General features: G+C 45.5%; 4 protein-coding genes and 1 non-coding gene across 19 annotated transcripts in view; 3 read left to right on the top strand and 2 right to left on the bottom strand.

Annotated features, from left to right (window-relative positions):
• The window catches only part of NCOR1 (nuclear receptor corepressor 1), a 158,206-nt gene extending 103,534 nt beyond the window's left edge, over window positions 1–54,672 (top strand). For 5 of the 14 annotated variants that reach the window (XM_039227332.1, XM_039227328.1, XM_039227329.1 and 2 more), the window contains 28 exons: window positions 2,849–3,401; window positions 5,413–5,542; window positions 8,577–8,772; window positions 14,152–14,325; window positions 15,056–15,216; window positions 19,476–19,596; window positions 19,693–19,794; window positions 20,131–20,231; window positions 22,316–22,484; window positions 24,554–24,694; window positions 25,987–26,070; window positions 26,561–26,817; window positions 27,164–27,524; window positions 29,518–29,745; window positions 32,402–32,611; window positions 33,091–33,240; window positions 33,562–33,675; window positions 37,081–37,246; window positions 37,426–37,919; window positions 40,685–40,810; window positions 41,240–41,397; window positions 41,547–41,770; window positions 42,982–43,122; window positions 44,762–44,904; window positions 48,853–48,906; window positions 49,361–49,582; window positions 51,892–52,071; window positions 53,547–54,672. In XM_039227332.1, coding sequence (XP_039083263.1) covers window positions 2,849–3,401; window positions 5,413–5,542; window positions 8,577–8,772; window positions 14,152–14,325; window positions 15,056–15,216; window positions 19,476–19,596; window positions 19,693–19,794; window positions 20,131–20,231; window positions 22,316–22,484; window positions 24,554–24,694; window positions 25,987–26,070; window positions 26,561–26,817; window positions 27,164–27,524; window positions 29,518–29,745; window positions 32,402–32,611; window positions 33,091–33,240; window positions 33,562–33,675; window positions 37,081–37,246; window positions 37,426–37,919; window positions 40,685–40,810; window positions 41,240–41,397; window positions 41,547–41,770; window positions 42,982–43,122; window positions 44,762–44,904; window positions 48,853–48,906; window positions 49,361–49,582; window positions 51,892–52,071; window positions 53,547–53,734 — 5,348 coding nt within the window. In that variant the 3' untranslated portion in view covers window positions 53,735–54,672. The remainder of the gene's footprint in view (window positions 1–2,848; window positions 3,402–5,412; window positions 5,543–8,576; window positions 8,773–14,151; window positions 14,326–15,055; window positions 15,217–19,475; window positions 19,597–19,692; window positions 19,795–20,130; window positions 20,232–22,315; window positions 22,485–24,553; window positions 24,695–25,986; window positions 26,071–26,560; window positions 26,818–27,163; window positions 27,525–29,517; window positions 29,746–32,401; window positions 32,612–33,090; window positions 33,241–33,561; window positions 33,676–37,080; window positions 37,247–37,425; window positions 37,920–40,684; window positions 40,811–41,239; window positions 41,398–41,546; window positions 41,771–42,981; window positions 43,123–44,761; window positions 44,905–48,852; window positions 48,907–49,360; window positions 49,583–51,891; window positions 52,072–53,546) is intronic. The other 9 variants (XM_039227331.1, XM_039227326.1, XM_039227338.1 and 6 more) reach the window with 9 other exon arrangements.
• Window positions 54,673–56,661: 1,989 nt separating this feature from the next.
• TTC19 (tetratricopeptide repeat domain 19) lies at window positions 56,662–85,675 on the bottom strand. Its single transcript, XM_039227341.1, has 10 exons — window positions 85,445–85,675; window positions 85,226–85,359; window positions 83,534–83,644; window positions 83,042–83,080; window positions 82,051–82,107; window positions 81,644–81,705; window positions 79,445–79,539; window positions 59,983–60,137; window positions 58,515–58,677; window positions 56,662–58,042 (listed from the first exon to the last, which is right to left on the bottom strand). Exons 1-10 carry the CDS (start codon window positions 85,626–85,628, stop codon window positions 57,909–57,911), a joined length of 1,134 nt encoding a protein of 377 aa, XP_039083272.1. The 5' UTR covers window positions 85,629–85,675; the 3' UTR covers window positions 56,662–57,908.
• Window positions 85,676–85,744: 69 nt separating this feature from the next.
• On the top strand, window positions 85,745–100,956 carry ZSWIM7 (zinc finger SWIM-type containing 7). 2 transcript variants are annotated; one of them, XR_005527582.1, is made up of 6 exons: window positions 85,745–85,971; window positions 88,657–88,678; window positions 93,759–93,861; window positions 98,023–98,127; window positions 98,582–98,665; window positions 99,410–99,496. XR_005527582.1 is itself a non-coding variant. In XM_039227342.1 (5 exons), exons 1-5 carry the CDS (start codon window positions 85,881–85,883, stop codon window positions 99,524–99,526), a joined length of 438 nt encoding a protein of 145 aa, XP_039083273.1. In that variant the 5' UTR covers window positions 85,753–85,880; the 3' UTR covers window positions 99,527–100,956. The 2 variants fall into 2 exon arrangements, 1 of the variants encoding a protein (XP_039083273.1); XM_039227342.1 differs by lacking the exon at window positions 98,582–98,665 and having other exon boundaries at window positions 85,753–85,971; window positions 99,410–100,956.
• ADORA2B (adenosine A2b receptor) lies at window positions 100,635–124,603 on the bottom strand. Its single transcript, XM_039227340.1, has 2 exons — window positions 124,167–124,603; window positions 100,635–102,043 (listed from the first exon to the last, which is right to left on the bottom strand). Exons 1-2 carry the CDS (start codon window positions 124,499–124,501, stop codon window positions 101,377–101,379), a joined length of 1,002 nt encoding a protein of 333 aa, XP_039083271.1. The 5' UTR covers window positions 124,502–124,603; the 3' UTR covers window positions 100,635–101,376.
• LOC120228814 lies at window positions 112,934–113,062 on the top strand. The gene has a single exon (XR_005527599.1). It is a non-coding gene; the product is annotated as a small nucleolar RNA SNORA18 (small nucleolar RNA).
• Window positions 124,604–142,117: the final 17,514 nt, after the last annotated feature.

Here is a 142,117-nt window from a genome sequence, read left to right as displayed (position 1 = left end):
CTATACTCCACATTTTCTTTCTTTTTTTAGTCTACTCCTATCTTTTATTTATTTATTTATTTATTTATTTATTTATTTATTTTTCTTTCATAGTTTGTCAGTTTGGTTTCCATATAACACACAGTGCTCATCCCCACAAGTGCCTTCCCCCAGGCCCATCTCCCCCCTCCCCCTCCCCCCCACCCTCATCAGCCCTCAGTTTGTTCTCAGCATTCAAGAGTCTCTCCTGGTTTGCCTCCCTCCCTCTCCCCCACTATTTCCCCCTTCTCCTTCCCCATGGTCCTCTGTTAAGTTTCTCCTGATCCACATATGAGTGAAAACATATGGTATCTTTCTTTCTCTGCCTGACTTATTTTGCTCAGCATAACAGCCTCGAGTTCCATCCACTTTGCTGCAAATGGCCAGATTTCATACTTTCTCATTGCCATGGTAGTATTTCATTGTATAGATAGACCACATCTTCTTGATCCATTCATGAGTTGATGGACATTTAGGCTCTTTCCATGTTTTGGCTATTGTTGAGAGTGCTGCTATGAACATTGGGGTACATGTGCTCCTATGCATCAGCACTCCTGTATCCCTTGGGTAAATTCCTAGCAGTGCTGTTGCTGGGTCATAGGGGAGTTCTAGTGTTCATTTTTTGAGGAACCTCCACACTGTTTTCCAGAGGGGCTGCACCAGTTTACATTCCCACCAACAGTGTAGGAGGGTGCCCGTTTCTCCACATCCTCGCCAGCGTCTATAGTCTCCTGATTTGTTCATTTTAGCCACTCTGGCCGGCGTGAGGTGGTAGCTCAGTGTGATTTTGATTTGTATTTCCCTATATTCCACATTTTCTTTATCCATTCGCCCATGGATGGACAGTTAGGTTGCTTCTAAGTCTTGGCTCTTGTAAATAATGCTGCAACGAATGTGGGGGTGCATATATCTTTTCAGGTTAGTGTTTGTATTTTATTCAGATAAATACCCAGGGGAGGAATTGCTGGACCATATGGTAGTTCTATTTTTAATTTTTTGAGGAACTTCCATACTCCTTTTCATACTAATTTACATTCCCACCACCAGTGCACAAGGTCTCCCTTTTCGCCATGACCTTACCAACAGTGGTTATTTCTTGCCCTTTCTGATCATAAGCATTCTGACAGGTGTGAGGTGGTTGCTCACTCTGTACCAACCACGTTGTCCTCTTTGCTGTTCCTGAGCAAAGCCAGCCTCCACTTGGGGGCTTTGTATGTGCTAATCCCTCTACCTCTTCCCCGAGACATCCCTGGTTTGTTCTGCATTTCCTTCAGGCCTCTGCTGAGATGTCGGCATACCTCTGTCATAGCGCCTTCCTCACTGATTCCTCAGTTTTCTTACTGCACTAGACTGTCAGCTCCTGTAGAGTGCAGCTTGGTTTTTTCACTGCTCTGTCTCCCGCGCACCCTGCACAGTGGGTGTTTAGTACTTACGGAGTGAATGAGAGGATGCATTTGTAGGCTTTTAAAATACTGTGTTAGGCTTTAAAAGTATCGTTTCCCATATGGTCATTTAAGTCTTTATTGTTTTCTGTGTAAATGATATATCTGTAGCTTCAGAGTTTCCTGTTTTGCTTTAAGACATTTCTACATACCTCCTGAAGTTGTACAGGTCTTGTCTTACATTATCTTCTAAAATTTTTTTTTATGTTTTATCCATCATTGAGACAGAGAGAAACAGAGCATGAGTGGGGGAGGGGCAGAGAGAGAGGGAGACACAGAATCCAAAGCAAGCTCTGAGCTGTCAGCCTAGAGCCCGATGTGGGGCTTGAACCCATGAACTGTGAGATCATGACCTGAGCTGAAGTTGGCTGCTTAACTGACTGAGCCACCCAGGCGCCCCACAAGCGATCTTTTTGGAGAGAAATTTTGTGATGCTTGTCTACACAGACTATGGGGATCAATGAGAGGAAGGATTAAAAGGTTACTCGAAGGTTTTTGGTTTAATTAGGTAGTAAACAGTAGAAAAGAATGGGATTTGGGTGTGGTGAGTCCAAGTCTAGTGTTGGAAATACCGAATTTGTGATCCCTTTGAAATATCTAAGTAAAGATGTCAGAGATCAAAACATACTTATAAAATGTGACAAATGATGTTGGGAAAGACCAGAGTTAGAGCCTGGGTTAAAAGCCTGTGTAATATTACTCTAGAGCTTTGTTGTCCCAGTCAGTAGCCACTAGATAACTTGTGGCTACTGAGCTTTTAAAACATTGCTCGTCCAAATAAATCAAGATGTGCTCAAAATGAAAAATGTAATCAGATTTTGAAGACTTAGTACCAAAAAAGGATAAAAGTCTTATTACTGGTTTTCTATATTGATTATATGTAAAAAGATAATACTTGGGGCATATCGAGTTAAATAAAATACATTGTATAAAGGAAATTTACTTTTTTAAGTGGCAAGTGGAAAGTTAAAATGGCAGATGTAGCTCACATTATGTTCCTATCCGATGACGCTGTTCTAGAACAGACTGTCAAGCCTCCTGGGTAAAAAGAAAAGCACAGAAACAGGCTGGTAGAAATAAACTGGAATGTTTCCATTTCTGGGAACGGATTTTTTTGGTTTAGTCTTGTTTTTCCATCTTCATTTTTCAAAGCTCATGTAAATGATTTTTCAATATTAAAAACTTATACACTGAGTTTCAGAAGGTCAAGACGGTTTGATCCCTCCCTTTCGTGCGCTCTGGCCACTTGAGCTTCCCAGTGGCTGGCATACTTCGGTGAGGTCATGTGAGGAGTGTCACTCGTCCTAAACCTCCCTTGAAGCGTGGCTTCTGCCACCCCCTGAAACTTGTCCATTATCAGATTTTTATGCTGTATCATTATCTTTAAGGTGCTGAAAATAGTTCTGATACAGAAAGTGCTCCTTCTCCTTCACCAGTTGAAGCTGTCAAGCCCGGCGAAGATAGCACTGAAAATGCGCCCTCTCGAGGGAACACGGAGCCTGTGGCCGAGCTCGGGTCTACCTGCGAACCTGCGCCCGGTGCGTCGCCCTCCTCAGCAGCGCCAAGCACAAAACCTGTCGAAAATGAAAGCGCGGAGACCCAGGCAAATGACGGCATCACCGTCGAGGCAGCAGAGCCGATGGATGTTGAACGTCAGGAGCACAGTGCCGAAGTGACTTCTGTTCTTGACCTCCCCGCGACTACCAGAGCAGACCCTGTAGATGCTGACATGAGAGTGGCCGAAAACAATCCATCTAAAGTCGAAGGGGATACCAAAGAGAGAGACCTGGAGAGGGCCGGCGAGAAGACCGAGCCTGGAGATGAAGACTTGGTGGTGGCCCAGCAACTAGGTGCCCAGAGGCCCGAGCCCCAGTCGGACAATGATTCCAGTGCTACCTGCAGTGCCGATGAAGATGTGGATGGAGAGCCCGAGAGGCAGAGGTGAGACTCGTTCCTCTAATACTGTCCTTTTCTTTGCTGTGTTGGACGCTGCGTTACAGAACGGTGCCAGTCCTGGGGATTATTCCTGTATAAACCTTGGCAAGTTCACGGCGGTCTCTTTGCCCTTAATATTGGGTTATGATGCTCCTCTTCTGTTTAAATAACCAAGAACAATTATGTGCTCATCATTTTAAAGCGAACAAGATGATATTTTTTCCCTCCGTTGGTTATGTGTAGAGCTTGTGAACGAAACCACAGATGACGGCTGTTCCTGGTGCTGGAAGCGGTATGATGCGGTGGCGAAGTCCAGAGGCATTGGCTTGTTAGCTCTAGGACCGCACGGCCTCAAAACAAGGCCTGCTGTCCGTGTATATTCAAGGGTAGAATCTGATTGGAGGTGAAACATGAGGTGTTCTGAAAGTATTTAGAAGGCATAATTTAAATACAAGCTAGAGGCAGTAATCATCACCACTTATATCAGTTGCAGTTCTAGATTATTCATATTTATAAGTGAAAATATGCATAACATACATTAATATGGGATTATAAAAGTATTATATCTTTAAGGTTTTAATAAGTTAGTGAAAAGGTAGATATTGTATAGGAATAGATACTGCTTTATTTCATATGTGTACTTTTCTTGGGATTTCCTTTTCCTTGAAAGAAATAGAATCCCCTAGAATCACAGAGTATTTGATTGGTGTAAATTCTAGAAATGAATTCAACTAAAGCATCATTTAATCAGAAACCTAGTTCAACTTTTTTTTTCTTTTTCTCCTTTCCTTCTTTTTAAAACGAAAGGCAAATAAGCCATTCCGCTGAGCGCCAGATTCTGTTCATCTGGGATTCTCTGTGTGTGTTTTACACTGTTGGTTTTAGTTTTACTATAGGACGGCAGTAATCTTGGAGGAAAACCCTAAGAGATGAACATGGTAGTAGTCTTGAAATTCAGAAATTCCTTGTAAATATATGGCAATCTTTGAATATCACTCTAAAGTCTACATCACTTACAAACTGCCAAATAATGCTTCTGATTTTCTACCATTTAATGCCATCTTTATTCTTTATGTAAAATGTTCATTGTTTCATACATTCTGATTTTCTTATCAACTTACTTTTTAAAATGTTCATCTTCCTCTAGTAGCCTGGGGAAGTATGATCAGGCTGGAAAGGTGTGGGGTGTGGCAGCGCTGTGTGATTTCCCGCAGTCATGTGGTGGGTGAAGCAGGTGTATGTGGGGAGGAAGGGACTGTGGGGAACAGCACGTGCTGTTTGGAAAGGCAACTGCACGTTGTTGCTGTGCTTCTGTGCTGCCATTTCTTCCCGTTTCTCATGAGAAGCCAGGAGTCTGGAATCTTGAGTGAAAGTGTCAGTTTTTAAAATGGGCGTGGGCAGGTGTCTTAAAAAAAATACTCTATGATCCTGGCAAAACATCCTATAACAGAACTACTTTGTAATCTGTGTTAGTGGTAGATTAGGACTTAAAGAATTCCACTTTATGTATTTATTTTTTTAATGTTTTATTTATTTTTGAGAGAGAGAGAGAGAGAGAGAGACCTCATGAGCAGGGGAGGGTCAGAGAGGGAGGGAGACACAGAATCTGAAGACAGGCTCCAGGCTCTGAGATAGCTGTCAGCACAGAGCCCGACGCGGGGCTCAAACCCATGAACTGTGAGATCATGAACTGAACTGAAGTCAGACACTTAACCGACTGAGGACCCAGGCACCCCCAGAATTCCACTTTAGAATGGAATTTGTTGAGACTGCTTGGTTAGATGCAGATGATTACATTCAGGTAGATTTCAACCGGTAACTCAATATTAGGTTTCTTTACTTGGAAAATTAGCATTACAGATTCCCCTTTTTCCTTATTCTTCAGATATCTTCTGAGGTTCCTGTGTTATGTGGACGTGCGTGCATACCTACATATTAATTACTTGGAAGGAATTATGATTGTATATTCAAAGTCTTAAGAGTATATTAATCTATCATCTTTTATTGCCAATTGCAGAATGTTTCCTATGGACTCAAAGCCTTCATTGTTAACCCCCCCTGGATCTATACTGGTCTCCTCCCCAGTAAAACCGAATCCACTGGACCTGCCACAGCTTCAGCATAGAGCTGCTGTTATCCCACCCATGGTAAGTGTTCAAAGCGAGGAAGAGAAGTAAAGTTGAGAAATAAAGACCTTTAGAGACACTTCTTCTCTTTCTTAACCAGTACTTGACTTTTTAAAGAATTGTGGTAAAAAGCACACAACATAATATGTACTGTCTCCACTGGTTTTAAGTGTACAGTTCAGTAGCGGTAAGGATATTTATGTTGCTGTGAAATAGAGCTCCGGAACTTTTCATCGTGCAGAAGTGGAACTCTCGTCCCATTAAACGGTAACTTTCTTTTTCCCCTCCCCACCCCGCTCCCGACCACCACCATTCTATTTTCTGTCTGTGAATTTGGCTAGTTAGATACCTCATATATGTGGAATTATACAGTATTTGTCTTTTGACGACTGGCTTATTTCACTCAGCATAAAGCCCTGAAGGTTAATCCAGATTATAGCATGTCATAATCTCTTTCCTTTTTAAGACTGATCATCTCCCATTGTAGGTATGTATCTCCTTTTGTTCGCCCAGTCATCTGCCACTCTATTGCTTTTTCGAGTGAATTCATTGTGGTAGTCGATTGAAATGGTCATTTCCATTTCAGGGAAAAAAAAAAGTCCCCACAGAAATATAATCCTCTAGCCATAAATGTTAGCAAACAAAAGCAAAGGTTAGCAAACAAAAGCAAAAGCCTTTGCTTTTGTTTTGTTTTGCTATAAGCAAATCTATTTATTGGTAGAATAAATACTATAACTAGGTTTTGAATATTACGAAAGAATTATAAAGATTATGGCTAACTTCAGTATACAGTTCCAAATCTAGTTTCCTTTACATTTTACTTGAATTATTTCTACAGGCTTGACTCCGTTTCGACACTGAATTCTGAACTTGGGTGGTGCTCTTTTACCTAGTAATGTTTTAGCTCTTGCTTTATTTCGGGGGATATAAATTTGTTTCCTGTCTCATAGATAATTAAAAAAAAGTTAAGTGTGTGCTTATGATAGACTGACACACAGAAAATCATTAAACATTTACTCATTCATTGATGCACTCAAATGGACATTTATTGAGTGTCCAGTTCAAGGCAACATTGTTAATGCTGTATGGAATATTTACATATCATAATCTCTGACTTCAAAAAATGTAGAGATTGGTCTTGATAACAAGACATAGAAAAATATTGTAATAAAAATTAAAATGAATTATAAAAATGTGATGCTCTATTAAGTTAGAAAATATAGTCTGAATATTTTGGAAGGAGAGCTTCCTTCTTAATGAGACATTTAAAGAAGACTCCACATAGGAAATAGTATTTTGGGGGCACTTGGGTGGTTCAGTGGATTGAGTGTCTGCCTCTTGATTTTGGCTCAGGTCATGATCCCAGGGTTGAGGGATCAGGCTCTGCGCTGAGCACGGGGCTTGCTTGGGATTCTCTCTCTCCCTCCGCTCCTCCTGCTTACATGCTCTCTCTCTCTTTAAAAAAAAAAATTACAATGCATCTTGCCAAGTAGCCAGCTTCACTAACCAGGACATTTGTGGAACATTTAATATACTTGAAGAATAAACATTAAGAAAAAGGAAATAACATTTTGGTTGGACCAAAGCAATTCATTAGGCTTTATAGCAGAAAGAGGAAGAGCCATGTTTATGGATAAGCCAAAGCACAGAGGCAAGTAAGTTATGTGCATGTCTTGGGGTCCCTGAAGAATTCTATTTATAATAGCGGAAAAAACGATGGAAGTCTTTATTTAGATAATAGTTTCTAAAAAAGTCAGATGTCTGTTTTTCTCCAGAAGTTTTTGTATTCATGAAGTAATGGAGTGTGTTAGGGGCTATTTATTTAGTATTGAACTGAACAGGTTGGAGTCATTCCTTCATGAAGTGAGAGAGACAGACAGTAAACCAGGACAACCTACAATATTGCAGATTGTGCTGTAGTGAGCGCTGTCTGTGTACTCTGAAAGAAAGAAACGGGGCTGCAGTGAAGGAAGATGGGGAGGAAGTGTATTGGATCCTAAGACATAACATTTCTGTCTGAAAACATAACATTTAACAGTAGCCCTGACGTGTTAATGAATTGGTTGTGGGAGTTGAGGTTGGTTAGTCAAGGATGTCTGCCAGGTTCCTGGCTTAAGCTGCTAAGGTTTCGTTTTCTAAGATGGAGGGCACTGAAGGGGAAGCATCGAAAAGCATTTAGGAAAAGAAAAGTTTCTATTTGAATGCAGGTTTGTGGTGCTTTGGGATATCCAAGTGGAGTTATTACGCAGCCATTCTGTGAGTATGGGACTTGGAGCAAACATCTTAGAAATAGAAATTGATGAGTCATTAACATATAGATGACGTTTAAAGCCACAGAAGTGGATGTGAGTACCTGCTGAGCGAGCCTAGAGAGGAGGGCGTGAGCCAGCAGGAGTTTGACCATCATAAGTGGAAAAACAGGCAGAAATACTTTGATTTCTCTTATCACAACTTTTGTGATTTTTTTTTTTTCAAATGTTTATTTTTGAGACAGAGAGAGACAGGATCCGAAACAGACTTCAGGCTCTAAGCTGTCAAGACAGAGTCCAGCGCGGGCCAGAATCCATAAACCTTGAAATCATGACCTGAGCTGAAGTCGGACACTTAAGTGCCTGAGCCACCCAGGCAACCCCTTTTGTGATTTTATATTATGTTCAGTTCTGAAAGTAAAATGTCCAGCATTTTTAAGCATTACACTTGAAGATTATTTTGATTAAAAAATGGCAAAATCCAGCATACCTTGGTGGCTTAGTCGGTTAAACGTCCGACTTTGGTTCAGGTCATGATCTCACAGTTTGTGGGTTCGAGTCCCGCGTCGGGCTCTGGGCTGACAGCTCAGAGCCTAGAGTCTGCTTCAGATTCTGAGTCTCCCCCTCTCTCTGCCCCTCTGCCACCTGCACTCCATCTATATCTCTCTCTCAACTATAAGTAAACATTTAAAAAAAAAAAGCAAAATCCTATCAACCGGTATGTTACAGAAATGAGCATTATTTGCAACGGAGGGTTGTTGTTATGTTGGTCATTGGCATATTTAGATTTTTTTTTCCTTCTGTAGGTTTCCTGTACCCCATGTAATATACCGATCGGAACCCCAGTGAGCGGCTATGCCCTGTACCAGCGACACATTAAAGCAATGCATGAGTCTGCACTCCTGGAAGAACAGCGACAGAGGCAAGAACAGATAGATTTGGAATGTAGAAGTTCTACAAGTCCGTGTGGCACCGCTAAGAGTCCGAACAGAGAGTGGGAAGGTAGGCAGAGCTGTCATCACAAAGAACTTTTCTGGTGGGAAACAAAACCATACTCCAAAGTGGGCCTTCATGCTTTGTTGTTTACCAGCATGTCAGTTGATTTATTTCTCTTGCCCCAACACATAGAATCCCTTCAAACTGACCTCAGTTAGACAGGTGAGGAATGTTTGTATTAGTGGCTACTCTAAAGGATGGCAATAACATTTGTAATGGTTTTTTGTTAATATGAATTTTCTGATATTTATCTCTGTGCTGGAAGACTGTAAAAGCCATTCTTCTCCACTCATCCAAGTTTTCAGAGTAAGTGGGGATGTTATCCCGTCGTCCAGGCAGATCACACGTGACAGCAGGGTAACACTGTCTTCCTGTGATGACAGCTTTGTGTCATGTCTGGTGCCAGTGAGACCCTGACTCCGCCCCCATCCCAGCTTTTGCCAGGTGTTTGGCCAAGGATAAGTCCCTGAAGTCTTCTGACTTTCAGTTCTCTCATCTGTAAAGTGCAAGTTATGGATCGATCTGTCCGTCTATTATATCTCTCTGCCTACTTATATCTGCTTAGCTACTTATCTATCTACCTGCCTGTCTGTCTATCTCTCTTTCTCCCTTGCTGCAATTACAACCCATAAGAAAGAATCAGTGATCAGTATTGCTTTATAACACATGGGTCAGCATTATTTATATAATATTATATGCAATAGTATACAACGTCTAATAACAATTAGTGCATCAGGACCCACACGGCCGTAATCGGTATCGTGAAGGTGTTGTTATTTCAAGTGACAGATTTGAGTTGTGCATGCTTTTTTAAAAATTTTTTTATGTTTTTTTGAGAGAGAGAGAGAGAGACAGACAGACAGAGCATGTGTCGGGGAGGGGCAGAGAGAGAGGGAGAGACAGAATCTGAAGCAGGCTCCAGGCTCTGAGCTGTCAGCACTGAGCCCGATGCAGAGCTTGAACTCATGAACTGTGAGATTGTAACCTAAACCGAAGAAGTCAGATGCTTAACTGAGTCACCCAGACTCCCCCTTTGTTTTTAAATAAGATTTTTAAATTTTTATGTAGTCTACACCCAGCGTGGGGCTCGAACTCACAACCCCAAGATCAAGAGTTGCACGCTCCACGGACCGAGCCAGCAGGGGACCCTTGTGCATGATAGATACGCTTCATTTCCTTAAAAGGGGGAGAAGGGGAGTGATTTCTAAATTTCATTAAATTCTTTTGGTGTGGTTAGGAAATGGCACATATGTTCTGGTTGGTAGTTAACTTACCGACTACGTGCTATAATATGTTTAGAATACACGAGTCTTAAGGTCTCTGTTACTATGGTTTAGATTTTTTGGTAATGATTCAAAAGACTCTTTGTAGTACCTCATATAGGTAAGAGCAATTAGCTGTAGAATACCATGCTGTTTAATATAAATGCCAAGGGCTATTTAATATACAATAGGAACTGTGGTGCTTAAATGATCTTGACCCCCTCCACCAGTCACACCAATGATTAGTTATCAGTCATATGGCACACCGAGCCTCTAATGATAGAGTTTTAAATATAAGATTGTTAATGTTTTCAGTATAAATCCTGTGCTAGTAAAAATAACCCCTAGCAAGGCTGGGTGTATAATAGGCACTAAATGAATATTTCTTGAATTAAGGTAAAAACGTTAATGATTAGGGGGCCTTTATTATGTTGGGTGTGGAGAATCCTCAGTCTCTAACTCAGTAATTACTCTCTAACTCAGTAATTGAAGGAATGAGTTAAATGAACTAGAGTATAAATGGACTTGGTAGAAGTGCTAATCTTTTGAGCAGTCCAATTACGAGAAAATCTGTCATGATGAGAATGATAAAAATTATAGAGTAATTTAAAAGTCTGTGTATTCCTTACATAAATGATTTAGAATAAGTGTTGGGAGGAAGAATTAAAACCTAGAAGAAATGACATTCAAATGGGATTTGCCAAATTCATGCTAAAGCTGAATATTATTTTTAGTTAGTAATATCTGGATCATTCTAATATGTATATATTAGAGTTACTTTAGAACCTCAATACCTTTTCTTGAGCTACTGTACAGATTGGGTTGTATTTGGAAGCTGGAGAGACTGAATCAGGCTAGAGCCCAACCTTCTGAGACACCTTGATATGAATACCAGGGTGTTTATTAATAGGACATAGTTTGCTTCAAGGTGACCCTAGATATGTTTTGTCCCAAGGCTAAGTTTTGTTTTAGCTCATCTACCTAGTATGTTCGTCCAGTAATTTATTAACTAAGTGCCTGAAGATTCTCCTAAATTGATAGCTATTCATAGTTCAGTGTAAAAGATAATTTCCTTTACATTTATACATCCCCTTGTGTAATTGTATACTTGCAGTTACATTGCTTATATGCAGCGTGTTTGATATAAATATTTTCAGCGTAACATCATAGGCTAGTTTATAGAATGGTAAATATAGTGAGAACGTGAATTTAACATAAAAACAATCACCAAACTGGTACAGTCCACTTGAATTAGGACCATGGTGTTGACTTCGCGGTCTCACTTAGAAAGTAACAGGCAGCGCCCATTGTCCAGCTCTTTGCTTTCCTGTAGGTGGTGTAAGCCTTTCCACCTGCAGAAGAGTTTGGGGAAGACCTTAGAGAGCCCTTGTTTGCACTTTCCAGGAACATTTACACAGGCTGACCCCTGCTTCAGTTTGAAGCCTTTTTCCTGTAGTGAAGGAGCTCAAACATACACATGTAGAGAGAGTTAAAATTGAACTTCGGTGCTGGTTTAACAAGATCAGTTCAATCCAAATAAGAGTTAATGCATCCATGCAACTGAACCTAGTCTGCTTATTTTGTTGTTTCTTTATTTTTTCAGCCCTGAGTACATGGTGATTTAAAATGTGTATTTAGAACCATCTAAATTTCCACTTTTTCTTTAACAGTACCATGACAGTAATTTCTACATAATCGTCAACTTTATGGAAGTGACAAAACAATCACAGAATTTGTAATACACTGTGCTGTTAAATTGTCTAGAAAGGAAGACATGATTTTCTTTTGAAGTTGGTTTATTTTATACATCTGCACGGCATTAGGACACTTAATATAATTCATTATATTAATGTCTAAGAAGGGAAGAGTTCCGTCATCTCGATGGGTACCCCAGAGGCATCTGAAATTCAACACCCGGTGCTTCCGGGAGCCATTTTTGCCATATGGTTTAGAGCACAGCGTCAGGCTTGTGCTGGTTTTGAAAAATCCCTGATAGTGGTGTGACCTTGGTTGGGCAAGATGATGTGATTCTTTTGAGGTTCAGTTTCCTCATCTGTGATGAACTGCTGTTAATAATCTCATTGGTCATGAGGGCTTAGTGAGATAATTCATGTAATTACAGTGCTCTGCACATTGTACATAGTTTTTAAAAAATTAAATATTAGTTAACAGACAGTGCAATATTGGCTTCAGGAGTAGAATTCAGTGATTCATCACTTAAATACAACAGCCAGTGCTCATCACAAGTGTCCTTAGCACCTGTCACTCATCTGGCCCATCCCCACCCATCTCCCTCCATCAACCCTTGGTTTGTTCTCTATCATTAAGAGTCTCGTGGTTTGTTTCCTTTTCTCTTCTCGCCCCACCCCCACCTCGCCATATGTTCATCTGTTTTGTTTCTTAAATTCCACATGAGAGAAATCATAGGATATCTGTCTCTCTCTGAAGTACATACGGCTTTTAAAAGTTTAGTTATTTTGAGAGAGACAGTGAGCACACGCAAGGGAGGGGGAGAAAAAGAGGAAGAGAGAGAATCCCAAGCAGGCTCTACACTGTCCCTGCAGAGCCCAACACGGGGCCTGAATTCATGATCCATGAGATCAGGACCCAAGCTGAAATCAAGAGTCAGACACTTAACTCACTGAGTTACCCAGGCTCCCCACTGAAGGACATACTTAACATTAGCTGATTACTATAATTGTTTCTAGTTCTAAAAAAAAAATCTCAGTAAGCCGGAGAACTCTTCATGCCTTGTGGTAATGAATCTTTATTTGAAACCAATTATAAACTTTCCTCTTAATAGTGACATGTTAGAGACCTTCTCTTTGGATAGGAACTATCACTACCTACTATAGTTAAGTAAAGAAAAAATAAAAAATAAGGGAGGAGACAAATTATTCATCACAGGGTAAGACTATCTACCTAGAAAGCGTAAAAGAATCAACTGAAAGTTATTAGAGCTAAAAGGAAAGTTCATTAAGTTTCTGAGGGAAAAAAAAATGATATACAGGAATCCACATCTTTCTTTCCTATATATCTGCAGTAATCAGTTATAAACGTAAACCATGCATATGAAAAAGATGGTTTTCCTAGCAACAAAATGTAACATACCTACAAATAATTTATAACCAGGGATGTATAGAAAAGACATACGAGAAAGCCTAGATTCCTCATTTAGGAAACGCATTAGTATGGGATGTCAGGTCTCCTGTATTCATAAATTCAGTGCAAGTGTAATGAAAATTCCAGTGACGTTTGTTTGGAGAGGAACTACTCAGAATGATTTTAAGTTTAGATTTACCTGGAAGACTAAATGGGTAAGACTAGATAAGCAAAGGAGTAATAAAATGAATAGGAATTTGTTCTGGCAGATATTGAAATACCCCAGAACTAAGTGGGTTTGGGTTACAGATGATTTTCACTTTCTTCTTGGTGCTTTTCCGATTTTCCACAGTTAGAGCATCAATTTCATCTTAAAAAGGAAAAAAGTTATATGTATCTTTAAATATTAATGTGACTGCATATCTGATGTACCCGTTTAAATGCTTAAGGTTTTTTTTAATGCTTAATGTAGAAGTAAATCATAGGGAGTAATTTTTATTAGCATTATTATAGTAAAATTCACAATTTTATAAACTTGCGTAGGTTTTTTGGATTAGCCTGATTCGCATCTTTTGGAAGGCTTCTTCCATTTCTTAATTATGTCTGTTTTTCTGACTGTTAAGTGGTGGGTTTTAACAGGCTAAATATAAGAGTTGAAATTCTCAAGAGACCTAAATCAAACAAGACTTGAATTCACAGAATGGCTGGATAATCTGAGGTTTGCCTGTTGTGATCTTTATTGCATGTGAAAACGCTAATTTTCCTATTGAGAAGAAAAGGAAGTACTTTGCCCGTTAAAGGGAAAAATCATAACTGAATTTTTGAGGATTTTATTAGGTTCTGGTGCTGGTGCGTACACAGATGTACCCTCTGTGTGGGTGGATTCCCCCCCAGGAATTTTAGATTTTAATTTATTAGTGTATAGTCGGATCTGCCCCTGGATAGTGTGGGCTTGGTCCTTTCACACTTACTATTTTCATTTGGGGTTCTTCCCTTATTTTGATAACTTTAACTTTCATAGGAAAATCAGTCGCCTATTTGCCCTATGCTGAGGTCACACGTGCCCTAGAACAGGAAGCACAGATGCATGGGAGCGCAGCAAGGTCAGCATCACCGTGTAGGCTCTCTCCGAGAGAAGTCAGTACAGCCGCTCCACAGCCCGATAGGAGTGCAGCCCGCTATAGTGTCCCGCCAGGTAAATATCGTTCCTGTGTGCAGTGGCTGCTGGCCATCTCCCTACCGGTGCTACACATGGGTGGTTTCCAGGACACGGCCTTCCCGGTTCAGAAGTCCCTTCTGGCTTCTCTGCCTCATCAGTTGCACTCAGTTGAGATTTACCGGGGCTGCTGGGAAGTTGGTGTCCATGCGTGTCCACTGTGACATTGACTGGCTTCCTCTTAAGAGTAGCTGTACGTTTGACAAATCTTGAGATCCCCTCCCCCACCGCAAGAGACAGCCGAGTCTGTGAGAGCCAGAATCCACGAAGGTCGCTCAGAATCTGCAGGATGCAAAACGGGGCGTGCAGCTGGTGGTCAGTCGCATCTGTATGTTCTCCATAGTTGCAGCATCAGCTGCTCGTAAGAAGCAGGTCCAAAGAGCGATGCAGAGTGAGAGAGAGAGGATTATTAAAGCTTGCCATTTGCCTACGCTAAGCAGAAATAGCTTCAAATGAACGTTGGCTTGAAAGCTCCAGTTTGACAGGGAGTTGACTGTTTCAGCCTCCCGAATACCATGTGTGACCTGAGTGTGTCTACGGCTTTAATTCAAGTGAAAGAGAAATTTAAAATAGAAATGTTCAACTTCAGCCTCATCTTGCACTCCAGATTCAGTTTGTGATTTAGAAATTCAGGAATGACTGAGCTAGGCGGGGTGTTGCAAACTTCGAAATGGACTGTTGTAAATCATCGTTTTCTTCCCTTTAAAAGTCCTGCAGCCTGCTCCACATCAAGTGATAACCAATCTCCCCGAAGCGGTTCGGCTCCCGACAACTCGACCCACGAGGCCGCCGCCTCCTCTTATCCCCTCCTCCAAAACCACCGTGGCTTCCGAAAAACCGTCTTTCATCCTGGGAGGCTCCATCTCACAGGTAAAAACAAAAAACACCCTCTCCTGCCAGGAGATTTCTGTTGAGGATTGCTTTCTGTCACTAATTTGTCAGAGCCTTAAATAAATATCTGTATCTGAAGAGGCCATGACCAGAAAACATGGCGGCCAGAAAACATGGCGGCCGCCGTACTCCCTGCCACGCACAGGAGGTTAAGCATCAAATATGTGTTGACTGACTATGACAAAGGCTGTAAATAGTAAATTGTGGATGATTGGTCAGCCCCACTCATTCGGACTTCAGCCATTGTATCTTTCTTTTTTTCCCCCTGGTGTGTTATTTTTTTTCCTTAATATGGTGTTATCTTTTTTAAAAAGTTTTTTAATGTTTATTTTGAGAGAGAGAGAGAGACATTGCGTGAGTGGGGGGGGGGGGCAGAGAGACAGAGAAGGAGACACAGAATCCAAAGCAGGCTCCGTGCTTCAGACTGTCAACAGAGAGCCCGAGTGGGGCTCGAACTCACAAACCATGAGATCATGACCTGAGCTGAAGTTGGACCCTTAACTGACTGAGCCACCCAGGCGCTCCATATATGGTCTTCTCTTAATGGTAAAGTTTTGACTAATGTGCAGGACCAGCAGTGACCACACCCCTGTCAAGTTAATAGAACCATTTCATCACTCCAGAAAGTTTTCTCATGTCCCTTTGGCCTGAAACAATCACAGTTTTGCTTTCTACTGACCCAGATTAATTTTGCCTTTTCTAGAACTTCATGTAAATGGATGCATACAGTATGTACTCTTCTGTGTCTTCCTTAATGTAGGATCATGGCTTTAGGGATTCATCCAGGGTTTTGTGTCATCAGTAGGTTCATCTTTTTTATTGCCAAATAATACTGCATTGTGTGAACATACTGGTTTGTTTATCCATTTTCTTGTTAATGGAAGCCTGAGCTGTTTCTGGCTTCTGGCTGCGGTGAATAAAGCTGATAGAATATTATACAGGGGTCTTTGAGAAATGTTTTCATTTCTCTTGCATAGTCCCCTGAGAGTGGAATTGCTGGATACATGTTATGTTTGACTCTATAATTTGCCAGAGTGGGTCTGTGGTTTTACACCGCCACCCCCAACGTGTTAGTCTTCCTGTTGCTTTGTTTATCATTGGCAGTCTTTTTTATCTTAGTTTCATTAGTGGGTATGTAATATTTCATGGTGGCTCTAGTTTGCATTTCCCTGACAACAAATGATGATCACTTTTTCATGTATTTATTGGTCATTTATGCATCTGATTGTGAAGTGACTGTCTTATTATCTGTTTCTTTTGGGGGTTTTGGTTAATAGATTGTAGAAGTTCTTTATATATTGTGGATGTAAGGTCTTTGTTATATATTAAAATATTTCTCTTCTTTGTGGCTTTTGTGTCTTACTGGTATGTTTTGATGAGCAGAGATTTGAAATTTTGATGAAGTTCATATATAAATTTTTTTCTCTTATAATTCTTTTTTTCTCTCTGTAAAAAATCTTTGCCTGCCTCAAGGTTGTGGAGATATGCTTGTATGTTTTCTTCTGAAAGCTTTATCATTTTGGCTTTTAGCTCTGTGATCCATGTCAGATTAATTTTGGTGTGAGGTTAGGGCCAGTGTTCATCTGTCTGTTTGGATTTGCAGGTCAAGTAACATTGGTTAAAAAATCTTTTCTTTCTACTATTTGGTAATGTTAGTGCCTTTGTCAAAAATGACTTGGCTTTGTATTTGGTGTATATCTGGACTCTGTATTCTGTTCAACTGATCTCCTTTCCCATCTTGTATTAGTGCCATGGTTGTGATTGTTGTAGCTTTCTGTATAAGTCCTGAAATCATGTGCTGTGAGTCCTTTGTAAGGGCTTTGATTTTTCAAGATTTTGCTCAGGCTCTTCTATGGCTTTGGCATTTCCATCTAAATTAGAAAGGTCAGCTTTGACACAAAATTCTGCTGGGATTATGGTAGGGGTTGCCTTAAATCTATAGATTACTTTGGTATAGAAATGAAGATCTTGAGAATAATGAGTCTTCTACTCCATGAACATGTTTATTTTTCCATTTATTACGTCTTTAGTTTCTCTCCACAGTATTTCATAGTTTTCACTGTAGAGGTTTTGTTAGATTTATTTTCAGTTAATCGATTATTTGTAATGTATTTTATGTTTTAATAAATAGTATTTTTCAAAATTTCATTTCCCAGTCTTACTAGTAAATAAAAAAAATGGTTTTCATATCTTCACGTTACCTCCTGCCGTATTCAGTTAGTTGCTTTTAGTAGGGTGTTTTGTTTTGTTTTGTTTTTGTTTGGGGGGGCAGATTTCTTAGGATTATCTATGGGAGTGTGTCAGCTGCAAATCAAGACAGGTTTACTTCTTCGTCTCTAGTCCCTGTGCCTTTTCTTTTTCTTGTCCTGTTGAACAGGCTGGGGTAGAACTTTTAGTACAGTGCTTAACAGAAGTGGTGAAGAGGATATGCTTTCCTGCTGCCCGTTTTGGGAGGGGGCCCACCGTATCTCACTGGTATCTGTAGACTGTTATCTATAGGTGCCTTTCGTCAGGTTGAAGATGTTTCCCTGTATTCTTCTTGGGGGGAGAGGGTTTTTTTTTTTTCTCCCCTCTAGTTTCTGTACTTTTCAACTTTAGAAATTCTGTATGGTTCTTCTTTTATGGTTTCTTTTTGCTGATATTCTTTGTGTGGGGAGACACTGTTTTCATACTTTTCTTTGATTCTTTCGACCTGATTCCCTGTAGTTCTTTGAACATATTTAAAATAGCTGATTATGATATAATAGACTTTTTCTAGAAGTCTAAAGCCCAGGGACAAGTTTTATTGACTGCTTTTTTCCCCTGTGTGTGGGTCATACTTTCTGGTTTCTTGTAATTTTTGGCTAAAAACTGGATATTTTACATAATAGAACGTGGCACCTGTGGAAATCAGATTTTCCTGTCTCCCTAGGGTTTGCTATTGTTGCTGTTTGTTGTTTGTTTCTGTTGGTTTGTTTGTGTTGGTATTTGCTTTGTGACTTTTCTGAACTAACTCTGTAAAGTCTGTATTCTTGTGACCTGTGTGGCTCTTTGGTTCACGTGGTGGCCAGCTAATGACTGGACAGACTTCAGTGCCTAGAATGAGTAAGTGTCCCAGTCTTTACCAAGTGGCTGTTGGGGGGGGGGGGGGACACCCCTTCAACATTCAGCTGGGCACCTCACAACCCTGCCCTAGTCTTTACTTCCTGCTTTCACAGAGCTTTAAGGTCAGCCAGAGTTGAGAACTCAAGGCCTTCTCAGGTGTTTCCTTGGCATCTGTACAAGCTTGCACATGCGCATGCCCCCTAGATTCTTAGGAATATGTTGGAGTTTTTCAGATCCCCTTTGAAATCTCCTTCCTTGGCTTTTCCTTTAAAGGTTTTTGGTTTGTGGTTTGCCCTTGGGGTTATCTACTGCCCCAGGCAGTGAGGAATTTAAATCTTTGACTCTGATAGGTTTTGATAACCATGCACCTCCTTCCACACTATAGTCAGGTCAAATAAAGACAGCCTTGGAGCGCCTGGGTGGCTCAGTCCGTTGAGCATCCAACTTCGGCTCAGGTCATGATCTCACAGTTCATGAGTTTGAGCTCCCTCTGCATCGGGCTCTGTGCTGACAGCTCAGAGTCTGGAGCCTGCTTTGGATTCGTGTCTCCCTCTTTCTCTGCCCCTCCCCTACTTGTGCTCTGTCTCTCTCAAAAATAAACTTAAAAAATTTTTAAAAAACAAATAAAGACAGCCTTCCAAATGGGTCTTCCAGAGAACCAAAACGAACAGTGAATTATCTGGGAATGAGGCTTTTAAGGAGCTCATCCCTTTTTGCTATTGTGTTTTTTTGTTTTTGTTTTTTTTACAGTTTTTACTGGTTTTCTGGTTGCCTTTATGGAGGAGAGTTTTCAGAAGTCCTTACACTTAGTTTTCACTGATGTCAGTGTCCTAGAGCATTTTTAAGAGGAATAAATGTTCATAATAGTAGCTTATGTTTTGAGTGTACTGTTAAGTGCTTTATTTATGTAATTTGTTAACAGTAAATATCATTATTTACATGAAATTTATGCTGATTTCAGAAGACCTATCTTGCTCCTTTTAAAAATATTTTTAATGTAGGCAGTCTATGATAAGGTTTCTCTTGCTTTGCAAATAACCTGTTCTTCGGGCAGTGGGGGTGTAAATTTTTATAAACAGAAACACGAGCTTTCAATTTATTGTCGACTTTGTGAAAAGACAAGTGTTATTTTAGTCTTTAAAAATTATTTTTAGGGAACACCTGGCACTTATTTGACTTCTCATAATCAGACTTCCTACACTCAAGAAACAGCTAAGCCCTCAGTGGGCTCCATCTCTCTGGGATTGCCGCGGCAACAGGAATCCGCCAAATCAGGTCAGTGAGTAAACACTCATAAGGTTCCTACATTAGTAGCATCACACTTGGTCATTCAGCCCTTGATCTCTTCATGTCTCTTGCTTTGGTCCACAGCTGCTGTGCCCTATATCAAGCAGGAAGAATTTTCTCCCCGAAGCCAAAACTCGCAGCCTGAAGGTTTATTGGTCAGGGCACAACACGAAGGAGTGGTCAGAGGTAAAATAATCTGTTTGGCAGAAATGTCGAACTTTTCTTCCCAATAAATCTATTAAAGGAAGTCATTAGTAGGTTTTAATAATGGGTTTTTAAGTTGGAACCTTTACATTCTAAATTTTTCTTTCTGTATAAAAGTAACTTAAAACTTTGAAATGCCATATTTTAGTAATCCTTTTTAGTAATCGCAGTGTTCATTTGAAAGTGCATTTCTGAAAACACAGCTATTCTTTTTGTGCTGCTCTTTCCTCCTCTTGGCCCTCCTGCAAGGAGGGACTGATGTTTGTTTGTTTGCAGTGGCAGAAGGTGTAAGTTGCTGATCATTTTGCTGTTATTCAGGTACTCCAGGAGCCATTCAAGAAGGAAGTATAACTCGGGGAACTCCAACCAGCAAAATTTCCGTGGAAGGCATCCCGTCCCTGAGGGGCTCCATCACTCAGGTTAGTTGTGACCGTTCCTGAGACCCTGGCCAAGAGCTAGTGCGAAAACTAGAAGTCAGGTCTCACGAGCTCTGGCTCTTCCCGCATGTAGTTTTTGATGAAGTTGTTCGTTGTCCTGGCTTATGGGACTGGATCTGAGTGGTAATAAACCCAAATCTATAAAACTGTCTGCAGAAAGACATTACTGTGATCGTTTTGACCACAAGCTGTATTATCTATTCTGCAGGTCATTTGAAAAGGTCGGTTACTTGCAAATTGGCAGCAGAAACAACTTCTGATTGATGTAGTTCTTACTGTCTTCCTGGCAAAGCTTTTACCATGTGTTCGGCTTACATAGAAATGGAGAAGAAAATCGTTATAAATTATTTGTTCCCCTTTGCCCCCTGTGAAAAAGAAGGTCTACAGCCCCAGCATAAAAGCCGCCTTGCTAGAAACTAATGCTAACCTGGGAGATACGGATGGCGTTATTAAAAGCGCCACAAGTCAAGTGATCTTCTTCCAATTTTAGGTTAAATAAATTGCCAAGTTTCATTAAGAAAATGTCTTTCTTTTCCTCCGTTAGATGTTAATTTTAGTTTGAAGTGTAACAGTCATTAGCTTCTTGATTCTTGTAGATCTGGGAAGGGAAAATTCTATTTGGGGAAATGATTGTAAACAGATGTTTTTACATTGACCCTGTCACAGGATTTCTGTTCTATTCTTCTTGCTTGTCTTTTGTCCTTGTTCCCTAGGACAACGGTTGTTAAAGTGTGGTCCCCTGGCCAGCAGCTTTAGAGGAACCCAGGAAGTGCTTAGGAATGTAAATGAAGCCTCCCCTGTGGGGGCGGGGCCCAGCAGTGGATGTTTCCAGCCCCAAAGGGATTCTGCTGGATGTCCACGCCCCAGGACCTTGCTGACCTAGAGCACCAGCACCTCCTGGGACCTTGTTAGAATAATGCAGAAATTTTAGTCCCTACTTCAGATACTGAAGTCTCCATTTTATCAAGATTCCCCAGTGAGTCCTTTCTGAGACGTGGATTACAGACTATATGGTGTAGTGATCTAGAAAGTTACGTATTAACTCTTCACATCTCTCCTTCTAAATTTGACCAAACTAGACATTCCCTTGAGATTAGTTTTCAGAATAAGCAAATACTTCAGGAGCAACAGAAGAGAAATAAATGGCTTATGCATATTATTATCTCTTCTTGTTCATTTTCACTCTGGTAACCGAGCTGTGGGTAGGAAGACAGAATGAGCTGGATCAAATGAGGCAAGGCTTTTCTCCATTTATTTTCAAACCAGGCTGTCCACGTGACATGAGCACTTCCGAAGTGGGCGTTAAGGATTTTCAGATGTTTACTACCAAGCTCGTTGAATGGCCACATGAGTAGATGTTTTGTTCTTGTCTTTCTTGTTGCTCTAAGCGTGTGGCTTCAGATTGTCCTCACTGGAGTTTTGGGGACACTGACTGAATGGGGGAGTGGGCTAGGTCTGGGCTGGCCACTCTCCTTTCAACCCAGTGTCTACACATTAGGTGCCATGAATGATTTTGCTGGAAGGAAGGGTTTGCTGCCTATAGGAAAGCTTAGAAATAACCACGGCCATAGGCCTCCTCGAAGACGACTACCCAGTTATGGTAGAAATTCAGATGGCGTGGCCTGAACTGAGTCCACATCACAGAACGGAGGGATCTGAGTTCTGTCGTTCCTGCCCCCCAGCTCCCCCGTTGAATTTTATTCATTACCTTTTATTATTAGACATTTTGAAGAAAAAGTATTATGTTTGCATGATTTTAGGTCTTAAGACAGATTTTTCTTCCCCCCCCCCGAACGTTAAGAGGTTTGACTTCAAGGTGGGGAAGAAAACTGATTTGACTCCTATATCCCTGTCGCTGTTTTAAGTTTTGTATGGCAGGGTTCAAGAACAAAAAGGTACTTTATGTCTTTCTTTATGTCTATAAAAACTTAATGTCTGGTTTCCTCTTGTGTCTTTGTCCTTTCTTCTTTGAAGGTATGGTTTAATCTCTCAGTGTGGTAGGTTCAGTTTTGTGAGCGCCTCGTTTTTCCTCTAAACCCGAGTGTTTGTGTTTGACTTGATGGCAGGGCACCCCGGCTCTGTCACAGGCTGGCATACCAACTGAGGCTCTGGTGAAGGGGTCCATTTCTAGAATGCCCATTGAAGAGAGCAGTCCTGAGAAGGGCAGAGAGGAAGCTGCATCAAAAGGTCATGTTATTTATGAAGGCAAAAGTGGACACATCTTATCGTATGATAGTAAGTATGATGTCTGTGATCTGAAGCCAGTATTGTGACGTGTGACTAAAATCATGGCCTCTGGTTCCCCACATACTTGCTTGGGGGAGTTAGTTTTTCTTTCTGACCCCAAGTTTAATCTCTGTAAAAGGGGTTAACAGTAGTACATTCTCATGGAACTTGTGTGAAAATTTAACTCCGATGGAGACAGCCAATGAAAAATGGTAAACCATGTAGAGCCCATATAGTAAGTGGGTCTGTAAGTGGTAGCTAACATCACCTGTGGCCAGTCGATTTAGCCTAAGAAAATAATCTTTGTTTCACTTTAGTAGAATCACTTTTACCTGAAAGCGGTTTCTGTTTTATGTAGTAAGAATTAGGGAGTAGGGGTGCCTGGGTGGCTCAGTCGGTTGAGCATCTGACTCTTGATTTGGGCTGAGGTCATGATCTAACAATCTATAGGATCGAGTCCTTCATCAGGCTCTGTGCTGACGGTGGAACTTTTTTGGGATTCTCTTTCTCCCTCTCCCTCATACTGCCCCTCCCTCCCTCACTCGCGTGCTCTCTCAACTTAAAAACTTAAAAAATTAGGGAATAGATACTAGTCTGATAATCCTGGAAAGGGTATTGAATTTATTTATTTTTTCTTAGTTTATTTATTTGTGAGACAGGGAGAGACAGAGCATGGGGGAGGGTCAGAGAGAGAAGGAGACATAGAATCTGAAACAGGCTCCAGGCTCTGAGCTGTCAGCACAGAGCCTGATGCGGGGCTCGAACCCACGAACCGTGAGATCATGACCTGAGCCAAAGTTGGACGCTTAACCGGCTGAGCCACCCAGGCGCCCCTGAATTTAAGTTCTTCTTATAAAATTATTTTCATCTCTGTGTCAACATTTTTTTTAAGATGTATTCTTGGGTTATATTTTCTCATTAGTGTTACAACAGTGATTCAGTTATGGCATCACAGCCAAGCGAGGGACTGGATTTGAGTTCCTGTTTGCAACTGTTTTTGTGATCTGAGTAGTCCTTAGTCATGTCTTCAAATCCAGAGACGTCGGTATGCCGGCACCCGGTGCCTGATGTAAAACACACATGGTAGCTTTATTTCCTTCCTCCTTTCTTGTTTTAACATTTCTGCCACACACTGATTTACACTTTGCTTCTGGAGCAAGAAATTAACAGACATTGCCTAAGCCAGAAATCTGGGTGTCATCCTTGACACTTGTCTCCCCCTCCAGTCAGTCATGCGTTGTTTCCGTTCTCTTTTCTGAGGTCTCTGGAATCCATCCATTTCTCTGTATCCCCCACTGCGGCCCTCATCTTCCACCGGGACGAGGAGTCGGCAGCTGCCTCACTGATGGCCCCACCTGTAGTCGCAGCATATTCAGAACTGTGTCACATCACCCCTCCCCCCTTGACTCTTCACTGCTTTAGGGTCATTGTCAGCCCCTTCCCTTGGCTTAATTCCCCTCCACCCTCTGCTGCCCGCTCCTCTCCCAGGCTGTCCCGCCCGCCCCCCCTCGCCCATGCACTCTCCCTCCCAGTCCCGCCCCCCCACAGTGAATGTCCCACTGTGTCTCATCTTGGGGGGCTGTGTGCTCACTGTTCCCTTGGCCTGTACCACCTCCTCCCTCCTCCCTTTACCTCTGACTTGAAGCAACTCCTACTTATCCTTTAGTTCTCGGCTGGCACATGACTTCTACGCAGCCTCATCAGAGTCTTTTAAGTGTTAGGTTCCCCCCAGCCCTGCACTGTTCTCACAGGACGGTGTGCCGCTCTTTGCATAGTCCTGACTGTGCTCTACAGCTTCCCTAGCGCTTTCTCCGTGTCCACCATGATTGGGTCAGGCGTCACGAGGGGAGGAGCGTGATTTGTTAACCTTCTCTGCAAGACTGGCTTATGCCTGGCACTCAGATATATTTGAATTAGTGAAAAAAAGTGTTCGTAAATATCATCCACACAGTAGTTGTTGTAAGTTGACTAGTTTTTATGTTATTATTTTTATAATATAGACTATGAAACTAAGATAACTGACTTACTGTAGAAGAGGGCTTGGGCTCTGAGCAATTCTTGTTTTCTATACTCTACAGATATTAAGAATGCCCGAGAAGGGACAAGGAGTCCAAGGACAGCTCATGAAATCAGTTTAAAAAGAAGCTATGAATCAGTGGAAGGAAACATAAAGCAAGGATTGCCAATGAGGGAGTCTCCCGTGTCAGCACCGCTAGAGGGTAAAATGTTGTTTCCAGAACATTGTTTAGATACATTTAATTTTGTAGAGCAAATTTGCATGCCTGGGTTAGGCAGTATTCAGTTTGTTATTTCTACCTGAGATTTATATTCATGTTAATTTATAAATGAAACTTCTATCAATATGTTATATTAATAATGTATAATAAAGTATAATTAATATATGAATATGACACTTATCAAGATGTTTAAATTTATATTCGTATCTACTTATGTGTCAAGTACATGATAGGGGAAGGGAGTGAAAATTAACATCACCGTCTACTCACAGGTAACTTCGAATATTCGTGCAGCTTGAAGATTATTGCTGCTAGGGTTAAGTGACTTGAAAAATGTAAAATTCATTCTGCGAACTTTGTCCTTATTGTGAGGCAGTCCCGGTGGTGTCATAGGACAGAGGTGTGTATTTGAGTTCCAGCCACACCCTTTCCTGAGGAACTTCTCCGCACAAGTTTCATCTTCTAAATTAAGGGACTGTGGTTCGCACTGTGTGACGATTAGGGACAGGCGTCCAGCCTTCTGCTGACCATCTACGATACACATGATACATGACATACATGGTAGCTGTGGTTTTATTTTGATAATGACTCATTTTCTTTAAATCTTAACCTGCCTCAAGTGTTTAATGTCAGTCTAGGTGAAATACTAAAAATAGGGCAGGGATTCCTCAATCGTAGCAGTCCTGTATAATTGTCTAAGAGCTGGATTCTCTCTGCATTTAAAAAACAAAGAAATCTCACTTCCTTTATTTTAGGGTAAATGCATGTGGTTATTTCCAATCCTTGAGTCAAAATTTTTTCTGATATGATGTGAAGCTTTTTAAGAGGTTATTTACAGCTCTTTCACTTTGATTTGCATATTTTCATTCGTGTATTTTGCCTCTCTATGAGGTGTCTGTCTTCCTTGTTTTCCTTTTCTCAGAGGTCTAGTTCAGAGCTAGACAGTGATTCTCGACCTCTCCGTGTGCCCTCTCACCTGGAGGAAGAAGCATTGGGATTTTAGATTTAGCTTTGCAGTGTCTTTCTTTCCTTATTGATTTATAATAGATGTCCTCTGTGGCTGTTTTCTATTTAGGAGAACATTTATAAAGGAACAAATGATGTCATGTTGGGTACTTCCAACTTTTATTTTTTCCACGATACCCTTCTGAATAGCTCAGAAATTTAAGGCTCTCTCTCTATCAAAAAGTATATGCTCTATGGTCACTATAAAGTATGTGAAAATTGAAATACACTTTGTGTTTAATACTTGAATTGCTTTCTTGTTTTGAAAGGGCTGATATGCCGCGCATTACCCAGGGGGAGCCCTCATTCTGACCTCAAAGAAAGGACTGTGTTGTCCGGTTCCATAATGCAGGGTAAACTCATTGGCTTGTTTTGGCTTTTATTCCTGGTGGCCTCTTGGGCAAATAGTTTGACATTAATTTGCAGTGCATGAAACCTGCTTTGCAAGTATTTTCCCTTTTGAAATATTAGATATTTAAGTCTTGATTTTAACTCTTCTGTTTCTGGGCTACAGAATTTATTTGAAGATGATAGTTGCCTAATCTTTGGATGTAGAGACATCTTTATTATGTAAGAACCATTCTCTGAATGCAATGAACAAATGTATTAAATCTTGAACAACTACCCAAAAATGACAACTTTTGGATATTTATTTAAGGGTGTATTGTAAATAGAATGGATTAGAAACTGCAAGATGATAAGGCATTACATTTTTTAAATAATAGGAAAATGTAACACAGTCTACCATTTTAGCAGTTTTTAAAGTGTACTGCTCAGTGGTATTGTTATGTGACCATTGGCATTATTTTAACAAGTACTTTTTTTTGGAATTCTTTCTTGAAGGCACACCAAGAGCAACAACCGAAAGCTTTGAAGATGGTCTGAAATATCCAAAACAGATTAAAAGGGAGAGTCCTCCCATACGAGCATTCGAAGGTGCCATTACCAAAGGAAAACCGTATGACGGTATTACCACCATCAAAGAAATGGGGCGTTCCATTCATGAGATTCCACGGCAAGATATTTTAACTCAGGAAAGCCGTAAAACTCCAGAGGTGGTCCAGAGCACAAGGCCGATCATTGAGGGTTCCATCTCCCAGGTAACTATAACAGGGTTCTTTTTTGTCAGCCGTTCCGCTTCAGACTGTGATCTCCATGGAGCGTTTTAACAAGCGCGACTTAGTAATAAGTAGTAGTGCTCGTGAGGTCTGCGGCCTTGGAAGTAAATGTGAAAGGCTTACACATGCCTTCTTGTCCGTCGGCCTCTGTCTGTATCGTGGAGTGTGTGTCGCGAGAAGGTGCGTAGCTCTGGATCGGTGATGAGCTTGTGACAGAGATGTCCGCACCGACTGCAAAGAGCGAACTATAGTTGCCGTGGGCCCCACGGACCTGAGATGGAGAAACCTTCGGCTGCCCCGGGCTACCTGTGCTGTTTGTTTCTTGTAGGGGACGCCAATAAAGTTTGACAGCAACTCAGGTCAATCCGCCATCAAACACAATGTCAAGTCTCTAATCACGGGGCCTAACAAACTACCCCGTGGAATGCCTCCGCTGGAAATTGTGCCAGAGAACATCAAAGTGGTAGAACGCGGGAAGTACGAGGACGTGAAGGCAGGCGAGCCGGCGCGTCCCCGGCATACGTCGGTGGTAAGCTCCGGCCCCTCAGTTCTTAGGTCAACACTTCACGAAGCTCCCAAAGCACAGCTGAGCCCGGGGATTTATGACGACACCAGTGCCCGGCGGACGCCCGTGAGTTACCAGAGCGCCATGTCCAGAGGCTCGCCGATGATGAGCAGAACTCCGGATGGTGCGTTACCCTCTGTCCTTGTGTGCTCAGTGTCCCTCGCTCCCCCCAGCCTCCGGCAAACAGTAAATGTCAGACTGTTAGCTCTCGACCATCACGAGATCTGTGAGTTGTGCCGGATGTGAGGGCTACGTGGAAGGCTACCAAATGAAAAGCTGGTATAACTGCAGAAAGTATCTAATATTTTAATCAAGTGCAGGGTGTGCTGGAGTCCAGAAATGCCTTGGAATAAGTACGTTCTTAGAGTGGACTTGCAGCGAATCCCACAGGTTTTCTGGAAGTCCGTGTTGACAGCCGTTTATTCCGCGGCAGTCTGGTGTGGCGGGGGAAAGCCTAGGCCACGGAGCAAGACTGCCTTGACTCGAATTAAGGGTCTTCTTACTGTGTGAACTTGTACAAGTTACTTAGTGAACTTGTACAAGTTACTTCCCTCCCTGGGCTGTTGTGAAGGTCAAACGAGCTAATTTGTCTAAAGACCTTTAAAAGGAAAGAATGAGTGGTGCCTGGCATGGATGAAGGACTCGGTAAATGTGAGCTGCCGTTATTGCCGGCACTGTGACTGTCGCCACTCTAGCTCCATGCCCCCTGGGCTTTCTGCTGCCGGCGGGCACGTGCGTCAGGTAAGAGGCGTTGATTTCTACCAGGCGGTCCCTGAAACGTTCTGCAGGCCTTAGCGGTGTCCTCACTCCTCATTTTAAGCTTTACTGCAATAGGTGTTTATTGAGGACTTACATGCAGGGTCCTGGCTGGACACTGGGAGATTTGTAGAGGTGAAGTGCTTTGTGAAGCGGGAGGGAAGGAGAGAACAGGGTCTGCTGGGCGGCAGGATGGTGGGTGCGGAACCTGGGGCCCAGGTTTGGAGGAGAATTGCCCCAGCGAGGGAGAAGGCACCCTATATTTCAGCAAGCTGGGGCTCAGAAGGGGTAATGAACCGCCGTGACTTCTTGGTGGTGTCAGGCAGACTTGTATAATCACGGCAAAGCTGATACTATCAAAATATTAATCATCAGATGGTGGTGAGGACTGCACGAGGGTATCAGTGCCCCTGAACCGCACCCTTTAAAATGGTAAATTGTTTATTCTGTGTGTTTTGCAACAGTTATTAAAATATTTGAGGGTGATGGCCACTGTGTGTTGGGACATGGTAAGCATCAGGGGGGAGAATCCAACCTCTGAATGACATCGTTTAAAAAGAAGAGGCTGAAGGAGGGAGGTGGTTGATACTGGTGAGCTCAGGAGAAGGTCTGTGGAAGTACAGAGCGAGGAACAATAGTGTGACTTCAGGACCAGTGGGCTGCAAGGAGGCGGGTGACCCAGGCAGAGAGGGGATTTTGATTTTGTATATGTACGTGTGGGATTAAAAAGAATTTGGAATGTTACAGTCGTACAGAACATAGAATCATTTATAGCGGGACTTAAAGAGGAGTGGTAACCTTCATTTTTAATTTTAACACTAGGTGATAAAATGCTGGTGCTGTGATCTCCAAATCTCAAAAGCTGCTGCTAGTTCTTCATATTTGCATATTTTGCAAGATTAACTATTAAATATTTGGTAGAAGCAGATAAAACTATTAATATAGTCTGTATTTGGGTGAGAAATGGAGAAATACAGCTGACCCTTGAACAGCATGGGTTTGAGTTGTGTGGGTCCACCTAACGTGGGTTTTTGTTTGGTTTAATAAATACAGTGCTCTCTGTAAATGTATTTTTCTCAGAATTTTCTTTTCTCTAGCTTACTATGTTGTAAGAGTATAGGATATAATACATATAACACATAAGATGATGTGCTAATCAACTGGTTATGTTATTGGTGAGGCTTCCAGCCGATAGTAGGCTGTTAAGTTTTCAGGGAGTCTAACATTATGCATGAATTGTTGATTTTGGGCAGGGAGGTTTGGCGCCTCTGACTCTGCATTGTTCAAGGGTCAACTGTATATTCCTACTTCACAAGTTTTCTTAAGAAGTCATGGTGTTGGCTTTTTTTTTGTTTTTCCAGTCACCATCTCTTCTAGCAAGTCTACCAATCATGAAAGAAAATCGACACTGACCCCTACCCAGAGGGAAAGTATACCGGCGAAGTCTCCAGTACCTGGGGTGGACCCGGTAGTAAGCCACAGCCCTTTCGACCCCCATCACAGGGGCAGCACCACGGGAGAGGTTTACCGGAGCCATCTTCCCACGCACCTGGATCCCGCCATGCCGTTTCACAGGGCTCTGGATCCTGGTAAGCACAGCGTGTGGTGAGGATTTATGGCAAAGAAATGTGCCTGTATGACTTTTTAAGCCCTCTTTATTTATTACAGTATAATGTGCAGACTGTTGCATGTATCGTTAGGGTGCAGCTCATTGACCTTTCACACGCTCCACACCCCCGTTACCAGTTCTGAAATCCCGAAACGAAGTAGTACCGGCACCCATTTACAGAACAGAAACAAATAGGTATGGCATTGGGTTAAGCTGATTGAAAAAGTGGGCCCATGTGAAGGATTATGTGTAAATGGCCCAGGCATACCTTAAATATTTTAATTTACAGTGTAGACATTTGTTTATCAGAGTTCTGATCTCAGGCCAGGGTCCACCGATGGAACTGTACCATTCTTTGCTACATAAACGATATTCAAATTTCTACCTTTGCTTTTGAAAGTGAAGCTAGAATTTAAAACTACTTGGAAGGAATGTCACTACAGAATCCCTTCAGATTTTTTTTTTTTTTTTTTTTGTCTTTTAAAATGATCTCGTCCATACGTGATTCAGCTTCTGTCTTCTGTCTTGAGTCTTTCCAAAGCAGTGACTTAGTTTCCAGAGAAACCACGTTTTGTTCTTCCATCAACAAGCTCCAGATTCTTTCATTAAGTTGCGTAATCACAGCGGCAGGTACAGCAGGAAGGAGCTTTGGAACAGACAGACCGCCTCTCGCTGTGGGTGAACATACCTAACGTAGGTGCGGGCGTCTGTCGGTTTCCTAGCGAGCAGTCTGTGCTGGGCTCACGCGGTGTGCTCTACGGAGGGACAGGAGCATGTCAGCATGTCTGTCGGTGGCTGTCCTGACGCACCTGCCAGGCCAGCTCCACCCTGGCTTCCCGGCCCCCAGGCCCCGCTCCTTTCACCCACCGACCACCGAGCCTTCCTCAGATGTGTTTTCTGCTCACACCTCTCCTTTTTCCTAAATTGCTCACTTGTTATATTCTTCAAGTTGAAACGGGGACACAGAACACCTTTGTTTCACTGTGGTCCTTAGTGAAGAGATGTTCGTTACCAGCATGCCAAGATTTCTAAGTGTTAGTTCCACTGTATAGGAGCGAGGTACCTGTAGAAAATATTGTACCTTCTGAGGGTTATATCAGTGCCATCAGATTTTCACTTGAGAACACTGTTTCAGAGAAGCCTACACTTAGTTCTTCAGGGACTGAGGCAGAAGTTCCCACAGAGCCCACCAACAGACTCACCTGGCTGGGAGTTCTGCGTGAAAAAAGGAGAAGCAAACATTCCAGAAAACTGGTCATTTGTTTTTCTAGGGAGAAAGTATATACGTAAAATGGTTCACTCAAGTTTTCAGACAAATTTGAAGGTTTATACTTTCATACAGTGTTTATCATAGTTCTTTACTTTGTGGTGGTTTTATTTGATGGTTAATTTTTTTTAATGTTTTATTTTTATTTTTGAGAGAGAGAGAGCGCGCGCGCATGCACCTGAGCAGGGGAGGGTCAGAGAAAGAGGGAGACACAGAATCTGAAGACAGGCTCCAGGCTCTGAGCTGTCAGCACAGAGCCCGACATGGGGCTCGAACTCACGAACCGTGAGATCATGACCTGAGCCAAAGTTGGACGCTCAACCGACTGAGCCACCTAGGCGGCCCTATTTGCTGGTTATTTTTGAGCCTGAGCTGGATTCTAAATGTTTTGAGCAGAGACTTTACCTTCCACTTTTTACTGCACATACCTACCCCTTCCTAGCATCTTGTGTCATATGCTCTAACCTAGGGTAGTCAGACTACGGCCAGGGAACCAAATCCTGCTGCTGCCTATTTATGTAAATAAAGTTTTATTAGAACACAGGCACACATTTGTAGATGCTTTGTCTGTGGCTGCTTTCATGCTGTAGTGGGAGAGTTGAGTAGGTGAAACAGACCGTATGGTCTATAAAACCCAAGATATTTGCCATCTGGCCTTTAAGGTTGCTATTCTCTGCTCTAAACATATGCATTAATTAAGTGCTTGTAGACTAATCCTCTTCAGCCCCAGGAAAGTGTGTTCACTGAATTAGCGGTACTACAAAAATAATTTATCAAATGCAGCCCTTGAGACTTAGGTGAAAATACAAGTTACGTGGCAAAGATTGAAAGTGAAACTAGTGGAGGTTTTTAGCTCCTATTCTACCGGTAAAAAGGTTCATACTCCTATTGTATCTAGTTTCTCTCCCTTTTCCATCATGTCTGATTTTATTTATTTTTATATTTTAATATTTTTAACATTTACTTATTTTTTGAGAGACAGAGCGTGAGCGGGGTAGGGCCAGAGAGAGAGGGAGACACAGAATCTGAAGCAGGCTCCAGGCTCTGAGCTGTCAGCACAGAGCCCTGTGCGTGGCTCGGACTCACAAACTACGAGATCATGATGTGAACCAAAGTTGGATGCTTAACCGACTCAGCCCGCCAGGCACCCATTTCGCCTCTTGACTGTAGAATGTGTATGTTCATATTGTCGATGTGTCAGGGTCTAAAATGAATCTCCCTTAAGCCCTGTTATGTTCCCACCCACACTGAATAAAAGTTGCCCGCACATACTAGCCAGAGAGCAAGAGCCCTGCCTCTCTCTGAGGGTGAGAAGGAACTTCTCATAGACTAAATCAGCTGAACACCTTTCTCTTGTTCTCTCCACCAGCAGCTGCTGCTTACCTGTTTCAGAGACAGCTCTCACCAACCCCAGCTTACCCGAGCCAGTATCAGCTTTACGCGATGGAGAACACGAGACAGACAATCCTCAATGATTACATTACCTCACAGCAGATGCAGGTGAACCTGCGCCCAGATGTGGCCAGAGGCCTCTCCCCACGGGAGCAGCAGCTGGGTCTCCCGTACCCGGCAACGAGGGGTGTGTGTCTTTGCATTTCGGTTTCATAGAATGTGTTCTGTGTACCACGTTATCGATGAGTGTTTGTTGACTGACTGATGGAAAGAATGAAAAGGCAGCCATTTCCTTGTCTTGTAGCTTTAAGCCCTTGAAGGCAAATGAAGAGATGTGTCCAGACATGGTGTTTCGGCGAACACTGAAATAACTAAACCAAGTCCTTGTGCTGGGTGTTGGAAATCATTGTTTTTTCAGCTTGCTGCCTCCCTCTGTAATCTGTTTGTGCTCTTAGGTCACTGGCATGCGGCACAGTATTTCATAGCCCTCTGTAGATTTAAAGAAGGCCTCACAAAGTAATGATCATCCTAACCGTTTTTATTTATACCGTGTACAAAGTGTCACTGGGTTATAGAGATAAACCATATGAAATAGCCACATACAGTTCTTTGTCTTCAGAAAGCCTGACATTTAACATAATTTTATTGTGTTTGTCTTTTGAGCAGGAATCATTGACCTGACCAATATGCCTCCAGCAATTTTAGTGCCTCATCCGGGGGGAACAAGTACTCCTCCCATGGACAGAATCACTTATATTCCTGGTACACAGATTACGTTTCCTCCCAGGCCGTACAACTCTGCTTCTATGTCTCCGGGTAAGGGTTTGCGGCCACACATCCTCTGACACGACCACCGTGCCCAAGTGTTGACAGCATAGCCTTTGAAGGCGTTTCGGGCACTTTCCCCCCATTTGGTCTGCTGTTTTCCATTTAATATTTAGTGATAGTTCTTACATGCCGTTCTGTCACCAGATGCTCTAGAAATATCCTAAGAGCTCTCATTAGGCTCCAGTTGGCTTCCCACACGTGGAGTTTGGGGCATTTTGAAACATTTTCAGCGACTCGAGACGTTGAAGTGTTGGTACCTGACAGGTTGATGTTTATGTCCTGAAGTGGCGGCCTTCACGTGTCTTCCAGGACACTCGACGCACCTTGCGGCGGCTGCTAGTGCGGAGCGGGAGCGCGAGCGGGAGCGCGAGAAGGAGCGGGAGCGGATTGCCGCGGCCTCCTCTGACCTCTACCTGCGGCCGGGTGAGTGGCCTGCCTCGCTCGCTCAACCCCCGCCCCCCCCCCCCCTTCCCCGGCATCGTGCTTCGTGCGGGGGGCTCCCGACACACAACGGAATTTCGGGCCTTGAGTGGCATCCGGGTGAAAGCGCTTTAGAAGCTTAAATGGTGCAGACATGAGGTGTTGTTTTTTTTTTTTATGTTTTATTTATTTTTGAGAGAGAGAGAGAGAGAGATAGGGTACAGGGGAGGAGGGCCAGAGAGAGGGAGACACACAATCCAAAGCAGGGTCTAGGCTCTGAGCTGTCAGCCAGAGCCAGATGTGGGGTTAGAACTCACGAACTGTGAGATCATGACCTGAGCCGAAGTCAGACTCTTAACCCACTGAGCCACCAAGGTGCCCCCAGACATGGGTTTTGAACAGGAAGGTGATGTTTCCACGAGGAAGGCATCATTTGGATTTGGCCCCCAGCAGTTGGCTGCGTTACTCCCCAAAGCTGAAAGCCACCCAAGCAAGGGCTCATGGACATGAAGACACAGCGTGTTGTCGAGCTGGACTTTGGGGAAGAGGGAAGTACGGTTAGAAGGATGGCTGACACCTGGAAATGACGAGTGCTGCCATTTGGCAGGGAGGCAGGGGACACGGGAGGGGCTTGAGGTGGGTTCGAATCCCGGAGGGGGCATGGGCTGTCCAGGAGAACAGCCAGGCAGCGGTAGCTCACGGCGGCCCGAGATGTTTGGCACTGGGAGAGGCCAGGGAGGCTCGGGAAGAATGCCGTTGAGGCGAGTGAGAAGGACTCGGCAGTAACCGGGCGCGGCGGGTGAGGAGGGGACGAGAAACCAGATCGGCCCCCACGTAAGATAGAGCAGGATTGACGACAGTGAAGAGCAGAGGCGTTCTGCCACGGGCCACACTATGGCGCGCCTCTGGGACACGTGTTTCTGTCTGAGGCATGTTTGTCTTCCTGCGTTCGGCTCCGTCCGTGAAGTGAAACCCCTTCCCATGTCCGTGCTGCCGGGTGGACAGATGTGGCACTTAGGATGACAGACAACTTGGACATGGTAACCTAGGAGTCACCTGCAAGGGTGGAGACTCTGGCTTGGCTGAGCTTTCCAGGCGGCAGGCGTGTAGGGAGAGGAGTTGTTACCCGGCGGGATGTTCAGATGCAGGGCTCGTCAGAGAGCGCCGTGCAGAACTGAAGGGCACGGTGCAAGGAGGCTGTCGTCAGGGACAGGCCTGTGAAATCAGAGTGGTGGCAGTACAGAGCGGGGGCCCAAAGCTGGTCTTTGTAGTCGACCCAGTGACGTCACTCCCGAGGACTTACCTCGAATAACTCCGTGCTCGCGGAGCCTGAAGACGTGTAGCTGTGAGGTGCGGTCTGCGGATGGGCAAGAATCACGGTGTCTGACCACAGGAAGTGCCCTGACTCACTGTGAGGTAGCCCCCAAGTACCGATTGTGTCCTGACCGCATACAGACGTGGAAATGCGTTTAATTAAAGAAAGGGTAGCTTTGGTGGGAACTAGATTTTAACAAAGCTTGTGATCCCACTAACGAATACCATGCGGACTCAAGATGATACTCCATTTCTCTCCACCAGACATTTGAAAGGCTGATGAATAATCTGCGTCGGCGTGTGTAAGGAAACACTGACTCTCACGTCATCACGTGGCAACGTAAATAGGAATAGTCTCTGCGGAGATACATTTAAATAGCAGTCCCTCCCCTAGGAAGAGAGAGGTGCTTGTATAAGCTGATGTAGGTGTGCTTGGAGAGAATTGCTGAAAGGTTCTGCCTGGTGGTACCTGTGTGGGAACAGGGGTGCGTGTTGACGCTGCCAGCAGGTCTGAGGGCAGAGAACAGAGGAGGCACAGAGGAGAGGGAATAGAGAGGGAGTCTGAGATCTTCCCAGTGAGTAGTGCTGCCCACGTGCAAGTTGTGCCTTTGGTAGGGGACAGCTGAGGTCGAGCTCAGCTGTTGGAGAAGTGTGGTTAGTGGAGCTGATTTGGGGGAGGGCAGGGGAATGATTATGTGTCCGAAGAGAGCTGGCCCAGAGAAAGTGTTCCCGGGCGAGGGCGGAGCGGCCATGGAGCAGCGAGAGCTGTGGTTGACTGGCAACGCCTTGGACCCAGGGGTGGTGGTGGTTCTCATCCCATGTTGTTCTCGTCGTTACCTTAGACAGCTGCACCCAATGGGATTTTGGAAATGGTAAACACACCAGAGGTTGAGGAAAAATCTGAGAGATTAACTTACATGATTTTTAAAAAGTGTTTATTTTGAGAGCGAGTACACATACACACACACACACACACACACACCCACCCACCCACCCAGATGCTGGAGAGGGGCAGAGAGAGAGAATCCCAAGCAGGCTCAATGGCTGTCAGCTCAGAACACGACTCGGGGATGTGAGATCATGACCTGAGTCGAAATCAAGAGTCAGATGCTTAACTGAACCACCCGGGTGCTCCTGATTTATATTAGTACAGCAGACCCTTGAATAATTCAGGGGTTAGGGATGCTGACCCTCACAGAGTGGAAAATCCAAATATAACTTTGACTCCCCCAAAACTTAACTGCCAATAGCCTACTGTTGACTGGAAACCTTACCGCTAACAATCAATTACCACATATTTTTTATGTATATATCATATTGTATATGTATTTTATGTATTATATACTGTATGTATTATATACTATATTCTTACAACAAAGTGAGCTAGGAAAAAGAAACTGATGAGAAGATGACAAGGAAGAGAAGACACATTTACAGTACCGTACTCTATTTTCAAAAAAAAAAAAAAAATTCCGCATGTAGGTGGACCAGTGGAGTTCAAATCCCTGTTGTTCAAGGATCAGCTGTACTTCACTGTCGGTGTTATTTTTGTTTCTCTCAGGAATCAAGACAGAAACTTATCATAGAAATGAAGCTGACAGTAAAAGATAGATGTTTCTCTTTCGAGTTACTAGCATGGTTTTATTACATCTTTATTGAGAAACTCTTATACAACATATTTCTAGGAAGGCAGAAGAGTGGGATATCTTTTTAGGAATAGTTAAGAAATTTGCAGTCCCTGGGGCGCCTGGGTGGCTTAGTCGGTTAAGCGTCTGGCTTTCGCTTAGGTCATGATCTCGCGGTTCGTGGGTTCGAGCCCCGCGTCGGGCTCTGTGCTGACTGCCAGCTCAGAGCCTGGAGCCTGTTTCAGAGTCTGTATCTCCCTCTCTCTCTGACCCTCCCCTGCTCACGCTGTCTCTCTCTCTCTCCTAGAAATTTAAAAAAAAAAAAAAATTATATATATATATTATATATATATATATAAATAAAAGAAATTTGCAGTCCCTAAATGTTGCCATCCTGAGGTTCTTCCTTATGGCTTGTCTTTTTTTCCCTCTTCTTTATTTTACTTACTTATTTTTTTGGCCTTCACAGGCTCCGAACAGCCGGGCCGACCCGGCAGCCATGGGTATGTCCGCTCCCCATCCCCCTCAGTGAGAGCTCAGGAGACCATGTTGCAGCAGAGACCCAGCGTTTTCCAGGGAACCAATGGAACCAGTGTGATCACACCTTTGGATCCAAGCGCTCAGCTACGAATCATGTGAGTCTCCCAGACACATTTCGACCAAGGACAGTCACTGTCTCGCGTACTGCACACTTTTAGATGGGTGGCTGCCAGGCACGTGTGGTTCTTGCGCGGCGGGCCCCTCCGCCTCCCCAGCGCGCCCCCGTTAGAGCCCGCCCTTCACGGAGCTGTGTGTGGTTTGCTTCTGTTTGCAGGCCGCTGCCCGCCGGGGGCCCATCGATAAGCCAGGGCCTGCCGGCCTCCCGCTACAGCACCGCTGCGGACGCCCTGGCCGCCCTCGTGGACGCCGCAGCCTCTGCTCCCCAGATGGAGGTTTCCAAAACGAAAGAGAGTAAGCATGAAGCTTCCAGGTTAGAAGAAACTTTGAGAAGCAGGTCAGCAGCAGTTAGTGAACAGCAGCAGCTAGAGCAGAAAAGCCTGGAGGTGGAGAAGAGATCTGTTCAGTGTCTGTACACTTCTGCAGCCTTTCCAAGTGGCAAGCCCCAGCCTCACTCTTCAGTAGTTTATTCCGAGGCTGGGAAAGATAAAGGGCCTCCTCCAAAATCCAGATATGAGGAAGAGCTAAGGACCCGAGGGAAGACTACCATTACCGCAGCTAACTTCATAGACGTGATCATCACCCGGCAAATTGCCTCGGACAAGGATGCGAGGGAACGTGGCTCTCAAAGTTCAGACTCTTCTAGTAGCTGTATGTATCTCCATCTGAGTTTTGCAATGTGATATCTGAGTAAAGAATTACTTTCTTCTTTAGGTAAAGCAGAACTATATGGTATAAAGAACATCTTGACCTTGCTCATAATTGTAATGGAGGGGTTTTGTGGCTTGGTAGAGCAAAAATGTGTCTCTTGCTATTTGTCATGATGATTGAAACTTCAGTTGCTGAAGTATGCCTATCCAGGAGTTTTCCATGAGAACCCTACGCCTTTATAAAGGTAAAGCTGGGAAGGACAGAGCTCATTAACATTTTCAGGCATCTGAAAGGTGGTAGACGTGTCATCAAGCTCTGTGCTACGAAGACCTCAGCGTCTTGTAGGATGTGGTTATTTAAGTTGATACCCCACAGCCTCTTTTTGCTGAGATACAAATTTTTAAAAAGTGAAACCACCATGTTACTGGTAATTGGTATTTACATTCCACCTTCCTTGCAAGTTGTATTTAAAAAATTTTTTTTCATATATTCATTTTTGTTCTTTCTTTATGCATATCCTCATATTCTGTGCTCATTTTCTAAAATTGTTCTCATGTATTTGTTTTTTTAACTTTTTAACATTTATTTAATTCCAGTGTAAACATACAGTGTTGTAACTAGCTTTGGACATGCAATGTAGTGATGCAGTGCTTCCGTACGTGACTCAGTGTGCCTTGCGATTAGTGTGCTCTTGATCCTCATCGCCGATTTCCCCCACCCCCCACCCCCTCCCCGCTGTTGACTGCCAGTTTGCTCTCCATAGCTGGATTTTGATCAAGTCTGGTTAATTGTTTTGACATCTACCCTCTAAGTCCGTAAGGGTTCACAGATCTACAGTGAGTTGCTGGAAAAGTTACTTTGAATTTATTGTTAACAGCTGCCTAAATTCTGTATGGAATTCCTGAAGGAAGCGGCAGGTATTTAAGCGAGTATCAGCTAATGCTTGCAGTAACTGAACCGTACGTAGTCCTATCTCTGCTGTTTCCGTTAATGAGACTGAACAGAGTTGGAGATTTCTTATGCACCAGCATGCAACGTGCAATTCTTTTTACCCCCGTGGCTAATAATAATTTGTTTCAGTAAATATCTACCCCGCGGCTGAGGTTTTTGGAGAGAAGGGGGCAGCTTAGTAGTCTGTTGTGTAGACAGAAAACTTCTCTTAGCCTGGGATTATGAAGATCTGCAAAATCGGTATTACAGGTGCAGAAACTTGCAACTGGGGAAGATCTGTATTATGGGAACAGGGGCTCCAGCCTGTGGCCTACTAGATGCAGTGGCACATGGTTCTCTAGTCACTGGGTAGCCCCTTTTTTCAGGAGGCATGATGAACCTGACCTTGCTCTAGGAGTTTGACCTTCAGAAGGTCCGAAAATAGAAAATCTGTCTTCTTTTCTGACTGGGGTTATCTCTCTTTATCACTGGGTAAATGGCTTGCATGAAGCCCACAGGCTATTTACAGTTATTCAGTCTGGTTTTCAGTTCTTCAGGGCCTCTCTCCCCCTGTAGGTGAAGCACTGTGTCTTCGCCTTCTGGCTTCAAGAGGACTGTGTGCACTTAGGCCTGTTTAGCAGGCCTGTTTAACAGTCAAGAGGACTGTTTAGCATTAGACAGTCTATTGACTGTATATCGGACGTGGTGAGCAGATTCAGGACGCTGGGTGTTTAAAATGATGAATGCCAATGGCTACAGAAGTTGCAGAATAGTATAAATTACTTTGGATATAGTAATTTCTTTTAGTTCCTGAAAGATCATTTCCATCCCAATTGTCAGGCTCCTATTCTCCTGATTATACAAGAACCCAGCTAATTGCAACTTGCATGGCCTGGTGAAGGGGCAGGAAGAAAGGGCTGTTCAGTTGAGTCCTGGAGGATCACAGGAGGGAGCCTGGTACTAGAGTTCATCCCGAGCTTCTGTCCCTGTGTCCGGGACCCACTGGCTGATAACACTGGCTGACCCAGCCAGTCGTAGACCCTTTGGGCCTCTGACTGTGTTCTCGGGTTCTTTGGCACAGCCTGTAGATGCAGAGAGCCCTCAAAGTCAGGTTACCTGGGCCCCTCCCGTCCTTCTGAGGCCATAGCAAGACTGGGGACAGCTGCCTGAGCCCTTACTGCACTGGTGCTGTTTTCCTGCTCAGAGGGGGCCTTCTCTGATGTGGGCATCCGGCATCCGTTCTGCCAGGAGAGTGCATTTGCTACTTTCTGACATTCCCTGCCATTTCTGTGTGTTTTCACATGTAACAGCACCAAAAAGTTGTTTGAAATGAGTAATAACTTTTTGTCAGCAGTACTCCAATGATTTGAGAAAATCCTTATATAACGTTACTTGATCTGTAGCTTTAAAATCATGGTGACAAATCCACTGTGTAGCCTGAAAGTTCTTCTAAGAGCTGATCGTCGCACAGAATTGTAATTATCGGAAGCAGTGAACTGTTGGGATCTACCCTCTGAGAAAGGTCCTTCTTGGGGTTCTTCTCCAGCTCCCAGCAGGACGTTACAAATCTGTCCCCTGCCTGCCTCGCCCGAAGGTCTTGGAGGACACACGGTGTCAGGAAACCCTGTGTCCCACAGAGATCGGGACACTGAGGGAGCACTTGTAGACCTTGGAAACCAGTGCACTGAGCATGTTGGCTGTTATCCCTAACCTGGGTGCCATTGAACGTTTCTGAGAATGAAAACCAAAAATACGCGAGTAGGTTTGAAGAATGTGTACTTTTGAAACCTTCCGCAGGATTAGTTTTAAAATAAGATTCTTTCCTTTTCTTAAAGTGTCCTCTCATCGGTATGAAACGCCTGGCGATGCTATCGAGGTGATCAGCCCCGCCGGCTCGCCGGCGCCCCAGGAAAAGCTGCAGGCCTACCAGCCGGACGCGGTTAAGGCAAACCAAGCAGAAAGTAGGTATTTTTTAGCCACCAGTATACCTGGTTTCGTATTTGCATGTGTCATTTGCTTCTGGTCATCTGCCCGGACTGTGTGCAGGAATAATGGGTTTTGTTGGTTTTGTCTTAGAGAAATCTTCATGAGAGTCGCTTTTGAACCGTTTAAGACTCTGCACTAAAGGAAAATTATTTTTAAGCTTTTGTTGATTTCTCTTTCGTTTATATGTAACGGTACAGAAAATAGTTGATATTTTGTCCATTTGTGCTTTCACGGTTTACACTGGTCCTGATAAGTGTTTTCCTCCAAAATTAAGATCATGAATTCTGTTAAGTTGATACCACCACGTCCCTCCCACGTGTCCCTGGGTTGTGTGTAATCCCTGACAGTGAGTGAGAGGCAGGGGCGTTCCTGAGTAAGACATCTACCTGTGTGTCCTCCATTAGGCGAAGCCAGCAGACCCTATGAAGGACCATTACACCACTACCGACCCCAGCAGGAATCCCTGTCCCCACAGCAGCAGCTGCCCCCCTCTTCACAGGCCGACGGGGTGGGGCAAGTGCCCAGGACCCACCGACTGATCACGCTCGCCGATCACATTTGTGTAAGTTCTTCTGTTAATACTTCTGTTTTTGATCATGCGGAAGGCACATTTCATAGAGAATCACAAAAGAAATGTCCAGGTTTTTTAAGGCTACGTTTTTGGGCAAGAACTCAGTGGGCTTAACCAATTCCTTCTTTCCTCATTCACAGCAAATCATCACACAAGATTTTGCTAGAAATCAAGTTTCCTCACAGCCTCCCCAGCAGCCTCCCACTTCTACATTCCAGAATTCACCATCTGCTTTGGTGTCTACCCCTGTGAGGACTAAAACATCAAATCGTTACAGCCCAGAATCCCAGTCTCAGTCTGTCCACCATCAAAGACCAGGTTCAAGGGTCTCTCCAGAAAATCTTGTGGACAAATCCAGGGGAAGGTATGTTCTTTTTTTCCTTTAAAGTTTATTTATATTGAGAGACAGCGTGGTGCGCAATTGTGGGAAGGGTAGAGAGAGAGAATCCCAAGCAGGCTCCAGGCTATCAGCGCAGAGTCTGACGTGTCGGTTGATCTCATGAACTGGGAGATCAGGACCTGAGCCGAAATCAAGAGTCAGAAGCTTAACGGACTGAGCTACCCAGGCGCCTCAGTATGGTTTTTATTTCAAACTGTATGTACATTTCCCAAGCGTAAAACAATTTGGATATATCTACAAGATAGGGGATTAATTTCTTACACCTAAAGTTTATTCACCTTTACTCCTGGGGAAGTACAAATGAGGGTTTCCCCTCTGTCTATTCTTGGAATGTTCACTGTCTGGGCAGTTGGTACTAGATCTTTTTAACGTGTATTCAGAAGTCAAGTTCTTCATCTTTATGGAAAGGAGGGAATAGATTCAAGTTTGATAAATCAAGAGAAGTATAAAATTATTTAGCGGTGTAACCACCAAAGAACTAAAAGAAAACTAGTAAAAAAATGGCCACCTGTTTGAATGGCGTTGATTGGGAAAGGAAATGACAGGTCACATACCTATATAAAATTATACTTAGAGGTCACAGGTGGCTCTTAATAATCACTAAGCCAAAACCTTGTTTTGCTCTAATTAGTACGTTTATATGCACTGTCTTTACCAACATGGTATCCAGAGGAAGAACATGACCTTGCAGAGACTCACTCAGCCCTAGCGGGGTGGAACGGGAGCCTGTCTTGACTCACCTGACGGGCACTCAGGGTTCAGTTTGGGACTCCGGTCCTTTATGTTTTACCTTCGTGGGAAAGACCTGTTAAGTGCTGACCGACTCAGAGAGAGAGGTCAAAGCCTGGAGGGCTCTACCAGAGTAACAAGGGCAGGCTAGTGGGGTGTGATGCCAAAGCACACGATGACCTTGACCTCTCCTGGAGCTTTGGCCGTTGCCTGTCCCGGGTCGTCATGTGCCACCAGTGCACATACACGGAAAAAACAGCAGCGACAGACTTTTCGGTAACCAGGTATATAGTGAAGACCTGAGGCAACTTTTATTCTGATATAAACTAGCAACTTTTATTCCTTTCTCCTGGATGACATAATGAGTGAACCAGTTTCAAACTGTTTGGGGTGATTCGTAGGCGGCCCCAGGGGACAGTCTGATATTTTGTATGTTACAATGCCAGGCCTGGAAAATCCCCAGAGCGGAGCCACGTCTCTTCCGAGTCCTACGAGCCCATCTCCCCACCCCAGGTTCCAGTCGTGCACGAGAAACAGGACAGCGTGCTGCTCCTGTCTCAGAGAGGGGCGGAGCCTGCAGAGCAGAGGTGAGTCGACCGCTTCCGGGTCGGAGTGTGCGCATGTCCCGGGCCTTTTCTCCTCTGTGGGTTCCATGTCAGGACAGGACTCTCAAAGGACCAGGTAGTCTCTGTTTTCCTGGTGATCTAATACCAGTGGATTTTAGTGAAAAAGTTATATTTAAACAGGTGATAGAAAAAAAGCTGTTCACTATTCTTAAAATTAAGCCTTTCTAGATCTTTTTTAAAAACGCTTTTTTGTCCACATGGTCAGCCGTCTCTTGAAGCCCTGTTGGAGTGTTTATCAGGCACCAAGCCTTGTGGACTGCACGTGGACGGGAAGTCATGATGAGCGTTTTTGCTGAACTGCTTTACGTCCTTTTTCTTCCGTTTCTAACCCCAACCCAAGCCCTATGAGTTACTCGGTTTTTATTCCCGTTTAGATACCTTTGATGTGGCCCCTGCCTGGCCCACTATCACTAGAGTGATTTGTCTAAAACTCGTGGAGTCCAGCTCCAAGCCATCAGGCTGGCCCCTGAGTTCCTTTATGAGCAGGTTCATGCTGCTCGTCTGGTTTCCTGCCGCTTCCCCCTCACACCGCAGTCTGTGTCCATGTCAGGCTGCTTACGGTCCCCTGAATTCCTTTCAGTCCCTACACATGCTGTTTCCTTGATGTAGAACACCTTCCTCCCATGATGCTCCGGGAGGCGAACCCAGGATGTTCCCATGGTCAGTTAGAGGGGAGGGTCCAGGTTTAAACCAAGGTCTCTCCCCACACTGCTAGTGCATTTCTTACAGTGTGTTCGAGTTATTTACTTAGGGTTTATATTCATGGGCAAGCAGACAGACGTTGAGACCTTTCAACGAAATGAGGAAAATCCGTTTTTAGAAAGGGGATGATGTTCAACTTGATTATATGTTAAATGGTTTTCCTTCAGTGTGTGACGTTTTTGAGGACAGGGGCCACATCTTGCTCATTTTCCATCACGTATCTGTCTCTCCTTGGCATATAGCAGGCATTCTCATGTTTGAATGATGAATGAGTCCACACGCCCGGATTAGGTTATCAGCAGCCTTCAGTTGTTGTTTGCTATGCTCTCCAGCTCTAGCTAGGTCATCATGGTTAAAGGAAACTTGGTTTTTTAAAATGTGTTAGTACAGGAAGCTGCAGATGACTGTGAATCCTTCACACGAAACTCCTCTGGTGGGAGGCGTGCAGTGATTTGATATGCAGGTTTATTTCTACGTTGTGGCTCTTCTGTCGAAGGCCCCAAGTTTTGATTGCTTAGGTATGAGCTCTTGCTGTTTTATAGGCAAGTCCTGCTATAAGTTCTGCTAGGAGAAGAATTCCCAGTTTATGTGGCAGCTATAAATAACACCAGTGCCTTTGCTGTTATGCAGACGGCATCCTGGTGAGCTGTTTCTCACTCATCATTTGTTGCTTATTCAGTCTTCGTTAAGAATCCCCATCCTAGATTATCTCCATTACAGTCCTAATTTTATGAGCTAATTTTATGTGCTAAAGTATTTGTGTCCTCATATATGACGTATGGTGGTAGCCACAGACAAGAGATTGGGAAGTGGGGGTTTTCCCACTTGGCTCTATGAACGTCCCCAAGGTTAGCACATGATGAAACAGACATAACAGGCATAACTGTGTTCCCCACAGGAATGATTCCCGCTCGCCAGGGAGTATAAGCTACTTGCCTTCCTTCTTCACCAAGCTCGAGAACACGTCACCCATGGTTAAATCAAAGAAGCAGGAGATTTTTCGTAAGTTGAACTCCTCTGGTGGAGGTGACTCTGACATGGGTAAGTGGGATTTCTTTCACAGATCCCCAAATAAAACCTGCATTAATAATTGTATCTCCGGTGTTGCCTCTCACGCGATCCTTGAGTTTGAAGGCTCTTGTAGGTGTCTGTCCAACTGCATTTGATCTTAAGATTCTTATCAAATGTCTGCAAGTACATGAAGACTGCCTGCTAGAGAGCAAGAGCTTGCTGCTTTCTGAAGCTATCCATTTTCTCTTTGAACAAGTGTGGGGCTGGATCAGCTCTTCATAGCTTTTGTTTTTTTACTCATTGGTCTTAGTTTTATCCATTTGGGCTGTACATGACCACGCCACAGCCATTTGAAGACAGATCATGTCCTTCAGGTCTTCTCTCTGTAAACATCCTGTGTCGTCAGCTGTTCACACTATTGATTCTGAGTATCCCTCCACAGAAGATCACTTTATTTAGCTGAGCCTTTCAGTAGGTTCTGAGTAGTGTGTAGGCTCCGCCCCAAAGGCATCACTATTTGAGGAGTCCAGATTGTATCGAGAGTGTTTGACAACCAGTACGCAGTTAGGATATAGAGCACCTGATATGAGCATAAGTATCAGGGTCTCCCGATGCGCTCGCTAATCTGGTTCCTACCTTCCCTTGCTGTACTTTCGGAGTCACTAGCTCCAAGTCTGCGCGTGCGCCATTCAGTCACTTTTCCTACCCCAGCAGTGTCTTTCTGGATCTCTGTTCAGTCATTCAGCATTCATCTGCAAATGCGATCAGTCCACCATGTGAAAACAGAAGAACAAGAGTAATGGCAGCAAGCAGTGTAGTTACATGACTCTGGGCACTCGTAAGCACGTACGAGCGCATTTAATCCTCACGGCAGCCCTACACGCCACACAGGGTAACTGTCTCCATCGTGCAGATGAGGAAACCTAGGGAGGGTTAATAACCGGTGTAGACTGCCTAACTGGTGAGTGCTGGGGCGGTGGCCCCACTCCAGCGTGCCACGCGTGCCAACTCCATGACTCTAGTGGTGTGCCCACTGGCTTCTAACAGTTCGGTACTCATGGCATCGTCACCCACGTCACTGGTAGATACTCGGTAGGATAGAGCTCCGTGCTATCCAGACCTTCCCTTTGGGCTGATATGCATGCGTTAATCGGAACCTTTCTCATACCCTGTCACTCAGCACTCATGCTGTCGCTCAGTCGTACTTCTCCATCTTTTCCTCAAGTACCTCCAGTGATGCGGCGAGACTTGTTGGATCTGGGTCTTCCACAATCTGCTTTATTTCTGTGATCTACGATCTACTAGTCTCCCGACCCTGTCAAAAGAAAGGAAATTGTGGGCTGTGAACGACAGACTACCAGGTGGACGTGTGTTTGGATCTGACACTTTGTGATTAATAAAAGTTTAACATCAGAGAGAATAAAGGATGAGCCCAGTGTCAGTTATTGTTGTGAACTTTCTCTTTTGAAGATAAATATTTGCCAGCATTGTTATCAGGCTAACAGATATCTTCTTTAAAAAAAATAATTACATTTTTCCGTCTCGTCATGGGTTTCATGTGTTATTTACAATGTATCAAATGTCACCAACGAAAATATGGCACTCTCATCTTCATACTCTCTCAGAAGGCAGAGAGGAATTGGAGCGCGGAGGCCTACAGAATCTAGAACAGCCAGTTTCAAAGTGTTTCGTCGTTGAGGGGTTTTCGCTCATCCTCTCCAGTCTTGGTCTCCCCTCATTTTAGTGGGAAAAAAATTGACAGAAAAATGCCACACGTGACTTGAAGCAGCCTGCTTTAGTTTTGTCTTCTATTTTCTATTGTCCTCAGGCAGTAGCTCTCTCATTCATTCATTCATTCAACAACTATTTATTGAGCAGGGTGCAGTGTTGGACACTTAGAACGACAGATGGTCTGTACTCTGAAAACGTATAAAGAAACAAGTCCCTAACTTTAACAGAGGATAAAATACGTGAACGTCTTAATGGAAGTACAAACAAAACTGCTTGGGGATTTTTCTGAACCCCCGAACTCTTTTTGGTTGTGGAAAGGGACAGCTAAGGAATTGTACTAAGGAAGCAGCGGGCGGATAGGTCCCCGGGCACATGCAGGCCTCTCCAGGAAGTAGAACCAACACATCAAAGCCAGCAGCTTCCAAGAGCACTGTTTCACCTCAGTATCTGTCAGTTCAGTGTTCCCACTGAGGACAGCAGGGATTTCAGGCTTCAAAAAACCATCATGCTTTTAAACGTACTTTACTTGATCTCCCGTAAGCCATTCTCCCCTTCTAGAAGTAGTCTCATCTCTTGGCTTTCAGAAATTATGTTCTCCTGTTTTTTCTCTCCTACTCTGGACTTTTTTTTTTTTTAATGTCTTCTTAGCAGCTCTGTCTTGCTCTGCCTGGCCCTTGAATGCTGGTTTTCCCAGTGCTCTGCTCGTGCACTAGAGCCTCTGAATCTTCACACCTGCTCTGGGGCTTTAAACTATGTGCTGAAAGCTCCCAAACTTGGATCCAGAGTAGGGTTCAGCCTATGTACCTTTGATGACTTCATGTCTTCTTGAGTATTTGGCTTAACTGTCTATAAAGGAATTAATGTTGTACCTTTCCATGCAGAGAAGCGTGTCGTCCCTCCTTCCCAGCCACACTTCCCTCCACTGTGGCTCCACTAGCTGCTTTCTGGGCAGCCCTCCCTCTGCACCTCTTCCTGTTGAGTCTGCCTCCTAAACAGTGGTCCCGTCGGTCTCCCATGCCCTTTTCTGAGTGGTTACCACGTTCTTTCACACATGTGCCCATCTGTTTTAAGCCAGGGGTCCTCACACTTGAGTATCTATCCCTGTCCCTGGAGTGCTCGTTAAGCATGTGAGCCACAGGCCACAAGGCTCGAGGAAGTTGACACTTTTCCGGAGGCACGTGGGTAGTTCCGTCCTGATGGCCTCAGAAAGTAGCACACTAAACTGTAAGCTCCAGAGGCGAAGTACAGGATCGTAGTGTTCTCATTGGTTGAAAAATACAAAATCGTCTTTGTCTGACCATTTTGATCAGTAAGAAGGTGATTTTATTATGACTGAACCAAATAATTGCTCAATAAATACTTGTCAAGTGAATGAAGGAGTCCTATCCACAAACGTCTGTGTATTCGTCACTTTGTACTTTTCCAGGTTTATTTACCGCATATGTCACCTGACCCACGAGTGGGGAGATGGTCATTGTTTTATACAGCTCTTCCTGGAGATTTTTCTCCTCCTCCTGTTGCCAGTTTAAAGTTGCCCTGATGAAGGAAGTTAGTTTCCAGCACATGCAGCCCTGCTTCGGACAGCGGCGTCCCGTCCAGGGAAGGGTCCATCCTGCCGCAGACTCCCCCAGAGCTCTGCGGTCTTCTCTGGGACACGCCCCCCACCCTGCTGCCCTGTTCTCTCTCTTTTGAGTTCTCAGCAGCAAGTTGGAAGTTATGGTGAAAACACCGTTTACATTCCCACATTCCTTCTGCTTCTGTCTCAGTGCTTTATAGGTAGTTCCCAGGCTGTCCCGCCCGCTGTCGTTCAAACTGGGCAGATGACAAATCGCGGGCTCATCCTGTGCCTGTGGGAGTGGCTCCCAGAGAAGCCCCCGTTTTTATGCTGTTTATGGAGGGGTCTGAGCTGGGCCGCCCCGGAGCAGCCTGCATTCTTGGGGCTCATCCCAGAGGCCACGTCTCTTCTCTGGCAAACCGGACCCTCTCCCGTTGGTCCTTCTCCAGCAGTGCAAACGCTCTTGTCCCCCTGTGGGCATGTGGCTCCTGCTCAGGTTTTCCCACCTCATCCAATTTTTATTGCCTGATTTATTTTTTAAATAATTATTTCTTTATCTTAACCGGTGAAAAATAAGATTGAGATCATGGGAAATAAAAAGGTTAATTTCATCGTAGGGTTTTGAGACTTTATCTCTTTCAGTTTACGTGATCATCGCATCTCAGTTAACTCGAATGTTTGTTTACATACAGCAGCCGCACAACCAGGAACTGAGATCTTTAATCTGCCAGCAGTCACTACCTCAGGTAAGATTCAGAATATATTGGCCAGGATGCAGGTGGTGTATGGGAGCAGGCAGTCCACCCGAGACTGGTCGAGTACTGACTGCACACCAGGGGCACTGCTCGGGTATGCAGAGTCAGGGAGGGGACAGTAGCAGTAACAAGGGAGTTGAGATTCACTAAACACTTGCTGGAGAGATAAATGAACAAAGACAATCAAAACCACTAAAGAACAGTGTAAGACCTAGGGAGCTGAAAAGAGGGGTGGGGGGGGAATGGCCCACCATAGATTCATTTGGCAAAGAAAAACTAAATCTGCTGGGAGAGGGATTTGGGCGCCCCCGTGTGGGCTCTCGCGGTGTTGCAGGCAGCCGGCCTGGGGCCTTGTGTCATGTGGACCCCATGGCCGGGTGGGTCTGCTCACCTGTCTCCTCTGCCTTTCGGAAATAAGCAGAAGCGGCCTGCTGGTCTCTTTCAGGCTCAGTTAGCTCTAGAGGTCATTCTTTCGCTGATCCTGCCAGTAATCTTGGTCTGGAAGATATCATCCGGAAGGCGCTCATGGGAAGCTTTGACGACAAAGTTGAGGAACACGGAGTCGTCATGTCCCAGCCCGTCGGTGTGGCGCCTAGTGGCGCCAGCACCTCCGTTGTGACCAGTGGGGAAACCCGCAGAGAGGAAGGGGACCCGTCGCCTCATTCAGGTAAAGTGCTCGTTCTTGTGCCCTTCTGCTGCCTGTCCCAAGGAAAAGCCAGTCTATTTCCAAGTTGTGTTGTGTCCCCAAGACCTTCCATTTTATGTGCTCCCAGAGTCCCCTCTGAGGGTTTTACTTTATTTAAAATATAATTTTTTGACCCCTCAGGTATTTTAGTAACATGAGCAGAAGTTTTCAAAGGACGGAGAAGGTCAACTTTCAGTGTTGGGTTTGTTTGGTTTGCATCTAGTCCTTATCTGGATCGACACATTTTACTGTAATACAAGTGCAGGTTCCTTTCTGCTTTTGCATAAAAGGGACTGACTGGTTAATACAAAGGGTAGGCTCAGCAGAACAGAATTTTAAGCCATAGAAGAAAGAGTAAGGAAAAAACCCCCTTCAGATCACATCATCCAGAAAACTAGTGTTCTTGGCTGATGAGCATCACTCTGGGTGTCTCTGTGGACACAGGAAAGGATAGACAGACATCAGAACCCATCATTCATATGTCCTAGTAAAAAAGCAAGCACACAAAAAAACTATGACTCTAAACTCTGAAACCCCTTTTTCTTAATTAATCTTTGGGAACTAGGATCTTATGCTTAAAAACTTACCAGTAGGTCAGCAGTATTTCAGGTTTAGTTTAGGGTTTTTTCCTGTTCTCCTCAAGCAAAAGATCTCACTGAGGTTAAGAAAATCAAAGAGATCTGAGGTTTTTATTTATTCACACCTATGCATATTTTAGGGCAATATGGATTCACTTCCTGCTCTGAAGGATGAGCACTGTCTTCACCTCTCTGCTCTCACCTCCTGATTTGTATTAACTCTGCATGTATTTGAAGGTGGGAACATCGGTGCTGGTTACACACTTAAAGTGATTCCAGTCATGTACCTCTTCTGTTGTGACGTTTCTTTCTGGTACGGGACTGTTCCCGCTCAAGAATGTCTTCTTGCTGCCTTCATATTTAAAATGACAGTGTGACACCTTTCTTGAAACATCCTATAGATACTACTACATCCCCCCCCCCCCCCCCCCCCCCGGCATCAGTGGTTGTGTAAGAATACGGCCAGATGTCCCTTTTTTTGGCAGGTGACAAATCTGCCCGAAGAAGCCTCTTTGCCTCAATTTGAGTAACTTAATTAGTATGTCGGTGTCGGTTCTGTGTCAGACTTTCCTGACCACACGGAGGCTGTTTGCATCTGCAGGCTGATTTCCACATTCCTGGGAACATTCTGCTGTTTCGCCTGTTTGTTGGGCCTTCCATCTCAGAAACACAATTACGCTTTTGCCAGATAGTCTTCGTCCCCCAGATCTGTTACCTTCTAGTTAGTCATCTTGATCTAACTGTTCAGTTCTCTTGATGTGTTGCTTTTACTGTAGCTCTCATTTTCCTTTTGTACTAATGCCCTTTTTGTTGTCTCTGTTCTGATCCTTGCTATATTTTGTTTCCTAAGCTTTTCACCTCAACCTTTTTGATGATCGTCTATTCTTTACAAGAGGAGCTCAAACTGACTTTGTGTACTTTGAAGTTTTTCTTCCAGAAGCATCTTTTCCTCTGGTCCCATTCTATTCTCTTCCTGACCATCAGGGACCTGCACTTCTTCTCTGTGCAGATAGTTGAAGTTGCCTTCTACCCACTTTGTTCTGGGCATTGTGGGACTCGGGGCAGGGTGATTGGTTCTGCGGGGCCAGACAAGCACATCTGCTGCTCACCTGAGCTCTGCTCTCTTCAGACATTGTTTCCACGTTTTGTTCCAGAGCCCTGTCAGGGCGTCCCACTCCTGTGAACTTCAGTAAACTGGAGCCCGGAACAACAGAAAGGGCCACCAGGACTTGCCGAGCTTCTGCTGGGGACCAGTTGCATGGCCACGAAGGGGCTTCTGTCCCACACTTTCTTTCTTTTGACATACCATTTCCTTGGCGTGGTGTGTGGACTCCTCCACTTCTCTTTAAACTGACGGGCAAGGAGGTAGTTAGTGAGGATTTAAAATTTTCGTCAGCCTACTTTAATTTCCATAGCAGTTTCTGTGCTCCACGACCAGGAAAGAAATGATGTTCCAGAAATTTAATTTCCTTGGTCGCGTGTTTTTCAAGATTATGGCATGAGAACATACCCCTTTTGCTTCAGTTGCTACAAGTAAATTCTGGCTTTTAAATACTAACTTTGAAACTTCACTGGGTCCTAGGATCTGGGTTCTTTGTGCTGCCGGCCATCCCCCCGCTTTCTCAGCAGTGTATAACCCATCAGCACTTGGGTAGGTTTTTAAGTTGAGAACATAATTACTATATGTCAATAGTTAATTTATTTCACTTTTAGGAGGAGTTTGCAAACCAAAGCTGATCAGCAAGTCAAACAGCAGGAAATCTAAATCTCCCATCCCTGGGCAAGGCTACTTAGGAACTGAAAGGCCCTCTTCCGTCTCCTCTGTACATTCAGAAGGGGATTACCACAGGCAGACACCAGGGTGGGCCTGGGAAGACAGGCCCTCCTCAACAGGTGAGGAACTTACTGCTAGAAAAGGAGTTGTAAAGTACTTTTTATTCAAAGCCTTGGCTAGTACTTCTAAAATCAGAAACTTTGGAAGCCGCAATTTCCATTATTGTATCGGTAGGGTTCCACTTTCCAAAACAGACATTGAATGCATGGAATCTTTAAAATTTACAGAATGCAGGGTCAGATTACCATGAACAAAATCTCCCTTCCCTTTACTTCTGTGTGTGCTGGGAGCCACGAAGTGGCACCTGCCACTTGCAAAGCCACGAAGTCTGTGATTTCAGCTCCTCCATAAACCACACCAGAGCGTGAAGGGTTGCTCACCCTTAGCCTCTCTACAGACATTCTTAGAGCAGGTTCTTCGGGAAATATTAAGAAATCAAAGTAAGAAATGGAAACAGTGTAAACATTCATCTCTATTGTAGGCTCACTTCTGTTTATACAAACCGATGAAAAATCACGTTTTAGGATATTTATGAATGTTTTCCTTTTTGTGCTTGCTTGTAAGCTTTCTTCTCACACCTAGTATCCATGACGACGGTGGTCTTGAAAGGGGACAGACTTTGTTGTTGTTTAACTGAAACTGGGATTATCTGGTGTAGATTTAAGAGTTTCAGAGAATTGTAAGCCATCTTTTAGGAGTTAACAACACGTACATCAGTGGAAACTGTCGGAAACATGCTTTCCCCCTTATTTATATATAAATTTCCTAGGGCTATTTTGTGAGCATAACTGAAGGCCTTTGCTTCATAAAACTCACATCACACGCAAAGGGACTGTGTTCTAGTTTGACAACTTCTAACCTAAACCAGTGATTGTTTCTTCTCCTGTCTCTTAGGGAAAGAATTTAATTTGTGAAATTACTTACTTGAGAAGATGGTAGGTTTCTGTGCTTAGGGTTTCTTAAGCTGTAACAGGCTTTCTGGGGACGGTGAGACAATCTAGAAGTGGCAGGGGGTGGTGGCAGTGCTGTTGTTAGGTTCACGTACCCCTCTTCCAGATCTTGTACCTTTTAAATCTGCCCAGTGAGACCCTCATCCTGCTGCCCATGACCTGCTGACGTTTCTTGTCCCCTTGTCCTCTGAGCACGTACTGCTGCATTTATCTTGAAGAGTCCAGAAGTTCTTGGTGTAACCAGACTCTTCAAGCTTAATATGCAGTAGTTCTACTTGGATTCTCCATGGAAACACCTGGTTCTAGAACTCACTGAAAGTTCAGCCCTGAGCTTTCATTTCTGGACTTAGCAACCCTAAGCTTGTGCTTGCTTGTGTCCTTCATCTCTTCTAGATTCTCCGATTGGTACCTCACGATAGGCTACAATCTACCTCGTGAAACCCTGGCCCTTCCATGTTGCTTCACTTTACTCTTGGTGTCCCAAGACCAGTTCAATAGAGTAATCGTGTCTTCCTGCACCCCGTGGAGGTTGTATGGAACGGCAGCTGTGCTCATGACAGTGAAAACAGTTTTTCTTTTGTCAGGCTCGACGCAGTTTCCGTACAACCCTCTGACTATGCGGATGCTCAGCAGTACGCCGCCCACCCCGATCGCATGCGCCCCCTCCTCTGTGAACCAGGCGGCCCCTCACCAGCAGAGCAGGATCTGGGAGCGAGAGCCTGCCCCGCTGCTCTCTGCGCAGTACGAGACGCTGTCAGATAGTGACGACTGAACCGCGCACAGGAGGGGTTTCACTGGGGCCGGGGTGGGGGGCGGGGGGGCTCTCGTTTTTTGCGGTTTCATTTTTAACGGCAGGTCAAAAGCCTGTCGTCCTATGACTTGTGCCCAGAGACTTTTCAGGAGAGCCTGGACCACGGATGATGAAGAAATGATGGAAATTTATTTGGAGAGTCAACTGGCGGGGGGTGGGGGGGGGTGGGGGGGGGGACTGCCTCTGACACAGGCAGTGCGATGGATAATAATAATAGTGGAGGGTTGAAATGTAGAGTTTTTAAAAAGTGGACAGTTCCTGTTCTTACATCTGTTTGTAAAGAAAACCATAATGTCTTTAAGTCACTCTTCTGTAAATAGATTACCTTTTTGCAGTGTTTCCCCTTGCTGTAGTATCTGGTGTACTTACGTTCAAATCAGCGCATCAACTCGGGGGGGTAATTTAAAAGACAAAAAAACAAACATCGCACCTATCTTTTTAACCCTTGCCTTCTCAACAACCTCATACAGCCCAGTTACATAATGTTGGCTGTCACGGGCATTGTACTTTTATCTAATTTTGTTTCCTCTAAATCCAGATTTCCATTGATGTTTAAAATCTTGTGGAAATGTTTAGATTTTTAACATAGACCCTGTATAAAATCTGTACATTACGCATTTGGGTCAAAGGTAGGAGAAACAAAATTCTGCTATACTGTCAACTTCCAGTGCAGGCTTTAATTTTTTTAATTAGCACTGAAAAATATTACTGCATGGGTATGTTATAGTTCAGTTAAAAAAAAAAAAACAAAAGGCTTATTTGAGGCATACCTCACTGTTATGCACACTGGTAAAACTTAACCGTGGCCCTAAGTATTCTTTTTTGCCTGCATTTGATGATGCAGCCCAACAGAGCTTTTGTTTCAAAATAAATGGGACTTCCCTGTCCATAGCCACCTAGATCATGTGTGATTCAAGGCTCTTGATGTCTCAGGTTTCAGAGGAGTGGGTTGCTCTGTACTACCGGGTGAGTTAGAAGGTAACGATCCGTACAGAATCGGACTCTTAGTGTCACCTGGAGTGTGTACCCTGAAGCCTCACTTCCCCTTCGCCATGTGCCAGGGCTTACTCTCCCTCCGATTCCTTGTGGGCAGGAGTTTACTGGTGAATCTTTTCACCGAACCTCAAGGAGGAAATGATTAGGAGGGGGGGTCAGTTTCACCCTTCAGGATTCCTTGCTGAACTGTGAGGCTTTTTTTTTTTTTTTTAAACAACTTGAGCATAGCGCTTGCAGCAGCCTTGAGCGGCACATGGATACTAACCACTTCAGAAGGATGCCACTGAAGCTGAGTGAGGGGAGATGCAGAGGTCTCCCAGGATGATACATGTGAGCACTTTACGGACTTCTAAGTGGATCTCAACTTTTTAAAGTACACAAGCCTCTAAAGAAAGCAGGTGTGGGAGAACCACGGAGTGCCTCCTTTGTAATGAGACACTCGCATCACCCTTAGCATTAGTGTGTAACCCCGATTTTAACCATGAGGACACAGGCTCAGTACTCTGCCCATGTGGTTAAGTTAAAGCCTTCACTCGTACAACCGTTCTACTCTTGTAGACTTGAGATCCTCACAGTAAACTTGAGAGCTGGCACCACTTAAGATACGAAAAATTTTCATGTGAATGAAAAACTGTAACTACATGTTCTATTTGACAGTTTTCTGCTGCTGGTAATATCTGCGACTCTTAATAATTGTGTCAGCTGGCCCAAAAGAGATATTTTTCTCATGACCCCGGAGGTCTTGAGCTGTTCCAAGTCAGAACAGCCTTTGAGAGCAGAGCCTAGCTTGTTACTGTTGCAGCTGTCCTTTAGGACCCGAGAGGGAGTGCCGCTCCCCACTCCCCCCTGCTCACAGTGCGAGTGGGTTTTCCTGCGCCATCCGCCATCACCTGGAGCTCAGAACGGGAGAGAAAGTCCAGGACCATTTCTTAGTTGGGAACAACGAGAGGACCGAACTCTCGTGGGCTTACCTATGGAGCAAGCCGTCTGGGCGGGTGGACGTTCACCTGGGCAGGACCGAAACGGCAGACAGCCCCAAGAGTGACTGAAGACTTGCTGAAGTAGGCTGAAACCAAGGCATGACGACACTCTCTGCGGCTGAGATTTCAGGGTTCTGAAGCTGCATCCTTCTGCATGGTTTTTTCGGCACCCCGGATCTAAAGTAAGGTCTTCCCAGTACTGTTCACAGTGGCATCCTGACAGCCACATCTCCAGCGCGTTTATCACTGGAAGTTCTGTAATGTTTAAACTTTGGTACTCGCGTTCCATTTTTTAAATATTTATGCCCTGAAAACCGGTGACATAGTTCAAAAATTTAAACTATGCTGTTCTTAACATTTTACTTTTGAATTCAGACCAGTCAACAAAGGGGTCTGCCCTCCCGCTCGGCTACTTTGTTTTACAACTGTGCAAATGAACTTGGATGGAGACATCCACACGAAGAGACACACTCTGAAAACACCCACAGTTTTTCCAGCACTGGGATGGGACCACGAGCGAATCACTGTGGAGGACCAAAAATTCTTAAATAAAACCTGGAGTGACAATCCTAACTTTCAGTAACCCCTGCAATTGTGAAAAAGCAAAAACATTCTCCATGCAGGTGAGCAGTCAACTAGTTGACAGTAATTTCTCAAAAGTCACCAATAAATTAAGACTGGGTCGCAGTGAAATTCAATCTGATTTATATTCTTTCTCATTAGATACTCGATTAAAGGAGCTAGCTGGGTGATAAGCGATGAGCTCAGGCAGAAAGCAGGAACTAATTTACATCTGCAAAATACAAAGTTCAAGTTTTAGTCTAATCCTTGAAGATCTGGACCTCAGGATTTCTAGTATTTCTTTCTTTTTTAAGTTATTTTTTATGAGAAACTCAAAGATTACGGAATACATACAGTGTTGTTGTAGAGTCTCTAGTTTATTATGAAAGGATTCTTCCAATAATATGTACACAGAAACAAAAATATCTGTTTACCATTCCCACTCACACCCCCACCCCCAAAGGCTTACCAGCAATAACAGTGTTCCTTCATGGCACCTACAGAAATTGCCTTTTCCCTAGGCCAGGGGCTCTGCAACACTTCTGAGGTAACAACAGTCATCTACGTGTGTGTTACGGACACACGTGACACGCTCTGAGGCAGTGTGCTAGGGCTCTTTCAGCACAGCAGTCTGTTCACTTAGAGTCACCTGACAAAAAAACGTTCTCCCACAACTACGACAGAATCTCATTCGTTCCCTATTTACAGATGAGGACACGGAGACCCAAACTACACGGAGAAGCTGGACTAGGATCCAGATCCGTGGTCCTTCCCCTGTAGAAGCAGTACATACGAGGATTACGAGGGAGACTTTACAGATCACACTTGTAAGGCCCGACCCTGAGACAAGAAGGTTTGGGGGCGCCGCCTGGGCACGGGCAGAGGACTCTGCTCAGGCACCCAGACTGCAAAGGATGTGGAGCCCTCAAACAGCACTGACAATCATTCCTACCCTTCCTTTCCCCCTTTTCACAGTCGTGTATAACCAGAGATGAAAACATACAGTTTACTTTGATTTATAATTAAACGGGTGTATTTTCAAGGGCCTACTTCCTACTTTAAAACTTCATGCTGGGCTCTGGCACACACCAAGACGATACTTCTCCGTTATGCGTTAGGTCCCACACTCAGCTTCCGGAAACAGATAAGAGAAATAACTCACCATAATCCCCCTTTGCCATGAGACAGCTAGGTCTGCTCTTCCAGATATTGATAAAATAAAAAAGAGGGTAGCAAATCAATGGATCAAAATCGTAGGAAAGAGATGCCACAACACCCCCACCCCAGAGGCCAAGCGGCCCACCTCCGTCTACAGGCACACTTAGACCAGTACGGACAGCACCACACCATACGTTACGACGAAAGCATCACTTGACATCTGTCCTTAGAAGTCAAAATCAGCCAGGGGTGAAAGTCGTCTTTCCTTTAAAGAACAAAAGCGGCAGCGCGAACAACTCGTCCTTCACCACAGCTAACTGACGAGACATGAATATCAAGGAGAAAGGGTTGAAAGCCACTGATTTGGGTGCCACAGAGACCGGAAGAACCACTGTTACTTAAAATTCCTACAACAAAAAGGGATTTAGCGCTTCATAAAATTAAGTGAAAGGTCTACTTTTTCTTGACAGCTCAGCCAGCTCTTCCCTGATGTGCTGAACAGAAACCTCATCTCTTTTCAGCTCTGCTTGCTTCAGTGCTTCCTGGTAGATCTCCTTTGCTTGTGCATATCGTTCTACAATAACCCAGAGAGAAGGGAGAGGAAAGACAAATGTAGGTTTTCAAAGTGATTCTGAAAGATTCAGAAGAACAAGCGCTAGTGACAGTTCAGGCCTAACCTGCCGTGTGCTCATTAAGTGACAGGCTGGCCCTGCTTCCTTCAGCGCCCTGTGACACGCTGGCTTGGAGAGGCTGGGAGCTGGCCCAGCGGTCATGCGCCAGCGCAGCAAGGGCCGGGTCCCCCCAGTGCCCTGGGTTTTTCTCTAGGCCCGTGTGTTCCACAGGCGGGCACGGCACGACGCACCAGTTACGTGAACTGCACACAAAGGTACTTGAGCCAAACACACATCCTTTTTAGCACATCCAGCCAGCCTTTGAATTCCGGAGCTTCCGGACTGCCGCTCGCCCGCCTGCAGCCATTTCACAGCCACATAAACTGAGTGACCCCTTCCCTCCAGCAGGCCCGGCCGGCTCCCACTGCCCCCTACCTCTGTGCATCAGAATTGCAGCGAGATTACTGAGCAGCATGTGTAGCTCAGGATGTTCGATCTGTCTCGCCAGATCTGATGCCTTTTGCACATACACACAGGCCTCGTCAAAGCGGCCCTGTGCGTCCAGGGTGGTAGCCAGGTCGCTCATCAGCACGATGGTCTACACACAAAAGAAAAAACATCCATTTTTTTTAAAAAACAGCCACACAGATTTAACGTTAATTTGGAGTCTGGTAAAGTGTGAATATATGCTTAAGAGTTCACGTTTCCTAGCACGTTCCACAAAAAGTGAAAGACATCAGCCTTTAACAAACTGGCACGTTTATCATTCACAGTGTACGGGGGACGGCATCGGTTCAGCTCTCGGGAAAACGATACAGATCTGCCAAGTAGGGAACAGGATATTACTTATTAACCTAATTATCAAGTTAGAAGCACCAAGAAAAAATACAATGGCAAGATGAAGCTGTAACGATCTTTAGAAGGTCCGACAATCCTGGGAAGCCAGCCTCCAGGGCGTTATTTACTGTCATTTCTACTGGTGACTCTGAGACTCATCGAGAAAAACTACATATATTACTGATTTAGGAAGACTCCCATTAAGAGTTTTTAAAATTTTGATACTAAGAGAAGCAGATCCTACCTCCCCCTCTCAGTTCTAGCACTTGGTGATTTGAATTCCATGTCTGTCTGATTCCTCAGTGACATTCCATTAAGTGGACTCTAACCTAAATCCCTTGCCTGAAGGGAGTTCACAGTCTGCTAACTGCCCCGCCCGTGGACCCGAGCCGTGGGGCATGTCCTGTGCTGGGGACACCAGTCATTCTGACAAATGATCCAGTTCTTCCCTCTAAGAATTTAATTTGAGAGACAAGAGAGACAAAAGGACGTCCATTCAATATGTTCGCTGTTCTAACAGCTCTGCACGGTGTCGGTGGTTTTTACTTCGTAATGTGGTCCCCCTCTCCTTCCTTCCTTCCCCCACGTCCCCTGGCATTTTACCTGTGGGGTGAGGGAGGCAAGAATCTTCATGTATTAACCTGTTCCTCTTAAAATTCTAAGGTTCACTGTTACTAAATACTGTGCCATGTACCCTGAAGGCCTGGAAGCTTGCGGGTGCCTGGTCAGACCTTTTATAAAGGCTGTTCTGCTGCTGAACCAAAATGAGTGCAGAATGCTCTGGATAACTCATCAGAGGGGGCTCAAATCCTTTTTTTGTTTTAAGGAATCCCTACACCCAACGTGGGACTCGCGACCTTAAGATGAAGAGCTGCGTGCTCTACAGACTGGGCCGGCCAGGTGTCCCTCACACCCTTTCTGAAACAAGTAGTTGGGGGGCGGGCTGAGGAGGGAACACGTAGCACCTAGCACCACCTGCTGATGATCTGTCCCCAACGAGGGTGGCATTTCTCACCCAGAAATCCTGAAAGCTTCATCGTACACTTCCTCTGCTTTCCTCCCTTACCTGTGGGTGTCTTTCTCCTAGTATTTCTTCAGAAATCTGCAAAGCTTTTTCATACATCCTCTGTGCCTGTGCCGGCTGCTTGGAGAACAGAAGGTAGCGGGCATAGGTGTCTAAGCACATGCCGAGGAGGAGGTGGGTGTTGGTTTTCTCTTCCACTAAGAAGGAAAGAAGAGCATTGCTGGCATATAATAAGGACAATATAGAAAGTGAGGCAGAAAACTGGCCAAGCTTTCTTAACATTTTGATTCTTACCAAGGCCCACAAATATTTTCACAGTACCGGACCCCCTGAATGTTTCCTGTCATTTAAGAAGTACTTCTAACCTTACACTTTGTTACACAAAGATGACAATTTAGATGGATCCTCATCTAAACTGGACCCAATTTCAGTGTGTGTGTGGGAAGGGGGGGAGGTCCCCACACACCAGGAAGCTATTCTCAGACACCAGCAGGTGTGTAAGAATTCACTCACGTGTGACCCTGTGTGTGCAGAGAGAGCATCAGACTCCACAGGTTAAGGGTTCAGTCCTAGCAGACTGCGGGCCCTTCCTCCGTCACACACCAGGCATACATAGCCCTGTGCCTCTGACCTCCAGCTAGCGTTGGAGCGTCATCCACCATGAGCCCCTCTGACTAAGGACGCCAACTGCAATTCTGGGTTGTGACCTGTGCAGCTCAACTGGCTGTGAGTCAGAAGGTCCCAAAGACCCCCTCCTTCAGTTACATTAATTTGCTAGGGCAGCTCACAGAACTCAGAAAAACATGTTACTTGCTTTATTACTGTCTATCATAAAAAGCTAGAACTCAGGAACAGCCAGATGGAAGAGAGCACAGCACAAGGGACTGGGGGGGGTGGGGGGTGGGAAGCTCCTATGCCCCCTCCCACAGCACCATCAGCCTGGAATCTCTGTGAGCTCAGTCTTCTGGGTTTTTATGCAGGCTCCATTACATAATTATGACTGACTGAATCGTTACAGCCTCTACCCCCTCCACCAAGGTCAGGGACTGGGTGGGACTGAACTTCCAACCCTCTATTTACAGGGCTAGAGCTCTTCACAACCACCTTTAGGTCTGCCATTAACATAACAAAATACACCTTTATCATTCTTAACACTTCAGAAATTCTTTGGGTTTGGGGAACTCAGCCAGGAACTGTGGACAAACACCAAATGAAGATGTGAAATGTATTCTGGTCATGGGAATGACCCAATATATCTTAGAATCACAATACTGCAATATCCCATTAAATGTTAAACTTTCCCCCACATTTCAAGTAAGACCTTGAGTCCACATATCAAAGCATGAAGTATTATTTTTAGGTTGAAACTGTATTTAGTAGAAACAGGTAAAGATAAATTCTAAGAATGAGTTAGCAAAGGGTAGGGCAGATGAAAGGGTTCTGAGATGCAAAAGTGGCAATGCAGTTAGGAACAGAAAACACTCAGAATCTTAAACTAGTAAGTCACAAGCCAAATTGAAAGAACGGTTAATTCACTTTTTGAAGAAGAGTAAAGGTTTCAATGATCTAGCAACTCTTGACGAATTACAGTACTGACTACACAATGTCTGAAAATGAACAAACTTAAAACATCTAATGCCACATGACCTGGAGAACACGGATCTCAAGAACAGGAACTTGCACAAGTAAAGACCCAGAAGAGACGATACAAATAATGTAGAAATGGTAATCAGACTACAAGGAAAATCTGCAAACAGCTCTGCTAAAAGTAAATGTTTACAGAAAGAGTTTAAAAAAGAGTTTACCTCAGACAAACGTATGTAACCAAACTATTTCACACCCAACTGATGATGGTCGGTTGGGTTTATTTACCAGCAAATTCACAAAAAACCCCTTTCCTTCCCTAGTCTCAAAGTTACAGAAAACTTACAAATGGCATACAGAATTCGAAGAAGACTATGTACCAAAGAGCAGGATGACCAATTACTGAAGAGAGAGTTTCAATAAGACAAAGTAATTGGGGTGGGTGAAAACAGCTGTCATCACACTATCACAGAGCAAAAGTTCAGAAACGATGCAAAGCAGAAAGCCAAAGTTACTAGCTCTGACTTAATTATATGCAAAAGTATATAATCATGTTAAAATCCAACTAGAAGTAGTTTTATTTATTTTTTTAATTTTTTTAAAATGTTTTATTTATTTCTAGGAGAGAGAGAGAGACAGTGTGAGCAGGGGAGGGTCAGAGAGAGAGGGAGTCACAGACTGAAACAGGCTCCAGGCTCTGAGCTGGCAGTCAGCACAGAGCCCGATGCGGGGCTCAAACCCACGAACTGCAAGATCATGACCTGAGTGAAAGTCGGACACTTAACTGACTAAGCCACCCAGGCGCCCCAGAAGTAGTTTTAAATAGGTTGCCTTACAAGTATATTTTTAACAAACATAAATGAAAGTTATTTCCTTAAATATCAAAGTATGTGTAAATTTACAAATAAGTATAACCAACATAAAAAACGCAAACAAAATGTACAGATCCCATATTTCTCCATTGGAAGGAAATACTGAAACAAAATAACTATGAGCACTCTTAAAAACACTGAGCAAAAGCTTATATAACCAAGTGGCAGTTTGACATTAACAGTTCTGAGATAATATGAGAAAAGGTGGTTAAAAATGAGAATAATGAGACAAATTTCTGTGTTCTAAGTACAAAGGCCCAAGATAAATTTTTAACAGTAAGAAGATTCAGAACTAAAACACATGTTCTTTGAGAACATTTAAAGACAGTTTAAACTGTTCACCGTATACCAAAAATATCACAAAACTGTATAATTATTCCAATTCTAGAAATTCTATGCTTCAAAAATGACCACTGACTCATATCTAGGGGATTTCTATTCTCTTTAGCTAGAATGGAAAAAAACATTGTAAAACATTTTAGAAATAAGATAAAATTTCAGCTGTAATAATTTTTCATTGTTAAAAATGCATTCAAATTCATATCACACACTATGACAAATGAAAATATTTTTTGGAGAATCTACTTCTCTAAAAACAAGACTCAGAAATAAAAGGCTCCATAATGAAACCTTTAGCATACTGCCAAATTAAAAGAAATCTTCATAGCTTTCATAATGTACAAAAAAGAAGGGCACCTGGGTGGCTCAGTTGGTTAAGCATCTGACTTCAGCTCAGGTCATGATCTCATGGTTTGCAAGTTCGAGTCCCACACTGGGCTGTCTGCTGTCAGCACAGAACCTGCTTCGGATCCTCTGTGCCCCTCTCTCTCTGACCCTCCCCTGCCTGTGCTTGTACTTGCTCTCAAAAATAAACACTAAAAAAAAATTAATAATGTACAAAAAAAGAGTTTCTTTTCTAAGCAGTAAGACTATAGTTTCTGGTCAGTTAAGCATCCAACTCTTGATCTCAGCTCAGGTCATGATCTCACAGTGGTGAGATGGAGCCCCCCACCCCGTTGGGCTCTGTGCTTGACAGCGCGGAGCCTACTTGGGATTCTCGCTCTCCTTCTCTCTCTCTATCCCCACTCACACTTGTGTGCACACTCTCTCTCTCAAAATAAAATTTTTTTTTCTTGAAATATTAATATAAAAACTGCTAGAAATTAGACAAGAACAATCAGGCAATAATAGCAGAGAAACACACTGGGAATCTGAGAGGGAGGTCATATTTATTTCTTCAAACTTTAAGCGGTTCTTTTTCACTGATTATTTCTAACCAGAGAAAAAGACAAGCTACTTCCAATCAGTCCATGAAACAAACAAGATTCATCACAGAAATTTTTACTCAAAATATTAGCAAATGGAATTGTCAGCTGCACTAAGAAAATAGCGAAACAGCATTTATTGCAGGCACAGGAGAATGATCGGTGTACTTAATGTATCAACATATCAAATCAGACGTGCAAAAAGCAGACTACAAAGGAATGCGATAAGATACTGGTTCCAAACTGAGGCTTTTGATTCCAGTAATGATGACTAATTATCTGAAAAGCCTTTTGCTTTAAAAGTGAAATAAAGGACATACTGTTATATGCACAGCTGAGCTCCCAAGAGAAGGAAATCTCAAGGGCCAAACAAGAAGAATAAATGAAACCATGGAGTAGAAGTATGGCACTTAAACATAAAAGTCCAGTTTGTGCAGGTTTTGTGGCGCCGCCTGAGTGTCTCTGTGATCCAGAATTGAGTTTTTGGGGCACGTGGGTGGCTCAGTCGGTTAAGCATCCGACTTTGGCTCAGGTCATGATCTCACGGTTCATGAGTTTGAGCCCCTTATCAGTCTCGCTATTGTCAATGCGGAGCATGCTTTGGATCCTCTGTCCCCCTCTCTGCCTCTCCCCACTGCTCACACACTCTCATTTAAAAAACAAAATTAAAAAAAAATTTTTTTTTTAAATAATAGGGGCGCCTGGGTGGCTCAGTCGTCTAAGTGTCCAACTTCAGTTCAGGTCATTATCTCACGGTTCATGGGTTTGAGCCCCGCGTCGGGCTCTGTACTGACAGCTAGCTCAGAGCCTGGAGCCGGTCTCTGGATTCTGTGTCTCGCTCTCTCTGACCCTCCCCTGCTCACGCTGTCTCTATCTTTCTCTCAAACATAAATAAAAAACATTTTAAAAAACTAAAAAAAAAATAAAGGAATTGACTTCTTCAGTTTTTGCAAATCAGAGAATTACATTCAAAGCCCCTTGCATGAAACCAGAATGACCCTTGTTGACTTGTATGCCCCCTCCCCCACACCCCCTCGGCACCAGGGACCACAAAGAAACTTGCATGGCACCAGGATCTAATGGGAAAAGGACTACCACGGAAATCTCCAAGCATAGGCCTGATCTGCATGGAGCTTGATGCCTACATTTATCTGTCCATTTAGGCTCGGACCTGAGTGCCTGGAATAAGCAAAACCATTCTCATCTTACAGCCAACACCCTGCAGAAGAGGACTTTATAATCCAAATGCAGTGAGCATGAAAATCCTCCATAACTGAGAATCGGCACACAGGAACAAAGGAGGCCTCACGCTCAAGAATTTTAGATAATCAATTAATCCAACAACATAAACGGAGTAGGTTTAAAATAATTACTTGGAGGGGCACGTGGGTGGCTCAGTCGGTTAACCGTCCGACTTCGGCTCAGGTCATGATCTCACGGTTCGTGGGTTCGAGCCCCGCATCAGACTCTGTGCTGACAGCTCAGAGCCTGGAGCCTGCTTCAGATTCTGTGTCTCCCTCTCTCTCTGTCCCCCACCACCCACTCATGCTCTGTTTCTCTCTGTCTCAATAATAAAAAACATTAAAAAATAAACATTAAAAAAAATAATAAAAAATAATACCTGGAGCCCTGCCCTTGTTCCTCCCATGCCTATACTCTTCTTCCTTCAGAGACTGCCATCTGGCTTATTCCCTCCCACTCGTCAGGTTTCTTATGGATCAGGGCTTTCCCACCCACCGGCTCTGTACAACAGCAGCAGCCCCAACACATCCCCTGTACGCACATCCCCGCGCATACACATCGTCTCTGGGTAGGTCAACCATTTACTGGATAGCGTTTTGTTTTGTTTTGTTTGAGAGAGAGAGCACGAGTGTGGGGGAGGGAAGAGGGAGGAGAGGGGGAGGGGAGGGGGAGGGGAGAGAGGGAGGAGAAGAGGGAGGAGGGAGAGGGAGGAGGGCGAGGGCGAGAGCGAGAGCGAGGGCGAGGGCGAGAGCGAGAGCGAGAGCGAGAGCGAGAGCGAGAGAGAGAGAGAATCCTAAGCAGCCTTCACACTCAGCACAGAGCCCAAGGCCGGGCGTGATCCTACAACCCTGGGATCATGACCTGCGCTGAAATCGAGTTGGACGCTTAACCATCTGAGCCCCACAGACGCCCCTACTGGAGAGTGTTTATGATGGTGTTTTTCCTCCACTAGGAATTAAGCTCCAGGAGGCAGCACCTTTCATTTATTTATAGCTGCCTCTCAGTGCCTACTAGTACGTGTCTGGCACGTAATAGGTATTCAATAAATAGTTTCTTGGATGACTGCCTGAATGATCAAATAACAAGAAAGAAAAACATAAAGCTACTGAACTAAAGATGGAAAAGAGACAATGAAGGTAAAAATTTACAGAATTCAACACTGTCGCTCCGGGAATCTATGAAACCTCAACGAAGAGGTTCTCACTCATCACAGATCAGTGAGAACAGGGTGATCAATAAATGTCCTGAGCTACAACCCTATCCATGAAGTAAGGAAAAATCCTATCACTACTTCATATCCTATTAAAAATTCTACATGAAGACTAAATGTAAAAAAGCCAAATATTTAGAAGAGACTTTCTTCCTGACCTTAATAGAAAGAAGTATTTTATTAAACAAGATACAAAATACACAAATTATAAATATAAATTTTTGTATTTTGCTCAAATACATAAAGAACTCTTAGAAATTATTAAGAAAAAGACAACCCTTCAAAAAAATAAAGGATATAAAGTGACAATTTTCAGGGCAGGAAATCAAACCACAATGGTAAGCAATTTGATAATTCCTTATTACTCCTAGGAGTAAACAGGCCTTTGTGACAGGAAAACTGACGCTTTCATATCAACATAGATAAGTCTCAAAATAATGTTGTGTGAATAACTGCAGAATCAAGTGTACAGTATGATACCCTTCATATAAAGTTTAAAAACATACTAGCCCCATTGTAATAAGCAGGCCTAAGAACGATTAAGGTCAAATTTATCAGAATTCAGAATAGTACCTACACCAAGTAGGAGTCCACCAGAGTTTAAACTTAGAAAAAAGAATTCTGAAGCACATACGGTAAAAGACTTGACAAAGCTAAGGGGAAGGTATACAGGCATCTGTTAAAGTTGCTACACTTCATTTTTAATTGAAATCTTTAAAAAAAAAAGTCAGAAGAAAGGAACAGAACTTTTTTCAATGGTTAAGACAGTAATATGGAACATATACTGGAGGAATTCCCAAAATACAGATAGAAAAACTGAGGGAGAGGAAAAACATAAAGGATAGAGAAGAGAGAGGCTAGTACACTGGTAAATCACATGCCTAAATAAAGGACCAGACCAAGCATAATCAGAGCAGGAATCAAAGATGTACCAGAAGCTCAAGAGAGTGGAATCTTAGAAATGAAGGTTCACTACAGACCAGGCACCGTTCAGAGAGAGACTAAGCCCCCAGCCTTAGGCTAATAAAACTTCCAACTCCTACAAAGCAACCGGGCAGGAAGAAACAGGCCATCTACAAAAGGCGGCAAAGCAGTTGGCTGCAGAATTCTCTGCAATAAATCCCAGTAAGTCAAAACTCCAGATCGTCGAGAAAACAAGTGGGAAAAAGGACAAGCAGAAGACTGTTAAACTGTACTCATCTCATCTTACAGAACAAAGTGAAAACAATTTTTTTTTCCCGGAGTCAAATATATCTTACAGAAAATTTATGTCACCCCTAAAACAACGGACTCCTATGAAAACCCTGAAACTGAAAACCCTATGTATGCCTTCCTTCCAAACCGTAGTGGAAGCTGAAAAAAGGTCCCTCTAAAAGGGACCTGAGACCAAAAGAAGTAACAAAATGGAAAGCATTTTTAAACGCAAAAATTAGGGGACCCCTAATTGTGATTTCAAGCCCCGCGTCAAGCTCTGTGCTGACAGCTCGGAGCCTGAAGCCTGTTTTGGATTCTGTGTCTCCCTCTCTCTGTTCCTCCTCCACTCCTCTCTCTCTCTCTCTCTAAAATAAACATTAAAAGAATTTAAAAAATAAAATGCAAAAATGAGACCAAGTATTACTCTCAATACTAATTTTACTATAAGCTTTGAGATTCTGTATAATAAGACAATGGCATTCAGATTGTTTAAAAAATCCAAACACGGTCTTCTACAAAAGACACACTGAAAAAAAATGACTTAGAAAAAGTTTAGTAAGATATAGTCAACAACATAAAGCTAAAATTTGGTATGAATACCTTAAGACCAAAAAAAAATCATTTTTCAGATAAAGGGCTAACTCACAATGAAGATACCTATCTAGAACTGTTTAAGCAAGAATAAAAGCATGTATGAAGAAAAAAACCACAAAGCCAAATCATTTTGTCTAAAATTAGACAAAATCAGCAAGGATATAGGACTTGAACAACTATAAACTATAAACCAGCTAGATCTACCCAACATGCACAGAACATTCCACCCAACAACAAAGGAATGCACATTCTTCTCAAACATACATACAACAGTCTCCAGGACAACCATACACTGGGCCATAAATCTAGTTTCAATAAATTAAAAGGACTGAAATCATACAGAGCATGTTCTCTGACCACAATGGGATCAACTTAAAAGTCAACAACAGAGGAAAATACTGGAAATAAATATACGAAAACTAATCCACACGCTCCAAAATATCCAATAAATCACAAAAATAGAATCACAAAAATTAGAAAATACCTGGAGATAAAGGAAAACACAACACACCAAAATTTATGGGATGCAGCTAAAGAAGTTGAGAAAAAAAATTTGTTTTTTTTTTAATGTTTAATTGAGAGAGAGACAGAGCGTGAGCAGGGGAGGGGCAGAGAGAGAGAGAGGCACAAAATCAGAAGCAGCTCCAAGCTCTGAGCTGTCAGTATAGAGCCCAACGTGAGGCTCAAACTCCGAGCAAGATCATGGCTCAACCGACTGAGCCACCCAGGCACCCTGGAAAATTTATAGTTGTAAACACCTATACCGTATTAGAAAAGAAAGCTTTACATCAACAACCTAATCTTCCACCTAAGAAACTAGAAAAGGAGCAAAATAAACCCAACCCAAGCAGGAGAGAGAAACCAAGGAGAAACCAGTCAGGAAGGTCCTACACAAATTTAGCGGTAATAAGTACATCGCACTGCAGCAAACTCGTACACAGTAAGTACTCAATGAGGGGCCAGCCACCCTTTCCCTAACAACTCTACACGGCACACACAGGGTCTACTAGTACTCTTCTCTCACTGACGAGGGGCCCAGAGGAGAGAAGGCACGTAATTGTCTGCAGTCACACTATGAAGCAGAAGAGCCAGAATTCAAACGTGGGCTCCAGATGTCAAACATTCATGACATCAAATACATGACCAAAATTACTTCTACTTTCCAGAAGTGTTCTGATTATCTAAAATATGAAAATGAATGAAACTTTAGGCTCAAGGAGAGGAGGAGAAATGAACAGTGTAAAAAAAGAATCTCTTGAAGAGAGGAAATAAATCCATGAAATTTAAGAATTTGGAAAGGAATATGATCTCATAACAGAATACGGCCAACTGTGCTTTAAAAATATAATTCCATAAAGTTCCTTCTAGGAAAATATAGGCCTCCAAACTTCTTTCACCCATGCATTCATTTCTTCAAGATACTGAATTAATTAATTAATTAATTAATTTTAAGTAGGCTCCACACCCAACCTGGGGCTTGAACTCTCACCCTAAGATCAAGAGTCACATGCTTTGCCAACTGAGCCAGCCAGGAACCCCTATTCAAGGTATTTTTCTCACACACACACACACACACACACACACACACACACACACGGAAATCACAAGTGAGGGAGGGGCAGAGAGAGAGGAAGACACAGAATTGGAAGCAGGCTTCAGGCTCCGAGCTGTCAGCACAGAGCCCCATTTGGGGCTCGAACGCACAAACTGTGAGATCACGACCTGAGCCAAAGTCAGAAGCTCAACCAACTGAGCCACGTTGTGCTCTTGCCACTGATCGAGACACTGAAATCAAATCAAGAAAATGGAAGAAACTTAAATGTATGAGTAATCAAGGAAAGAACAAGATACCAGAGAAACCCCTCTACAGGAAGTCTGGCCCATACAGTTTCCTGGTTCCTACCACTTTCCTGGACTGGATCACTCCCATGGAATATCCCATATTCCAGAACGGAAAACAGAGAAAGCTTATCAATTCATTTTATCACATTGATAAAATCCTGTGATGATAAGCACAAGAAATATACTATGGATTTCACATAAGGAAATATATGTAAAATTCTAAATAAAATATCAGTATTAATTATTATACTGAAGTACACTTAACCAATTAGTAGCAAGCCTGGTTTGCCCTACATATATAAAAATAAGTCTTCATAGTTTGGCACCAAATATAAAACAAAGTTGTCCAATACTACTATTATTTAATGTTGTCCTGAGGTCATAGGCAATGAACTAAATTTAAGAAGGGTGGGGAGAAAAAAAAAAAAAAAGAAGGGTGGGGAGAGACACAGAAGTAGATCTAAATGGAAACACCATGATTTCTTAAATGTAGAATTATACATCTAGAAATAAGAGTATCAACTGAAAATTGGGGCGCCTGGGTGGCTTAGTCGGTTAAGCGTCCAACTTTCGCTCAGGTCATGATCTCGCGGTTCGTGGGTTCGAGCCCCGCGTCGGGCTCTGTGCTGACTGCCAGCTCAGAGCCTGGAGCCTGTTTCAGTCTGTGACTCCCTCTCTCTCTGACCCTCCCCTGCTCACGCTGTCTCTCTCTCTCCTAGAAATAAATAAAAAGCATTAAAAAAAAAAATTTTTTAAAAAAAGAGTATCAACTGAAAAGCAAATAGTGTAGTAAAGTGTCCACTAAGAATCAAATGTAACAAAATCCCTCTCCCACCCACAGGAAAGAATCTGTAAGAGCCATGCCGGGGTGCTCAATGGAAAGACCCTACACAGGCAGCCTCCCATACCACACTTCACTTGACTGAACTTTGCAGATGGTGCATTTTTCACAAATTGAAGGTCTGTGGCAACCCTGCATGGAGCAAATCTATCGGTGCCATTTTTCCAACAGCACTTGCTCATTTCGTGTTGCTGTGTCACATTTTGGTAATTCTCACAATATTTTAAACTTTTTCATTATTATTATACTTGTCATGGTGATCAGTGATCAGTTATCTTTGATGTTACTTTTGTAACTATTTGGGGGGAGCACAAACTGCACCCATACAAGACGGTGCATGCCAGATGGTAAACTTAGCAAGTGTGTGCGTTCGCAGTGCTCACCTACTGGCTGTTGCCCCACCTCCCCGCCTCTCCTGGGGCTTCCCTATTCCCTGAGACAAAACAATACTGAAATTAGGCATTAATAAGCCTACAATGGCCCCTAAGTGTTCAAATGAAAGGAAGAGTCACATGCCCCTCATTTTGAATCAAAACCTGTAAATGACTGAGCATCTCAGAAGCTGAGACAGGTTGAAAGGTTGGCTTCTTGTGCCAAACACTGGTGTTGTAAATGCAAAGGGAAAGATCTTGAAGGAGAAGAGAAAAGAAGAGTGCTAGTCGGGTGAACACACAAATGGTAAGAAAGTGAAACAGCCTTTTTGCTGACGTGGAGAAAGGTTTAGTGGTCTGGACAGAAGGTCAAACAAGCCCCAATGTTCCCTGAAGCCAAAACCTAATCTAGAGCAAGACCCGAATGCTCTCCAGTTCTGCGAAGGCTGAGAGGTGAGGATGCTGCAGGAGAAAAGCTAGAAGCTAGCAGAGGATGGTTTAGGAGGTTGAAGCAAAGAAGCCGTCTCCATCCATAACATAAATGTGCAAGGTGAAACAGCGAGTGCTGATGTAGACGCTGCAGCAGGTTATCCAGAAGATTCTAGATCATCGTCAGGATGATTAATACATGGTGTGCCTGAGTGGCCCAGCCGGTCAAGCATCCACCACTTCCTATCAGCTCAGGTGGTGATCTCTTGGTCATGAGATCGAGCCCCAAGTTGGGCTCCACACTTCCCTACTGGGATTCTCTCTCTCTCCCTCTCTCTGCCCCTCCCCTGCTTATGCACTTGCACATGCTCTCTCTCAAAATAAATAAACTTAAAAAAAAAAAAAAAAACACTATACCAAATAACAGATTTCTGATGTAGATTAAACAGTTTTCTATTGGATGAAGATGCCACCTAGACTTTCATAGCTATTGAGAAGCCAATGCCTGGCTTGAAAGCTTCAAAGGACAGGCTGACTCGCCTGCTAGGGGCTAATGCAGCAAGTGATTTTATGTTGAAGCCAATGCTCATCTGCCACTCCCAAACTCCTAGGGCCCTTAAGAATCACGCTAAATCTACTCTGCCTGTGCTCTAACAATGGAACAACAAAGCCTGGATGACAGCACGTCTGTTTACAACATGATTTACTGGATATTTTAAGTCCACCGTTGAGGCCCACTGCTCAGAAAAAAAAGATACCTTTCAAAATATTCTGCTCATGGACACTGCACCTGGTCACCCAAGAGCTCTGACGGAGACGGACAGAGAGATTAATGTTTTCGTGCCTGCCGACACCACATCCATTCTGCAGACCATGGATCCGGGAGTTAATTTTGACTTTCAAACTGGGCAAAGTAAATTGAAAACCTTCTGGAAAGGATTCGCCATTCTAGGTGCCATTGAGAACATGTGTGATTTGGGGCGCCTGGGTGGCTTAGTTGGTTAAGCGTCCGACTTTCGCTTAGGTCATGATCTCGCGGTTCATGGGTTCGAGCCCCGCATCGGGCTCTGTGCTGACTGCCAGCTCAGAGCCTGGAGCCTATTTCGGAGTCTGTATCTCCCTCTTTCTCTTACCCTCCCCTGTTCATGCTGTCTCTCTCTCTCTCCTAGAAATAAATAAAAATATTTAAAAAAAAAAAAAAGAACACGTGTGATTCATGGGAGGAGGTCAAACAATCAACATTAACGGGGGTTTGGAAGACACTGATTCCAACTCTACAAAGGACTTTGAGGGGCTCAAGGCTCCAGTGGAGGCAGACGGAGCAGGTATGGCAGGAGCTGGAGTTAGGAGCGGAGCCTAAACATGTGCCTGAAGGGCGTGCTCTCAGGATGAAACCTGAATGGACACGGAGTTGCTTCTTGTGGATGCGCAAAGACAGTGGTTCCCTGAGACGAGATCTACTCCTGGTGAAGATGCCGAAGACTGTCGAAATGACAACAAAAGACTTAGACTATTACATGAACTCAGTTGGTAAAGCAGCAGCAGGGTTTGAGGATCGACTCCAATTTTGAAAGAAGTTCTACTGAGGATCAGATGCTATCAAACAGCATCACATGCTACAGAGAAATCATTTATTAATGAAAGGATCAATCAGTGTGACACACTTCACTGTCATCTTCTATTAAGAAATTGCCACAGCCACCCCAACCTCCAGCGACCACCACCCTGATCAGTCAGCAGCTGTCCACACTGAGGGAAGTCCCTCCACTGGCAGAAAGATGACGACTCCCTGAAAGTTCAGGTGACGCTTTTTAGCAATGGAGTATTTTTCAATTAGGGTATATACATCTTGGGGGAGTATGTACATTTTTTAAACATGCTATTGCACACGGTAAATGTAAATTTCATATGCACTGGGAAACAAAAAGATTCATTTGATCTGCTGTACTGCGCTATTCACTTTAGGACAGTGGCCTGAAACCGAACCCACGATACCTGCGATACCTCTGTGCCCGTGCTGCGGGGACAGTGTAGTGGTGACTCTCTTGCCAGCACAGCTGTTTATTCCGGCATCCATTCTTGTGGGCTGTTGAGGACTGGGCTTAAAATGCCATGTAACCCAATCCAGCCAATGAGAAGTAAGGATAAACCTACTTGAGAACTGATAGCAAAGATTACCTTGATTCTAAGAGAAACACCAGAGAAGTTTCCTTTTCCTCTGCATGTTGCCATTTCTGGATAAGGTTCCTGGGACCCAGTCCTCAACAGGAAAAGTGGGATTACCATGAGTCTCTAAAACCGACCAGGATCCATTCCTAACGGAGGACAGATTCCCCTCCTCGTGAATCACGTTTCAACCACAAGGGGAATGTGAAGAGAAAGCCAAGACACTGAGAATGCGTGAGGAGGGATGGAAAGAATCTCCTTCTTCAGGATCTCAATGACCTGTGTGTCAAGTAACTCAACAACCTGCCCCCTTTCCATGAACTGCCAGTTACGGGAGAGTTGGTGCCCTTAATGCTTAACTGAAATTCTGTGCTATTTGCAGTGAAATGCTAACTTATTTAAAGGGCAATCTCCCCAAACTCACTGAAAACTATAATGCAAATCTAATAATTCAGTCTCAAAGCATTTTAGGGACTGACAAAATGATCTAAAATGCACATAAAAACAGAATAAGATGGGAGGAAATCTTAACAAAAGAAGCATGCGTGTAACCTGTTTTACTGTGTAACTCAAACATATGCTACCATAGAGCTCAAACAACACATCAAGTCATCTGATGAATGAATCGAATGGAAACCCCATAAGAAACACAAGCATATGCTCATTTACAGTAAGTATGTAATGATAATAAATTATCATCTTCAGGATAGTAGTGACCAACTTCACACCAAAATTAACCTCAAATATGTTAAAAAGTTATGCGTTAACCCTGTTTAAAAACAAAAAAGGCAAATTAAAAAAGATGAGTGAATATTTACCTGATTTCAAAGTTGAAAATTACCTTTTTAAGCAGTAAGCTCTGAAGAATGGGGACTTCTGCCTCACTTGCTTCTATCAAATCCTAGAATCCCTGGCATAGAACAGCTATGTTCTATGTATTTAAAATTATGTATTTAAAATTAATAAAAGCAGGGGCACCTAGGTGGCTCAGTCAGTTATGCATCTGACTCCTGATTTCAACTCAGGTCATGATCTCATGGTTTGAGTTCGAGCCCCCCATCAGGGTCTGTGCAGACAGCATGGAGCTTGCTTGGGATCCTGGATCTCTCTCTCTCTCAAAATAAATAAACATTTAAAAAATTAACTTAAATTAATAAAAGCACAGAACATACACATAAATGAATTCAGATCTAATTCCAAAAAAATTAAAGACAAGTGCAAGTCGTACTGTGTGATTCATTTATATAAATTTTAAAAAGAAACCCGCAAAAACAAAACACGATTCACCAGAACAGCATCTCGGGGGTGAGAAGAACGGGGCTGGGGCCAAACACACACAGGTTGCAAAGGTACTCTTAGTGTTGGGTCACTACCTGTTATACTCATTATCCCTTAAACTATACAAATTTTAGTTTCACATTTCTTTTTTTAAAAAAAATTTTTATGTTTATTTATTTGAGAGAGAGGGAGAGTGTGAGCAGAGGAGGGGCAGAGAGAATATCCCAAGCAGGCTCCACACTACCAGCAGAAAGCCCAGTGTGGGGCTTGAACTCACAAACTGCGAGATCATGACCTCAGCCGAAATCAAGGGTCGGATGTGTAACTGACTGAGCCACCCAGGTGCCCCACACACATTTAAAAAAAATTAAAACAAACAAAAAAATCCAAAGGTCTGAAATCTATAGACACAAGTAAGGGAAAAGAAAAAACCTGATAGGAAAGAGTCAATATTCTTAGAAAACAGCACCAATAAATGATCAATCCCATTGCTTAGCAAACATCACTACCATATCACCAATCTGGCAAAGGTTATAAAAATCAGGGACTTTGCGGAGAAGGAACACACTGCCTGATCATGATAATAAAAACAATCGCTAACACTCGAGTAGCTGCTAAGTACATTGTTCTAAGCACTTTATGGATATTAACTCATTCAATCTTCCTAATGGTCCTACGAGAGAGTATTGCTCTTACCCCCATTATGAGGATCAAAAGCACACAGGGCTTAATTAATTTGATCAAAGTCACGAAGCAAATAAATAAGCAGAACCTGAAAATGTAAATGAATACAGTCCTTTCAAGGACAATTTTGCAATATTCGTCAACGAGTTTAAAATGTACTCCTTTGAGGGGCATCTGGGTGCCTCAGTGATTAAGCGGCGACTTCGGCTCAGGTCATGATCTCATGGTTCGTGGGTTCGAGCCCCGTGCTGACAGCTATCTCAGAGCCTGGGGCCTGCTTCGGATTCTGTGTCTCCCACTCTCTCTCTGACCCTCCCCCGCTCACGCTGTCTCTCTCTCAGAAATAAATAAAACATTAAAAAAAAAAATTAAAAAAAAAAAGAAAAAGAAAATGCTTGGCTCAACAGCTAACACTATTTACACATTTGTAATAATATAGACAGGAGCAAAAATTACACTAAATGTTTCCTTTTCTGTAAGTTAACAGATTCTAAAAATAATTGCAAAAATAGTTTTATACGTTATTTAGAAATATAAAGGAAAATACCAGATGAAATTGGTTAAGAGTTGAAAATTACTCTAAGACATGTGGCAAGGAAATGCTGTTTTTAAATTAAGTCTCAGAACATCCTTTGACTTTTTATACTACATACATAAGAAAATAATTTTTTTAATGTTCAAAAAAATCAGAGAATATCCAGAAAAACACACATAAAACATAAGTGCCCTATAAATCTACCAACCAGAGGTAATCACTGTCTGTATTTTGGTATAATTCAGTCCTGCTCTATACCTACATCTATATCTACATTGGACTCCTAATACTGCTTAGAAATCTGTTTTCACTTAATTTTGTACTGTAATAACATTATGTATTTATAATGAGAAACAAAATCAGTTCCCTAGACCAAATTTATACATGAGCTTAAGTAATACACTTTTGGGACAGAGTTGGTCAGGTAAATAAAAAGCATATAAATTTGACAGTGGATGTACTTGTTTAAAACTGAGTGAAAATAGGGGGTCTGGGTGGCTCAGTCGGTTAAGCTTCCAACTCTTGATTTCAGCTCAGGTCATGATCTCACGGTTTGTGAGTTCAGCCCCACATCGGGCTCTGTGCTGGCATTGGGGAGCCTGCATGGGATTCTCTGCCTCCTCCTCTCTGTGCCCCTCCCCACCTCTTTCTATTTTCTTAAATGAGTAATAATGTATTTCTTTAGGAAAAATAAGATTAAGAATAATGTAACATTTTCTTTATTGCACGTAACTAGTAAAATGTAAAAATACCGTTTATAATAGAAATTAGTTTGCTCTCTCCAATGAGAATTCCTATGCCTGTAAATAAGTATTTTCACAATATACCACTAAATTAAAAAAAAAAAAGCATATACAATATGATCCCTATCTCTCTCTCTTTTTTTTTTAATGTTTTATTTATTTCTAGGAGAGAGAGAGAGAGAGAGACAGCTTGAGCAGGGGAGGGTCAGAGAGAGAGGGAGTCACAGGCTGAAACAGGCTCCAGGCTCTGAGCTGTCAGCACAGAGCCCAATGCGGGGCTCGAACCCACGAACCGCGAGATCATGACCTAAGCGAAAGTCGGACGCTTAACCGACTAAGCCACCCAGGCGCCCCGATCCTTATCTCTTAAGATGTAGACAGCACAGGCAAAGCAAGCCTGGAAAGATATACACCAAAAAGTAAAAAGTAGTTCTTTCTTTGTAGTATTATGGATGATCTTTGTTATCTTCTTCCTAATGATTTCCTAAATCATCTTAAATGCATTGGTATTACTTTTGGGAGTTAGAAACGTCTAAGGAACTGTCTACAGTCAATTCTCTAAATGAAAGACTGCAAGAGTGTGGACAGTTCAAAACTGAATTATTTGATAGCCAGACTCGTATTTATATATTCTGTGAATTCCCTCAAAGCCTCCACACCACACTGAAACTTTACTTGGGGCCTGTCTAGTCTTCTGCGCCTACATTCAACAAGTGCTGAGCCTCTATTACGTGCCAGGCACTGCTCTAGGCCCAAGGATTTAGCAGTGAACAAATAAGCTGAAATCTCTACCCTTCTTTGCTAGGGAAGACAAATACTACAAACACCTGGAACAAAAATATACTTTTAGTGGCCGTAGAAACCTGAGCACACAACACACACACACACACACACACACACCCACACACACCCCTACTTTCAAGTGTGAGGAAGTAAAGCAAAGGACAGGTGGGAAGAGATGATTGTTTTAGTTAGGGTAGGCCTTCTGAGGAAGTGATACCTGAGCAGCTGACTGAAGACAGCTGGCAACGCAAAGATATGGGAGAACAGGCTAGGTGGAGGGAGTAAGTGAAAAGGCCTTGAGATGGCAATGAGCTTGTACAGAACAGCACGACCAATGTGGTCGAAGTGGAGTGAGCAACGGGGAGAGCGGCAGTAGATGATATAGAAGTAGGTATGGGTCAAATCATATAGGGCCTTACAGGTCCATACAGGGATTCTGAAATTTATTCTATAGGTGATGCAAAGGCACTGAGGTTTAAAAGAGCAGTCTGCCTGCTGTATGGATAACAGATTGTGTAAAGGAATGCAAGGAAGCAGGAAAACTCTTGAGCGAACTATTACAGGTGTTCAAGCAAGAAGCAATACTATCCTGCACCAAAGTAGGATGGCAAGAGAATGAGACATGGTCTGATATAGATATATTTTGATGGTTGATCCAATATAACTTGATGAACTTTTACAATCAGGAATGAGGAAGGAATCACAGGTGATTCTTAGGTTCTTGGCTAAGCACGTGAATGAATGGTGGCGCCCTTTCTCACTGGGCTGATTGGCAGAGAAGCAACTTTGTGAGCGGCAGAAATCAAGAGACCCATTTCCAACATGTTAAGTGTGAAATGACCATTAGACATTCAGGTCAAGATGTCAGGTAGACAATCTTACCCAGTTCACATCTGTAGTTCATGTGTAAGTTGGGGATGAAGATGTACAACCGATATTTAAAGATATGGGGCTGTATGTTATCTCCTAGGGTGTGAGCCCTAAGGTCTGCTAACTTTAGAGGTGGCGAAGGGGAAAGTAAGTGATGGGTAAGGTGTCCCAGACGCCAAGTGAATAAAGCGCGTCCCGTAGGAGATAGCGACCACCTGGGTCAGAGCTGCTAATAAGCAGAGTAGGTAGGATAAGGTTTGAGAACTGGTGACCTGGATAGAGATGGCTTAGGTGCAGTGGTGGAAGAGAAAAACAGGGTTTATGTTTGAGAGACAATTGGAAGACAATGGAGTAAAAATAACTCTTTTAAGTCCTATTTACTGCTTTAGGGACAAGAGTTGACTGCTCTTTCTCTATAGCATCTTGTAGCTTTTAGCACAGCGTATGTGTGAAATAAGAATTATGGAATCAGTATCAAATCTGGTAATTCCCAATATTTCAAACCATATTAAGAAACCCAAATGGTCGAGAGCTAGAGCTTCCTGACCATGCCATTTTGTTCCTAAAACTGTTCTTTACTCTCTTCCCTCTGTAATGAGGATGAACTGCAAAAACCTGAGTTTCTCTTCATCTTTTATGACTTGGTAAATATCTGGTACCCAAATGTAATTAATTAGCCTTGTGACTGGTAGCTGAACCAAGAGAAAAGAGAAAGACCTCTCCTTTCTGCTTTCCAATTTTCCAGAGGTTGTATATAATAAAAGTCAATTAAGTTAACCACCAAAGGGTTACACAAACAAACAAACAAACAGTGGTCAAGTTATTTAAACAAAACATCTTATCCCAAACCCTCTGCTGAGATTTTAAAAATCGCCACTTAATTCCCCAAGTGGATAACTTGCCCTCCCCCCAGATTCAGACACCTTTCCCTTTTATCCCAGTAGAACAGTGAAGCTCTATGGCAAAAAGGCAATGTCCAGAAAACAGTCAGGTCTCCCTACCTGACAAAATGTCTTCTGCTAATTCCTTTTCTCTTTCAATTTTTTCCTCTAGGGTTGAAATGCAGAATTCATAGCCAGCAAGAGCAAATTCCTGTCTGTAAAGCAAAGATCAGCAATCGGCTGTTCACCTTTTCACAAACTCCTCTTCTATCGCATTTTCCTAGCCTTGGTTTGAGTACTGTTAGTAAGGGAAGTGTAAGATGGGAAGCACCGTCTCCCACTAATGGCTTCAGGTGAGTCTGTTTCTCCATTTGGGAAAGCCTGACATCAGCTACAAGCAGTATTATTACGAACAGAGACTAAGGCTGCCTGCAGCAAGGGTTCTAACTACTGATCTTATGCAATTTCTGGAGAGGTTTATTAGCTTTATTAGTTTTCCAATCTGTAGGTCTTCAATGAAAGCTTCTTTTGCGTAAATGGAATTCCTAGCTATGGTGCTAGAAGGCATTGAGCCTGACTCTAATCCTGGACCCTCAATCAATTGGAGAGGCCACCCAAACGTTAGGCAGGCTGACTGTAAAGAACCAGCTGTCAACTGTGGTTTCTACAAAGAGATGTACAAACACAACAGAATCCCTGCTCCTTCCAGAAGCTCACCCCTGGTTCTTGCCCTTCCGCTATGGCTCTAGTTTCTCAGCAGAAGCGGCACTACAAAGCTCGCCCCTTTTCCTCTAGTGCTTTGCCAAGGGAGAACAGATCACCCCACCGTTGTACTCTGTTCTCAGAACAGAAGCTTCTCCAGACCCGAACCTTAGCAGGAGGGACCCTATCCAGCCAGGACATGGGGCAGGCGGAAGGCTGCTCACTAGATGCTTCCAGTCAGAGCAAAATGTGTATTAACAATTCCCCTACTAATATCAGGGTTCCTAAGCCCCAACTCTAGTTATGTATCTTCTGGCCTCATGCTTCTCTTAATAAGACTAAAAGAAAAAATACTTTTGAGAAGGGTACAGAGGAATCACAGGCTAATTGTCAGGGGCTACTACATACGCTTGTCCCTGTATGAGACCAGGAATTCGTCTTTCTCTCCACTGGGATTAGCTTCAGACTTCTTTTATCCTAGAAGTTCATACCCCATCGACATCCAGGCCTGTCTGTTTACTCCTCCGAAAGAGACTGATCCCAGCTGTAACACTCCCCAGCACAGGCCAACCTCAAAGCTCCTCCAAAGACTTGCAGTCAAAGGCCCTCAGAAGCTCTGGCCTGTCTAGTATCCAACTAAGTGCAAGGAGAAGAGCCAGGTTCTGCTGAGAGTGAAGGAGCCGGTGACTAGGGCAGCAGGCCCAGTGCCAGGGCCCCTGGCCACAATGAGCATTCTTGTTACAGCATTAGGTGTGAGGTCATTCCAAACTTCTGGTACCCAACTACTATAGCAGCCAAAAACCCAAGGAAAAGCTCATCTTAGAGCTTCCCTCCAATGTACTCTTAACTCTCTAGAGGAGTTCTCTGCTTACATCCTATGTGTTTCTCCTCTGAACTCCGCCTAGACAGGATGAAAGGCACCAGGCCCCACTCGGACCTCTGGCACACATCCATGTTATTCCCAAAGCCTTTCCGGTGAAGCATGAAGATTCTTCTTTATAAGAATTGAGACTCACCTAGTACTTCTCAATTAGCACCGATTTCCTATCCTACTTATCCAGAGGTCACTTCTCCACTCCTAGAGCTTTCTCCTTCTTAAAACCGGCCTACCTGATCACCTTTACACGTTTTAAAAACACTGCCTTCTAGACTAGCCACTGAGACACTCCCGTGTCAACCCCCTCATCATTCAACTATATGTCTAATTTCCTGGTTTGTTGATACTTCTATCCAAAAATGGTTGCTTCAAAGTATATTGTTCCCAACAGCTTTTACACCGCTCCCTCTTCTAGGAAGAGCTAAACTAAAGTTCTAACGGTGACTTCCCTTCCCGATTCAGGCAGGAACAGAACGCTTGATTAGCTTTGTCACAGCGCAGCCAGAGGTGTGAGGGCTGTAGGCCCCCCTCAAAAGTCTACTGGAAACGGCAGGGCAAAACTTGGAAAAGACTAAAGATTTCAACAATGAGGGAGGGAACCCTTTGATTGTGACACCCAGTGTTTCTGAGACCTGTGAATGGAAGGTAAATGAAAATTATATAACATCCTGGGGTTAAAGTTAACTGCCCACAGCCCAACTCTCTGGTGGCTACCACACCTATATTCTGACTATACTTACCTATTTTGAGCAGCATAGATACTGGCCAGCTTTAGAGAGATTTCAATTATCGCATTGTCTTCCTGTTGGGAGAAAGAAAAAATGAAGAAAATTCACAACAACCTAAATTTCCTTATGGATTATTATCTCTGATAAACATCTAGACTGACTTTGGCCTCAAAGCCATAGCTTTTATCCTTTAGGAGGAATTAAACAACTGAATTCCTCAGCAACTATGTTTTTGCATGAGTGAAAGCCTGGTAGTTTCTATAAAGGTCTGGGGAGGGGCGGGGGGGGGGGAATAATCCACCTTTTTTTTTTTTTTTTTCCCACCAAAGCACATGTTGGGGGCTGGGTGGAGTTTCCAGGAAGCAAAACTATTTTGAAAACTGCTTCAGCTGGGGCCCAAACCTAGGCAATGTTCTTACCTGTTGCATGCCCCCTCCAAGCAGGTAACTCATGGTTGCTTTAAAAAGCTTCTCTGCCTAAAAGCACAAGGAAAAGTTTTTCTTTTACTTGGGCCCCACTATCTATATAACTAAGTACTAGTCTGATGCATCATCTCTTATAAAACACAACACACACACAGAAAAATATCCTTGTGATGGGAAAACAGACAAGAATACCAAGACCCCACATCCTGTGGGCACCTTAAAAAGTACTCTGTGATGAGCAGAAACCAACTACAGAAATTAACTTTTCATTCAAACCCTACTGTGGCAGAGACTGCAACCTGTCCGCTAATTATTTACCGCCCCCATCTTTTCAGTTACGGAATCTTCTCCCTTTTAATAGATCAGCCTCCTTTCCCCCTAGGTGCAGTCACATGATGGAAGTTTGGGCCAAGAGATGCAGGTAGAAGGAATGGGAACAGTTTCTAAATCCTATTTTATAAGGAAGCCGCCTGCCGCTTCCCTCTTCTTCCTTCCCGGCAGCTGGAGGTGAGCCAGCTCACCTATGCAGATGAGAACACATCTTAGAAGGAACCCAGGGACACCTGGGTGGCTCAGTCAGTTGAACATCTGCCTCTTAATTTTGGCTCGGGATCGCACTGTTCATGAGTTCAGGCCCCGCAGCCAGCTCAGGCACTGACGGTGCAGAGCCTGCTTGGGATTCTCTCTGTCCCTCCCCTGCTAGAGCGAGTGAGCTCTCTCTCTCTCTCTCAAAATAAATAAACTTAAAAAAATATAATAATAACGCAGGCTTCCGGACCACTTCATAGAGCAGAGGTACCTACCCTTCTTTAGTGTAGCTACCTGTAGAATAATGTTTTAAAAAGACATACACCTTGTGGTTTTGAGTCACTCCATTCTGGGGTCTCTCCGTTACAGCAGCTTTGCCTGCACCCTTACTAACAGAGGCCCCTTGAAGCTAGTCCTTCACAAATGCAAAATATTACAAAGTGATTTACTTACTTACATTTTCAAGTTGACCCCGTATAAATGCTAAGTTGGCCATCTGAAAGCAAATTACAAATGAGTTTTCAGTTTAAAGCACTGTATTCTACTTATTTCAAAACTTTTAAGTTAATGACTCCCTTTTGCCTTCACCTTCTAAATTAAAAAACAGTTCAAAGAGAAAGGTCTGTCACTAATCTGCTAACATTAAAGTACAGCAATGCCGTGAGTGTAAATAGCTGCACAATCTTTGTTGATGATAAGCTAAATCTAGATCCACTCATCACTGAAGAAACAAATACTGGTATTTTAGTTTTCGGTCTGGGATTTAGACTTTGTATAAGTGACACCCCAAGGGTAATAACATTTGAAACCAAAAGAAAACTCAGTAAAAACAAAAACCAAAGAGCTTTACAACATCCTGAAGGGCAGGAGTGTAAATCAGGAGAGCTAACAATCCTGCTCTTGCACCCACCCTCCATCGTCAATGGCTGAGATTGGTTAGAAGAGTTACCAAATCATAAGTGTAAGTGATGGCCTTCCTGTTATCGCTCTGATAGGCAAGACGAAGAGCGTCATGTAAAATTAGCTCAGCCTCTTCTGGCTCATCTTTCATGATGCTCAACTGAAAAGAAAAAAACAAAGAAAATAACAGAAAATGAAAGGTAAAGAAAGCAGATGTATGTGCTACCAGACAGAAGTGGATATGGCTATCCATCCCCATACACAGGAGAAAGCTAGTCATTCAATTTGCCAAATATTTTTCGAACTCCAACTACGCACCAGAATTTATGTCTACGATGGTGACAGGGTGGTCAGCTTCCCTTGCAGCTATGTGTGGCCATACAACAAATATTTGGAATGTGAGCACTTTTATAAGGAACGCCATCATAGCTTATAAGGAAGCTGCTTGCCCTACATCTTTTTCTCTTGTGGAACGAATAAGCTTAACGACAACTAATGATAAAAGCTATGAAGAAAAGTAAAGGGAAGGAACAGTAAAGGGTCTCCCCTCTAAATGGGAGTCAGAGAAGCCTTCCAAGGAAATGACAGTTCAACTGCGGCAGGAAGCAAAGAGTCAACCAGGAATTACAGGGAAAAGTTATGGGGGGAAATGACCCACAAAGCAGGGGATGAACAAAGGCATTACAGGCTGAAGAGAATGGTCTTCAAAACCCATCCAAGAAACTAAAGGAAACGGATGTGAAGGGAAAACAATGAGCCAGAGGATTACTGCCAAATTGGTGGGCAAGGCAGAGCGGCATAGGTTCAGGGTCTTGCTGCATGGAGAGTAGGTTGGGGCGGAGGTGGGGGGGGTGGACAGGGCGGGCAAGACGACTAGATGGCAGACCGTGGCAATGTGGCCAGCATAGTGCCAGAGGAGACAGAGAAAAGGGACAGATTTCAGGAATACTTTATATTTGGGGGCAACAGGATTTGTGGCTGGGCTGTAAGTGTACCGAGAGGCAGTGGTAAGGTCCCGTGAGTTTTAAGAATGACTAGAAGGTTTCCGGGCAGAAAAACGGGGTAGATGGTAGCAAAGAAAGAGAAGATGGTGAAGGATGGCGCAGGGGACGCCATTAAGAATTCAGGAGTCTAGCTCTGGGCAAGTCAAGTCTGAGGGGCAGGGGAGGCTTCAAAGTGGAGACGGGTGTCGGTAGCACACTGCAGTACAGGAATGTAAATTCGGACCTCTCTGAGCATCGAGGCGGTGGGGAGCCCCACGGTAGAGAGGAGCTAACCTGGGGAGAAAACAGGAAAGAATGTGGAGACACGGAAGGCATTAGAAAGATCGGAACCACACCGTGCACACCGAACACTGAAGTGCATTTTCTGGACGCTACGTACGTGCCAAATTCTCTATGCCAGTCCTTTCGGGCTGGCTGGCTCCCTGATTTAAAAAAAAGAAAAAAAGAAAAAAACTACAAAAACACTTCGGCTAATTTTGCTTGGATAAAAAGAGCGATGCCTCTGGTGCCCTCACCATCTGCACCGGAGACTGCAGCGGTCTGACTGCAGGCTTTGGAATCTGACAAGCCTGGACGGATGCCAACCCCGCCCCCCCCCCACCCCCTACCCCCACCCATGACCCATCGAATTCTGGGCAATTCTACCCTCGGAGCCTCCATCCAGTCTGCGGGGACTGGAGCGCGCACCTCACACCCACAAGGCCAACGACGGGCCTCGCTCACAAAGGCCGCCTCACCTTGGCTCGCTTCAGCAGCTGGATGATCTCGGCCTCGGTCTCGTCCGCCGCGCCCTCGGCGGCGGCCCCGCCCGCTCCCTGCCGCTCCTCCTCCTCCTCCTCTGCCGCAGCGGGCCTCGAGAACCAGGCGAGCGCTGCGGGAAGGGGCTCTGAGGTCACCGGGCCCGGCCTGCGCCCCGGTCCCCGCCCGGCCGGCCCCGCCCGGCCCGCGCCCCTCACCTGCCAGCAGCGGCAGCAGGCCCGGGCCCCGGCCGCGCGGCGCGACTCGGGATGCCGGCACCCCCACCTCAGGCGCCCGGCCTCCTGCGGGCCCCAGGAGCAGGCGCGCCGAGCAGTCCCGGCACCGCCGCCCCGCGGCCCGCAGGAGGCCTCGGCCCAAGCTCGGGCTCAGGAGCCTGTACATGCTCGCGCGGCGTCCTCGGCGCACTGCAGGCCAGGCCGGACCCAGGACGTCCCGCCCCCAGGGCCCAGCGCCCGCCGGATTGGTCGGGCCGTGAGGCAGGAGGAGGCGTCGTCGTGGCCGCCCGCGTGCGCGTGACGCACGCCGACGTCACTGCGCCCGGCCCCGCCCCCTGCCGTCGGCGGGAATCGTCCCTGGGTCTGTGGGAGCGTCGCGCCTAACGGGCTCTGTCAGGAAGCCACGGTGTATGACGCCATGGCCGTCGCCTCGGCGGGACTCACGCTGCCCGCTGTCGTGGAGGAGCTCCTGAGCGAGATGGCCGCGGCGGTGCAGGAGAATGCGCGAAGTACGGGCCGGAGGGCGTGCGTAGCCGCGTTGTGGGCGGTGGACCTGGCGCGGCCGGGCGGGGAGGCGAGAGGCGGAGTTCTCCGGAGCCTGCGGGCCGCCGGGTTGGGGCCCCGTCCCCGCGCTCCGCTGCCCGGCGCCTCGGTGCTTTATCCCGTCAGGTTCCATTCCCAAGACCCAATTCGCAAAAAATAAACAGAAGAGAAAGGAAGGAGAAGAGCCCAGTTTGTTTAGGGAGCAGCGCAGTGGCTGCCTGCAGGCCAGCGGGTTAGTAGGGACAGAAGTGCTGAGCGCTGCCCTGAAACGCTCGAGAAGGGGCATCGGGCGGGGAGGGCGGAAGGCCCGGGAGTGTGCAGCGACGTTGGGAAAGGTGGAGTTCTGAATTCCTAAACTTGCCTGTAGTCACCCCGCCCCTAAAAGCTTAAATTAACCATAAAATTAATCCTCTTGAACACTGCGTGCACCAAATATTCTAGAGCCATAAGACTCAAATGCATACGCAGTGATTGGAGTAAATCGGGATTTTGTGAAAGTACCTTTTATTTCTCTGGCCAGCAGAGGATGCTCTGTGACTATGCTTACCAAATCACCGAGGTGCTCTCAAGATGTGTTCTCCTCGGCAAACTAGTATTAAGATGATAATTCTAATGAAAATGCATTGACAAAGTAGAATTACTTAATCAGTGTAAAAAGAGCCACTTAATACCAGTTCAGGACTCAAAACTGCCACTGCTTATTCTCTTGGATGGCTTTTGTCTTAAAAGGACTGCACTTTGGGGGTGCCCTGTGTGGCTCAGTCGGTTATGATTTTGGCTAGGGTCATGATTTCTTGGTTTTGTGAGATCAAGCCAGGAGTCAAGCTCTGCGTTGACCGTGTGAAGCCTGCTGGAGATATTCTCTCTCTCTCACCCCTCCCCCCCACCCTGAGTTTGTCTTGAGTTATTGCTTTCAAAGGATTGAGAAAAAGTAAGCCATGCTAACACAAGCAGAGTATATACCCTTAAAAGATTAGGCCAGACAGGTATTCAAACATGTTCGAATCCCCCAAAAGAATGGGGAGAAAAGTCAGTCTGTTAGCCCAAACAGTGGTTGCCAAAAGTGGACTCTGTCCAAATGGGTTAATCCATCCACTGTGACACTCTTGCAGGAGCCACTGCCATCGATTCATGTTTATTTCCAGCAGAACCCTTTTCTGCTATTTCAAAATATTTGTTCTAGATAGTAACACACTCTTCCTGACCCCTATCCTTCAATGATCATTTTTTTTTTTTTTGGATCAAGATTTGAGTTTACACGTGTGTGATGATGTGATATGTATCACATTTGGGCCAGTAGGAAGCTGTGATTATTTGTCCTTTCCTGTGTAACTTTTTGTTTTCCTCGGAATGAAGGCTGTTGTTGTGTTTGTTTCTTTAGTTTTCCATGTATTTATCCCTAATTCAACCTCAGAGTCTTTACCAGTGTTCTAAATATCTGCCTGCTCAAGATATTCAGATGAGTGAGATGTCCTATCAATTTCATTTCCTGTAGAAATCTCTCCTAGAGCCTAGAGTTGACCTAATATGAGCTGACTGATCTCCTGGATATCTCCTAAGATCTTCCTTCACCGTTATTATCCTAGGAATTTTCTTACTATGGTGAGCAGTATATGTAGTGTATCTACAATTTTCTTTTTCTGGGTTTGCTATCATATTTTATAGAGCACATACTCTAGTAGCTTCCAGAAGAAGAGTACATGAGGTATACGTTTTGAACCTTTATATGTCTGAAATGTTTTTTATTTTTTTAAGACTTATTTTTGAGAGAGCGTGCGCATGCCCTGGGCAGAGAGAAGTCACAGAATCCTAAGCAGGCTCCAGGCTCTAAGCTGTCAGCACAGAGCCCAACTTGGGCTTGAACTCAATGAACCGTGAGATTATGACCTGAGCCAAAGTCCGACCCTTAACCAACTGAATCACCTAGGCACCCCTGAAAAGTTTTTTCTAATCTCACACTTAAATGATAGTTTGGCTAGGTATTGAATTTTATCTTGGAAATAATATTTCTTCAGACATATGAAAGCATTATTCCACTAGCTTCTTAAACTTAATTTTTTTTTTAAGTTTATTTTGAGATAGAGCAAGAGAGTGGGTGAGAGAGAGAATCTAAGCAGGCTCTGTGCCGTCTGCTCAGAGCCTGATACAGGCTTGAACTTCTAAACTGTGAAATCATGACCTGAGCCGAAATCAAGAGTCAGACACTTAACCAACTGAGCCACCCAGGAGCCCCTAAACTTATGTTAAAAGAGTCTTTATTATTTTAGCTCCCCTCCTTCATTCCTACCTTTAAAGCTACCTAGTGCTACTGATTTCTAAGGGCTTTAGGGGGAAGAGGATAGGTTATTGCTTGGCTTTCTCCATTGCTAGCCTAGGATTTAGTTTCCTCAGGTTCTTGTGAATTATTTCCCAGTGTATCTTAGCAGTTGTCTCTCCCTGTCCTTTCATCCTTGGGAGTTTATGCTTTAAAAAAAAAAAAAATCCTTGTGTTATTGTATATTGGGGTATTTGGAAGAAGTAAAGTCAGATGCATAGACTCAATTCACCATCTTACACAAAAACCTTCTTAGTTATAGTCTCTTAAAGGTTTTTGTGTCTATGGGGGTCACTGGTTTAACATGATTAACGTTCTTTCCATTTCTGTTTTACAGTTCCTGATGAGCATCTATCGTCGTGAGTATATATCCTGCTGTAATTTTTTTTAAACCATTAATGTTCTCTTTTTTTAAATTTACTTACTTAATTTGGCAGAGAAAATTTGTGCATGAGCAGAGGAGGGGCAGAGAGAGGGAGAGAAAGAATCCCTAGCAGGCTCCAAGCTGTCAGCCCAGAACCCGACACAGAGCTTGATCTCACAAACTGAGATCATGACCTGAGCCAAATCAATAGTCAGAGGCTCAACCGACTGAGCCACCCAGGCACCCCTATTAATGTGTTTTAAAAGCTAGATCCTTTCAACATCAACTATTGATTTTTAAAAATACTCTTGCTAAACTAAGAACAATGTTTTCTTGACAGGATTGTTAAAAATCTGTGCAATAGCCAACACCACATTTGACAGTAGAGGGCATTCTTGTGTTGTCCTATTTGTCACTTTTCCCTAACATTGTTCTAGAAGTTGTAGCTGTTAACCCTGAAAAAGAAATTAGAAGCATATCTACCTGTAAGAAAAGACAGTTATCATTATTTGTAGATGATAAAACTTTTTAAAAACCAAGAGAATACAGTTTTTTTCTTAAAGAAATTAAAAATTGTTTTCCTTCAAAGACAAAGTTCAAAAATATAACTGTATTTCCAATAGCAACAAAAAGGTAAAAGCTACCTAGGATTAAGTGACATTTAATTATATATGCATACGTACATATTTATTTATTTAGAGTGAAAGAAAGTAGGGGGGCAATGGGAGAGGGAGAGGGGGAGAGAGAGAATCTAAAACAGGCTCCACCCCCAACACAGAGCCTGATGCAGGGCTCAGTCTCAGAACCACGAGATCATGATCTGAGCTAAAATCAAGAGTCGGACACTTAACCTATGGAGCCACCCAGGTGCCCCAGTACACTTATATTTAAAAAAAAATTTTTTTATGTTTTATTTATTTCTGAGAGAGAGAGAGAGACAGCATGAACAGGGGAGGGTCAGAGAGAGGGAGACACAGAATCTGAAACAGGCTCCGGGCTCTGAGCCAGCTGTCAGCACAGAGCCCGACGCGGGGCTCGAACCCATGAACCGTGAGATCATGACCTGAGCCGAAGTCAGATGCTTAACCGACTGAGCCACCCAGGTGCCCCGTAAGTACACTTATGTTTTAAAAGTCCAGAAAGATGTATACCAACCTGTACCAGTGATTTTCTTAGAAGAAAGAAAAGAAATAGAATGTAGGTTAAATTTTTTTATAGAGATTATTATTAGAAAAAAAAATACTACTTTTAAAACAAAGAAAGTAGGTAAATAATAAAAATATATATTAGCCAACAATTTTGGGGAAAAGGGTAAACCTTACTAATGATCATAAATACACAAATTAAAATAATGACACAACTTTCCATCTATAAAACTGGCTACCAAAGGGGCGCCTGGGTGGCTTAGTCGGTTAAGCGTCCGACTTTCGCTTAGGTCATGATCTCGCGGTTCGTGGGTTCGAGCCCCGCGTCGGGCTCTGTGCTGACTGCCAGCTCAGAGCCTGGAGCCTGTTTCAATCTGACTCCCTCTCTCTCTGACCCTCCCCTGCTCACGCTGTCTCTCTCTCCTAGAAATAAATAAAAAACATTTAAAAAAAAAAAAAAAAAAAAAAACTGGCTACCAGAGAAAAGATGTTGGTAAGAATGTCCCAGATGTAGGCAAAGGCATGGAATAAAGGGTAATTGATACCCTGCTGGTAGGAGCGTAAATTGGAAAGTAATCTGGCAACAGGTAATAAGAACTTTAAAACACACATATTCTTTGGCTTATAAATTCCACTTAAAAGAATATATTCCAAGGAAGTAATCATGAATGTTCATAAAGATTTTACAGTGAGTATATTCATCCAGTATTGCTTATAATAGCAAAAACAAAACCACCTGGAAACAATCTAGTTATTCACATTGGATTTAATAAACCCTGATTATCCAAAAATGGAGTTTGGGGAAAAGTAAAGTAATTCATCTTTATAGTGGATTTCTTTGCAACCATTAAGAATGATATAAAAAATACTGCATTCAAGAGGTGTTCACAATAAAGTTACAAAGGTAGGTTTAAACATTCTTACTAATTTTTAAAGTTAACTGATTAATAAAATTATGATCAAATTTTATTTTTCTCTGTCCACAGATAATCTTCATATGTTTAATGTAAAAAATTTTAAACTCTTCCCATTCTGATGGTTTGTTGTATAAAGAGACTGGTTTGTTGGAAAATGAAGAAGTTGAACATTTATATTTTGGAGACTTAGTAGCTCTGTCTTTATGTTTTATGTCAGATCTTATGAGTTCTTTAAAATATTAACTTACCTGTTTTAGTTCAACTGGGCCACCTTATTTTCCAGTTTATAAAAATAACTCCTACCTAGGGGCGCCTGGGTGGCTTAGTCGGTTAAGCGTCCGACTTTCGCTCAGGTCATGATCTTGTGGTTCGTGGGTTCGAGCCCTGCGTCGGGCTCTGTGCTGACTGCCAGCTCAGAGCCTGGAGCCTGTTTCAGAGTCTGTATCTTCCTCTCTCTCTGACCCTCCCCTGTTCACGCTGTCTCTCTCTCTCACTCTCTCTCCTAGAAATAAATAAAAATATTTAAAAAAAAAAAATAACTCCTACCCATAAAAAAAAAGTTATTGGAAAATAAAGAACATGAAAAAGGTCAACAATCGTACCACCCAGTGATAATCACTGTTACAGTTGGGTTTATTGACTTTTTATTTAATAAATGTTTTATTTTGAAGTAATTGTGAATTTTATTAAGAAAAAAATTTTAACATGATTGAGAGTTTCTAAGTACCAATTTTGTACCCAACCTTTTCACCTAACACAAGAATTTTCCCACATACCAAATTTTTTTCTGATGTATCATTTAATAGGTAGATAGCCTTTATTACTAATGCAAAAAAAGAACAAATTAACACCCATCAAATGGTCAACATGAAAAACTGACAAGGGGCACATGGTTGGCTCGGTTGGCTAAGCGTCCACCTTCAGCTCAGATCATGATCTCATATTTGTGGGTTCAAGCCCCGCGCTGGGCTCTGTGCTGACACCTCGGAGCCTGGAGCCTGCTTAGGTTCTGTCTCCCTCTCTCTCTGCTCCTCGCCTGCTCACACTCTGTCTGTCTCTGTCTCAAAGATAAATAATTTTTTTTTAAAAAAAGAGAAACTCTTGACAGTATTGGTATTGGTTAGGATGTGGGAAAATAGAACTCTTATACAGTGCTGGTGGGCCTGCTGTTTCCACTGTGGAAAACTATTGGCAACACCCATTAAAGTTGAAAAATGCACACATCCTAAGGCTCAGCAATTCTACTTCTATAACCAGGAAGAATTCTCATATATGTGCACTAAGGGACGTGTATGGGGATAATTGAGTATTATTTGTAATGTAAAGTAGAAATGATCAGAATGCCTATTAATAAGATATTTAAAAAATAAGATGCATGTACATACAGTTATTCAAGTGTTAAATTAAAAAATATATGTTGGGGCACCTGGCTGGTTTAGTCAGAGCATGCAACTCTTGATCTCAGGGTTGTGAGTTCACGTTCCACACTGGGTATGGAGATTACTTAAAAATAAAACCTTGGGGTGCCTAGTCGGCTCAGTCAGTTAAGCATCCAACTCTTGATTTCAGCTTAGGTTATGATCTCACAGTTCATGAGCCTGAACCCCACATTGGGCTCTGCACTGACAGCATGGAGCCTGCCTGGGACTCTCTGTCCCTACCTTGCTCATGCTCTTTCTCTCAAAATAAACAAACTTTAAAATAAAGTAAAATATTAATAGATATATGAATAGATACATAGATAGGTATGTAAACATATATGTATACGTATATATACACACATATATAACATGCATCATTTTAAAAAACACATTAAGAGGAAAAAACAGGTTGCCAAAAAAGCCTACAATGTATCTTTTATGTTTTAAAACTTATAAGATATCCTGAAACCATTATTACACCATATGTTAACTAACCTCGATTTAAATTAAAATTTAAAAAATTTTTTTAATCTTTATTTTTGAAAGAGAGAGAGAGTGCAAGTAGGGTAGGAACAGAGAGAGAGAAGACACAAAATCCAAAGCAGGCTCCAGGCTCCAAGCTGTCAGCACAGAGCCTGATGCGGGGCTTGAACCCACAGACCATAAGATCATGACCTGAGCTGAAGTCAGACGCTCAACCAGCTGAGCCACCCAGGCACCCCTGTATTTAAGTAAAATTTTTTTTTTAATGTTTTATTTATTTCTAGGAGAGAGAGAGAGAGACAGTGTGAGCAGGGGAGGGTCAGAGAGAGGGGGAGTCACAGACTGAAACGGGCTCCAGGCCCTGAGCTGGCAGTCAGCACAGAGCCCGACGCGGGGCTCGAACCCACGAACCGCGAGATCATGACCTAAGCGAAAGTCGGACGCTTAACCAACTAAGCCACCCAGGCGCCCCTAAAATTTTTAAAAAATGAAAAAAATAATAAAACACAAGACAGTACTGTGTGTGTGTGTGTGCCCGTGTGTGCAAAGTATACATATTCAGTGTACTATGTATAATAAAATATAAAAACGTTAACATTAGGAAGGAAACCAACAAATGCATGCAGTTGCTTCAGGGATGAAAGGAAGTTGGGAACAAGAACAGGAAGCACTGGGGGCACCTGGGTGGCTCAGTCGGCCCAGGTCATGATCTCATGATTCATGAGTTCGAGCCCCGTGTCAGGCTCTGTGCTGACAGCTCAGGGTCCTGCTTCAGATTCTGTGTCTCCCTCTCTCTCTGCTTCCCCTCAGCTCGTTCTCTCTCTCTCTCTCCCTCTCTCTCTCTCTCTCTCTCTCTCTCAAAAATAAGTAAAAATGTTTATATATATACAAAAAAAACCAGGAAGCGCTGTGAAGTATAAACAGGGTTTTATCTGCAAATATGTTAACATTCTGGGGGGTTGATTACACAGGTTTTTCCTATATTTTTTTCCCCCCCAAATTAAAAGGAATTGAATGTTTTACAACTGCCAGTCGTGATCCTTTGGGTGAAGTTGCTGAGGTGACCATGAGAGTCAGGCAGTCTAACCTGTAGCCTCTCTGTTTCTCAGGCTGAAGTTCATCTTTGGCCCATCAGCCATCCAGGCCTTGGACCTTGTTGATCGACAGTCCATCACCTTAATCTCATCGCCTAGTGGGAGGCGTGCTTACCAGGTAGACATCCAGAGGTGGGGATTCTCTCAGCAAAAAATCCCTTAGGACAAAATGTTTTCATGAATCCCAGTGGAAACTGATGACCAGCCTTACGTATTTCCTGGATTACTGAAGAATGTTTGACCCGATTTAAAATTAGTATACTAGTAATTAAGATAAGATAAACATGACTTATTAACCCTGCCCAGGAGCAACATACAGAACTAGCAGTGATGTGGAGAGGCTGTTTACTCAAGTCTAATGGAGTATAGTCGACTTCTGCTTTCCCAGGTTTGATAACAGGCACTTTTCCTCAAAAACTGGGTTGATGTTTTCATCTTGTTCATTATCTCTCGCCTACAGGCAAAAGCCAAAATGTATTTTGAGGTCCTTCTGTCTGCTCAAATTGATCTGTCAGAAATGATCTTTCAAAACTGTTGTCAGGAAGTATTTATTAAGGGTCAAACTGTACTGGATGCAGGCAGTCTACTTAAAATTAAGATAGGTAGATTTGTAAAGTAATAGCCTCTTATCAGACTCTGAAAGACTTAGATTTCCATGTATTGTTGATAATTCCCACCAAAAACCCAACAAGGTATTTATCTTTCAGGAAAGAGTAAATTAACAAGTCACACCTGGCAGCTGGGACTTGTAACTGCTACCCTCCACTGCCTCTCTTTATGTATAAATGTTGCCACACTCCATTCCCACTCCTCCACCCCCCAGTATAGCTGTATGAGACCATGTAAGTGCAGTGACATTGAGGGAAGGGAAGGTTGTGAATGAAATAAAAATATTGGCATTTTGTACCTGGCTTGGAAGGAGTAAAGAAGCCATCAGCTCTAGTATGTAATCTAGGTCTTGGTGAAGACCAGGAAGAGAAGGGAGTTTTTCAGTTTGGATTCTAGTTTATTTATGATGAACTTCTCAGAGCTGAGACCATGTCCGTTAATTCATAGTGAATTGAGCAAAGCCTGCTTGATGCCTTTGCTTAGTGAATTAACCTGCTATTTCACATGGCAGCGTAACTTAACCCATCTGGCAAACTCGTCATTCATTTCTTTCATTCAAGGAAAATGGGGTGACTAATGTTGAGTGCTGCAGTTAGAATTTCGGATCATATTTACTTAAAAGAGGCTACCTGTTAGAATTTTGTCAGGACAAATTTAACGGATAAAATATCTCAAACAAAATCTTTTAGATTTTAACTAATGACTAGGTCACAGAACTAGAGGACAGAAGGCTTAATGGATCCGAGCGATTAAATGATATCGTGCCTGATGAGGTGTTTCCATTTCTCTGCCTAGTGTGTTTATTTGGCGTTTCTATGTAGCTAAAGTACCCGGAACAAGAAGGGCCTTTGAGTTTTTCCCACATCATTTAGTTTCAGATTTTTTGTCTCCATTCCAGTATTAGCATAACATTTGACCTGCATCTCTAGTCTTCTAGTTCTGTGGTCTAGTCATTACTTAAAATCTGAAAGATTTTGAGATATTTTCATTATTGTTGGCTTCTTGTTTCTCGCAAAGTTGCCACAGCTTGCTTAACTTCCCTCGTTCCCATCCTGTACCATATCCCATTGCTTTATTCATCATAAAAATGGTTAACTTCCTAGTACTGTAGCTTTCAGCTTGGACTTTGAAATAAATGAGGCTGTAGAAAGATACATACACCCTCAAATTAACCTTAATGGTTTCTTTATATACTAATATAGTCAAAATTTGTCTTTAGTCAGAGGTTCTCTGACATGATAAAAGTTGAGTCAGACATTGTCTGATACCCTGCTAATCATCTTTCCATAGGTCAGCCTTCTAATAGTCTTACTGTCCTCCAGGTACAGTGGTAATTATTGTAAAGTCACCACTGTGTTGTCACCTGAGTTGCTTTTCTGTAAACTTTTTTGGCTCACATAGGGAGGGGGAGGCATTAGTCAGGAGAGGCTAAGTTATGCTGTGGTTAAATTTCAGAGGCTCACAAAAACAAAGTTTTGTGTCTCATTCATGCCTCCTGTCCATTGACAGTTGATTGCAGCTCTGCTCCAAAACATCTTCACTCAGGGATCCCTGCTGGTGTGGCAGCCCTTCTCTGGAATATAGTGGATCTCATAGCAGAGAAAAAAGAGGATGTGGCATGTGCCAATTTTTAATGTTTCTGCTTGGCTGCTCACATTTTACTGGCTAAAGCAGGTCACGTAGCCATGGGTATTTAATAGGGCAGGAATGTATAATCATCTTTCAGAGACAGACACCAAATATAGGGAACAATAAATAATACAGCTGACCACTATGACGGCTCCTAAAAGGCCTGGAGCAATCATAAAATAAAACCCTACTTGGGAATGGATGACCATCTAGGTGGGTCATACTCCTTGGAACCAACTGGAAGCACAGCGGACTTCCTCTAAGGTTCATACGAGTCTACTCGTGGGTCTCAGTATCCTATTTGCCACGTGTTTTCTTTTTTCTAAAAGCTGTCTCCTTCTGGGGATGCACATTCCAGACTATGAGTGGGAGAAGTGGAGGCATTTCCTGTAAGAGGAGGTCATTTTTCCATTGAAGAATAAAGCAATTGAATTAGATGATCCCTGAGGTTAGTTTCCAATTCTAATCATTTCTGACTCAGATTTTTACCTGATCATTGGGTTTATTAGTCATCTGATGCTAGATAAGGAAAGAAGAAAATTCACAGTTTGCTATTACGACAGTATTTACTGGGGCACTTGCACATGTTACTTTTAGTTTTAGCCAGCCTTTGAAAGGGTCAGGCAAGGTAGCCTTTGGAGAGGTTCTTCGCATCCCTAAGTCACCTGGCATCTATTCAGCCATCAGGGTATTCTCATGGATTGGGGACACCCAAAAAGGAGGGAACTGGGGAGTCATTCAAGTCAGTGTAGAATTCCAGAGGCTTCTGCTTGCTTAAATTTAAATCCAGAGAGAAGAACTATAGGAGATAAAGGAAGAAATCTAAAGTTTTATTCATTGGTAATAGTTTGTGGAGACCTAAGAATTGTTCACATCACTGCTGGATATTGGGTTCTTCCCCAGGATTAAATGGAAAACAGCCTGCTTTCTAGCTGCTGTCAGTTCAAGAAACGAGCACAACACTCGGAACACTGCTATTTCCGCTGAAGCCTTACCTGTTGCTTTATTCTTGGCTGGGGAGAAAGAAGGAAGAATCTTAGGAGTGCTTTTTTTTCTTTTCTTTTCTTTTTTTTTTAACCGTGGCCTTTTCATTCAGATTGCCATCTTGGAGCCTAAAACTAACTTGAAAGCCATGTGGCAAATTCCTAAGTGGCATATCATGGTAAAATAACCCTCAGGATGTATTCTGCTTCCTTGGATACTGATTTTACACCTCCAGTTTGGAAATTAACTCCAGGAATGAAGCCCTTAACATTTTTGGTTTGGGCTCCCTAGTGGTAGAGAGGCTTAAACAAGTGATTTCTCTGACAAGTTTGTCCACCACAGACACATCATAATTTTACTGTACGTCTCCTTTTTGTCCCTTGCCTGCCAACAAGGCGATTTGTTCTTAGACTAGGCCTCTTACCAACCCCACCTCATACCTGTATCCTCCTTCCGTCCTGCTATGTGAATCGGCAGATCCAGGCGTGCCTCATTCCAAGACCTCCACCCTGAGCAGCTGAGTCATCCCTTTTGCAAGATTCTTTACTTTATTTATTCTTCCTGCTCTCAAACAGTTTTTAAGAGGCCTTTCGTACTTTCTTCTGAAGACCTGTGTTTCTGCCTCACTGCTTGCTCTGTTACTTGTTCCACACTTTGTTTAGGTGTGTGGTAGAAGCTTCAGAAAGGTACATACATGTTGTGCGGTGCCAAAGGCTGAGGAACATCACAGAAGTGTATCTGAGGGGACCTCTCCCGACCACCTCTTTTCTAGGCAGCCCATGGGGTGGACGCTGTAAATCACCAGGCGGAGGAACAGAATGGTTCGTGTGGATGGTTTAACTAGCCTGAAAGCCTTGTTTCATTATATGAAGTCCTCAAGGACAGAACCTGTACATGGGGAAATAGAGTTTCCGCTTTTGTGTAACCTGTTACTGCACTCGTTGGCAGTACAGTTTGCAGAGCAGCTCTGAGTTATCAGGTGGATAAATTGAGGGGAAGGAAACATTTTTCCAGTGTACCTTTTGAAGTCTGATCCCATCTGACCTTTTCTTTATAGGTACTTGGAAGTTCTGGTAAAACGTACACATGTTTGGCTTCTTGTCATTACTGTTCATGTCCTGCGTTTGCCTTCTCGGTGCTGCGGAAGAGCGACAGCCTGCTGGTGAGGAGGGGAAGGCTCTTCCCACTGCAGTGGGAGGAGGAGGGGAATTCTTGGCCTTTAGCGTGCTTTAAGAGCTGTACAAAATGGGAATTTTTACTACCTGTTGAAACAAATGGTTTATTGTCCTGGATTTCAGGTAGTCCTCTCTTTTGGGTTTACCCTCCCAAAATGCAGTGTCATTTTTTAGATCTATATCAATTTCCCAGTTTCTTATTTAAAAGATGAAGCTTTGGGGAAGGCAACAAGGTAATCTAGAAAGTTGGCACTGGGGAATTAGACAGCCCAACAAAATATGAACTAAAGTAACTGTTGGCGAGCTGGCGACTTTGCCTATCCCCAACTCCAGCTACGAGGTATTTCTTCCCACTACACCCATCAGACAACCTGGCACTTAGCCATGTTTGACTTTCACATGGGGCAGGAGAGCACATCGATATTTCTGCTGATTTCACAGGAGCCCAGAGCACCAAGCAGGAGCAAGACATAGTCATATCACTCCCTTTTCCAAAGGAGAAAAGCACTGCCCACCTAAGAGCAGGTAGCTATTTTATAAGTCTTGCCAAGGAAAATTATAGTATCCACTCCATTCTTCTCCTTTCTTTTACACTGTTAACTTTGTAAACATCTTGGAAATGGCGGTGGGAAGTTGGACATCTAATTGTTGAAAGGCTGCATTCACAGCTGATGTGACCTAAGTTTGTTTCACCTGTAAAATGACAGGATTAAACTGGGGTCCCCGCAGTATCTAAGCTGTGTTCTGTGCCATAAGGCCCAGCACTTCCCCACAGGCTGCCGTCTGTGAGCTTTCTTCTCCGCACCCTCCCCTGCAGTACATCACGGTGGTTAAGGGACTGTAGACTCTGGGCACGTGGGTAAAATGGAGACAAGACCTGTCCTCATGGGATAGCTGGTAGATTAAGTGGGACAATCTGTGGGAAGCACTGTGCAACACAGAAGGTCAAGGAATCTTGGGCATCGCTGCACATAGCTTTCTGAAGGCCGGAAGAAAGAGGCAGCACCAGAGACAAGGGGCTGGTCTTGCTTCTCCCTGTGGGTGATAACACCCTGTGCCAGCTGGGCCTAAACTTTCCCAAAACAACAAAGTACAACTTCCTTCATCCCTCTGGCTTCCAGAAAAGAATACTCCATGTCACCTTTATCTGCAGTTTTTAGGCAGCAAGTCCATACTCTGTGTGCCCCACTTCTTTCCTACTAAATGTAGGGACAGGTCTTGGTTAGCTCAGCCCTGCCGATTTCTAACGGTCTGCGTTTTGTATTCCAGTGCAAGCATCTCTTGGCAGTTTATCTTAGCCAGGTGACGGGGACCTGTCGACAGCTGAAGGTCTCTGACAGGCAACTGACTGATGTATTATTCACGGAGAAGAAACAAAAAGCATAAAAGGTATAGAATGAGCATCATTATTTCTCAAAATAGAAGTCCCACCAAGAAAAACGTGGTTCACATGGAAGAGAGGTGAAATAATCTTCTGGAGACTTCTTGGTACGGTCCTTCTTCCCTCCTGGAAAAGAGTCTGTGATTTGCAACTCAGGATGTGTGTACGGTTCGAAGCTCGGTACCATTCTCATGGAAAATCTGAACCAGCCTGTGAGGCCCTTGGATAAATGCCAGAGGTGGGATCAAGCATTTTAGACTCAAACAAACCTTAATATCACACCCTGTCTGCAATTAGGTTAAGTTACTGAAGCACTTAGTAAGTTTTTAAGAGGTTGGAGTGGTAGATGAAACTCTTAAGAAAAAGAAGTGTTACTTTTCTTTGGGTCTAGGAAATTACTGTGCAGCAATAAAAGACCAGAGCAGAGCTGTGGCTAAGCAGCAGCAACTATTAAAGGACTCGGGAGTTCTAGTTTCACTGAGCTTCAGGTCCCTTTGGTGTTGATGCCAGAAAAGCTTACGTAGGCAGTATTGTGAGAAAGGTGTATCTGAAGCAAGGAAAGGGCCGGTTTTGCTCTGCGTGTTTCTGAGCTTTATAAGAAGCCAAATGAAGGAAACCACTAAGGATTTCCATTCTGAACAAGAAAACGCAAAAGAGATAGCAGAAGGAGAGTTTGGAAGGGAGGGAGATGGACTTGTCTGGACCCTGAGAGGGGGCAAGGACAGAATGGCAGTGAAGACGAGGACATTTCAGTCCAGGAGAACTTACTAAGGAGAGCCATTCACGGCCAGAATGGGAGCCTGGAAGGCCAGGCATGCTGTCTGCGGGGCTCACAGACCCTCAGTGTCCTTGTGTGGGTTCTGCAGCAGTGCACACGCAGGGGAGAGATTGTATGGCCCAGGAAACACGAGGTGCTGGTGCGGGAGTGCCGTGTGCCCGGCTCGCAGATGGGGCTGCGTTCTCTGGCGGCCAGAGCCATGGGTTTCATGGAGGCGCAGCACACCAAAGCTGTCAGGACTTTCCTACTTGGGAAGCTTGGGCTGGGTATGAATTTCTCTTTTTAAGCAGTCTTCAGAATAAAGAGTAGAAGGTAGATTCAGCACCCTGAGCTTGTTTTGTTTTTTAAATTTTATTTTTAGTTCACATAATACACGTACACAGTTCTAGGATTTTACTTAATAAAATTTTCACACTTGGGCTCCAGCAACTTGGCCAAACTTCAGCTTGGTAGAAAACTAAAATTCACTGCCTAACTCTGGACAGGGAAGATGCAGTCTGGTAGAGGAAGGAATCCCATTTCTCCAGTTTCTTCCTCTAGAGTATGGCTTTGCAGTACGTGGAGAAGAATGTTATGAAAACTGATATTCTACTTCAGATTTTATTAGAGTATCATTTCCCCAAATAAATACAGCAGTTTCTTGACTGAACAATTAAACTTTTAATCTCCTGGTCACCTTCCTAGGAATAAGTATATATTTTTAGTATGTCTAACTTATATTTTTTCATTGCCTCTAAGTTAAAAAATATTTGGATTATAATCGTTCACAGTGTTTCACAGTAAAATAGTTTCATTTTCTACCATGAAAGAGGTGGACTCTTAAAAAAAAAAAAGTCTTTTACAATCCATTCAAGCCATCAGCATCATCCATACAGTGGGAGCAGCCAGAAAGAACCATAAATACATCTGTGAACCTGTACATATTAGCTAGGTATGGGGTAACCCAGGGAAGTACTTAGAAGAGGCAGCTCATATGCTTACAAGGTGCAGCTGTTTTAACAATGGGAATCAGCCAGTCACGTCCTGTCTGTCCCTTTATTGTGAATGTGTGCCTTCTTGAAGAGGCCAGGACCTAGGTCATAGGCCCACACTGAGAGCAGGCTGCACCCCTGGCTGCCCGTTCCCACTCTTGAGGACATCTGTCTGGCAAAGGACATACCTGGAGATGATTTTGTGAAAAGTATAGCGGAAGTCTCGGTTCCGATAGGCATAGACGATGGGATTGACAACTGAGTTGGCATGTGACAGGAGAATTGCCATGTTCATTGCCCACTTGGGCTTATCCTTACCCCGAGCTGGCTGGAAGAGTGTGACACAGTTGATGGCATGTACTGGCAGCCAGCACAGAGCAAAAATCCCAACGATCATGGCCAGGGACTTGGCTGCGTGGATCTCCCGCTGGATGATGGTCCTTGAGTGGTCCATCAGCTCAGTGCGCTGAAGCTGCTTGCAGGCCACAATGAAGATCTTGATGTAGATCACCAGCATAATGAGCAGTGGGGGCAGCACACACCCAAAGAAGTTGAAATACACCATGTAGCTCATGGGGACCACATTCTCAAAGAGACACTTCACACGGCAACAACTTTCATTTGTGGTTCCATCCCAGGGCTCCGTGCAGTTGTTGATGGCACTGTCTTTACTGTTCCACCCCAGGAATGGAGTCAGTCCAATGCCAAAGGCAAGGACCCAGAGGACCGCAATGACTCCTCTCGCTCGGGGCCCAGTGACCAAACTCTTATACCTGTTCAAAAGAACATCATCTGTTACCGTCAGCTTACAGCACTCTAACCAGAGTCCGATACCCCCACCACTCCTTTTGTTCCATGGCCTTTCCCTGTAACAGCCTTCAAGGTTCACCCTCACAGGGCACCATGGCCTTTTACCCTCAGCGTGAAGACCCACAAAATCAGTAGAAACAATTTAGCTCTTACAAGCTCAGTAAAATTTTCATTCTTGACTTAACTAGCTCATCTCTGTTGACCACACATGGTCAGTGGGAAGCGGTCAGGGTGCTTTCTAATTACCCACATACTGACCTGTGAGGGCAGTCTTGTATAAGGCGCTGCTCTAGGGGGTAAGCTACGTCCGTGAACAGAACACACAAGGTCCCTGCTTTTAAAAAGCTTACATTCTAGTCGGGGGAGACCGATTATAATGAACAACAAACGTATGTCAGTAAATTGTGTGGTGTGTTAGAAGGAGAGGTGTAGTATGAAAAGAAAGTGGATTAAGGAAGATCAGGACTGGCAGGGACTGCGGTTTTCAAGAAGTCGCCCAAGGCGGCTTCGTCGATAAGGCGCCACTTGAACAAAAGCTGAGAAAGTGAGGATTGGAGCCTCCAGGGGTCAGCACTCCTTGGTGGCTCTGGGCAAGAATTCTGGTCTCCCACAAAAACACAAGAGATTCATCTCAGACGATGGGAAGAATCCTCCCTGAATACCTCTGGAAACTGCAGAGAACGACACTTCTAGCAATGCCCCTCTATCTGCTAGCAGCAAAGTGGATGAAAACTGGGAAATAACTTAGCAAATATGAAATCACTCTTAGTAATTTTAAACCTTTAAAATCTTATTTAAAATTGCTAGAAATCATAATACACAATGTAGACATTCTGCCATGAACTCATCCATATTTTATAGCAAAGCTATAAAGGGTGCTATTAATAATTGACCCACATATGTATTCAGTGTAATGTATTGAGGAAATGAAAGAAAATCCTTAACCTCTGTGAAGAAAATTGGGAAATAATTCAATACACATTATCTTAAGACTTGTCTATGGAAAGTGTCCAATTTCATGTGCCTGCAATGTAAAGCTGTACTTCTCAGCATGGCCCATAGAACCCTCCAGGCCTCAGTCCCACCTACCCGGAGCCTGCCGTTGCTAGCCAACGGCTCCCTCCTGGCTCATGCTGCTCACAACACAGATGAAACACCTGTTCCTATTTCAAGGTTCTCCTCCTTTCCTGATCACCTCTCAGGCTGAGGTGGCCACTCCCACTCTCTGGCCCCAGACACACGCCTGGCATAGAGCTGGTTTATTACGTGTGTTTCCCCCTCAAGTAGAATGTCAACCTCCTAAGGGCTGGGACCTTGTCCCCTTGTATTGGTATCCCAGGACCTAGCACGGTGTCTGACATGTATAGTGGGTTCTTAATAATATGGCCATTATGAACGCATACCTCATTTGTTACCAAACCTGTTGAAAAGAAGATTCTACGTAGGAATACCTGATGCTACCACTTGGACAGGGAGGAGAATAGGTATCGTTTGTTGAGGAAGTTAACGGAGACCCTGACTAGTAAGTGGCCGTGATCCCAAGTCTTTTCTGCTCCCCAGAAGGGCAGATCAACTGGGGAGCCCTTCCTACAAACGACCTGCTGGGCTCAGTTGCTCACTGAATTTTCCTTGGCCAATAAATCCATCTATTTCTAAATCCTTTCTGCCTTCCTCCTCATTTAGGAATAGACAGCCATTCCTTACCAGAATGTTATTCCTGTCCATTACTTCACCAGAGAATCTCTACAGGATAACAAGGCAGCCTCCCTAAAAGCCAGGCACTTGAATCACAGGAATTTAGATTTATGAGGCAGGGCCTCAGAGATCAACAGTCCTGCCCTTTCACCTTTGTTGTTCACAGGACTCAACTGTATGTATCAAGTACCGTCGAATACGGGCCAGTCCTGGGCCAGGATGAACTGTATTTGGGCTAAGCAAATCTTGTAGGTGATGGTCTGGGGTGGATAAATGAGGTGGTTCGGCCAATGAGACAAAAGGAAGTCTGCTAGGGTACTTCCAGGAAAGATGCTTCTGGATAAAAGGAGGGAGACCCATGAGAAGAGCTCGTCCCCACGCCCATCCCTTTCTGCTCTTGATGCTCTTATGGGAGGCCTACAGCTGCAGCAACCATGTTGTGACCACAAGAGCTAGTCTGGAGACAGAGCAGGTGGCAAAGCGGAAGGAAAGAAACCCCAGAACCGTTATGGCTCCACGTTCTAGTTCAAGAGGTCGTTAAATGTCGATTGCTGAAGCTACTGTTAACCTGCAGCTGAAAGCTTATGAACTAGAAGGGACCCTTCTCTCTTCTAATCAAACCTCTTGTTTTACAAATGAGGAAACAGATACAAAGTCTGTGAGGAACAAAAGCACTATGAGAACCAAAGAGCAAAGCTAGGTCAGGACTTTCAAGCCTGTGTTCCCTGCACCATATTACACTGCTTATTGTACTTGACATTTTTTTTAAGCAATGTTAAACACAGAATATTCTGTACATGGAGGGGGTCACAGGGTGGCTTTCCACTAGAGTTTAAAACAACAACTGGAATTCACAAAGCTGCTGGATGCTGCAAATGTGAAATACCTTTTTTTTTTTTAATGTTTACTTGTTTTTCAGAGAGAGAGAATGCAAGCAGGGGAGGGGCAGAGAGAGGGGATGAAAAGGGGAATCCCAAGCAGGCTCCGTGCCTCCAGGACAGAGCCTTACATGGGGCTTATTCAAACTGTGAGATCATGACCTGAGCCAGAATCAAGAGTTGGACGCTCAACCGACTGAGCTACCCAGGTGCCTGTGAAAAACTACTTTTATGCTAAATCAGCTTAGATAAAGAAAAGCAGAGGATTCCGTCAGGGGAGCAGCTGGTCACCACTCTGTGAACCGCCAGGCACAGCCTCTCTTCCCTGTTGGTTCATTATTTCAGGCAGAGTTCTTTCTCTGTATCAAGCACTCTGCTGTCACTGGAAACATAATCATAGCCCTTGTGGGTTGTAAAGCTAACGAAAGAGACAGAAAGTAAACAAGTAAACACCCAAATGTGTAATTACAAATCAGGATGAGTTTGGCCAAACCAAAATGAATAGGGTGCAGATAAGAGAAAAACAGGAAGACCATGGACATTAGGTTGTTGGGGAAGGCCTCTTAAGCAGAGCTAAAGATTGCAAAGGAGTAAAAGAATTTGAAGATGCAAAGGAGAAGAGCATTCTAGGCAGAGAGAATGGAATAAGGCTTTTGGACAGGAAGGGATTTCACTTTCCTAAGGAAGCAAAAGGAAATGTGAGTGACCTAATATGAGGCAGGGGCCAGCCCACAGGCCATGGGAAGGAATCCGGATTTTGATATTCCAAGTGGCTGGGGAAGCTGTTGAAGTCTTTCGAGTGGGAACGACCATTAGTGACTTATGTTTTATAAAGCTCACGGTATGGAGACTGAATTTTAGGGAAGCAAGAAGGAAAGATCGATCAGGAAACTATTTGGGTAGTTAATTCAGGAGAAAATGTTGTCATGCGGACCAGGGTGATAGCAAAGATGGTGCACGTAGATACGCACTTTGGAGAAAGGACCAGCAAATCTTGAAAATGGACTAGACACAGGAAGATGAAGAATCGAGGATGATTCCTAGGATTTCCCCCTGCAGTGTAATAATAGGTCACTAGTTCTACGGGAACAGTATTGAAGGGAAGACGGGCTGCAAGGAGATGAACATCAAGAGAACAGTGGATGTCGGTATCCTGATGAGGACGATCAGCAGAGAGAGAAGATGGAGGAAAAAGGCAAGATTATCAGGGAGCGACGAACCGGAGGAGGTTGGAGGATGCGGGTCCAGAGCACATGTGAAGGGACACTTGTCCACTGTGGCACAAAGAAGCAACAGGGCCAGTGCAGGAGGAGAGGGCTGGGCGGTCAGAAGGCAGGGGCAGCAGCCCCTTTGAGAGCTGCTGTCCCCTCAGACGCTCGGGAAAAGTCCTCCCCGGAGGCTGAGGGATGGCTAGGGCTCATGAGTGGTCTCAGGAGTGGAAGAGGGAGCTCGCTGGGGAAATGTGGTGGGATGATGACCGCTGTGGCTTGAACAGTGGTTAATGGTGCAGCTTCTGTTGTTGATGCGGCACAGGCTGCAGCGTGGAATTAGGAGGCCAAGGGAGACCGAGAACGACTGATGAGACCAAAGACCTGAGACCAAGGTGCGGGTGGATGGTGCGTTGGCAAGAATAAGGGGAGCAGGGAGGACAGCAACGGGGCAGGGAGAGGTCAGGCGCAGAGTGTCTGGACAACGAGAACATCAAAGTTCCATGTCTACCCTGGAAAGGAGAGTGGAGAGGACGAAGAAAAAGAGCTCAAGCCCAAGTCTCCACCTGAGGTCTGGGTATAAGGAGAAATAGTGGAAACCATGTCCTTGGGGGCGCAGATCTGGGTCAAGGACAAGTGGCCAAGAGAACGTTCAGAGAAGAGGTCAAAGACCTAGGGATGCGTTGGTGACCAGAGAGCACAGTGCCCGGGAAGGAGAGCTGGGACTTTGGGTCTCGTCAGCCAGGGGATGTATTGAGCATTGTGGGGTTGAAAATTAACTGAATTATGGTGAGGCCCTAAAATACTTGGCTAAAGCTGACACTGAAGCCACATCTCCCTTTTCATCTTTAATGTGCCGACGGCACTTAGAACTCTGAAGTAGAAAAAAAAGTTAATCATTCCTGTCTTTTAAAAAAAATAGCCATTTATTTGAGAGAGAGTGTGCGCGCACAAGTTGGGGAGGGGCAGAGAGAGGGAGACAGAGGATCCAAGCCCAGTGGGCTCAAACTCACGAACTGTGAGATCATGACCTGAGCTGAAGTCAGATGCTTCACTGACTGAGCCACCCAGGCACTCCCATCATTTCCTGCTTAATCTAAGGCAAGTCTTCCTTCCTCACTTCCTCCTAACTAATAGATAGATTCCCCTTCTGGCCGCCTCTGAACACACGAGCCAACGCTAGGTTCTGGAGACGCACACCTGCAGGCCCCTCCCCCAGCTGTACAGAACCGCAGCAACGCGGAGCCTCCTTGTCGGCGCCTCCGCACGGCCCACCCACCCCGGCCCACTCACTCCAGGTCTCGAAGGTCAGGTGCTCTCTCTCCAGTTTACAGACTCAGACACTGAGGCTCTGAGAGGTTACGTGATCGGCCGGCCTGCTGCCCCTGGCTGTGGTCAGGACTCGAACTCAATCAAATCTGACTCCAGTTTTGCCAAAGGGAGTCGTTTTCCTGCTCGGGAACATACGGCTTCTCCCACCTCCGCCAGTCCCTCAGCCACGGGCCCACCATGGGTGCAGCCAGCCACAGGCCGGCTTCACCTTCTCTCCCAGACACATCGGCCCCTGCGAGAGCTGCTCGCTGGGTCCAGGGAGCCTCCCCTCTGGAACCGGCCACGTGGGAATTGAGGGCTTGAAGGATGAGGGCCCTGCTACTTTCCTGGGAAGCAGTCCTTAAAAGGAAGCACCGAGACTTCCTGCCTTCTGCTGGAGGACACGGCCAGGCCCACAGGAGCCGCGTGGGCTCGGCTCCAGAGACGCAAGCACTTTTCGCGCTGGGACTCCAGCACCCATAAGGGCACAACAGTATCCATGAGGCCCGTGCCTGGGCCCAGGCGGGAGAGAGAGATGCTGGAGAAAGCAGGATGCTGGAAGAGGTGATCTCCAGGTCTCTGGTGTCTCCCGAAGGCTCTAGTAGCCTTCTGACCAGTCTTCTCACCTCCTCCTTCCAGCTGGGCTCCCATGCTTTCCCTAGCTGCTCGCCTCCTTCCCTGGCCCCACCTCTTGCTTGTGGGTTCCATGCTTTATTCCTTATACACCAGTGACTCCCAGAACATCCTCCTCTGTGTGTGTGTGTGTGTGTGTGTGTCCCCTAAACATTCCTGAAGGGCAGGGGCCAAGTGTTTTCCTGCATCTGCCCCTCTGCTGGTCTCTGCTCTGCCTGGAGGGCCCTGAACACAGCAGTAAGGCCCGGGAAGCCGGACGTTTGCCCCAAACACAGGCGGTGTATCAAAAGGGCAATGTAGAGATGAATAAAGGAAGCACAAGCAGCTTTACTATTCCAAACAAGCAGGAATAATTCTATCTCACACAAAAAGGGTGTTCTGGGCAAGTCCACACTCTGGGAAGTGGCTACGCGGCACTACTGTGTGTGAAGTGGTGCTGTGATCTACCCGCTCTCCATAAAAGGGGCTCATTAGCTAAGGAGATTGATAGAAAAGCAGTCACATGGGGGGATCAACAAAGGGAACAATGTGGGCACTGAGGTTACATAACGAAAGAGGAATCGCCAAGTGCCGCGTGACAAGTGCTGGCCTATTTCTGGGGCAGGGTCTCCTCCCTCTCTGGCTCTGCAGCCTCGGTGAACCAGGCCGCCTTCTTGGTGTCAGAGAGCAAGGCGTCCAGCTCTCAGATGCTCCTAGTGCAGCGCATGCCCGAGGGCAGCTACCTGGCCAGTGCCCCGGGGCTGTACAGCGTCTGTACAGCCTCAGAAAAATGACGTCAGGGCAACTGGCTTGCTCAGGCAGTGGAGTGTGCGACTCAATCTCAGGGTCCTGAGTTTGAGCCCCGTGTGGGTGCTTTTAAAAATTAAAGCTTTAGGGGTTCAAGCCCTGCATCGGGCTCTGTGTTGACAGCTCAGAGCCTAAAGCCTGCTTTGGATTCTTTGTCTCCCTTGCTCTCTGCCCCCCACCTCCTCAAAAATACACATTAAAAAAACTGGGGCGGTGCCTGGATGGCTCCAGTAGGTTAAGAGTCTGACCTTGGCTCAGGTCATGATCTCATGGTCTATGAGCTCAAGCCCCATGTCAGGCTCTGTGCTGACAGCACGGAGCCTGGAGCTGCTTCAGAAGCTGTGTCTCCCTCTCTCTGTGCCCCTCCCCTGCTTGCACTCTGTCTCTCTCAAAAAGAAAATAAACCTTAAAAAAATTTTTTTAATAAAATCTTTTTTAAAAGGAATAAAGAAAAGAAAAATGCGGATAAACGTGTCTGCGGAACGTACCTCCACGCTGGTGGGGCCATCAGCAGATATAATGTGTTCAAAACGCTTTATGAATACAGATCGCTAAGTGAATGCACGTGGAGTTCTGTGCCGTTTCTTGAATCGTTTCCTGTTTGCTTGGGGACTTTTTTCTTTATGTTCTGTCTAGCTCACAAGTTGTATTCCTGTGTAATACAAACACTTCTGCTTTAAAGCGTGTAAATAATCCAGTTTTAGACAACCTCATATTCTCTAAAAGTGCACACGAGTAATGACAGGACTTCTTGTAAAAAACGGGCTCAGGGCAGACCCCTCAAAACCTACAAAATGTTCTAACTACACCGCTTAACAACCCGGATCACCTGGGCAGGCAGTTCAGCAGGGCTGGAGGCTGCCACAATGAATATTAAAAATGCACCCCCAAAATCGAGCAGAAATTCTGGCGGAACTTTAATTAGAGCAAGGCCGGTAAGTGCCCAGACAATGCAGGTGAAAGAGCTGTTGTGAGCCGAGGGGCTGTTATTAAGCGGGGGTGCGGCGGGCAGGGCGGGCAGGGCGGCCAGCCGCACCCGGACCTCAGGCTGGGATGTGGCTTTCTGAGGAAGCAGCCCCACATATGGGCACTGTTTTGTTTTCTTTTGTTCCTTCTTGTCCCTGGGAGCCCACAGGGGCTCCTGCGACACAGCAGTCAGACAGAGGGCTTTCTCCTCTTCTGCTGACCCGGGAGACTACGCCCCCATCCCAACTCCGTTTTCCTGGGAGAATCCACAGAAGAACCAAAGCAGTGTGCCCCAGACCCGCATGCTTCCCTCTCCACCCGAGACACGCACCCGAGCTCACGCTGCGGAAATTTGCTCGGAAGCAGACCAGTGTGGACTGAAGCCCACCGCTCCCGGGGCACCTCCGGATTCCCACGGAACCCTCCCCAAATACCTCCCACGAAGCCCTGCTTTCGGTCTCCTCTCACGGAAGCATGTGCCCAGCAGTGGCAAGACTCTTCCGTTCACTGTTGAATCCAAAACACCAATAAAGGGCCTGGCACACAAGTGCTGAATAGAAGCCTGAATTTGTAAGAAGAGAACAGAACTCTGGCTCCTTAATCACATATACGTGTTTTAACACCCACTTGGTAGCTCTAAGCAAAACAAGGCATGGGGGCGGGGCGGGAGGGGCCTGTGAACGGTCTTGAGCTTCAGCTTCTAGTTCAGAAAGAGGCCATCCGAGGGGCACCCGGGTGGCTTAGTCGGTTAAGTATCCGACTTTCGCTCAGGTCATGATCCGAGGGGCACCCGGGTGGCTTAGTCGGTTAAGTATCCGACTTTCGCTCAGGTCATGATCTCGCGGTTCGTGGGTTCGAGCCCCGCGTCGGGCTCTGTGCTGACTCTCAGCTCAGAGCCTGGAGCCTGTTTCGGAGTCTGTCACTCCCCCCCTCTCTGACCCTCCCCTGCTCATGCTGTCTCTCTCTCTCTCCTAGAAATAAATAAAACATTTAAAAAAAAAAAAAAAGAAAGAAAGAGGCCATCCGTAAAAGAGGGAAATCCTTACGCTGAGTACTTGCTTCCCATTTTTCATATTTCTCATGGTACCAGACTAAAAAGGTTTTTAAAAAGTTGTCATGGATAGAAACATTAAAAAAAAAAAACAACCTTTTTTTTTTTTTTTTTAAAGGGACGCCTGGGTGGCTCAGTCAGTTGAACATCTGACTTCAGCTCAGGGCATGATCTCATGGTTCATGGTTTCGAGCCCTGCATCAGGCTCTGTGCTGACAGTTCAGGCTAGGTGCTTCTGATGAGGCCAGGACCCTCACCTGCAATGGCTCCTGGAGGGGTGGGGTGGGGTGGGCAGTCTCACGTACTCTAACAAGTTCAGACGTGTCTGAATCCCAGGGGTGGACCTGGCTGGGGCCTCAGCTGAGACCACCGCCACGTGTAAAGGTAGTCAGAAAGGATGCCACACGTCCTTCATAGTTGCCCAAGAACAACAGAGGATGAATACGCGCGGCAGAAAAAGAAGTTTTCCCTACCAGCTCACTATGGCAAGGAGTAAGTCCAGAATGGTCTGAATCAACTCACTGAGATTAAAGATGGGGCCCAGGACCGGGTCTCCCAGAGTTCATCTTTGCGGCTGTTTTTTGGTGAGTCTCCTATTTTGGTTTCACGTATCAGGTGGGGTCCAGGGCTAGATCCTGGTTGCTGGGCTCCAGACTCTGATTTTCAAATGAAATAAGAGCCCCTCAGAGAAAGGGCCCCTGTGTGAAACCAAACAAGAATAAAAAGATACCCTGTCTTCTCCCCCATAAAGTACTCTCCTATGGCTAGGGTTAAAACAGCTGCTTCTGATAGAACATTAAGCCTGTCTACACACAAGCCATCAGAAGACATCAGGAGGTAAGTATTATCAATATGTCCCATTACTGAGGAGGTCAACTTGGATCACCTGGTTATCACCGTGTCTGCCACATTTCTCCACTGTAACTATTTTTCCCTTTGTAATTAGTAGATACCTTGTAATAGATACTTCGAGACTTTAAATATCTTGCTTCTCATCAGACTTTCACCAATGAGTTTTACCACCTATTGATGATTCTTGCCTGAACCGGTCATTACTAGGATTGTTGCCAAATGCTGACTTGCTTAATTCAAGCATTCCTACTCATTAATTAGATGGCATTCTACTGTAAGCAAGAGTTCTTCCAACTCATTATTAAAAAAAGAAAATCTCCTAGTTCTGTTCATTGTGAGGGCCTAGAAAAAAAAATGACACTCCTGTAGCAATGCGCACAAGGAGCCAAAACTTGGTTTCTAAATACCACTCTCCACTGAAAAGGAAATAGGGCTCCTTGGAGAAATACCTGATTCCCAAGCTGCAAAATCCAATGTGAGCTTGAAAAACCTTTCTGTGGCCGAAAGCGAGGAAGTGCTCACCGAACTGATGGGAACACTTACAGAAGTGAATCTGAATGGGCTCCCACTGGCCGATTCTGGGCATCAAAATGAAAACACAAAGGGATCATAACACATTGAATGAAAATAAAATTCCATAAGTCCATACTGATATTTTAAAAAATAATGTAAGGAAGAGCGGGGAAAAGGCAAAACTCTTCTTTATGAAGAATGCCAACCAATAAAAGTGGAAGGAACGAAAAAGAAAGAAAATTACCATTTAACACGGTTATAACGGACTCGGGCAAGAATCCTCAAAGGAGAAAACATACCCTTTACGGGCCCCGGCAGACACAGCTGTAACCAAGTGATGAGATTTAGCAACGCAACAACGGGACACCCTGAGATCACACGCCTCGTGTGACGGGCTGAAACGGACATAGCATCATGTAGACGGCGCTCACACAGTGGGGGAGCTGGGCCCTTATCCTAAAGCACTGGGAGTGTTAGGTAAAGGAAGGAGGTGCCATCAGGTTTTCATTTTAGAAAGACTGCTGTTACATGAGGAATGGGCTAAAAGGGTGAGCACGGATGCACAGAGACCACACAGGATTCTCCTGGAACAGGGGAGAAGGAGAGGCAAGACCAAAGAGAAGTGAATGGGGACGGATTTCAGAAGCGTAACTGACAGGACCTGCTCTTTTTAAAAAAAAAAAAAAAATTTTTTTTTCAGTATTTATTTATTTATTTAAAGACAAAGCTCAAGCAAGGGAGGGGCAGAGAGAGAGGGAGACACAGAATCCGAAGCAGGCTCCAGGCTCTGAGCTGTCAGCACAGAGCCCGACACAGGGCTCGAACCCACGACCTGCAAGATCATGACCTGAGCTGAAGTCACACTTAACCGACTGAGCCACCCAGGGGCGCAGACAGGACCTGTTCTTTAATGTCTTTCAATAAAGCTTTATAATTCTCTACATTAGAAAAAATAAAGCAGTTGAGGTCTATCCTGATGGGAATTATTCTGCAGACCTACATTGTTGGAAATGCCTCATGGCATACGTGTGGTTTCCTTTATTCACAGAACTGTGTGTTAGATCTGAGGGAAAGAACTCCAGGACCTCGATCATCTAAAATTATGAAACATCTAACAGCATGTTTAAAAAAGAATTTTTCTTTAAATTTTTGAGAGACACACAGTGTGAGCACAGGAGGGGCAGAAAGAGAGGGAGACACAGAATCTGAAGCAGGCTCCAGCTCCGAGCTGTCGGCACAGAGTCCCAACACAGGGCTCGAACTCACGAACCGTGAGATCATAACCTGAACAGAAGTCAGATGCTTAACTGAGTGAGCCACCCAGGTGCCCCCTAACAGTCACAATTTTAAAGCTCAGGTATTGGCATGTACCAACCATCTGTATAGCTCTCGGTTGTGACAGTTTAGGGGTGAATAGGATTGGAACTTCTTGGTGGTTAGAGGCTGTCTGAAATTGAGAACCAGGCAGATCCATCTACTCTGAACCTACATGTAGCCCTAAAGAAAGTGGATCCCAAAGATTACAGGAGGGGAAGTTTTGAATCATGTCCCACATTCAAATGGAGATCAAAGAAACCCAAGGTAACAACTGTGGACTGACTGACAGGGACAGCTGTGGACTAAACAAACGTTCTTTCTAAAAAGGCTATTTTGAAGAGTATGATTCTGACTTTGGAGGGACTAAGGTGACTGGCAGCGGAAGGAATCACATATGAAATTCCTTAAGTAAAAATTGACTTAAAATTTTTTCTTTCATTAAAAAATAAAACCCCAGCAGTTTAGCTGTGGTACTGAAGTCAGCACTGGAAGTCGGATGTCATCTACAAGCAGCTGCTCCGGGAGGTCTGTGGCGGTAAGACCGGAGCAAACAGGCAGGGAACCAGAGACGGTGCGGCTCAGCGAGGGGAGGGAAGCCTGAGTGTGGTCAGTGCACGGACGGAGCCTGCAGACCAAGAGAGTGCCATGCACGAGGCTGGCAGTGAGAACACTACCGGGTGCGAAGCAGGCGGAGGTGGGTCCGGAGCCAGGTGGACGGACCCCCCAGCGCAAGCTCCCCGAGCTCCAAACTCAACCACCTACCGCGACCGCTCAACCCGCAGGCGCTGTAGCCATAACCCGCGCAACGCCTTCCCGAAGCCCCCACGTCTGGGTGACGCTGCCACCCGGCTGCCCAGGAATCCCGGAAGTCACCCTGGGCTCCGCCCGTCTCCTCATGCCCAACATCCAACCATGTCAGCAAGTCCCCTTACACCTGTCCCCAAAGACCCCACCCGGTAGCCACCTCACTCAACGTGTGATCTCAGCACCAACACACCGGCCCGGCCCGAGGTCCCGCCCTGCCTGGCCCTGACCAGCCTCATCTTCGGCCCTTGTTCACTGACTGCGGCCCCAGGGCCCGTATTTGGTTCTCGGGGTTCTTTCCTGTCCTTGTCTCTGGGCTATGTAGCTTCACCTGTGGCCCCTCTGCCCCGAACTTCTGTCTGACCCCTTGGCTGGCATCAGAGGTCAACCCTCCCCGCGGCAGACGTTCAGAGTTTACACATCAACAATATCTCGACTCTGCCTCCAACTCCATGGCCTCTGCCCCGGGCGTGCTGTCTTCCTTCACAGCTCGATGACAAGTGGCAGCCCCACATCCTCTCCCCCCAACCCCCACTGTCTGCCACAGAGCCTGTTTATAACGCAAAACTGACCATGTCAAACTCCTGATTAAAATCCGACATTGGCTCTCCCGGTCCCACTTAATCATCACTTCTCAGAAAATCCCAGAATGACAGCAGAGAAAGACAAAAGGAGATAAATTCATAACCTAAAATTCCTAAAAATGGAAGTGGAAGGGAACATCGGCAAACCAGAGATGTTGAGGAGTTTCTAAAAACCAGAAGGCAGGTAGGTGAGTCAGGATTGGGGCACGTATGGCCGTAAATCAGAAACAGAGATGGCCAATAAAAAAGTAAAAAATAAATTTAAAAAATGTCTAAAAAGGCAGGGGGGCACCTGTGTGGCTCAGTCGGTTAAGTATCTGACTTCGGCTCAGGTCATGATCCCGTGGTTCATGGGTTTGAGCCCCGCATCACGCTCTGTGCTGACAGCTCAGAGCCTGGAGCCTGCTTCGGATTCTGTGTCTCCTTCTCTCTCTGCCCCTCCCCTGCTCACACTCTGTCTCTCTCTCAAAAATAAAAAACATTAAAAAAAATTTTTTTAAAGAGAAAAAGAAACCGAGATGGCCAGGAGGAGAAGCTCCAGGCCAGCAGAGAGGAGGTGCCAGAAGGGGATTTAGAAGAAGAGCAGAAATCAAGGGGAGGGCTGCCTCACCTGACCTATACCGTCGTCTCCTGTCTCCCATGGCGCACTAACCCCTCACTCTCCACTCTCTCCCCAAAGTGTTTGAGACCTCGTGACGGAGGAGGGGGATGGGAGGAAGTTTCGATTATATACACCTTGTGAAGTGGTCTGAACCACGTGAATCCAAGAGTTTTTTTCAAAACCAACCCCAAAAGTTTTCACCTCAAAAGTAAAAATATAAATGCTAAATTTAAAAAAATAGGGTAACTAGGGAGGAAAGGTCAAGGAATTCTTCCAGAAAAGAACAGAAAGTTAAACTATTGGAAACTCACATCTTCAAGAACTTTTAGGAGTCAAATATCAGCCAAGGAGAGGAAGTCTCCATCCAGAATCTCAGAAGGAGGGGCGCCTGGGTGGCTCAGTCGGTTAAGCATCTGACAGTTGATTTCAGCTCAGGCTGTGATCTCACAGTTTGTGGGATCGAGCCCCCATATCAGGTTCTGTGCTGACAATGCAGAGCCTGTTTGGGATTCTCTCTCTCCGCCCCCACCCCTTGCCCGTTCCCCACTCACACACTTTCTTTCTCTCTCTCTCAAAATAAATAATAAACTTAAAAAAAAAGAATCCCAGAATAACAGAGAAAAGGGAGATAAGAAAATGATCACGAAAATATTCTTTATCAAAATCTCAGAACTAAAGAGACAGACGTAAGTCTTCAGATTGGAAAGGTTCACCTAGAAGTTCCACCCCCGGTGAAGGAGAAAACCTGAAGGTCATTATTTAGACCCAGCCTCATGAAATTTCAGAACACTAAGCAAGGGCAAATAATCCCCAGGGCTTCCGGGAAGAAATACAGGTTACAAATAAGAATCGCCACACACGAGACTTTGGGCGACACTGGGCGTGGAAGCAATACCTTTACACTTCTGAACTGCAGCCAGTCACACTACCAGTGACACGTGAGAAATAAAAATACCATTGGCATAAGACCCCAGGACGTTGATCTCCCGTGTCCTGAAAAAGTTACCTACGGGTATGTATATAAACAGACACATATGGAATCCCAGAAAGAGGGAAGAAAACATGGAATGCAGGTTTGGCAGGACAACCCCAAGAGCGCATGCTCAGTGCGGCACGCTCAGAGGGCCCGTTATGTCAGCCAGCCATGGGGATGCTGCGGAGGTTGGATCATCCTAAGGATCTGGGGAGCCGTGTTCTTCCTGAACTTTCTCTTCATTTCCCAATGAGTAACTCACCATCTACACGTGAAGCCAACTACAATGTGGTGTAGATATGAGCAGTGGAGAGCACCTAAAAACAGAATTCATCTGACCTGGTCACTCGCATCGCGACCTTGGGACGCAGAGTTTAGTGACGGGCGTGTGTGCCCTACTCCAAACGTACTGCTCTGCTCCGGGGTGGAATAAATCCACAAGGCAAACATCCGAAATGCCCTGTATTGGTTTCCCATTTTCAGAAACCCCCTGCAGGGCTCAGGAAACGTGATTACAGTTCGAGAATAAAATGCAAACGGCATTAACCTCAATAATGTAAAAGCACTGCTATAATCCGAATGTGTCCAATATAGAATCTGTGTAGGAAAAGGGATAAGAAAGAGCGGCTGCCTGACAGGCAATTTGGGAAAAACCACAGATCAGAGATGGGGACTGACTTTCCACAGTTGTAAAAACGCTTGGTTTCTTTGCAACAGCATAAATTACCTTTTGGAAGGAAAATCTCAGATTAGGAAGGCAACGTGCTGAGAGCTGGCGGGAGGCAGAAATACAATCCCCAGAAAAATATCCAAATGTAACAGGAAACGGGGAGGATCAGGGTGGGGAGGAGGGCGTGTGGTCCTCCCGTGACCTGGGAGATGGCAGCACAGACCCAGGTGTCACCCAGAGGGTAGCGACCTTTGGAAGACGTGCCAACAGAAGTGCTCTGGTGAGGGCCGAGGGAGGGGAAACTTTTGCACCCGGCTCCAGCTCAGCTCAAAACTCTCTTCCTACCCCCCCGCCCCGCCTAAAACCCCAGCTTCAACCCTCTAGGAAAAGCACTCCCCCCTCCTTTGGCCCAGGCGGAGTTCAAAGGCCACCCCGGAGCCTGTGAACTCTGTTCTCAACTTGAATTCTTTCGACGAAGGTCCATTTGCTACTAGCCATCAAGTTCTGGCTGCCCAAGGCAGGGTGTCATCAGCCGGTCAGCCGCAGCCATCAGGGGCACAACCTGCTAATGCAGATCAGAGAATAACCATGCCCGCAGCCTAAGTCCTGAAGGGCCAGTAAGGAACTCGAGCATTAGGAAGGGCCGGGCCTCAGTGCCACCATCTGATGAGAAAGGAGGCGGGCAGGAGACCCTCTACGGGTTCCCGCCGTCAGTTCTGTGCCATTTCACGCACAACGGCCACCCCCCTCATTCGGCCATACCACCACCTAGCTACAGTCTTCTTTGTCCTGCACAGTAGCTAAAGAGTCCCAGTCACCATTTGCTGGGGTCCTCGTTCACCCCGTTAGAAGGGGCCACTTGCCCATTCTTGGGTGACCATGGCACCTCCCCTTCAGCCGCTCACGTGCCGGTTTAAGGACTCCCGGGAGGTCATGCCACGCCGCTGTGGCTGCCGTGTCACCAGGGCTAATCATGACGGTCCGAGCCTTGATTTCCTTGTCTGGGAAGCGAGGAAGGTAACAGAGTCTGCCCCACAAGAGTGTCTGTCATAAGGCTTAGACGAGATCGGGCACGCATGGTGCCCAGCGTGCAGAAAAGCCTTCTGAGTGGCTGCTGTCCACGCTATTAAAAATTCAGATGTCTGGAGTAGCTGAGGACACAAGTCCTCATATCTGCCCCTGCAGCGTACATACACCCATGTAAAAATGTCGGTCACCTCTGTCCCTTTGCACACACTCATTCCCCAGATGACCAAAGGAGCAAACCACCCATGCTCTTCGGAATTCCACGGAAACGCTGCTAAAACACTAAGTCAGCGCCATGTCCCTGCCAGACATGCAGGCCGGGCTGCGGGATGCGGGGCGACCTCACTGGGGCTCCGGGCTGTGGCCGGGGCGACCCTCCTCCCCCAGTCCTTCTGATGTTCTTGCCCACAGCCCTGAGTCCTCACAGGCTGCCCCGTGGCTCCCAGATGCCCCTGGACAACTGTCCCAGCTGGCGGGGCGCTGCCCCCGGGAGGGGACAGGGCCCTCGCCTCCAGACTGGACCGCCCGGCTTCTCACAGCGCTTGTGGGACCGGACCGGACCGGACGGGCCACTCGGGCCAGCAGGGAGCCCAGCTGCCCAGGGACAAGCCCCGGGCCAGGCTGGAGCCTCCCCCCGGCGCTTCCAGACATGGGCTCAGACTCGAGCAACTGTCACGCCTGCTGCTGGTTTAAGGTGGTGGCTCGGGGCCGAGGGGCGTGCACGTGCAGGGAGGCTTGTAACAGCAGAGGGGCACCCATGTCCTGGGCGACTTTTCTGCCAGTCCTGAGAGCCAGCTCCCTAGTGCAGGTAACAGGACGGCCCCCGGGCTTGCCCGCAGGCCACGCCTGCACCTGCTGTCCCCGGGCCGGCCCTCCCCATGGCACCTGCCGGCTCTCTGAGGGCCTCTCTGTCCCTGTCAGGCCTGTGACAGCCTTTCAGAAGACGGTGTCCCCCCTTTCTTTGACTAAAACTTCTTGGACCATCTTTTTCCTGACATCATGTCAGCAGAGGGCTCTGCCCCTTGCCTGCATCCGCCATCTCGGAGCGTCCCCCGCCGCCACCACCCACTGTCCCAGCTTCCCCCACCACACACCCTTCACCCTGTCACTCGCACTGCCACCCAAAATATGGGTGCCTACCCCATGCCGGGCAGCACGCTGAGGGCCAGGGCAGGAATTCAAGAATCAGCCCCTCCTGGGGGTCACAGAGCTCCTGCTCTGCGCAGAAAGGAACCATAACTCATGACGACATGAAGATGTACTTTAGGGAGAGTCAGTGTAGACAAGCGCAGGGACCAGGGGGTGAGGGGCAGCACAAAGCCTGGCTGGGGAAAGAGCCCAGCTGGTGGGGCGGAGGGAGGGAGGGAGGGAGGGAGGCGGGGAGGGGTGCGAGGCTGAGAGCAGAAGCCGGTGGGTGCAGGGTCCTGAGGCCCGGGGTAAGCAGAGGACCGATGCAATCTGATGTAAGGCTCAAACCCTCCTCTCTGGCGGCATCCTGGAGAACGGTTCCAGGGGAGCAGGAGCAGATGACACGGGGGCTCCACGGGGACCCCCAGGAGCTGGCCCGGAACTACTGAGAGCACATGTGCAATGGGGCCCAGAAGTGGCCTTCAGGTTCGATCAGAATGCGGGCACCGCGAGGGGCGACGCAGGGGAGAGCCACGCAGGCCTGCAAAGGTGTACCCCCTCACAGCTCTGGGGGCTGGAAGCTGGACATCGAGGGGGCAGGGCCAGGCTCCCCGCCCAAGGCCCTAGGGCACAATCCGCCCCAGGCTTCTCCCAGCCCCTCGTGGCTGCCCTCCCTCCTCCCCCGCATCCACCTCTGCCTCCATCTTCACGCGGCCTCCTCCCTCTTCTCTGCGTGTCTAGTTTAAAGGATGTAATGGCATCTAGGGACCACCAGATAGCTAATCCAGGATAAACTCTGCCTCCCAAGATCCGCGTGAGGGGACATTCGTTCCTTTCCCACATAAGGTGATAGTCACAGGTTCTGGAATTAGAACATGGACATCATGGGGCGCCTAGGTGGCTCAGTCGGTTAAGCGTCCAACTTCAGCTCAGGTCATGATCTCACGGCTCGTGGGTTCGAGCCCCGGACTCTGTGCTGACAGCTGGCTCGGAGCCTGGAGCCTGCTTCAGATTCTGTGTCTCCCTCTCTCTCTGACCCTCCCCTGCTCTCTCTCTCTCTCTCTCAGAAAATAAATAAAATATTTACAAAAAAAAAAAAAAAGAACACGTTTTGGGTGGGGGCCACCATGCAAGCCGCTACAATGGGAATGGTCTGGAAGAGAAAGGGCATGGATGCACAAGACAGAGGACTGTGTCCTTGGGAGGGCTGGAGGGATGCGACCCAGACCTGAAAATCTTCCCCCGCTTTACTTCAAAACAGCACTAAAGGTGAATTTTATCATCTGGGATTTGTAGCCCAACGTAAAAAAGAAAAGGGGCATCTGGGGGCTCCATCGGTTAAGCATCCAACTCTTGATTTCAGCTCAGGTCACAATCTCACAGATAGTGAGTTCAAGCCCGGAGAAAGCACAGAGCCTGCTTGAGATTCTCCCTCTCTCTCTCCGCCGCTCTTCTGCTCACTTGCTCTCTCAAAATAAACTTCAAAAAAAGAACAAGTTGTGTAAAAACACTCCAAGACCCTGCCATACCCTACCCTACAGTTCAGTCAGCTAAGGGAGCCTCAGTGAGGACACATGTCACTCAAGGCAGTCTTGCTAAGATGTCAGCACCCAGAACTTTCAAGGCTACACGTAGCAAAGGGAACAGGGAGGGTGACAGGGTCAGGGTCCAAGGACAAAACAGGCAGACACACCCTCTTCCATTCAGGTGACCAATCCAGCCAACAAAACACTCCCCAGAAAGCACCCTCCCTCAGCTGCACTGGGGAAACAGCTGGCCTTCGGCCGACTGGAGACTCAGCGCCACTGGAAACTGAGTCCAGGAGCAGGGCAGGGCAAGCCCCCGGACAGAGGTGAGTCATACAGTCACCCCTGCCACACAGTTCAGCTGGGGGTGTGGCACAAAGGGGAACAGGGTTAGATTAGGGGGGAGGAAGTGCTCTTGCCAGACGAGGTGAGGGTGAAGTGGGGGTGGGGAGCAGCTGTGGGCAGACATGCCCCCTCCCGTAATGCCCCCACCTCTACCCCCCATGCTCCCCACCTCCACCTATTTCCCCCGTCCCTGCAGGCTCCCACCTCCTCCCCACCCCCCGCCCACCCCCGCCCCCGGCAGGCACACCCCCACCTCTAGCAGCAAGGGAGCCTCCACTCCCAGCTCTGCTGATGTGCTGCCTCCACCTCTGCACATGCACAGGTGGACTCTGCCAGTGTGGACCTGAACCAGAGGCGGCGGGCTTCTCTTTGTGCACGCGCCGGGACAGTGCCTGGTGTGAGCAGACACTCCTTTTCAGGTTCAGCCAAAGTTGTCATTTCTATGCCTAGCATCACCTTGGGGCTCCCCTTTCCTTCTGCACTGTGATCTCCCCAACTGTACTGAACAAATTGGCAACAGGGCAGCGGGTGGGGGCCACGGTCTCTGCGCCTGCACTGTGCTTCCAGCTGACCACAGAGCCTCACACTCAGAGCCTCGGGGCACGGGTGCCATTGGCGCTCCCCTCCCCCATCCGTGAACTTGGGTGGAACTCCCTGGCCTTGTCAGATCCCCAGTTAGAGAGACTGATAACTGGAATCCCCCCGCCGTACCCCACCCCAGAGATGTGGACTCAGAAGGCGAAGCAGGGCCTTGTAATCTGCATCTCAGCCTGGGCCACACCCCCCAGCAGCAGGAGGTGCTAACAGCTCCTCCAGGAAGAAGACTCGCTCTGGCACCAGCCCCCAGGAGGGCTCAGGAGCCCTGAGAACCTGCACCCTCTCCAACCCTCACGGATGGGGGTTGGTGCCTGGGGCAGGGAGTCGGGGCCACTGAATTCTCGTGGCGCGTCTCCACTGACCGTTCTTCCGTCCTTTTCCTGTATCTCCCCCTCCTTCCCTTGGCAAATGCAAAGGAGAAGTTAGGGGCTTGTGATTCACATTTCTTTCCCCTTAACCCATCCACACCCATTTGTTTTCAAGACCCCACCCAACATCAGGACAAGAACTAACATATTTAAACGCTCATGGAACTTCCTGCTCCATGGCGCACAGGGGGGTCCTCCTTACCTCCCGGTGGGCTGGGGGCCCGTGACAGCCTGCTCCATGCAAACAGTCCAAAGGGCCATCAAGTAATCAACATGAAGACCAAGAGGCAGAAAGGCGACTCCTAAGAGACTATGATGCCACCCCAAGCCTGGAAAGCCCTGGGCTCTTTCATACCCGATGGGATGCATGAGGCCCCCTGGTCAGATGCCAAGGGCAGCAGTAAGTGGAAGGGCCCAGACATGCAGATCGGGCTCACAGCCCGGCCAAGCAGGAGGTTCCTGTTCCCAGGCACACACACCCAGGGACCCAGGACACAACCCCCCACAGGCAGGCTCAACGTGTCTCCCTGCTAAAGAGGCTTCTAGGAGCATTCTCCTGGTCAGTTCCTTCACACACATAGCCCTTACCACCACCGATCCGCTGCAGGCGGGATCTGCTTCTGGAAACAGCACTCTGCCTTCTGCACACATCCCAAACGCTGACACCACACACAACCCTGCAAGGCAGCCTGCGGGCACAGTGGGAATATGGTGGCAACTGAGTTCAAGTCCTGCCTCAGACCCTCATCCCAGATGCACATCCTGAGCAAGACCGTCATCTCCCAGAGCCACCGTGCCCTCATCCACAAGACGCAGGTACCTACCCTCTGGAATCACTGAAGGAATGGAAAGACAAAAGTGTAATATCAACTGCCTCAACATGTTCCTTCCCTTCCCTCCTACTCCTGTGACTCAGTTTCCCTTCTCAGCTCCAAACCCAAAGAGAGCCCAAGCTCACTTAACTCAGAAATGCCAAAGGGGCCCAGGCATAGAAGACAGGAAATAATTTCAATAGAGCCCTAAGGCTCCCTGATACTCTTGCTCTCAGGTGCTCAACTTTTTTAGTTTTTATTGAAAAAAATTTTTTAACATCTATTTCTTTGTGAGAGACAGAAGAAGACAGAGCATGGGTGAGGGAGGGGCAGAGAGAGAGAGAGAGAGAGAGAGGAGGGACACAGAGTCTGAAGCAGGCTCCAGGCTCTGAGCTGTCAGCACAGAGCCCTAGGTGGGCTCAGACCTCGAGATCACCACCTGAGCCGAGGTCCCATGTTTAACCACTGAGCCACCCAGGTGCTCCTCAAACGCTCAACTTTGAACCTGCTCATCAGCTACAGCTGGGGCTGGCTCCATCCCCTGAATCCTACATTTTCTCACTGGGTGAAAGAGACCACCCATAAGTTCTCCAGGTTTCTGAAATCTAGGTGGCACTTCCCCCTCCTGCTGGGACAGGGCAGTGGAGGGTAAACACGATTACACAACGGGCTTGCAGCTCTAAGGCTGTTCGTGTTGGCCGCCGGGGCAGCGCTTTGACTTTTAAAGTTTAAGGAGGTGATCTGAGTCCCCATTTAGCATACAGACACAGATGCTCCTAACGTTCCCTAGACTTAATTGGGTCCTCCCCGAGTCGCATCCCCTTCCCCCGCCCTCATTTTATAGCAGGTGGTACATTCTGGAGTTGGGTCTTGAGTCCTGTGCATTCTGAGAAAGAGAAGCCTCAGTGTTCAGAGCTGCTCTGGAGCCTCCCCAGCCTCCTGGACCTCCAGCACTCACAGGGTCGCGTCTGCCCGCGGGTGAGGGGTGGGAGGAAACAGTTTGGGGGCCCCCCCCCGCTCTGGGTCGGCAGCGGGGGACGGGCGAGAGGAAACATCTTCGCCACAGAGGAGATAGGATCACCAAACCTCCTGCGCCCGCGCTCCCACCCGCCCGCTGGGGTGGCGCGCTTTCCTCGGAGTTTCCGCCGCCAGCCGGCGACCGGGGGCCGCACGCCCCAGAACTCCTGGGGCTGTCCCTACGGAGATCCCCCTAAAAACAGGCGCGTATCCGGGGGAACAGAGGCCTCCGGGGTGCGGTCCCGGGCACCAAGAGGGTCTGGGCAGCCCGGGCGCACGTGTGTCGGGGATAGCCGGCGTCCTCCAGGCTGGGAACCCGAGGTCCGAGCGCCCGGCGCGACTCGGCCAGCATCCTGGGCCTGGAGCGGACGGTCCTTTGCGGGGCTTCGACGGGGCCCCGGGGTCGGGGACTCCGCGCGCCTCACCTGAGCGGGACGCGGATGGCCAGGTACCTGTCGACGGCCACGGCCAAGAGGCTGAAGATGGAGCTCTGCGTGAGCACGAGCACGAAGCAGGCGAGGAAGAGGCAGCTGTGGAAGTTGGTGCAGAAGCCCAGGCTGATGGTGATGGCAAAGGGGATGGCGAACAGTCCCACGGCCACGTCGGCCGCCGCCAGGGACACCAGGAAGTAGTTGGTGGGCGTCTGCAGCGCGCTCGACGTGCCCACCGCGGCGCACACCAGCACGTTGCCCGCCACCGACAGCGCGGCGATGGCCAGCTCCAGCGCCACGTACAGCGCGTCCTGCGTCTCCAGCGGCATGGCCGGGCCGACCCGGCCCCGGCGTCGCCTACCCGGGCCGCGCTAGGCGCGGGGCAGCCGCGTGGGCGCCGCCGGGCACGGCCGGAGCGCCCTCACCGCGCGTCCGCCTGCCGCGTCTGACCCGCCAGGCTCGCGCGCTCGGGACCCGGGCTCCGGGGGCGGGACCGCGGGCAGACGGCGACGCCCATTGGCCGGCGCGCCCGCCCGTCTCGGACCCCCCGAAGGAGCGCCGCCCCTTCTCCCGAGCCCAAGTCTGCGCTCGCGCGGGGCCACGCGGGTCTCGGCAGCACGCGGCGGGGCGCCGGCGGCGGCTCCGGAGGCGTCGTGTGGTGGCGCTATCTGGCAAAGTCAAGTCCCCTAACTTTCCCTAGGGCTCCAACTCGGTGGGTGTGTCCCGGGCGGTCGCGCTGTGTGCCCAGCAGCGCGGCGGACGCAGAGCCCGGGCCGCCCGCGAGATGAAGACCGGACTCAGCCGCGGGCGCCCACCAGGACCCCCGCCCCGCGCCCCCAGCCACTCCGCGGTCGGGCGCGGCGGGTTGAGGACCTGAAGCCCTTGGGGGCTCCCCCACCCGAACCCTGGGCACCACACTGGTCAGGCAGGGCTCGCCTCGCAGACTGGACGAGACGCCGCAGGGAAGGGACGAGGGGCCTGAACTCGCAGACGTCCTTAGGCCACACGTTCCCACCTGACCTGTCCCTTCGGGCCGCGGCACCCCGACGGCAAGGATCGCTCGGGGACGCTGAGGCTCTGCGCCATCCCTGTCCGGGCACCCGGCGCGCCTGGATTCCCGGCCTCACCTGCTCCTCTGTCGTCCTGGCCACTGCGCAGGCAGCCCCAGCTCTGCTGTTTCCTACCTTGCCGCATTCCACGTCTTTCGCTTCCTCGTCCGCCCCGCCCTCGCACCCCCCGCAAACCAGATCCCCATGTTCCTCGGGCCCTTTGTCCTTCACGCCCACCCTGGCTAAGCCCCGGCTCCCAAGGATTCACCTGCGGTCCTTATACCCTTAACTTCCAAGCCTTTCCGTGGCAGCCCTAAGTGGCCCCTGAGTGCCAGCCCTTAGCACCCCCGCTGCAGAATGTTCAACTCCTCAGGAGAGACTGAGGGCCCCCCGAATCCAGGAAGTCCAAACTCCAGCTCCTCTTCATCTCTGCCCCAAACCTGTGCCCTCTCCTCCTTCTGGGACTCAGTTATTGCCATTACCACCCACCTTGACCCACTCCCGGAAATGCACCGACAGCCTCCTCCATCCTTCCCGACATTCAAATCGGTAGTGTTACCAATTCTGCTTCCGGAGCTTTGCTCCCCTCCACCCTAAAGCGTGTCTCAGGTGGTTTCTCCTCACAGCCTGCTCCCATCATCCCTCCCTCACCTTTGCCCTGTGGTCTCAGTCAAGTTTCTCTGGTCCCCACCAACGCTAGCCTTCTAGAACACACTTGGCCATGCCATTCCCCTCGCCAAATCCTTTGCTAGGGTCACCACACAAGATAGTTAAAAAGATTGTCAGGCAATGGAAAAGATGCTTATAAAATAATGTTACGCCAAAAAATGTATGTAAATTTAAAAAATAATCAAACATGGAGGTGACTGCTAACCGACAGAGCATTTCTTTTCGAGGTGATGAAAATATACTAAATGTAGTGATGGCTCCACAACTCTGAATATACTTTAAAAAATAAAATAAACCATTGAATTGTACACATTAAATGGGTGGAATGTATGGTATATGAATTATATCTCAAGGTAGCCTTAATAACAACAAAACCCATCAGCCTCCAAAAGTCATGGCCAGTAATATCTGCTTCTATATATAATAAGAACAACAAATTTTCCAAAAGCATTCACAGTAAATGTCCTGATGGGTGAGGTTACTATAGGGGATTTTTCCCCCCTCCATTTTCCAGGTGTTTTTGTTACTTCTATAATGAAAAACAATCAAACTTGATTTTATGTTAAAATATTGGAGAGCCCACAAAAGCCATGCCCTTGCTGAGATCCGATACCACCTTCTCTACACCCACATTCCGATGGCACTCGACACAAACTACTGTGACCACATGGATGAAAAACTAGAACCTCTGAGGAGTCACGGAACTTGGCCAAGAGTATTTCCTTGGGGTGGGGGAGGGTGAAAGAGTCAGGGGAGGCTCCTTGGACAAGCGGCTTTTGCAGAGTGGGCAAAACTTGGCAGTGAGGAGGTGTCCTGGTGAGGTGCCATGCCGGGCAGAGGGGAGGCCACGGGGCTCGCTCAGGGACAGCCATGCTCAGGAGAGTAGAGCGAGGAAGATGGCCTGACCAGGGAAGGCTTCAACTTCGAGGATGGGGTGTTGGCTTGTTCTCCGGGAGGTGTGGGGCACCAGCCCAGGGAGGTGTCTGAGCAGAGCGATGATGTATCGGAGCATCATCTGGCAGCAGTAGCTGGAGGGTTGGCAAGGAAGAGGAGGCAGGACTGAAGCCAGCTGGTTGCTCTGAGTGTTTCCCGTACACTCTGCAGCCTCCAGGCCCTGGGCTCAGCTCCAGCATTTTCTGTGCCTGGAATCCCCATTTTCCTTTTTCAGAGCCTCCTTCAGGAAACTTTCCCCGAATCGCCCCAAGTAGGAAGGCTGCCCCAAGTGCTAGGCTATGCCCTCGCCCAGCCTGGGATGCAGCCTGCTGAGCTCCACATGATAGGTGTCCACCCCTGGACACCCACCAGCAGTGCCTCCCTCTTCCCTGTCTTCCCCCCAGCCAGCCCCCGCCCAGCACAGGGCCCTTGGCTCCACAGCTACACTCCCCTCTTCACCAAGTTTACATGAAATGTGTTGAATTTATCCTGACTCCATTAAACTCCAGCCCAAACCCCATGCTGGGATTTGAACTGGACTCACGGGGTCCTTGGGGATGGCAGTAATGGCCGAGCCCATTATTGTTGAGAAAACAGGAGGAAGGGTGGAGTCTGGAGGGAGTCATGAGGTTTAGTCTCGAAAGCCACTGAGGTGCAGTGAACGGAGCCCAGGTCTCGGCAGCAGAGAACCCAGGTTCGATTCCCAACTCTGAGGTTGACCTTGGATGAGTTCATTCATCTTTCTAAGCCACAGTTTTCTCGTGCATCATGATGGAATAATAAAACCTACCTCACAGGGGTCAGGCTAAAAGGGGCTCACATCTGCCATGTGAGGACCTGTAGCACCTAGACTCCTTGAAAACTACTGCAGTGATGGGAGCATTTGGATAAATTAGGAGTAGAAGCCCGGAAACCCAAGTGGGGCCTTTAATTGGTGAAAGTGGAAGGGTACATTGTGTGAAGCAAATGACCCTCCGTGGACTTCGGGATGGCTGGCACCCATTCTCCCATCCCCCACTCCTTCTCCCAGAGCAGAATCCAGATAGCCCCCGAGTAGGCGCAATACTCAGAGATCTCGTTAAAGACCCAGGCTATCCCTGTCTTTTGGTTTTGCCATGTTTCATTGTAGGCTTATTACTTCATGTTCACAAAAAGGCTGCCATTACTGTAAGCATCACTTGCTCATGCAACCTCATGAAAGCATGAAGGGAGCTCACTTCCCTATTGGGCCAAGTCTTGGATCCCACACTACTGTAAAACCCTCATGAGCACAGGAAAATGGAATTATCATGCCTGGCTTAGCCCAAATATGGTTTCATCTGTGGGGCAGAGGAAGGGTTCCACCTGCCCCAAATATGTCGTCATCTAAATAATCTTGGGGTTCTGTAAACTAAACAGAAAGAGAAGACAATGCACATTGTTTCCCATTGTCTCGGTGACTGGCAGAGGGAAATTTCAACTTATAATCTCCCAGCCTCCCTGGTTTATACATAAAGATGGGGGCACATCGGGAGTAAAAGCCTACACTTCATTGGTTCTTACTTTTTCCTGACCTCAGTTACCCCGAATCCAGTAAACATTTCTGGGAGTCTACAGAGGGTGTCTTAGTAGTTGTGGAATTTCTACTTCCCTCTGACATCTAAGACTTTTTATCACTGGATCACGTGGGAGCTGACTCCATTTTGTTTCCAGGAGACTCAGTGAACTTCTGTTGGGTTGGTCTTGCTAAGTCTCCAGGTGCATGTCTGCACCCCAGAGATGGACACAGTGGGAGGCTACAGGTCACACCAGACTCCTGTACACACACACACACACACACACACACACACACACACACCACAAACTCCCAACACTTGGATTTCAAGTTTCCGGACTTGGAAAAAAGACCGTCTTTATTTCTTCTGTATGGTGTTTCCTAGGACCCTTGAGCAGTGTTCACAAACTAGTGAACTACAGTGATTATACTGTAGTATTATTATGTATTATTCCAGAAATAAAATGGGCATCAGGGAATATACCTCAATTTCCTCACATGTGAAATGCGACTGAAGGTTACAATAAAAATCAAATTATACTATAAATAGAGAAGCACATTAAAAAGTATTCATTCTAGGTGCGCCTGGGTGGCTCAGTTGGTTAAGCAATCAACTCTCGATTTTGACTCAGGTCAGGGTCTCCTGGTTTGTAAGATCAAGCCCCACATAGGGCTCTGAGCTGACAGCGTGGAGCCTGGTTGGGATTCTCTCTTTCTCTCTCTCAAAAATGAATAAATAAACTTAAAAAAAAAAAAGGTATTCATTCTATTAATGTATGAAGCAACATCACATATTTATTTACTCTGCCCTTAGGCAATCCAAGAAAATGCAACTTCTTTAGTCTTTCATTTGCCCTGGTCTTCCTGACTCCCGACTTCATCAGGCAGTAGAGAGAGAACTCAGATTTGCCAGTTCGCAGAATTTACAATAGGTGAAACTACCGGATGAAGAGCAGCCCCAAGATGACTGTTCTAGAGCATTCCTAGATAAGTGGTTTGGGTTGGAGCAAGATGACAGAAGGAATGATTCCAAAAAGGAGCAGAAAGAAGCTTTATTGTTTGTTTTCTTTGACGTTCTTGAGAGGCACTTCCTATACACTTGGAGACCTTTGCAAATGATTAGTATTAGGTACCTGGGAATGAAGCAAATAAAGGAGGCAGTTAATAACTCTAGGAAAAAACTTTAAGTTAAACAAGGAAGAAAAGTCAATAATGGTACACACGTGTCTCAGTGTAAACAAACATAATGATACAGTCATAATGCTGGGAAGTGATACTTAACCAAGTGATCCTGACGAGCTTAAGAGGGTGTTTAGGGGGTGCCCGGGTGACTCAGTCAGTTAAGCATCCGACTCTTGGTTTCAGCTCAGGTCATGATCTCGCAGTTCTGCGAGTTTGAGCCCCGTGTCGGGCTCTGGGCTGGCAGCACGGAGCCTGCTTGGGATTTTCTCTCTTTCCCTCTCTCTCTGCCTCTCCCCTCCTCGTGCTGTGTCTGGCTCTTTCTAAATAAATAAACTTTTAAAAAAAATTAGAGGCTCCTTAGAAATACATGCATTTGTTTCTGGTTCCCGATTTTGTGTGGCCACCCCTGGCACTTTGTGGGCCGAGACCACGAGTGTTAAATATCCTTTACAGTGAAGAATTGTCCCACCAAAATGGCAACATTGCCTGACTGAGAAATTCTGATGTAAAAGTGAATATGGATTTAATGAAAAATTATGATAACACCTTCTTGAGGAAATGATGGTGGGGAGGTGGAGAAATGTGTGTATGTGTGTGTGTGTGTGTGTGTGTACTGGATATGGAAAATGTTTAACAGCACAGGTGCCTGAGGTGGTAATACCTTAAAGCTAACAAGAGACCAGGCAGAAATTTAAAAAGAAAACCCGGAAAATGACATCTCCATACTGGGCTTTGAAAAGCTCTGACACATTCATTGGACTATAGGCCACATATACCTGCATATGCCCAAGAAAGACCTGAAAATACTATAATCTTTCATGAGCAGCTGACTTTGAGGCTACGAGTAAGCAGGAAATAAAGACTCAGACAGATTTTTTTTTTAACCTGTCTGCCAGAGCACTGAGAGCCGACAGCAATACACACCCTGAGCCTTTCTATAAAAGCTGGGAGACGTATGGTTTCAAGGCATTTAAGAACGTCTCTGTCCGACCATTAGCTGACATGACTGAACTGAGCCAGAGACTTCCATTGCCACACATGACAAAGAATATGGACGTTACAGAATTAGTCCAGAAAATTCACTAAACAAAACAGCAACAACAACAAAAAACAGCAGGAGCTACACACCTGGAGAGGGGAGAGCATCTGATTTTTGGAGTTGCCATAACTGAAAAGTTACATAATTGAAAGTGTCTACCCTTCAACAGAAAATTATGATACGTGTGTGTGTGTGTGTGTGTGTGTGTGTGTGTGTGTGCAGGGAAACATGGTCTATACACAGGAATCACAGTCAGTAGAAAGTGTCTCTGAGGAAGCCTGGATGTTGGATTTACTAGACTGTGATTTCAAATCCACTATCATGACCATGTTCATGGAATAAAGAGAATCATGGCTAAAGAGTTGAAGGAGAATATGAGAATATGTTTTACCAAATAGAGAATCTCAATACAGACACAGACATTATGCAAAAGACCCCAGAAATTCTGGAGTTGGAAAGTACAATAGCTGAAACGAAAAGTAGAAGATCTCAAAAGCAGATCTGAATCGACAGAAGTAAGAGTCAGTGAACTGAAGAAAGGTCAATTGGAATCATCCAATTGGAAGAACAGGAAAATAAAAGATGGAAGGAAAGATGAACGGTCTCAGAGACCTGTGGGACACCATCAAGTGTACTGGCAAATGCAAAATGAGAGTTCCAGAAAGAGAGGACAGAGAGAGGATTAGGAAGAAAATTTAAAGACGGGCGCCTGGGTGGCTCAGCGGAATAAGCATCCAAGTCTTGGTTTTGGCTCATGTCATGATCCCAGAGTCATGGGATTGAGCCCTGTGTCAGGCTCCATGCTGACTGTAGAGCCTGCTTGAGATTCTCTCTCTCTCTCTCTCTCTCTCTCTCTCCCTCTGCCCCTCCCCCACTTGTGTTCTCTCTTTCTCAAAAATAAAAGAAGAAAGAAAATTTAAAGAAATAATGGTTGCAAACTCCCCAAATTTGGTGAAAAAAATAAAACCAGTGATATACATTTAAATATGGTCAAGTCAAACTATCAAATTCAAAGTCAGAGATAGTTAAGTCAAAGTAGTGGCTATCCTAATATAGGGCATATAGACTTTAGGAAAAATAAGAATATTTTATACTATTCAATCTATTATAAATACATATGCATTTTTAAAAATTTATTTTTTATTAAAATTTTTTTTTAAATCTTTATTTATTTTTGAGAGTGAGACAGAGAGTGAGTGAGTGTGAGCAGGGTAGAGGCAGACGCAGAATCCAAAACAGGCTCCAGGCTCTGAGATGTCAGCACAGAGCCTGACGTGGGGCTTGAACCCACAAACTGTGAGATCATGACCTGAGCCGAAGTCGAACTCTTAACCCACCGAGCCACCCAGGTGCCCCATATGCATCTTTTTTTTTTTTTTAATGTTTATTTATTTTTGAGAGAGAACATGAGCAGGGGGGGAGCTGAGAGAGAGGGAGACACAGAATCTGAAGTAGGCTCCAGGATCCAAGCTCTCAGCACAAAGACTGACGCAGGGCTCAAACTCACAAACCGTGAGATCATGATCTCAGCTGAAGTCGGATGTTTAACCCACTGAGCCACCCAGGCGCCCCAAATACATATATGTATCTAATAATGGAGCTCCAGAATACATAAAGCAAAAATTGTCAGAATTGAACAGAGAAATAGATAATTCGACAATCATAGTTGGAGACTTCAATATTCCATTTTCAATAATATATAGAACAACCAGACAACTAGAGAGAAGATTATCATAGAAATAGAAGATTTGAACAACACTGTAGAACACCTAATGGATATCCATAGAATACTCTATTCAACAACAGAATGCACATTTTTCTCAAGTGCATGTGAGACACTCTCTGAAAGAGACAATATTATAGACCATAAAACAAACTTCGGTGACCTTAAAATATTGAGATCATCCAAAGCATGTTGTACAAACAAATGAAATGAAATTAAAAATCAATGACAAGTGGATATTTGGGAAATTCACAGATATTTAAAAATTAAATGACACACTCACAAATAATCAAATGATCAAAGAAGAAATCATAAAAGAAATAAGAAAATACTTTGAGATGCTCTGAGAAAAGAAAAACCCAACATACCAAAATATATAGGATACAGCGAAAGCAGTACTTAAAGGGAAACTTATAGTTGTAAATGCCTATGTTAAACAGGAAGAAAGAGCTCAGATCAGTAATCAAACCTTCCACCTCAACAAACTAGAAAAAGAAGAGCAGACTAAACCTAATGCAGGCAGAAGAAAAGAAAGAATATAGGCTAGAATGGAAAACAAATAAAATAACGACTAGAAAAACAATAGAGGAAATCAATGAAGCCAAAATTTGTCTTTTGGAAAAGATCAATAGAACTGAAAAACCTTTATCTCGACTAATCAAAGGTGGTAGGGGGAGGTGGAGAGGCACATTTACTAACATCAGGAGTGAAAAAGAGACATTCCAACTATACAAAAAATAAAGAGGAGTATACGGTACTGCTGTGAACAAATGTACACCAACAGGTACGAAAACCTACAATAGACAAATCTCTAGAAAAATGCAAACTACCAAAATGGACTCAAGACAAAATTAAAAATATGAATAAATCTCTAAGAAGTAAAGAGACTGAATTAGTGATCAAAAAAGTTTCCACAAAGAAAAGTCCAGGCCCAGATGGCTTCACTGGCAAATGTTACAAAACATTTAAAGAATTATACCAACCCTCATAAGCTTTTTAAAGCAGTTTCATGAAAAGGGGGGAAGAACACCTCCCCTCTCATTCTGTGAGGCCAGTATTATCCTGACCAACCCAGAGAAAGACATAACAAGAAAAGAAAACCACAAACCAACAGTCCTTATGAATATAGTCGCAAAAATTCTCAAACCATAACTGGATCCAGCAACATATAGCAAGGATTATCTACCATAAACAAGTGGGATTCATCCAAGGAATGCAAGGCTGGTTTAACATACAAAAATTGGGGCGCCTGGGTGGCTCAGTCGGTTAAGCGTCTGACTTCAGCTCAGATCATGACCTCATGGTTGTGGGTTCAAGCCTCGCGTCAGGCTCTGTGCTGACAGCTCAGAGCCTGCAGCTTGTTTCAGATTCTGTATCTCCCTCTCTCTCTGACCCTCCCCTGTTCATGCTGTGTGTGTGTCTCTCTCTCAGAAATTAAAAAAAAAACGTAACATACAAGCAGCAATCTATGCAATATACATTATTAATAAAATAAAGGACAGGGTGCCTCAGTGGTTCAGTTAGTTCAGTGTTCAACTCTTGATTTTGGCTCAGGTTGTGATCCCACACCGTGTTGGCCTCCGTGCCTCCTTCTTTCTCTCTCTCTCCTTCTCTCTTTCTCTCTCCCTCTGCTCCTCTCCCTGCTTTCGAGTTCTCTCTTTCTCTAAAAGAAAGAAAGAGACAGAGAAGAAAGAAGGGAGGAAGCAAGCAAGGAAGAAGGGAGGGAGGGATGAATAAATATCACATGATCAGGGTGCCTGGGGGGCTCAGTCAGCTAAGCGTTCGACTTTGGCTCAAGTCATGATCTCACAGTTTGTGGGTTTGAGCCCTGCATCAGGCTCTGTGCTGACAGCGTAGAGTCTGGAGCCTGCTTGGAGTTCCGTGTCTCCCTCTCTCTCTGCCCCTCCCCCATCATGCTCTGTCTCTCTGTCTCTCAAAAATAAATATTTTTAAAAATTATTAAAAAATCACACGATCATATCAATAGACATAGACAAAAATGTTTAATAAAAATCTAACAACCTTTCGTGACAGAAAGCAATCGATGAAATAAAAACGGAAGGAAACTTCTTCAATCTAATAAAGGCCATCTATGGAAAACTGAGAGCCGGTAGCATATTTAATGGTAAAAGACTGAAAGCTTTCCCTCTGGGATCAGGAATAAGACCTTGATGTTCGTTCCTGCTACTTCTGGTTTGCACTGGTGGTTCTAGCCAGGACACTGAAGCACAAAGAAAAATGAAAAAGGAATGGGGGGCGGGGCACCTGGCTGGCTCAGTTAGTACAACAGGTGGTTCCTGATCTCCAGTCTCTGGGCGTAGAGCTTACTTAAAGATAAATAAATAAATAGGAATAAGAGGCACCCAGATTGGAGAGGAAGAAGTAAAACTAACTCAATTCACAAACGCCATTATTTTGAATATGGAAAACTAAGCAATCCACAAAAAAACAAAACCAAACTAAAACTAACCAAACAAAAGCCTATTAGAATGAATAAATGAGTTCAGCAACATTGTAGCATACAAGATCAATATCTTGTACAAAATATAAAATCAACTGTATTCTTCTTCAATAGCGATGGATAATCCAAAAATGCAATTAAGAACACATTCCACTTACAATAACATCAAAAAGAATAAAATTCTTAGGAATAAATTTAAAGAAGTGTAAGATTTATACAATGAAAACTATAAAAAAAATCACTGAAAGAAATTAAAGGACGCCTAAATAAATGGGAAGACATTCAATGTTCATGGATTGGGAGACTTAAAATTTTGTTAAGATGGTGATACTATTCAAATTGATCTATACGTTTGGTATAATCTCTTTCAAAATCCTTGCTGACTCCCTTGCAAAAAGTGACAATCTAATCCTAAAATTTGTATGGAAATGCAAGGGACCCAGCATGGCCAAAACAATATTAAAAAAAAAAAAAAAAGCAAAGTTGGAGAACTGACACTTTCTGATTTCAAAACTTACTGCAAATCCACAGTAATCAAGACCATGTGGTACTGGCATAGAGGCGGACATATAGATTGCTGGAGTAGAATTGAGGGTCCAGAAATAAACCCTTACATTAACAGTCACTTGATATTCATTGAAGGTCCCATGACAATTCAGCGGGGGAAGGGATAGCCTTTTCAACAAGCGGTGCTAAGAAACCTGGACAGACTCATACAAAAATAAATAAATAAATAATAAATAAAATAAGAAGTTGGACACCTACTCCATACCACACACAAAAATTAACTCAGAATGGGTCAAAAAGCTAGCGGGAAGAGCGAAAACTATGAAATTCTTAGAAGAAGAATTTTCTTCTAAATAAAAACTAGATAAAGGGGACTTCATCAGAACGTAAAACTTCTGTGCCTCAACGGGCACTATGAAGACAGTGAAGAAACAGTCTGCAAAATGGGAGAAAACACTTGCAAATCACATATCGGGTAAGAGTTTAGTATCTAGAATATATAAGGATGTTATGACAGAAAGACAAATTATCCAGTTTTTTAAATGGGCACAGAGTTTGAACGGACGTTTCTCCGAAGAAGATATACACAAAAACAAGTCCCATAGCTTGAAAGCTGATGCTGTGCAGAGAGGTGAAGTGGCTGAGGCAGAGCGACTGGACGACTTCCCCAGAGCCACCACACACAGGGGGGAAGTGGCAAGGCTGTCCCTTAAAAGCAGGTCTGTTTGCATTCCAAGCTGCCCTCCTGGCCATGCCCACACCAGCCCCACACAGATCTCTCTGTAGCTCCTTCCTAAGGAAAAGGGCACCGCAGTCTTTCTTAGGCACGTGGTTTCTTTCCAGTACCCGTGGACTTTATCAGATCTCACGTTACACAGAAAGGGTGCCAGGGAAGGCTTCTAGAATGGGATGAAGGGTTGCCCCAGGGGTGATTTCCGGCTCAGGCTCTTAGGAAAAGCAGGCGGTTGCAGCACCGGGCTCCAGGGGTAAAGCGCCTGGCGAGATAACATGGACTTGAACCTGGACTCCCGACTTCCCTCCTGTTTTCTTTCCCGCCCACGTGACTCCAAGACGGTGCAGAGTCCTGCTCACTCTGCTCTGGGTCCAGCCCAGCGCACCCCTCCCACCCGGCCGCCTCCCCCTCAACGGATGGAGGGACAGGAATGAGGGTAACGGCCACCATGCCGGCCCCGGGGAGGCGACGGCGTCTCTTTCGTGCCACCCGGGAGCCTCCTGCCTCCTCAGCCTCTTTTCTGAGAAGCGGGAAGCCTACCTCACCTTGTCCTGTCCCTGGGGGCCCCTGCAACCCCTTCATCTGAAACGAAGCCCTTGTTTCTCTAGCTGATTTCAGAGACCTCAGGCGCAACATGCCATTTTTCACCAGTGTGGTTTGCAAAACGCGCCACGTGAGGGGGCTGAAGGAGTCCTGGGCAAGTTCTAGAATCCATTAATCGGCTCTTCACTGCCGTTAGAGCTGCTCATTCTCCATTAATAGCCGTTAGTCATTTCACTGCTCCCAGGGGGAGGGTGAACATGATCTCAAGCCACGTGCTCAGTAGGGTCACTACCAAAAATCTTGTGGCAGCTTTGCTCTTTAGCTCCCCAACGCTCCCCCCCCCTCCCCCCAGGGCTTGCCAGCAGAACCCCAGCGTGGCCGTGGCCGTGGCCGTGGCAGCCACACCTCGGAGCAGGAACCACAACTGGTCTCAGCCAATCACACAATCCCTGTCCTCCCTGCCAGCGATTGGGCTAAGGAATGGTCACATGACAAATTCTAGCCAATAGGGTTCCAGGGCAATTAGGCGGTAAGGTTAGGACCTCCTCCTTCCCTTCCTGCTTTGGACGCTGCTCTGCGTATCTAGAGCTGTGGCAGGTCTCTTGCAACCGTGAGAAATAAATCTGATGCGAAAACCAACGCATTGTAGGTGAAGGGAGAACGATGCGGGAAAGAGCATGTGTTCCTGATCACATCGTTGTACATCCGACTGCCCCCCAAGAACCGCTTGCTCTGGACTTTTTTTTTTTTTAATATTTATCTGTTTTTGAGACAGAGTGTGTGTGTGTGTGTGTGTGTGTACACACACACACACACACACACACACACACAGAATCCGAAGCAGGCTCCAGGCTCCGAGCTGTCAGCACAGAGCCCGATACAGGGCTGGAACCCACAAACCGTGAGATCATGACCTGAGCCAAAGTCAAAAGCTTAACCGGCTGAGCCACCCAGGCGCCCCCAGCACAGAAATCCTAACTGCTGCATTGGCCGCAGGAAACACAACGGAACGCGGTTGGGGGGCCAGCACCTGCTCCAGCCTCGCTCTGCTCCCACTCGGCTTTTCCTGGCATCTGGGGTGACAGCGTGGATTCTGGGGATGATGAAAAACTAATCAAAGGACGGTTGTCACTCCTTAAGAATAAAGGTTGTCCAGGAGCCCTTGGGCGGCTCAGTCAGTGGGGCTTCCAACTCTAAATTTCAGCCCAGGTCATGATCCCACGGTTCATGGGACTGAGTCCCACGATGGGCTTTGAGCCAACAGTGCAGAGCCAGCTTGGGCTTCCCTCTCTCTCGAGCTCTCTCTTTCACCAAATAAATAAACTTTAAACAAATAAATAGAGGTTGTCCAGGGGTAGGAAAGTAAACCCAGCCTTCTAGAGGCTCAGGATAAAATGTGGTGATTCTGGCCATAGCCGAGTCTGGTGCATCCGTTGTTAATGCCTTGTTTTTATCTGTTGCCCAAATGATATGTGCCCCCAGCGCAAATGCAAACGGACAAATGTTTAAGATAGTACACGTGCCTCTCCCAACCTCCCTAACTCCACCTTCACGTGGTTCAGTTTCGAGTATTGTTCCAGATATTTTTGTGTGCTTACACAAACATAATGCCATGCATTGTAGAATCAGAGATACCAGCAATCATGTATCCTGTTACTACGAGAAGAGGATATGCAATCTGGGATTAGTGAAATGGAGCATATACACTGACACACACAGAGGTTTTTTGAAAAGCCAAAGTAGACCTACCCTTGTCAAGAAGCCTGGTTTCAGGTTCTCTTTCTGAGAACACATCTTTCTGGTAGATGCCTACCATTCCATACTATTGGACACACACAATTTAATTTTTACCGGTCTTCTGTTCATGGAGATTCCCAATTTGCATATTTTTTGCTGTTGCTCTTTTTTTTTCCTTTTTTAATGTTGAGACAGAGTGAGGGGGAGAGAGAGAGAGAGAGAGAGAGAGAGAATCCTAAGCAGGCTCTGAGCTGTCAGCACAGAGCCCGATGTGGGGCTCGAGCTCACGACCCTGAGAGGAAGACCAGAGCTGAGATCAAGAGTTGGGTGTTCAACTGACTGAGCCACCAGGTGGCCCCCCCTTTTTTAAATTAAGTAGGGTTCATGCCCAGCAGAGAGCCCGACATGGGTTCAAAACCTGATCTGAGATCAAGAGTCAGACACTTAACCAAGCCAGCCAGGTTTACTTTTGTCTGTAGCTCTTCCTGAAAATTTCTGAGTACTTCTGTGGGGTAGATTCCAGAACTGGGAACTCTAGAACAAGGTTTATATAGTGGCACCTGAGTGGCTTAGTCAGTTAAATGTCCGACTTCGGGCCAGGTCATGATCTTGCAGTTTGTGAGTTCGAGCCCTGCATCAGGTCCTGTGAGGACACCTTGGAGCCTGGAGCCTGCTTCATATTCTGTGTCTGCCCTTTTCCCGCTCGTGCTCTGTCTCTATCTCTCAAAAATAAAAATAAACATTAAAAAAATGTTTAAGGTTTATATAATTACCATTGTTAACATTTAATGTATTAACATTGCCACATCACTTTCCAGAAAGATACTGCTCATTTATCCTTTGCCATCAGTGTATGAGAATTTCCATTTCTGTCCAATTTTGCCCAAATGGAACATTACCAATATTCTTTATTTCTTCCAGTCTGGTAAGTAAATGCATATCTCATCACGGCTTTATTTTACAGTTCTTCACTTTCTAGTGAAGTCAAATCTCCCTTCATTATTGCTAATACTTTGCACTTTTTTCTTCTTCTAAGAATTGCCTGCAAATAATTTTATTTTATTTTTTTGGCTGGACTGTTTGTCTTCTCCATTTCAGCGGGCTCTTTATATGTTATTATATAGTGACGTGCTGCCTGCTATGTATTGCAAGGTTTTTTTTTTTTTTCAGTCCCTTTTTAGTCTTCATTTTGGTAACAGTGCCTTCCATCCTATGTGGTTAAGCATGTCGGTCTGTGTCTCCATTTATGGCTTCTGGGTTTTGTGTCTTACTCAGAAAGTAAGAATCTAATTTGCTTCGTCTTTTCTCCCCGCTACACCCGCCGCCAGGCACCCACCCCCACTGTGGTGACGGGTCATCCTCTGTCTTCTCCCTAGAGGTGGAAACACCTTCCTGCTCAGGTCCTGTGTCCCCCATCCTGAGTCCTTCTGCCTTTCTGGACTCTTCTGATTTACCAATCTGCTTTTTTTCTGTCTTCCCTTGCTGGTACTACGCTTGTGAAAAGGACTGCATCTTGGCGGCATGTTTTGATATTTGGCAGGGTCTGTCCTCCTTCATGCTTCTTAATCAGAATGTTCTCGACTGCCTCTGTCAGGCTCCCAACAGGCACTGAATGCTGAATTCTCAGGTGAATATTATGGAGTTCGGCAGACACTATTTTCTCTCACTGAAAAAATCTGGACATTTTAATGATAGTTTTGAGATCTGGCCCTTGCGATTGAGGTCAGGAAAATAACCATGGTGCTGGGGCGTGCTGTTTGTGAGCATTCTGGCTGCCTGCTGAGCCCCGAGCCAAGCTAATTGCCCACGATGGTGCCCCTCCACCCAATGCAAATCACCACCCTTGGGAATTCCGAGGTCTCTCTGTGAGATCCGAGTGTGACAATGAGTCAGCAAGCGCCAGTTCTTCCTGAGAAGCGCCCGTGAGCAGCCCCCACCCAGGGTCCTCAAGTCCCCACCTGCTACCCTCATTTCTCCTCCTGGGCCAGGGCCCCTCACAGAGCCCTGCGGTCAGGACACAGATTCTGATCCAGTGTGTGGCCACGTTTCCCCAACCTGACTTCTTTAATAAACCATCTTAGCCCTTTCTAAGCGTACAGTTCAGTGGCATGAAGTACATTTGCCCTGTTGTGCAATCATCACTGCTACCCATCTCCAGAACTTTCTCGTCATTCCAAACTGATACTGTCCCCATTAAACACCAAGTCCGGCCCACCTCCCCCAGCCCTTGCAACCACACCTCTACTTTCTCTGGGAATCTGATGACTCCAGGGTCTTATATAAGTGGAATCAAACAGTATCTGTGCTCCTGCGTCTGGCTTGTTTCACTTCGCACCTCAAGGTTCATCCATGTTGGAACATGGATGTCAGGGTGTCCACCTTTTTTATTTTTTTTAAATGTGTATTTATTTTTGAGAGACTGTGAGTGAGCAGGCAGGAGGGTGGGGGGGAGAGACACAGAATCCGAAGCAGGCTCCAGGCTCCGAGCTGTCAGCACAGAGCCCGGCATGGGGCTCGAACACATGAACCCCGAGATCATGACCTGAGATGAAGTCAGAAGGATTTCCTACTTTTTTAAAGCCTGAGTAATGAATGGTCCACGGTGCAGATGGACTTCATTACTACCTTCTGGCTGTAATGAGTAACGCTTCTGGAAGGGGGCGGGCGCCGCGGTGGCTTGGGAGACTAGATAGAGGGAGAGGAGGAAGGTGCTTCTTGGCCACTCTCGCTAGAAAAGCAGCCCCTCGGCCAGACCAGGCCCCCGGAGTTGGGCGGAGAACAGCATGTTCAGGATCCTCCTTGACGATGCCAGTCACAGCCCTGGCTCAGCTTGGCATCCGCCCCAGGGCTCCTGGCTTGTCTGGAGTCCTCCGGACTCTCAGGATTTGGGGTAGATTCTATCTCATGTTCCACACTCCGTCATCGCCACGTGGCTCCAAACATCTGTCAACCGGCCCAAGTGTCCACCACTCTCTGACCCTCAAACTTTTACTGGGGACCCATGGTGTCACCAGAAAGTGTCCCAAATCCTTGACCTCGTCTCTGAATGTTCCCATCACCCTCTCACTCTGATGAACCAGCTCCCCTCCTCCACCTGCTCCACCCCCCACCCCCACCCCCTAGCTCTCTCCAGGGGGGGTGGAGTGTCCTGCCTCCCAAGAGAGCGAGCGGCCCGTTCCCCTCCTCCCTCCTCCGGAATAACCCCCCCCCCCACTCCTTCCATAATAAGGAAGCGTTTCTCTCTGAAAAGCCAGCTTCCCACAAGAGCACCCTCTTACTTGCAGTCATCTGCTTACCTCCCGGCCACCTGGCTCACCTCCCCAAGCTGCTGGGTGTCCCCCTCCCCCCACTGCCTTTCTCTGCCCAGATGCCCCTGTCGTCATTCTCGGGAGCCTCAGCAGTGTCTTTCCACGGACCCCTTGGTTTCTGCCTCGCAACTTCCTGGTGGGCACTCTTTCCCCCGCGCCCACCCGAGCCACCTGCCCCCTGGTCACCCCCCCTCTGAGTCACTGCCTGAAGCCGAATGGGCTTCCAGTTTCTGCTCCCATCACTGCCTCTTCGCTTCCAGGCGTTTCTTCTGCCACTGCCCTCCCCCACCCCAGTCCACCTGCCCTCCCGGCACCTGCTGCGGAGTGGCCCACCACAGCACCGTCCCCTGGGGCCTCCGTGCTGCACGGGCCTCCGGCTCCTCCACACCAGCCCCCTGCCCCCCCCCCCCCCCCCCCCCCCCCCCCCCCCCCCCCCCCAGCCCCGGGCCTGCCCTGCACGGCCCTCCCGGCGACCTCTCCTTTCCTCTGTTCCTCTTCACAGCAGAACTGCTCCAAAGCGGGGTCTC

This window comes from Hyaena hyaena, unplaced genomic scaffold (genome assembly GCF_003009895.1).
Source record: "Hyaena hyaena isolate Hyena2069 unplaced genomic scaffold, ASM300989v1 scaffold_27, whole genome shotgun sequence".
NCBI classification, from domain to species: domain Eukaryota; kingdom Metazoa; phylum Chordata; class Mammalia; order Carnivora; family Hyaenidae; genus Hyaena; species Hyaena hyaena.
This window is presented reverse-complemented; position numbering and strand designations above follow the sequence as displayed.

Coding starts and splice junctions, on each gene's coding strand:
- TTC19 (XM_039227341.1), bottom strand. CDS start 85,628: ATGTACAGGCTCCTGAGCCCGAGCTTGGGCCGAGGCCTCCTGCGGGCC. Junction 82,108..83,041: donor TACGGGGTCAACTTGAAAAT/GTAAGTAAGTAA, acceptor TTGTGCTTTTAG/GCAGAGAAGCTTTTTAAAGC. Junction 81,706..82,050: donor TTGGAGGGGGCATGCAACAG/GTAAGAACATTG, acceptor TTCTCCCAACAG/GAAGACAATGCGATAATTGA.
- ZSWIM7 (XM_039227342.1), top strand. CDS start 85,881: ATGGCCGTCGCCTCGGCGGGACTCACGCTGCCCGCTGTCGTGGAGGAG. Junction 93,862..98,022: donor GTGGGAGGCGTGCTTACCAG/GTAGACATCCAG, acceptor TTTTCTTTATAG/GTACTTGGAAGTTCTGGTAA. Junction 98,128..99,409: donor GGAAGAGCGACAGCCTGCTG/GTGAGGAGGGGA, acceptor TTTGTATTCCAG/TGCAAGCATCTCTTGGCAGT.
- ADORA2B (XM_039227340.1), bottom strand. CDS start 124,501: ATGCCGCTGGAGACGCAGGACGCGCTGTACGTGGCGCTGGAGCTGGCC. Junction 102,044..124,166: donor GCCATCCGCGTCCCGCTCAG/GTGAGGCGCGCG, acceptor TCTTTTGAACAG/GTATAAGAGTTTGGTCACTG.